Genomic DNA, 112,921 nt, shown 5'->3' with positions numbered 1-112,921 from the left:
GTCGTGATTTTGGTCACAGCTAGGACCATGACAATAGTTTTAATGGTAATTTTCGCGGAGATCACTTTCTAGACCAACGCATGTATGTAGAATGCATGATGGATAAACTGACTTTTATAGGCAGCGATATTGTCGTCAGCATTGATTAAATCCTCACGTGCACCTGCTGCTCGTGTAAACAACTGGGGACAGGTTGTTCAACCGTTATTGACTGGGTTATCTGCCTTTAAAATGTTCATTTTCAGTACATTTCAATGAAATTGTAACTCAATGGTCCAGAATGATCTGGAAAATCTTGTCTTTTTTCATTGTTTCTTATGATGCAAATGGTCAAATTGAACTTTCAAAATGATGTTTTTTTTCATACCATGTTTCACCTATTGCGTGATTCTTACAGGGACTGACACTTAACAGGACCTGGACATTCCACTTTTTCAAATATTTAATCCACTGTTCTAAGTATATCGTTTATTATGATGTTATATATATTGTACAATAATTCACAATTAACATAAGTATACATATACGTAACGCCCGATGTTACAAGAGCGCAGCGTGATGGTAAACTAACTAAAGTTTGTAATATTGTAAATCAGTCTATTGTTTCAGATGTTTTACCAAATAGTATGAAGTATGCTCGTGTGAAACCATTGTATAAAAAAGGTAATCCACTCGATGTTGGCAATTATAGACCAGTAAGCATACTTAGCATTGTTTCAAAAATTTTGGAAAGAAGTGTGTATAATCAACTGTCAAATTTTTTAAAAGAAAACAATATTTTTTTAAATTTCAATCAGGTTTTAGAGGTAAATATTCAACGGATACTTGTCTTATTCACTTACTTGATTATATAAAAGGCAACAATGCAAGTGGTAATTTTACAGACTTGATTATGTTAGATCTTCAAAAAGCCTTTGATACGGTTGACCACAATATCCTATTTTCTAAATTGAAAATTATTGGTGTACAATCTATTGATGGGTTTAGATCATGTCTTACTGAACGTGTACAATTTGTATCTATAAATAATGTTATGTCAGATCAAATGGGTGTTACATGTGGAGTGCCACAAGGCAGTATATTGGGACCTTTATTGTTTTTAACATACATTAATATGTCTATAAGCACAGATGATGACCGTAAATTGATTTTATATGCAGACGACAGTGCCATATTATTTACGCATAAAAACTCTGATGTTATTTCGGATAAATTGGGAAAGGTTTTGGAAAAATGTTCTGACTGGCTTATAGATAATAAACTTTCTTTACATCTAGGTAAAACAGAATGTATGCTTTTTTGGTTCTTCTAGAAAGGTTAACAATGTTTCAAATTTCAGAGTGAAATGTTACAATCGTGTTATTGATTCTACAGATGCTGTCAAATATCTTGGTGTATATATAGATAAATACTTAAATTGTGAACAGATTGTATCTAATATTATAAATAAAGTCAATGGTAGACTGAGATTTTTATATAGAAACAGCAAGTGCTTGGACACGAGATCGAGATTGACCCTTACCACGGCATTAATACAATGCTATTTTGATCACTCATGTTCGTCGTGGTATAGTAGTTTAGGGAAGGGGTTGTTAAAAAAGTTACAGGTTTTACAAAATAAGGTGGTGAGATTCATTCTCGACCTCGGTCCAAGAAGCAGCGTAAATTGTGAATTACTAGAAAAGGTGAATATGTTGTTTGTGGCAGATAGAGTGTCTCAGTTAAGAATAAATCATCTTTTTAATATATTTCATGGAAAGGCTCCTGAATATTTTATGTGCAAATTTTAAGTTAAATACCAATAGTACAAGAAGTTCCTCAAATTTTAATTATTTTATTCCCAACACTCCAACCAACAGTTTGTGTTATTCAGCGATTCAAGATTGGAACAGGTTACCTGCTAATATCAAAGCTATAACCAACAAATATGCTTTTAAATTTTCTGTCAAAAATATTTACAAGAGACTGCTAGAAATCGAGAGAATAATGCATTTTTAATGTATTAGTTACTCTATATTCCATGTCTTACATCTATTTATTATATAACATATATTTACTAAATATATGAGTCCTTTTTTGTATTTTTGAACTAGGGACCCCATTGGAAATAAACTATGATGTATTTTTAAGCTTTATGGTTTATCCCAGGCTATCAAGTCATGTGTTTAAAATATACTACAGGGATTTATATGATTCTGTATCTATTTTCATGGTTTTATTTGTATTGTAAGCTATTTTAATGAACCGTTATTGCCTAAATAAAATCTAATCTAATCTAAAGAAACAAAGGTGCAGAGAATATAACACACCAAAACTCCTCCCACAAATTATAAATAAAACATAAAAATTTATAAATTTGACCAATGAATAATTTTCTAAAGTTCAATGGAACCAAAATATTAACTTGTCAAAAGCAATTAATTAAATCAGTGTAATGTTCAACGTGGGATAGTGTCAAAAAATGTTATCAAAATAAAACCATAGATTTTTATCCTGTGATGCTGGGATCAATCAATTGATGGTTGTGAGAAAGTCTGTGCATACGACATTAATATTAAGCTTGATCTAGCTAATTACCAAATACTATTTACTGACCCATAATTAACCCAATACATAACACTCGAGGCATCATCAACACTATAGGCAATATCACTGTTATCCAAATCTACATAAATTCACATACCATACATGTTATTGCACTTCTATTCAAATAATTGCATCGTTCTCTGAAAAAGATAAACCTCTATATTTACTTAATTTGAACCTGTAAATCATTTGAAGCGAGGTGCAAATCATTTCTAAAAATCTCTCTTTATATATTGAACCTTGCTGTAAATTATTAGAAGAGAGGTCTAAATCACTTGAAAAGAGATAAAAAAGACTCTGAAATAATCATTTACAAAGAACAATTTTCATGGATCGCCAAATCTACAGAAAGCCAATTGATTTCACATTTCTTCAAATAATTGCAACACTCTTTTAAATACTTATTACTTATTTACTCTCACTAGTTGTCTGTGTTTACAAATGATTTGCTGTGCAATAAAATAACTAGTTCAACTGGGAAAAATGAATATTTCTTTAAATTAATCCTACCCTGCATTAAATCATTTGAACCGCAAAAAAAATCAATGCCCTTATTGCGTAGTACGTGTGTATATGAGTTATAAAAAGCAACTATATATTGTATAATTCTAATAACTTTCTCGTAACTAATGTGTACACTATGGTGTTAATAATTATTTAATCAAATATTCATAGTAAAGTCAAATAAATGATTCATGTTCTTTCTGCATTTAGGAACTGTTTTTTCATGAACTTTTTTCCACATCATACCTCAATGGCGATCCTTTTATTTGTTTATACTCTGTCTCCGCTATCTTATCCTTGCATGGCTGTGTTTATCTCGATTTTTCAGATAGGTGCTCTTTTACTGTTCTTATCCTTGCATACACTACGTTATATTAAAATAGACAGCTAGTTTCTTCCTAACTAAAGAAAAATATTTGCAAGATAGAATGTAATGGAATTCGTCACCGATGTCATTCGAGTCGCAAAGTTGACAGAGTCTCTCGTTCCTAGAAACGCCTTGTCACCTTCCCGTCTCGATTGGCAAACGATGACTACCGCATCTACATTTCCAAAGAGTAAATAACAAATTATCTGGTAATAATTCAAGATATTTTTCAAATTGAACATTTTTTTTTGTATATTCTATAACAAAGACATTTTGGTGATTCGTTTATCTGAGATAAACACAATTGATCAAACTGATCTCTAAGAATCTGTTTAATATATTTTAATTGAAACGTCTTTGTTTGCATATTGTATATTCGATAAATAAGACACGCCACAGTTGTCTAAAATGTTTTTGATAAATGCCACTTGTTGTCAATACCATAGTTGTTATAGTTAATAAACAGTAACTTGTACAACAGACTAGAAGTTCATGCATATAATAATCAAAGTGATTTATATGATTATGTTTAATTATAATTTTGCACATAAACCGTAATTATCGTAAAACAACATTTCAGATAATGAAGTTGAATTTGTTATTAATAAAGTCACAAAAAATTCTTTGATAGTGTTATACAACAAAGTGTAAAATTAGTTCTACGGGCGCATTTTATATTCTCACTTTATGCAGGAATGTAATATCAATTCAATGATTTATGTGTACGCTATATGTTTTGTCAATTCCATGTATGATTTTGATATTAAATTGTTTTCCACAGTCAATTTTTACTTTCATATATATGAGTGTGTATGTAATCATCTTTGTTTCCCTAAGTAGTTAAATATCATATATGAATCCTTGGTTTCCTGTTTGTCATAATGTGTAATGAACCGACTAGCTTAAAATTCATTTCACTTGCTGTAGTCAAACGTCAAGTCAAGTTCTTTTTATTTATAAGTCGATACGTCATTAAACAATAACATAAGCTCATGAGCTTTTGAAATCGACATTACATACATATGACTTTAGATGATGTAGAAACATTTTTAATTGTTTATTATCTATATTGAAATATACTCAAATTGCATTTTCCTTTGAATTATTTCCGACAACAGAAGGGAGGTTATATGATTGTTATAATCTTCACGAGTGAGTGTGGTGTCAAATACCTTGTTCTTAAAATTTCGTGGAAATAGTAACTTCCTTAACCTTCCCTTTGAAACGATCCGAGAAGTTCCGTTCAAACTTGGAATTCCCTTTACATCCGGTTGGAATATGGCTTCTGCTAGGACAGGTGCCGCGTTGGAAATTCGCAAAATTAGGAAAAAACTTCGACAGATAGAAAATTTAGAAAACTTGGAACGAGATTTAACAGACGAAGAATTGAACAAAGTGAGAAAACAACACAAACAACGTGTCATACTGTCGATAGTGACTTTTTACCCCTAAATTTGCAAAAATATGACTTAACCCAAGTTAAGGTTCAGGCCAAGAAACAAAATAGATGTGTAAAGTTGCCCTACCCACCCTATCACATCTAATTGGTATTTTTTATTAAATGCTTTTAAGCTATCATTTTTTTTTGTGGAGTCGAGATTCAAGAAATCCTACTATAAAAGTCTATATTAAAAAAAACTTTTAAAAATGAAATGACTTTACCTACCTACAAGGCTACATGCACCTACCAGTTTTGTTCATCCAATCATGCAAACTTAAACAGACAATTGTTTTTTGGTCATATCATTACCTTACAACATATAGACAATAACAGTGCACTCACATAAGCCTAATACACGGATGAGGCATAGAATTATGGGAAAATGAAAGTCTGTGCAGAGAATTTTCACCGCTTCGAGCCAAATTCATATACATGTATCAAAGTTTAATAATAAAATTACCTTTATATAACAGGTGTTCAGTATATGACGCTTAATTTTGACTGACATACACACACCATAATTGTCAAAGGGGACATATAAACCTGGAGACAGATGGACTCAAGGACCTAATCATGTTGAGGACAGAATTGTATGGTATCAATTTTAATTTATCAACTTTAAATTAATTTTCACAACAACCTTGTTTTAAATTCCTTAAGCAAAATATTAAGCATAGTAGTCTTGTCTTTCAGTGCATTTGGAGAGTTATTACGTGCATGTTATTCTCTTTTTTTAGATTTTAAGGAAAAAACATTTGCGTGAAAATTTGTTGAAACTTTTGGCAGAGCATGGTGAAGAAGAATGCTTTACTTTATCAACCCAATCCGACACAACTGATGATGGGGTTACCTCTCCTTCATCAGCAGGTGATACCAGCTTTGGTTTCCAAGACAACATGTATACCAATGACAGAGTTGTTGAAGGAGAGATCACCCTTATTGAGCCTGAGGATGAAACCAATACTGATCTTATTGATATTGATGTCATTGACGAGGAATATGTTGAAATCTCAAACAAAACGTAAGTAGTGGATTTCGAATTCAAATCATTCTGTCTTTATATTACCAATTATAATAGATGTTTTTAATATGATTTTAGATTTGGCTCATGAGGGATGGAGCTATTTGTACTAAATTACATTTAACTTTATTGATGATACGCCGTTATGTTGTCATATCACTTATGTCTCTACCAGTAGGAATATACATGACTTTCTATCACACATGATTTTGAGTCATTCATGTTTTGACAGAGGATCTTCATATGTAGATTATTAGGCAGTTGAAATGTTTTCTAAGATATGTAGGTTCATAACTCCAATCTTTAATTCTTGGAGTTCATTGGTCAAATAGAATGTTGGTCCAATGTTTCACAAGTTCCATTTTAGAATCATGAGTTGTGTAAAATTCATGCATCAGAAACAACTCCTTTTTTTTTCGTCCATCTCAACTTACAGAACACTTTTGGTGGCCATAGTATATTGTATATCCATTTTGTCTTGTTTTTATCTCTACCATTAAGCTCTGTCTTTTGGCAGATGTACTGTTATCTGTTGCTATTATTTTCTCATGTCATATGATAATTTAAAAAAACATATTATGGGATTAAGTAGTTTTTTTGGTACAATGTGTGTCTCTTGAAAAGAAGCTCACTTTTATTTTTCATTCAGTACATTGTTTTCTGACTCTTCATCTCTGAGTTCTGAGACTTTTAACACAAAGAACGGGATAGGATGTTGCAGATATGTGCTTTAGTGAAGCTGTTTATTATGCTTTTGTTTTCAGTATCTTTATAGTACATTAACAATTATCAATCATCCTAGTACCTATTCACTTGTTACATGTATATGTTTTCAAGTTCATCCAGAATAGATCAGTCCCATGTGGGTCTGGGTGTCAAAATAATAGGCCTGCAGCACTAAGTTTGTCGTAAAAGGCGATTAAATAGTGCTCAGAACCCTGGCTGGGGCTAGGGCGCTTTGCCCACAGAGCAACTGGGTTGTGTGCCCCAGATGGTTGAATGGGGTACCCCTGGCATGTCCGTACCCACCTCTCCCTATTTCCAGTGGCAATCAAAATTTGTTGACCCTATTATCCTTGTGTCTCATCCCTTTTCATCGTCATCATCATCATTTCATGTTCATCGCCTGAATATAGCTGAAATAATGCGTGGGCGTTAAACCCCAACAATCAATCAGAATGGATCATGTAGACCATTTTATTTTTGTTAGTGTTTTATCTTTGTCAATTAGATAAATAAAAAAAAGTATGATAATAAATTGCAGCAAATAAGTACAGTATTAAGGATGGACAATACTTGGGTATACCGGTAAATCACTAAATAAATACTGGTGTCTGGTAAATTGAAACAATATCATAAAATGCCAAGAATAATATCTGCGAAAATAAGTTGGTTTACAGCATTAGTAATTAACAAAATGTAAAAAAGTATAAAATTAAATGTCTCTTTATAGCACAGATGCTTGTACAGGCCAAACAGTTGAAAAAATGGAAGAAAAAGGAGATGTGAAAGATAATACCAAGGACTCCAAGAAACATGAGATAGAAACTCCTAGAGAAAAAACTTCTCAAAAGAAAAGCAAAAAGTCTACCAGAAAAGAAACAGAACCCAATGGTAATGTTTCTTTTATTAAATAAATAAATTTTAAGGGATTTTTTTTTAAATGAAATAGCCAGACACCAATTTTGTAGACATGCACTTTGTGTTTGAGTCATAAAGTTCCTTTCCTTACAGTGTTTTTTGACAGGACTCTTTTTTTTTACCTAGGTCTTTTCAAATTTCATTTACATAGATCATGGACCTTAAACACATTAACATCTCTGTTGAGGACCTTTGGTTTACATCAGATGAATTTTTGATTTGAAATTTACAAAGGTCCTGGGCCTTAAGCTTCCATCCATGAAATCAAGTTTGAACCCCTGCACATAGTGTAAAACTAGAGCTTTCTACTTTTCTTTATCTTGGGCTTCTTTCTTTATGCCCCATTTCCATGAGTTTTTGCCTCCACCAGGTTGTCTTTGGGCAGTCTTTCTATTTTTTTTAGGGAAGGGGAATTCCATCTGAAAAGTAATCAGAAAATATCATTGGATGGGTTTTGTTGCAAAAAATTTTATTTATATACAGTAGACTCCATGGCTATTGTTATATTATTTCAAATCACAAAACCTTGTGTAAAAATACAGATATGTTTATTTTATTTTGTTTTTCAGAAAAACCAGAAAAAATGACGGAAATGAAGAAGACCTTACAAAAATGGAGATTTGCACGTTTTGAGGTGGCCGAATTGGAAGGTCACAGTGACCTTGTTACTGATGTTGATACAGCTGGTGAGCTGATGGTAACTTCAAGGTAATTTTTTCCATTAACTTACAGGTCCGTTTAAAAAAAAATAAGCTTACATTCTATGATAAGGAGAGGGTAACATTATTTTGTCATTAGCTCAATGTATAAAAGTAATTGGTAAGGAATTTACAGTGAGTTGAGCGTGACCTATGACCTTGTTTAACTGCTCGAATGAAGATGTCTATCTAAATAACCACAGTTTAAGCTCTGTTGTTACTAATTCAATAGATGAATTCATTTTGCAAAACTGTGCTATTCCAGTTCAACAAGGTGAGTGGTCACAATAAACTCCCTGTAATAATATGTTTAAAAATATAATAAATTTAAAATAAAAAATAGACAAGTTTAGATGATAACTTTTTAACTTTTAGTATGTACATGTACATTTCAGTGACCTTGCACTTTTGTCTTTTCAGTCGAGATACAACAGTAAAGTTATGGTCATTGGAATCTCTATTAGAATTGAGGAACTATGGTGGACACACCAGTACAGTCACATGTGTACAGTTTCTGTCACAGAAAGACTCACAGGATGTTTGTATGTATATGTAGCTGGTAAATTCTTGTATAATAATGTAGCAAGACTACATTAAAGTTTAAACCATTTCATATACAATAGTTTGCAGCAATGTCTCAGGCCTTAGTATTTGTCGAAAATACTGAAGTTCAAAAGAATATGAGTTCACATACCTCGCATGTTTTTTTTTTGTTTTTTTTTAAGTGCTCTCTTATAATTTGGGATAATTTGTCCTAAATATTCTGAGAATGTTAAGTAATTGCTTAAAAAACCCAATTGGTGTTAAGTATTTTTTGAAATGAGTATTTTATTGGTGCCCCCACCATATAAAGAGATGCAGAGTGTATAGCCATTGGTTATCAGAATCAATGCGGCTTCATATCTTTTTCATTAAATTATTTGGACTGAAAAATATCAATTAAGATCAATTTACCTATTAGTTGTACTAAATATATTTATTGTTTGTTTTTCAAAATCTGTTTGATCATATCTGGAAATACTTTTTCAGGTAAATTGTTAGAAATTGATAGTCCAGAAAGATTGTTTATCAGTGGTTCATATGACTGTACCTTCAAGATTTGGTTGACTGAGGGATCAGGTAATGATAAAGTCGGGGACAGGACCAGAGATTATGAAAAGAGGTGTTGTTAGTTTCCAGAAAAAGGGGTATTCCACGTTATAATTTGCTCATTTTTGCTCTAAATTTTGCACAAAATTGCAACCTCTAGAACCCTCTCAAGATCTGCCACTGAATGTAAAATGGAAACTGAATACCATATTTTCCAGACTATAAGTCAATACTTATCGTCCACTTCGACTTATGTAAGGATTTTTTAAACCTGAGGATCTATGGCCTCAGAGCAATTGGCACACAATTCAATTAATATAATTGAACTCGCTGGACAAAGTACTCCTTAATGAAAATACAAATATTTTATTCAGAAATACTATAAAAGTAACATTGCTGGAGTAAAATACTGTTTAAAACAAACTGCTCAACTCAGATCTCCGCTGACACCTATGATATAAATGCACGCACCTTGCCCTTGACTTGTCTGGCAAATTCGACTTATCTGTGTTTTTTTTTTAGTCCATTTTGTTCAAAATTGGGCAATTCGACTTATACTCCATATTGACTTGTAGTCCTGAACATACAGTAGGTAGACTTCCAATATTGTGAAGTTCTCCAAGTCTCTGAAATAAGGCATTTCCAGTGTCACCTATTTTGGCCCCCAAAAATATGAGATTAATTTTTCTCATAATATCTACCATGGGTTATTCCAGCATATTAATCTTTATGCAGTTTTTAAGTTTGAATCAGCAGTAAAATAAGGCAGCAAAGAGATAGATACATGTACATGTATATCTATACATGGTATTGTAGTTTTTGTGGATACATGTTCACAACACTTACAACTGACTAAGACAAATTTAGAAATTGAAGTTACACATACAGTGTATTTGTAGAGTAATTACAATTCCGTCTTCATTTCCCTGATTACGAGTAAAAGTCCCAGTAAGTCAAATTTGTTTTACAATGAATAATTTAGGCTTCATTGCTATATTTATGTTGGACAGAGATGGTAAACCCCAGAAAATACCAAATGTTGTTTTGGTTAAAAAATAAGGTGTGACAGGATGTATACCATTTTTTACCTCCATGACATGTGTGAAATACCAAAGTTTAACATTCCATTAATTAACTTTCATCCCAGAGGTATTTGTTTATTGAATTCTTGACTTTGTGCTTCCACACCCACCACAAAAACAGGAATAATTTCTTGTGGTAGTGGACTTTGTATTGCTATGCACATAATTCTCATGGAATACTTGTTTACTATAGGGCTTGTAAGTCTTGTCACATGATCCTGTGAATTCATGAAAATTTGTACCTAAATCTGATTCAAAAGCATCAATTGAAAGTGTATATACAGCGGAAAAAATACTTGCCTGTCTCTATACTGTTCTAAATTTGGTGATTACACAAAATAGAAAAAAAAATCGAGTATCAGTGACATTAATGTTAATTCATTGGCAGGGAGTGTGTTTAATGGTCAATTCTAACATGGTTCTTTAGTATTGTTTTCAACACTTCAAAAAATTTTAAGGGAACAACCTTAAAACTGAAAACAAGAATTCGAGATACAATGTTGAAATTATTGTTCAAAAAGATGCACTTTGTGTAGATCCGTTAGTTTAAAATTTATTATCTGATTAATGGTTTAACAAATTTTATAATCAAATTTCAGTTGACCTTTTAATTAATCAATCAGTTTTTCAGAATATCACTATTGATAACTGCATCATATTGATCTACCTGGAAGTACCGGTAATAGCTAAATACAACTCTGTCTTCAGTTTTGAATGCTTTCAACAGTAGTTATTCGGGATAAAAAATTAGTAGAAAATGAGACTTTTAAGCCATATTAAGCTACAAAATTTACTAAAATTTATTCTTTCATAAACACTGTACTTGATGTCAGTTGTCATAAACACTGTATTTGATGTCAGTTGTCATAAACACTGTACTTGATGTCAGTTGTCATAAACACTGTACTCAATGTCAGTTGTCATAAACACTGTATTTGATGTCAGTTGTCATAAACACTGTACTTGATGTCAGTTGTCATAAACACTTTACTTGATGTCAGTTGTCATAAACACTGTACTCAATGTCAGTTGTCATAAACACTGTATTTGATGTCAGTTGTCATAAACACTGTACTTGATGTCAGTTGTCATAAACACTGTACTCAATGTCAGTTGTCATAAACACTGTATTTGATGTCAGTTGTCATAAACACTGTACTTGATGTCAGTTGTCATAAACACTTTACTTGATGTCAGTTGTCATAAACACTGTACTCAATGTCAGTTGTCATAAACACTGTATTTGATGTCAGTTGTCATAAACACTGTACTTGATGTCAGTTGTCATAAACACTGTACTCAATGTCAGTTGTCATAAACACTGTATTTGATGTCAGTTGTCATAAACACTGTACTTGATGTCAGTTGTCATAAACACTATATTTGATGTCAGTTGTCATAAACGCTGTACTCGATGTCAGTTGTCATAAACACTGTACTCAATGTCAGTTGAAGCCCATGTTTGATTTAATCCTAATTTTCTTCAGTCGTTCTTTTATTGAAGCAGAGTTGTCTTTCTTTTTATTTGTTATTTGTTTCTCTGTTTATTAAAACCAAATATCAGCATATATGATTGATATGCACAACAAAAAATAATTTTATAATTCCTCATAAGAAATTCCATTGTAATTAGCCATTTTTGTTTGTAAGTGCCGATTATTGACAAAATACTGATAATTGTATTATTTTCTATGTTGACAAAAATGTAATTTATCATGAATTTGAAAATCAACAATTATTTAGTAGGAGCGATAACCTTCAGAAGAATTTTTGAAACAAAATAGACAGTTAATCTTTGTTTCCGGAGAAGACGTTTTGTGAGATGAATGAGCAAGTAATTGAACATATTTTAAATATCGGTAGGTGTCAATGAAACTGTAGACCAACTTTTATTTTAAATTTGAACAAAATGTTATGTATATGATGCCAAGTTATAGAAAAGAGTTTGCTGTGAAATTTATGCTGGATTTTATTTTTCAGGACAAGCCATAAAGTCAGTGTATACATTCAACCCTGTTACTAAATTGGTTTACCATCCAGTAGCACAAGTCATCATATCTGCTTCAGGTTTGTGTGTAGTCAACTTTTTACACAAGCAAAAATACTTCACATGAATTTCACATGATTTTCAGTTAAAATGAGCAAATGAAATTCATGTAAATGTAGTCTTCATATGAAGTTATGTTAAGTGAATTTCACATAAAATCAAATTTAATTCATGTGAATTTTCTGTTAAGCTAGACTCCTATGAATGTGCATGAACAATTTTTTCCTGTGTATTTGACCTCCTCAAGAAAACAATTTTATTCATAATTCTTATTTAGAAATCTTGAAATTATTCATTGAGACTCAGTTTATCATTGTTTTACCACAGGCTGGTCATTTATATTACCAGTGCTATTGCCTGGGGTAAAATACCATACAATAGCACAAGTTAAAATATTAGGACATAAATGGCCAGCCCTTGGTAAAACAATGATTAAATTAGGTCTACTGGAATAGTTTTGGTTTTTTATATGACACATTTCTTCATGCTTATTAAAAGATGCAGGCTACATTTTGCATGAAATGGCAACAATTGTAAAATGGAGTATAACTTTTCTATGATATCAGAAATTAGACTTTCATTCGTCCATGATGTTGAATATGTGTTTATCATCATTTTACCACGGCTGTGGTATTAATATCATTGAAGCACATCATATAAGAATTGATATTTGACACAATGTGAGATTTACTTCATGATATTATCAGTATCAATATTATCAGTTTCATTATTGGTAATCAAATTTTGGCATTTTCATTCATTTTAATGTAATTTCATTTTTGGAGCAGGAACGACTCTTGTCCTGCAAAAAATCTAGTAGTGTGACTTCACACTATTGGCACAACACTATTTTTTTTAACTCTAGAGGAAAAAGTGACAGATACATACCAATTTCTCCCAATGTTCTGATGGATACTTTCAGAAATATTTGTCAACAAGATCAAAGGAAAAATATACAGATTACTGATTACTGATACATTGTAACAGTTTCTTGTCAGCTTTTAAAATCACTCAAAAACTTTACGTAGAATTCTATTCGTTCTTTTTTAATTTGCCATTAAGTTAATGCATAATCTGTTACAGATGGTGGCAAGATAGAGATGTGGGATATATCCTCAGGTCAGAATCTACACAATGTTCATCCTTATGATGATGCTATCACTGGTTTAAAGGTATCAAAAGCATTATACAAATGAGGATTTATTCTTTTAGAAATTCACGTAGAAGTTCTCTTCGTTGAGAGAACAAAAATATAAGGCCTGGCTGTTACATGAAGCAATCACCTGTTATTTTACATAAAACCAGGATCAGATCGGTCAGTGGTGATTTGTTATGGATTTGTAAGTGATCAATTAATAATGGATTGGTTAAAGAACTGTACAAATATTAGGAATACATCAAAAGGGCATAGAAAATGTTATACTGTGAAGGTACTTTAATTCATGGATACCAATTTTTGTGGATTAGGGAAGAAACACTAATGGGTGAATTCTTGAATTCGTGGTTTTGAGGTTTTCAGAATACACTTCAGTGGAAATCTCCGTTTCATTGGGAACCAAATTTTGTGGTTTGGCCTACCCACAAAAACCATGAAAATTGGTACCACACAAACAATAATATTTTCACAGTACATCTGGACTATATTTTTCTTCATATCAGAGTTGTTCCCCTTTTACTGCTAGCTTGTATAGTTTGTGTTCCTTCTGGAAACAGAACTTTTGTTTATCTACTAAGTACAAATGCTGAAGTAGGTGACATCCTAGTAACTTGAAAACAATGTAACATTTGTGGCATTACAACCAACAATTATATTTAGCCATTTACTTCATTACATGTAAATATAGTATCAATGCATTTTGAATGCTCAGACAGAATGGTTCCAGTCTAAAAATGCAATATTTAATAGGGAGCGCATGCTTTATAGGTATGGCTCTCAATAATGAATGGCTCAAATCATTTTGTCAGATATGGCAAAATAATTATTTGAACTTTCAAGGCAGATGCTGAGCAGGTGTTCTAGAAATCCTGCTATTTTTAGTTTGATCATCTCCAATTACAACACATCAGAGTTATTATTTGAGTTTAAATAAATTTGTCCCTCATAGGCAAAGCCAAAAATCATATTAAAAACTAAATCAATTTTTTGTAAACCTGACCCTTTACTTTCAGGTTGTTGATGAAAAGATTTACAGTTCATCATCAGAAGGTCTTATAGCTGTCCATACAGTACATGATGGAAAGTTGAAGTGTCTTTTTGTCTCAGAAAATATTCGTTCAGAAACAAATGGGTATCTAACCCAGCGATGTATCAGGGGATTTGATGTGTTTGATGGATTGATTTATTACGGAGATGACGGGACAAATATTAAAGTTCTGGATTGGAAAAAAGGTAATGTGATGGTGAACTATTGGAGTTGTTCTTTCAAATTTGAAACTTTAACCCCACCTGCTACTTCCCATGTAAGTTTTTATCACTTACACCTTGCAGGCATCTTGTCCTCATGAAATTTCAATTAATTGAACCCTGAAGAATCATTTGTATGATTAAGAACAGGTAATGCTGCTCCACATTACTAACAGCCCCTGATAATGTGAGAATTGTCACACATTCAGGTTGCCCTTAGGCTTTGCTAATGGCATCCAGTTGCCAGGAAAAAAAAGGGGTACAAGTACAAAAATATGATAGCTGACTGAAGGTACTTGAATCATGAAGAATCCTTTACACTTTTTAAAGAACTTAAATATCATTTTGAATGTAGTTTCAACCTTTGTAAAACAAACACGCAAAAAAATTTTGAAGTCCAAAAGGTTTCAGTTTAAACAAGTTTTACAGCATATTTTAAAAGTGACATACGGTGAGAAGAAAATCAATACAGTTACATGCAGATTGAACTTGATTAAATATTTTGGGCAATTTTTGTTGGAAAAATTATCCTAAGGTATTTTTGTTTTTGCATAAAGTCAAAATAAAACTAGTTATCTCAACTTGAAGCTTCTCTTTTCCATAAAGGGTGGCATTCATACCTCATTGTTTGTAAAAAGTATAAAAGGCAAATCACCTGATGATGGAGAAAGTGACCATTTTAAATTGTTTTTCATGATTATGATTTCTAAAAAGATATTGTGTTATAATCAGGATATTTCATTTGCCAAAATCTATTTGTAAAAAAGATATTTTAGAAGCAAATATTAATATAAATGTTGAAAAATTTTACGCTTTCATAGTTTCAATTTTAAAATCCTAGCTCCATCAGCTATTCCAGAAATACTGGAAAGTTTACTGTCGCAGCATATATTTCAGTGTGATTTCTAATTTTAACAAGAGTTATGATTCTTTCACCAATTTTATTATATGTATTTATGTCTCCTGTTTTTGGGGGGAGCCTCCTGATCTTTCATGAAAACTTCAACAATCTCTCACTTTCATGCCTGTGTCAGAGCAGGAGATTTAGTCACATTCATGTAAATTTTTCCAGTTTCATTTGAATTTTCAGATAAAAATCATAATTATTTTATTCTTGTCAAAACATAATTAATTAAAAAGTCAGCTAATCTCCTGCTTTGAGAAAATTTTGAGAGGGAGATCTCCCATTTTTGAATTTTTTAAGGTTAACATTTATGAATACATACAAATGCAACATTTTTTTAAACTAATATAAAATGTTTTTTTGGTATATAGAACAACTTCAGTGATATTGAAAGACAATGTCAGCATTAAAATTGAATGAAATTCAATGAAATAATTACAACTATATATCTTGTTGAAATTATAATTAATGAGAGATGATATCAAGCAATGTATACTGAATATAGCATGCCAAAATCTGTATGATATGTCATATCAAACTGAGACCCATATATCTCCCCAACGGCTACCGGCTCGAGGGTTGATATGGCATATGATACAGATTTTGACATGTCATGTTCATTATATGATATATTTAAAACTATACTTCAAGTGTGTTTTGAGTAGGGTTGCGATATAGGGAATGTGATGTAGGTATGTGGGTGTGATATATAGTATGCAATATAGGTCTAGAGGTGTAATATAGGGTATGCCATAAAGGTCTAGGGGTGTGATATAGGGTATGCAATATAGATCTAGGGGTGTGATATAGGGTATGCAATATGGGTCTAGAGGTGTGATATAGGGTATGCAATATAGATCTAGGGGTGTGATATAGGGTATACACATCTAGACCTTTATCACATACCCTATATCACACCTCTAGACCTTTATCACATACCCTATATAACACTTCTAGACCTTTATCGCATACCCTATATAACACCTCTAGACCTTTATCACATACCCTATATAACACCTCTAGACCTTTATCACATACCCTATATAACACTTCTAGACCTTTATCGCATACCCTATATCACACCTCTAGACCTTTATCACATACCCTATATCGCATACCTTATATCGCACCCCTTCACAGACTATACTTGAAATTTGGTTAAAATATATGATATATAATAAACATGACATGTTAAAATCTGTATCACATGCTGTATCAACCATCAACCTTATAATATCACCCCATGGGTCGGTGGCCCCTGGGACAATATAGGAGTCTCGGGTTGATACAGCATGTGATACGATTTTGACTTGTAATATTCAGTATGTATTATTACATACATGTATATATGATAAATATACTAAATGATATTATGATATTGTGAGACCCGACAGAGTAGTCAAGAATTGTATACCCCACCCCACTCCCCTCAGTCAGTTATTTCTACATTTAAGTAAAGGTTTGCAATACCATGTATGCTATAAAATTTTTATCTTTTCCACTTTAAGAGTATTAATGGCAGTTTTGCTGTGACCTCTACAGGCAATATAATGTTGGCTTATGGTATTTTGATCCCTGTCAAATATTGACCTCAACATTTGTATATTGAAAATGTCAAAGAACTGCATAAGACTTCCCATGCTGTAAGGAAAATTAATTTGTAGATTCTATTCCCCTCCAAAAATTTGAAAATTAAGACTTTTTCGTGTCAGCTTCAAGTATTGAGATAGTATTACACACAAGTCTGTCATTTCTTGGTGACTACAACAATGTTTCTTTCTCTGAAACTCATGTGGTTATGGATTTAGAACAAATCTATACATTAAATTGCTTAAATTAGGCTTGCAAATATCTGGTATAAAATAAAAAATAAAATCCTCAAATCCACCTCATATTGTTTGTGAAGGTTGGATGAGAATCTACCATTTGAGTTTACTTGGCCTATTATGCATACCCCAAATAATAAATATGCATTATGGAAAACTTAAGGCCACATGCTACATTCTTTTGCTGAATTTCATGTACTAGTTTACCAGTTCAATGACATTTAAGTACTTTTTACAAAAGTACTATTCCTGTATGAATATACTATAGTGTTTTACAACCATTGTAAAAAGGCTGTTGACACACATTGCTCTCTTAGGTAATAAGACTGCTGTCACATTCTTCTTTCTAAATAAGTATTTATTGCTATAGAATGTCTTTTATTTTTTTTATATTACAACATATGTTTCAATCTATATTAAGTTTTATCTAGAACAACAGATGTACATGTATTCCCTTAATTGAAGTCATACAGCTATTAATGATTCTCCTTCTGTTTTTTTTGGCGGGGGACCAGGGGGTCATGCACTTTGGAAAAAAAAAATGTGCAAAAACTTTTGGGAAATAATTTATAGTAAGCGGGAAGATTTCACATAGTATAAGAGATTAGAAAATAAACATTACTGCTTAAGATACATTTAAGGACAAATCTTGTGGTAAAGTTTCAAGTCACAATTTAGATTTTACGACTGAAATTTGAGAAATTTTGAGCATATTTCTCTTTGGAAATAGGACTGGAATTTGGACCTCAAATAAGGGTTGGAAAATCACTGGCTAGGGTCCTCAGCTATTGGTAGAAATGCTGAAATACTCTAAACATCAAAAGTACTAAGTATTTTTGGTTGTGTTTTAATTTTTTAGGTTCATTTTGGTTGTCTGTCTTTTGAAGGAAATGTTATGGTATGCCACTGTCTGTCTGTTTGTACACATATTGCTTTAAGTGATTTTATTAACTTTTTGCACTGTGTGTCTTTGATGAAAGGCTGCTCCATATCAGTGCTGTCTCTTTTTATGTTCAATTTCAGAATTGGGGGATGTTAAACCATGAATAAGGAGGCAGGGCTAATCATATCCTTAACTTAAGGGCAGCTGTTTTTATGAATGTAGTTTCCAAGCCTTTTAGGCATGCTAGTATACAGTAATGTTAATATTTTCTATAAAACATCCAGTGGCTGATTCAAGGATTTATCAAAGGATGGGGCCCTCTTATTTCCTGAAGATAAATAGGAAAAAATAGGAATTCACTTGTATTAAAATACAAATACTAGATCTACCATTATTCTTTACACAAATACTACCAAAAAAAAATACAGTCCTTGAACCGATCCGCGCAACGATTTGGCACATCGGTGACCGTTGACTGATTGATCGCAAACGGATCGATGACTGATGACTGGTCTGATCGCAGTTTTGTTATGTAAAATGATGCAAGATCTGTTTGAAATAAAAGAAATGTAAAATAAATGTACAAATTGATGTTAATCTATTATATTATGTAAATATGTGTAAAATTGACGAAGAAAACAACAAAATCTGTAAAATACACTGACCGCTCTGTGGTCATGTGATGCGATCACTGGTATAATGGACCGGTTTGATGGATCGATGACTGACCAGAAACTGACCGGTGATCGATGACCAATCACAATTTTTGTTGCACGGATCGGTTCAGGTACTGTAAGTACCCATAAATATATTTATAGACCAATAATAGTGAAAATTAGTACCCACAAATATGTTCAAAATATATGCACTGAATCCACCTCTATGCACCAAGTCCAGTTCTATTAGTTCATTTTCTGAACATGACAGAATTATACTGAATTATTTATAAATTGATCTAGCCAACCAATATGTATTTTAGGAGTTCATTTACATACATGTATACAATGTACATACATCTCATTACAAGTTGAAAAACTTCATGCTTAATTATTGATGTGTTTTGCTTTTTCTTTTTCACGCTTTTTCCTACAAGTGTCTTGCATATATGTTTGTCTTAGTACTTTTGTACTTACTGGAGAGTAATAATATGGACATTTCAAAATTTTTCTTGGTACAAAAGATGAGTATTAGTTTTTTGAGCCCTATAGTTGATAGAGGTTTAAATTCACTTTCAAACATGGAATGTTTTTAATCAACAGCCCATTTGACAGAAACCAGAAGTCCAATGTCAGAAATACACTGTCCCATATCTCAGATCACCACTGAAATTATCGGTCCAATATCTCATATCACCACTAAAATTGACATTCCCACATCTCAGATCACTAAAATAGACATTCGCATACCTCAGATCACAACTAACACTGACATTCCCACATCTCAGATCACCGAAATAGAGATTCCCATACCTCAGATCAACACTGAAAGATATTCCCATACCTCAGATCACCACAAAAACTGACATTCCCATATCTCAGATCACCACTTAAATTGACATTCCCATACTTCAGATCACCAAAATAGACATTTCTATACCTAAGATCACCATAATAGACATTTTCATACCACAGATCACCACTGAAATAAACATTCCCATACCTCAAATCACCTCTGAAATAGATACCTCAGATCACCACTAAAATTGACAGTCCCACATGTCAGATCACTGAAATAGACATTCCCATACCTCAGATTACCAAAATAGACATTCCCATACTTGAGATCACTGAAATAGACATTCCCATACCTCAGATCACCAAAATAGACATTCCCATACTTTAGATCACCACTGAAATAGACATTCCCATACTTAAGATCACCACTGAAATAGACATTCCCATACTTCAGATCACCACTGAAGTAGACATTCCCATACCTCAGATCACCATTAAAATAGACATTCCCATACCTCAGATCACCACCAATTTGAAACCCTGTCTGGCCATTATTTATCTGGAATAATAGTGGTTCATTTATCTCTGAGTAAATCATACATGATGAATTGTGAATAATTGCCACATTTTCGTAAATTCCATCCCTTGTCTATTAAAATTATTGGCCTAAAATTTTTACCTTTATGCACTAATATATGCACTTACCAGAACTGTATTAGATTTTTATATGCCCTAGAAGTGTTTACTATATGTACAGATACATGTACATGTATATTAGGATACTCATGTATGTTGTCAAGGAAGACTTCTTGTTGGCGGGATGGTCATTGGTTTTAGTTGTATCATATGCACCAAAATAACTTAAAAAGGAGTTTTTATCAGACAGGATGTTGAAATAGCAGGAATAGAGGGGAAAATGTTATATCAAAATAAAAAAAACAATCTTAGTTTTATTAAAAATGGACCATTCTCAATACATTAATCCTGACTAATACGTGTGATATTATTTTGTATGTAGGTTAAACATGTGGAATGATTTCTATAAATATCTACATATAGCTATCTATTTATTTTATCTCAGGGCCACTTTTAGAAATAATTCTGCAGTACAACCTTCAAATGTTTATTTTTCTTTAATGTAAGAAAAAAAATGTCTTGTGACTGATGATGAAATGAACTGCTATAGATAGTTCAACCATATTGATATAAATAACCGCTGTAAGTTCTTCATTACATGCATATATAAAAATGCAAACAACGAAGTAAAAACATAGATAAATCTTTCAGGACAAGTAACTATTTTAATTTTTGAAAAAAAAACATTAGCTTTCCAAAAATAATCCTATTTAACTTAAAACACCATACTACTTGCATGTTCTTTGTGGCTAAACATTGATCTAAGGTGGTTATTTCAACTAAAAATAATTTTCTGTGGTCATGTATGCTATATAATGAAAGTATGTAAGGTTAGCGTCCACCGAAAACATGCCTGATGAATAATTAGTGTGGTTTAAGGTTATTCAGTATATTGTATGATTTTTTACATCCTGCCTGAGTGTAATGTATATTAGGACAGAGTTGTCAGGTTGTGGATCTGTAATTTAAGGCAGAGTAAATCCATGGCAGGAAAGTTTTAAGGGATAAATTTTGTGAAAAATTGAGATATCATTAAAAAAAACAAATTTCCTATTTTAGGGAGAGCACTGTTTCTGAACACTTTTACCTGGATCAGAACCTGGTAGTCTACCCATGTATCTGCCTATCCCATTTTAGGTGCTTTCAATTTAAGTTGCATCTTTCAGCAGTGTGAGCCTTAATAGTTTGTAAAATGAATGGATTTTCACAGCAAGTATGCATTACAAAGTGGTATTCTAGAAAAAAGAGGGCTTTGCATACATGTATAAACTACAGAAAGACAGAAAGTCATACATTTAAATGTATGAATAATTCATTTTACACAAAATTATGGAATGTTAGAAATCTGTGTAAATATTTCTGCTTCATTTATTGATTGATGTCAGTATTTTGGGTGCATAATTCCTTCACAATAGATTATTTAAGTACCATTTATGTAAAGTTGTTATTAAGATATATGTAAAGTTTGTTAGTGATAAGATGGGGAAAGTTTATGGGAGTTCTTTTAAATTTGATATGATTATTTAAACATGTTCGAGATATGTACCCTCGCTTTCTGTTTACTGTTTGTGAAGGTGTTTGGGGTTGCAGGGACAAAGGTCTTAGCCCTACTAGATTAACCTCACCACAGATTTCATATGCCTGTCTACGGTCAGGAGATATTGAGCATTAATGTGTCTTTGTGTGTTTTTTTATTTATTTAGTTATATTTTGAAGCAGTGCCATTGTTCTGGTGGGGGAAGCTTTCATAAAGTTGTGTTCACACTTGTTGAAGACCTTTGGTGACCACTGGAAGTATTTATTATTTTGTATTTAGGTTATACACTGGTGCATTTGTTGGGTTTCACCATATCCATTTTTTTCCTATAATAAGACTATGATTTTAATATTTCTATGCAATGCATTCTTTGGAAAACTTGTATGGAGTAATTTGTTTTGAATTTCAGTAAAACATGGTTTGAAGTTATATTTTTGACCAAGAAATCAGGGAGTTACATCCATCAGGTGTTATTTTAGTAATTTTTAGTTAAAAAAACATTCTTTGTGATGTAACATTTCAAAGCTAACATAAAAAAAAGAATAAAAAATAATATATAACAATTCTACAAAAATAGAAATTCAAAATGATGAAGTGTCCTATAACTTATTTGAAGGTGATCTATGAGCTTAACATTCTGTCAGAATTTAGGATGTGTAAAGTTCAACATATAAATTAAACTTAAGATATTAAAAATATCATAATGTAAATTATGCTGTTGAATTGCCTCAATCTATTCTCTTTCCTTCAAAACACCCCTTAACTAAAGTGGCTTTTTTAAACAAGATAAAAGTACTTCTCTGTCTTAGAGTCAGGCAAAATGTGTATAAGGTGTAGCACAAGAAGAAAAATGAAACATCATGAAAATTTTCGCAAATGCTAATATTTTCATTTATATATCAGTAGCAAGCGAAATCAGTATTTTTATTTGAAAATCTGCCATCTTAATAAATGGGGAAGTTTTTTTTTTAACAAAAGTAAATGAGCAACTTTGACTCCACTAAAAACTGGGAGCATGGACCAGGTGCACCAGTAGGGTAAGCGTCCTCTGCTTTTCTAGAAACACCCACCGAAATATGCCCCCATTGTTTTTTCAGTAAAAAAAATTCTGAAACTTTTATCTCTGAAGAACTTACTTTTACTATAAAGAATATTGATTGATTGATTGATTTTATGGTTTAACATCATATGGCAAATATTTTGTGCATTTGTAAGGACATGAATGATGAATGTTTGATCAATCCAGCAGTCTCTACTTTGTAGCGGTCTAACATGCTGAGCTGGGTTTTTCAATATACAAATTAGAGCTGAAATAAAACTGTTTCCAATTGCCAAAAGCATGAAAATTTTCCTGAATTTTTTATTTAATTTCCCAAAGCCTGGTGTTGATTGTAATCAATATGACATGTCTAGCCTGATTTTACTAAATAAGGAGAGATTTTGTATTTCTACAAAGTGGCTAGATATTATATGATACCCTGAGTCCGTCTATGAAGTTGCATGTCTGTCTGTCTGTCCATCCCCCATTTTTAGAAATGTTCCAAAAATCCCTTTCCCTTGCTTCTGGTCTTTTTTAAGAAAGGTGTCAATAAAGGGACTTGTGTAATCAGCTGTTTGCTGAAATACGATTGTCTGAACAAATGTTTTAGTTTGTTATATACTGGTATTAGATATTTTTTTCCCTAATAGACAGACAGGCAAGCCCATTTTTTGAAAAAAAATGTTGAAAAACTGATACTGTAGTTGACAGAATCAACAGCATGTCAATCCTCTCTGACACATTATTATAACTCTTGGTCATACATTCATTACTCTATCTCAGTTACGGAGTAGAAGTGATAAGAAATTTTAATATTTTCAGACTCATGACCTTCCACACTCAAGGCAAGCACACTACCAAGGCAGTGCACCTTTGAAAACAGGGCTTTTGTACCATAGTCTGAACTTTTGATTTTCAAATCATTGAGTTTTAATACATGGTATGACTCAACCTAAAATCTGGTTATTACTGCTGTCAAAAATTGAGGACATATGTGGAAAGTCAGATTTTAATATTTTTATTTGCATATATATGGATGTTATTTTTATTTTTTTTATTCTGGCAGTTAAGGAAAGTATGACAAACTATACCTTAATTGATGAAAACTCGGTTTACCATGAAGGCCATAAAACTTAAAGTAGCACTCAAGCTAAGAATCATGCAAATTGTGATACATGGTTTGAAAGTCTACATGTTTTTTATTTTTGCAATTTTGCTATAAATTTTAAAGTAAACAGAAATTAATTGTGACTCTTCATATAACCTTTGGTCTTAGGGGATTTAAATTTTATAGAATGTATTGTAGAATTCAAAATTAAGGGAGATAACTATGTATTAAAATTACTCTGAAATAAAATAGAAACTATTGGACTTTCTATGTGAATAATATCTCCTAAGACCAGACAGATTGGATTGAAAGTTATACATTTTGTCATATGTATATAAAGCAAAATAATAACAAGAACAAAAATGTGAAGACTTTTTAGCTCACCTTGCCCGAAGTGCCATGTGAGCTATTGCCATCACTTGGCATGTTGTGGCCTTCCGTTGTCATCTTTCATTATTGTCTTAGCAATATTTAAAAAATCTTTTCCTCTAAAATAACTGGGCCAATTTGAACCAAACTTGGTATAAACGTTTCTTAAGGTATTCTGCATAGAATTGAAATGGGAATTTTTGATCTGTGGAAAACATGGCCACTTTTACTAAAAATACAAGATAAGGATCAAAAAGAAGTTTTTGGTATATATCTCCAAAACCATAAGATTTAGCCAATTTCTGACACAAGGTAAAAGTGTTTAGCATGATCAGAGATCTATCAATAGTCAATTTTTTGTGTGAATCTGTAAAGCCATGTTGGAGTTATTGCCCTTTTTGACATTTTTCACTATTGTTAATGTTATTTCTTTCAAAAATCTCTACCAGACCAATTAGAACCAATCTTGGTATGAATATTCCTTAGAGTGTTCAGCTAAGAACTGATTTGGAGATTTTTTATCGGTGGAAAAACATTGCTGCGGCTACTTTAAATAGATCATACGGGTCAGAGAGAAGTTTATCTGTGATCTAATTTTCATGGTAATCTGTTAAACCATGTGGAGTTATTTTTCTTTTTCTATTTGTGATACTATTTCTTTAAAAAATTTTCTCCTAAAAAGCACTGAATGGAATTCATTGAAAATTGATATGATTGTGTGTGGTAGGAATTTTTATCCAAGGAAAAACATGGTCACTTTAACAAAAATAGAATGTTATTTATCGAGCCAGGTGAGCAATTTTTAGGGTTACTCACATATAACAGAATATACATTGTTCTTACAGAGACTTCTACTTAAAAAATGAAACCTATTAATTTGGAATAATGGATCATTAACAATGAACTAAAATAAAAAGCTATTAGAAATATAAAAGTCTGAATAAAAACAAGTCAGATTTATTTTATTTTTAAGGAAATACACTTTAATGGTAAAAACAAATTTGACTTAATTTTTTTGTTAACCTTGAATATGTGCATGCCTTATTAAAAATACTGAAAAAAGAGAATATGATCATGTGACTTGCGATGTTTTCTAAGGAGAAGACATGGACCAGCTGTCTCTAGGCACTTCTTTGTCCTTAGTCATAATTTAATTGTTTTCTACACTTCAGGTCTAGGTAGATGAAATGAACCTCAAAATGGAAAGAAGAAATGCTTATTCTTAATTTTAGAAATAATTGGGTTTGTTTCTTTTATAGTTGGTAGATTTCCCCCCCACACTTTGCAGGATTTATATATTCTTTCAGAAATGGCCTCAAGGTCACAAGGTCACACTCGCTCATCTTAACTGGTTCCCTTAGCCAATGTCCAACATCTTAAAAGTGGTAGCATCATAGACATATTCAAAACAAGGACAAGAGAAAAATTTGATATCACTATATACTATAGAAATGGCAACACTCTCTAGGATGAGCAAACAAAATTTATATATTATTGCAGAAGAAACATGTACTTTACTTACTGCAGATCAAAGATTGGGTTATCTTTCACTCTTTAGAGAAATTCTTGGTTTGTTCACTCTTTCTGCTGTACTCTACTCGTGCAAAAGACTTCAATTGCTCAAACTCGTAAAAGATAACCCAATCTTTAATCTTAACTCATGGAAGAAACCTTTAGTGAACATGCATGGTGATGGTCCATTCAACCATTTGTTTATCCATGGTATTCTCTGCAACTACTTGTCACAGCTACCTGATGTTTTGACAGGAGCTGTAATATAAGTGGGATTTAACATCAGACTGAAGTGACAACAACTATCTGTCTGATTTTACATATAATTACTTGGATAGGGAATTGGAATAGCAAGCCTTGACCATGTTTTTTTTTTAATTTGTATGTTCAAATTGAGAATAAACTATGATTAATGGCACATGACACCATCTAAAACAGATCACTGAATGGTTGTCCTTGTAATGGTAACAAGTAAAACACTGAAATAAAGCTGACTTTTTCTTAAGACGTGTTTTTGCTTGTTTTGACCATCATCCTATTTTTTTAAATTAAAGGTTCTTTACTTAAGATGTCTTTTCCTATTGTTTGGACAAGTTACTTAACCAACCAGTAGGTGTTATAAAATTGGAATCACCTTGTCATTCCAAGCTTACACTGGAAAGATTGATTTCAATTTTGTTATGTGGCGTTATGTAAATGATGAATATGTTAAAAGCCATTTTGGTTGCTGTCAGATATCACCTTCCTGTAAAATTTTTGTGGGGTATACCCAGAACAACATGTACAATTTCATGTTACATATTCCCAATTAAATGTACCTTAGCACATTAAACATGTACTTCAGATTACCAAATTTAACTTTTTAGTTAATAATTAGTGGTATAGAAGTACATATGTCAAAGAATGTAAATTTTTTTTATGATGATGTAAAAAAATATTGATTGATAACCAACCAGTGAAATTGTCTGTTTCATGGTCACATGATATTTAAAAATTGATTTGTATAAGTGTAAACAACCTTAGATAAATTCGTGTGGTTCAAGGCAGATTTTAAAGTTTGAGTGATGCATCAGATGTTACATCAACATTTTATGGCTTAAAAAGTTTGCTCTAACTTTAAACAACAATGCTTTATATGGTAGCCTGCAATGTATCATGGTTTCCAATTTACCTTGAGCTGTAGAGTTCACTACAAAATTTCATGATTTTCTATCATTGAACTTCTATTTGATTAATTTTTCGTTTCCATCTAACTGGAGATTTAATGTATAAGAACAAACATATTAAGAAGATCGCACAAGCATTTCATTGTGCTGTAGTTAATTTGTAACTTAATTGTACTACATTTCAAACACTAAAATATCTCTTCATCATGATCTTAACATTGGAAGATCCAAAAGGGGGGGGGTGTCATCCCCTTTTTGTTGGAAATTTTTTTATGATTGAATAGAAAACCTCTGGAAGTAAATGGATCATGCCAGGGTATGAAACTCTCTCAAATTCTAGCCAGTCCTGATTTTTTCAATATATTTACCATATGGCTATATAGATTTTTGCTAAAATTAGCCAGGTAGCCCTGCCAGCTGGCGGGCAGACTACCATTTCTAAATCTGGAATCATGCCCCTCCTATGCCTGTCTTTACCCCCCTTTTTATATGACCACAAAATCATGTCATGTGCTGTCATCTATGTCTTGTCCTTGTCAGTAGACACTTAGTTTTCATGCAATGACTTGATTATTTAAGTTGGTTGATCTTTATTAAATGTAATAAAAAAAGTTTCAAACCATAAAAGCAAGTTTGGTATTTAATTTTGGGGTTATGACCTCACAGGTTTTGGAATAAGGTACCAAAAAGGGGCCAAAAACAAGCATCTCAAAGTATTTAACTATATAACTCCAGAAAAACCATAGGGATGCCTGTGATATTCTTTCACAATATTCTATACCACAATGGTCAGATTGCTTTTGAATGTACAGATTATTTGAGACTTTTTGAAATTAGGGGTCAAAAAGGGTCCAGAAACATGCATTTTCTTTATGTCCAGACAATAACTTGACTATTAGTAAATGTTTTTTTTTATGGAGTTGTATTACAAGGTGCCATATCACAAGAGAAAGACTTGGATTGAACAAAGGGGTTGTAACCTTAGCAAAGAAGGAATTATAAAGGGGCCACAAAGGGAATGGATCATCTAAAATTCTACCAAAAGGTGCCATAGTGTAAAGGAAGAATAATCAAGGGAACCAAGGTTATAGTGGTAATCAAAAGAATGTAATCCAAGGAAGGTAGCGATTGATTTAGGTTTTGACTTGAATCATTTAGGAATAAGGGGCCAAAAAGTGACCACTTTGATTCTGGTCAAATTCTTATCCTGTATCAAAAATCTAATCGTTATCAACTTTCATCAAGTTTGAATGGTGTGTCCATACTAATCCACCAACTGTTCAGAGTTAATCTCTGGGGTGGTATCAAGCAGCACCCTTGAAGGCATTTAATTGGATTTTCTAATGACCTAAACTTAAGGGACAGGACGCCTGTCTCCCTTAAAGCTCGGAAACTGTTGTCATGGCATAAAAAAAAAAAAAAATTGGAAGTCATTGGAGAAGGTTCCGTCCTGGGCCAGTTTGTGTCCCTCTGAAATTCTGAATCTGCAACTGTTATACATTGGCTGCAGGAGAAAAAGGACTAACTTGTCATAGAAATGATTTATTGAGTTCTTCCCTTGGTCTGATTTTTGCCAATTAAATACTAGCAGGAGGTATAATAACCTTGAAAGAATTTTAATGTGAATTTATAAGTACGTTGTAAAAAGCAATGATTTAATCAACATTTTTCAAGGCTAAAACTAACAAAAGCTGTTACAGTATTTACTCGATACAAGTATTGTAAAAGTAATGTCATTTCTGAATTTATATTGAAAGAGACCATAACACTACTTACAACTCTGATCTTAGAATTTATCAGGTTTAAAGAAAAAAAAAGTTTTCTGACTTTCTATGGTATAATTTAATAATTCATTAAAAAGCTGGGCTTAAAAATAGTTATGTAGTGCTTTTTTATACCCCACTCTAAATAAGATGGAGTATACTGTTTTAACTTTGTCCATATTTCTGTGTGTCTGCAATCAATTTTTGCCGTATATTTTTATTCACAACTAGTCATCACAGCGGCTTGAAATTTTATTATATTCTGTCAGTAAGTACGCCATATGGTGGGATTTATTTTTTTAAAAGAATTCTTCAACAACTTCCAGTTTACCGCGGACTTTTTTTATTTTCCTTATGTTGTGATTTGAAAGTGTGCGATGATATCACTAGTGAGCAATTGTTCACAGATTTCTTGTTTTTTTTATTATTTTCCTTTAATTTTTTTATTGTGTTATTTTTTACCCCGTAGCAAACCATATTTTGGGAGTATATAGGAGTCACCCATTCTGTCTGATCATCAATTTGTCCTTCCATCAGTCGTCACATATTTCTTGTAAGCATAACTCCTCCTACTCTGCTCCAGGGATTTTGATTAAAACATTCAGGAGAATTGGGCATCATATGTAGATATGCATGATGGAACATAATTACTGTCAGGGGACTTCAAAGGTAGATAATCAAATGTAGGGGTTTTTCTTTAGTTAAGTGTTACCCTTTTTATTTGTGATGGTCTATATATGAACTTTTAAAAGCTCATCATACCATAAATGGTACCTTAGATATGTCATTTCCATCCATTTATCTGTCGTGTAAAAAGCAGTTGTGCATGAATAATCCCATTATTTAAATCCAAGGTTTGTACATGTATGTCAAAGTAGAATAAAAGGCTGTTACTTTTTCAAATTTAGGTCAGTTTGTTGAAATGGGACATTTTTTAAAGAGTAATCAAGGGAACTAAGGTTATAGCAGTAATCAAAAGAATGTCGTCCGGGGACAAAGACCAGACATGGAAAACAGACATACACAACAAAGAACATAAAGTAACTAAAATCATACATACAAAGTAACAAAAGCAAATGAGCAACTCGGTCTCCACTTAAAACTGGGAGCATGGACCAGGTGCCCTGGGAATCATGCCCCTCCTATGCCTCTCTTTACCCTCCTTTTTATATGACCACAAAATCATGTCATGTGCTGTAATCTATGTCTTGTCCTTGTCAGTAGACACTTAGTTTTCATGCAATGACTTGATTATTTAAGTTGGTTGATCTTTATTAAATTTAATAAAAAAAAGTTTCAAACCATAAAAGCAAGTTTGGTATTTAATTTAGGGTTTATGACCTTACAGGTTTTGGAATAAGGTACCAAAAAGGGTCCAAAAACAAGCATTTCATAGTATTTAACTATATAACTCCAGAAAAACCATAGGGATGCCTGTGATATTCTTTCACAATATTCTATACCACAATGGTCAGATTGCTTTTGAATGTACAGATTATTTGAGACTTTTTGAAATTAGGGGTCAAAAAGGGTCCAGAAACATGCATTTTCTTTACGTCCAGACAATAACTTGACTATTAGTAAATGGTTTTTTTTATGGAGTTGTATTACAAGGTGCCATATCACAAGAGAAAGACTTGGATTGAACAAAGGGGTTGTGACCTTAGCAAAGAAGGAATTATAAAGGGGCAACAAAGGGAATGGATCATCTAAAATTCTACCAAAAGGTGCCGTAGTGTAAAGGAAGAATAATCAAGGGAACCAAGGTTATAGTGGTAATCAAAAGAATGTAATCCAAGGAAGGTAGCGATTGATTTAGGTTTTGACTTGAATCATTTAGGAATAAGGGGCCAAAAAGTGACCACTTTGATTCTGGTCAAATTCTTATCCTGTATCAAAAATCTAATCGTTATCAACTTTCATCAAGTTTGAATGGTGTGTCCATACTAATCCACCAACTGTTCAGAGTTAATCTCTGGGGTGGTATCAAGCAGCACCCTTGAAGGCATTTAATTGGATTTTCTAATGACCTAAACTTAAGGGACAGGACGCCTGTCTCCCTTAAAGCTCGGAAACTGTTGTCATGGCATAAAAAAAAAAAAATTGGAAGTCATTGGAGAAGGTTCCGTCCTGGGCCAGTTTGTGTCCCTCTGAAATTCTGAATCTGCAACTGTTATACATTGGCTGCAGGAGAAAAAGGACTAACTTGTCATAGAAATGATTTATTGAGTTCTTCCCTTGGTCTGATTTTTGCCAATTAAATACTAGCAGGAGGTATAATAACCTTGAAAGAATTTTAATGTGAATTTATAAGTACGTTGTAAAAAGCAATGATTTAATCAACATTTTTCAAGGCTAAAACTAACAAAAGCTGTTACAGTATTTACTCGATACAAGTATTGTAAAAGTAATGTCATTTCTGAATTTATATTGAAAGAGACCATAACACTACTTACAACTCTGATCTTAGAATTTATCAGGTTTAAAGAAAAAAAAAGTTTTCTGACTTTCTATGGTATAATTTAATAATTCATTAAAAAGCTGGGCTTAAAAATAGTTATGTAGTGCTTTTTTATACCCCACTCTAAATAAGATGGAGTATACTGTTTTAACTTTGTCCATATTTCTGTGTGTCTGCAATCAATTTTTGCCGTAAATTTTTCTCACAACTAGTCATCACAGCGGCTTGAAATTTTATTATATTCTGTCAGTAAGTACGCCATATGGTGGGATTTATTTTTTTAAAAGAATTCTTCAACAACTTCCAGTTTACCGCGGACTTTTTTTATTTTCCTTATGTTGTGATTTGAAAGTGTGCGATGATATCACTAGTGAGCAATTGTTCACAGATTTCTTGTTTTTTTTATTATTTTCCTTTAATTTTTTTATTGTGTTATTTTTTACCCCGTAGCAAACCATATTTTGGGAGTATATAGGAGTCACCCATTCTGTCTGATCATCAATTTGTCCTTCCATCAGTTGTCACATATTTCTTGTAAGCATAACTCCTCCTACTCTGCTCCAGGGATTTTGATTAAAACATTCAGGAGAATTGGGCATCATATGTAGATATGCATGATGGAACATAATTACTGTCAGGGGACTTCAAAGGTAGATAATCAAATGTAGGGGTTTTTCTTTAGTTAAGTGTTACCCTTTTTATTTGTGATGGTCTATATATGAACTTTTAAAAGCTCATCATACCATAAATGGTACCTTAGATATGTCATTTCCATCCATTTATCTGTCGTGTAAAAAGCAGTTGTGCATGAATAATCCCATTATTTAAATCCAAGGTTTGTACATGTATGTCAAAGTAGAATGAAAGGCTGTTACTTTTTCAAATTTAGGTCAGTTTGTTGAAATGGGACATTTTTTAAAGAGTAATCAAGGGAACTAAGGTTATAGCAGTAATCAAAAGAATGTCGTCCGGGGACAAAGACCAGACATGGAAAACAGACATACACAACAAAGAACATAAAGTAACTAAAATCATACATACAAAGTAACAAAAGCAAATGAGCAACTCGGTCTCCACTTAAAACTGGGAGCATGGACCAGGTGCCCTGGGAATCATGCCCCTCCTATGCCTCTCTTTACCCTCCTTTTTATATGACCACAAAATCATGTCATGTGCTGTAATCTATGTCTTGTCCTTGTCAGTAGACACTTAGTTTTCATGCAATGACTTGATTATTTAAGTTGGTTGATCTTTATTAAATTTAATAAAAAAAAGTTTCAAACCATAAAAGCAAGTTTGGTATTTAATTTAGGGTTTATGACCTTACAGGTTTTGGAATAAGGTACCAAAAAGGGTCCAAAAACAAGCATTTCATAGTATTTAACTATATAACTCCAGAAAAACCATAGGGATGCCTGTGATATTCTTTCACAATATTCTATACCACAATGGTCAGATTGCTTTTGAATGTACAGATTATTTGAGACTTTTTGAAATTAGGGGTCAAAAAGGGTCCAGAAACATGCATTTTCTTTACGTCCAGACAATAACTTGACTATTAGTAAATGGTTTTTTTTATGGAGTTGTATTACAAGGTGCCATATCACAAGAGAAAGACTTGGATTGAACAAAGGGGTTGTGACCTTAGCAAAGAAGGAATTATAAAGGGGCAACAAAGGGAATGGATCATCTAAAATTCTACCAAAAGGTGCCGTAGTGTAAAGGAAGAATAATCAAGGGAACCAAGGTTATAGTGGTAATCAAAAGAATGTAATCCAAGGAAGGTAGCGATTGATTTAGGTTTTGACTTGAATCATTTAGGAATAAGGGGCCAAAAAGTGACCACTTTGATTCTGGTCAAATTCTTATCCTGTATCAAAAATCTAATCGTTATCAACTTTCATCAAGTTTGAATGGTGTGTCCATACTAATCCACCAACTGTTCAGAGTTAATCTCTGGGGTGGTATCAAGCAGCACCCTTGAAGGCATTTAATTGGATTTTCTAATGACCTAAACTTAAGGGACAGGACGCCTGTCTCCCTTAAAGCTCGGAAACTGTTGTCATGGCATAAAAAAAAAAAAATTGGAAGTCATTGGAGAAGGTTCCGTCCTGGGCCAGTTTGTGTCCCTCTGAAATTCTGAATCTGCAACTGTTATACATTGGCTGCAGGAGAAAAAGGACTAACTTGTCATAGAAATGATTTATTGAGTTCTTCCCTTGGTCTGATTTTTGCCAATTAAATACTAGCAGGAGGTATAATAACCTTGAAAGAATTTTAATGTGAATTTATAAGTACGTTGTAAAAAGCAATGATTTAATCAACATTTTTCAAGGCTAAAACTAACAAAAGCTGTTACAGTATTTACTCGATACAAGTATTGTAAAAGTAATGTCATTTCTGAATTTATATTGAAAGAGACCATAACACTACTTACAACTCTGATCTTAGAATTTATCAGGTTTAAAGAAAAAAAAAGTTTTCTGACTTTCTATGGTATAATTTAATAATTCATTAAAAAGCTGGGCTTAAAAATAGTTATGTAGTGCTTTTTTATACCCCACTCTAAATAAGATGGAGTATACTGTTTTAACTTTGTCCATATTTCTGTGTGTCTGCAATCAATTTTTGCCGTAAATTTTTCTCACAACTAGTCATCACAGCGGCTTGAAATTTTATTATATTCTGTCAGTAAGTACGCCATATGGTGGGATTTATTTTTTTAAAAGAATTCTTCAACAACTTCCAGTTTACCGCGGACTTTTTTTATTTTCCTTATGTTGTGATTTGAAAGTGTGCGATGATATCACTAGTGAGCAATTGTTCACAGATTTCTTGTTTTTTTTATTATTTTCCTTTAATTTTTTTATTGTGTTATTTTTTACCCCGTAGCAAACCATATTTTGGGAGTATATAGGAGTCACCCATTCTGTCTGATCATCAATTTGTCCTTCCATCAGTTGTCACATATTTCTTGTAAGCATAACTCCTCCTACTCTGCTCCAGGGATTTTGATTAAAACATTCAGGAGAATTGGGCATCATATGTAGATATGCATGATGGAACATAATTACTGTCAGGGGACTTCAAAGGTAGATAATCAAATGTAGGGGTTTTTCTTTAGTTAAGTGTTACCCTTTTTATTTGTGATGGTCTATATATGAACTTTTAAAAGCTCATCATACCATAAATGGTACCTTAGATATGTCATTTCCATCCATTTATCTGTCGTGTAAAAAGCAGTTGTGCATGAATAATCCCATTATTTAAATCCAAGGTTTGTACATGTATGTCAAAGTAGAATGAAAGGCTGTTACTTTTTCAAATTTAGGTCAGTTTGTTGAAATGGGACATTTTTTAAAGAGTAATCAAGGGAACTAAGGTTATAGCAGTAATCAAAAGAATGTCGTCCGGGGACAAAGACCAGACATGGAAAACAGACATACACAACAAAGAACATAAAGTAACTAAAATCATACATACAAAGTAACAAAAGCAAATGAGCAACTCGGTCTCCACTTAAAACTGGGAGCATGGACCAGGTGCACCGGTAGGGTAAGCGTCCACTGTTTTTCTAGAAACACCCGCCGAGTTGCTCATAAAAAGTCAAGTCTGAGGTAGACAAACGAGGAAAGGAAAACTATGACCCGTTGAATAAACCAGTTTTTATGGTGCAGATGGATACGCCATAACGATCCACGAGTTCATGATGACGACCTTAAAATTTCTGTAGTGATGACTTCAATCTTGTAGCCACATAACCCTGTTCCAGAAGCCTATTTGCTAGAGTTCTAGCGTGATACAAAAAGTCTGCGTAGTTTCAGCAAGCTCTGGCATAACGTATGAGTTGTGATATGAACACTCCATACGCAGGTGCTGAAGGGATATTGCCACAGATGAAAAGGAAGTTGACAATTTTGAATGAAAAGTCATCACGTTTGTCGTAAAGTTTGGTCAATAGTTTTTCCTTTACCATCGATTTCTAAGTGTAGGTCAAGATATGAGGCTGACTTCACAGTGTCTGTAGTATCCTTTATCTCAAGTTCTTTGGTGTAGATTCAATGTATCAAATCCCCGAAATTAGGATTGTTTAAAGATAATACGTCATCTATATAGTGGAAACTGAGATTAAAGGATCTAGCTAAAAGATAAAATAGTGTTAAATTTAAGTAAAAAGAAATCTAAATTTGTATGAATTTTTACATTTTGTTGAATGCTGATATACTTTACATGTGCAGAACTATAACTTTTAGTATTTATTCCAGTTTTTAAAATTGTTATTAGACACCAATATAGTGTTAGGCTGTAAAAGATGTTTTATTAGTATGAAACAAAACATTGATTCAACATTGAATTTTCTGGTATATTGGTACAATGTACTTAATTCAACATAGAATTTTTTTGGCATACTGGTAATAATTTCCCAATTTTCACAAAGCACAATAACCTATTTTTAGACCATGTTTTTTTTTACAATCCAATTGAAATTGAAAAATCACTTGACATACACTGCAAAAGTCAGTCTCCTTGAAATAAGCATGTTTACCAATTGGATTTGTGAAGAGCATGATAATTAAGTCCATGGTTTTTGTTAACTGTTTGATTGCTTGTGGAAATATTTCATACATTTCAGGGCCAGAAAACGGGATCAATATAACAGACCTGACTTGAACCTTTTGTCAGATTCTTAATTTTTTAAATATTTGTGATCAGAAATCTTGAATCATACCCTGGAAAATTCAATTAGTTTCTGTGTGTGTCATATTCTCTTGGTTGTTTTATCTGCTTATCGGACAGCTAGATATTTTAATATTTTGATGGACAATTTGATATGAACAAGTGATCTAATAAATTTGCTTTTGTGATTGGTTGTTGTGCCATTGTCTCACATTATAACTCTGATTGGTCTGGTGATACAGCGTGCTAAATGTTCCATCTGTCTATAACCCAGATTGGTCTGGTGATACAGCGTGCTAAATGTTCCATCTGTCTATAACCCTGATTGGTCTGGTGATACATCGTGCTAAATGCCCCATCTGTCTATAACCCTGATTGGTCTGCTGATACATCGTGCTAAATGTTCCATCTGTCTATAACTCTGATTGGTCTGGTGATACATCGTGCTAAATGTTCCATCTGTCTATAACCCAGATTGGTCTGGTGATACAGCGTGCGAAATGTTCCATCTGTCTATAACCCTGATTGGTCTGGTGATACATAGTGCTAAATGTTCCATCTGTCTATAACTCTGATTGGTCTGGTGATACATCATGCTAAATGTTCCATCTGTCTATAACCCTGATTGGTCTGGTGATACATCATGCTAAATGTTCCATCTGTCTATAACCCTGATTGGTCTGGTGATACATCGTGCTAAATGTTCCATCAGTCTATAACTCTGATTGGTCTGGTGATACATCGTGCTAAATGTTCCATCCGTCTATAACCCTGATTGGTCTGGTGATACATTGTGCTAAATGTTCCATCAGTCTATAACTCTGATTGGTCTGGTTATACATCATGGTAAATGTTCCATCTGTCTACAACTCTGATTGTTCTGGTGATACATCATGCTAAATGTTCCATCTTATTTTGCACCTCATTCCGATGAGGGTTCTCCTGATAGAGGAAGAACATATAGTCTAGCATAGATAAATGGAAAACGCCTTTCAAGTGGTTCTGAAGGAATCATAGAGAAACAAGTTGTGAAATCCAATCAATTTTTATGTCATTATTTTTTTGGAGTTAAGCTGGCTCATTTCTCCATAATGATTGAAATTTTGAATTCAATTAAATTTTAAGTTTCTCAGTTTTTAATCACCGATAAAAAGTATATTAATTAAAATGTAGACTTTCTTCCTAAATGTCAGTTACTGTGTTTTTATTCAGGTTAAACACATCTTAACCTAAAAACGAAGATCTATAAATGATTAAAAATAAAAAGTTCAACAGCCCTCAATATTTTTGTTTTGTACTGGAGCATCTTAAAAGGAGTTGGTGGTACATTTTGATACATTTTATATATTTATTTGCAAAGAAAGAAACATTAAAAATCAATGTTAGAAAAATTCATCAAAAGCATGATGTAGAATGTGTATAGACATCCATGTAAATCCTCAGGTTGCAGGATTTTGCCCCATTCATCTATTGCTTCTAGACAGCCTGCCAATAGGGTTTACGTCACTCAAAACAGATTAGTGGAAAGCATGATAGGAGCAGAGCCCTTTACATAAATTGTATCGGTTACCTGTATGGAAACATTTGATTCTCTTTTTTTTTTTGTATTTCAGTTTTTATTAGCTCACCTGGCCATCACTTGACGTCCGTCATCATCATTGTCCATTGACAATTTTTCAAAAATCTTCTCCTCTGTAACAACTGTGATGAATTATATGAAACTTTGCACAGATGTTCCTTGGGGTATCTTGCATAAAAGGTGTGTTTAGATTTTTTGATCAGTGAAAAAATATGGCTGATGTTACTTAAAATAGAACATATGGGTCAGACTGTAGTTTTTCACAGATTTCTCCATAACCATTAGGTTGAGCCAAATTCTGACTGGGTAAAAGTGTTTAGCATGATGAGATCTATGTGGTGGTCAAATTTTCATTTTGATCTGTGAAGCCATTTAGGAGTTATTGCTCTTTTTCAACATTTTTTTTGCTATTTTGAATGTTATTTCTTTCAAAAATCTTCTCCTCAGACACTAATTGACCAATTGGAACCAAACGTGGTATGAATGTCTTTGGGGTATCTTGCACAAAAGTTATGGTCAGATTTTTTATCCATAAAAAAATGGCTGCCCTTACTAAAAATAGAACATAGGGGTCAGACTGTAGATTTTCGATTATTTATCTCCAAAACCATTCAGATTCAAATTCTGACATAGGATATATACATGAGATCTATCTGTGGTCAAATTTTCATTTTAATCTGTTAAGCCATGTAATGATCCTTATAATAAGTTCTACCAAAGTTTTCTTGAGTAAAAATTATTAGACAACTTCTTGTTGAATTTATTGCCATTGAAAGACGAAATTTAATCAGGGGAGCAATTCAGGCTCTTGGGAGCCTCTTGTTTAAATTCTAATGCATGTTCATATTTTTTATTGAACCTGTTATAAGATTTGTAATACATGATGAAGTTCTGATAACAGTAAGCAAAACAAATTTAACCTTTGACCTTAGAAGCACTGAGAGTCTGATTTTAGTCATGACAGGAAGTTATCCTGTAATACAGAGTAAGGATTTGTACTTATTTTGTACCTTTAACTGAAAAAATGTTTATTAGTTCATAGCTCACATCTTAAAGTTTCATTACACAATGAAGAAAAATGAATCAGAATACTGTAAACCAAGAAATTTTCGCGTGATATAAACTTTCGCGGTTTTCGCAAGGCTTTGAAAATTGCGAAAGTTTATAACCGTCGGGGCATCCGAGAGGCCATGTGATCTACTGCCATTAGTATGTGTCCATTTTCCGTCGTTAAGCCAAATTTTTCAGGGGGAACAATTGATCAGCATGGTGGAACAGACCTATGCCAAAAGTTTCATAAAGATCTGTTGCTTAATGTTGGAGTTATTGCCCTTGAAGAGTAAAAAAATGACTAGGAGAGATTTATGTTATAATATGAAAACCTTGTAAATAACTAAGATGTTCTGTATTGATTAAATGATTCTTGTGACAATAGTATGGTATGGTCAAGAGTCCAGCTTTAAACAGCTATAAAGACTATTTTTGACCATGTGAGTGATTCAGGCTATCTAGAGCCTCTAGTTTATTTCATTTCTTTTGAAATATACATATGTTTTAAATCCATAGTCACATCAGTTTCAGAGAAGAAACATTGTTTTAGTCATCAAGAAATGAAAGATTTGTGTTATAGTATCTCAATACTAGAAACTAACGTGAAAAAAATCCTGAGTTTGAAATTCCCGCCCCATTTTTTTTATTTTTGTCATTTTTTTAGGGGCAGAAGGGAAAGAGAAACTACCAGTTAATTCTATTTGGCCTAACTGATGTATGCTTTTTGTCACAAATGAATCATTTAAATTGAAGCTTGAAATGTTTTAAGCCCGCAAACATTTAGGAATAAACCAACTACATTTATTGTACATGGACCAGACTATAGTAATAAATGAATATTCTGGTATTTCAAATTTTACATAGCCTATAATTTTTCATTGCAGGTTTAGTCCATAAAATCATTAATCATTATGAAGACTTTGGAGTAACTGATAGTATCTGTTTCCATGGCAACATGATGGTGTCTTCTGCTTACAGTATAGATAATGGGATTGGATATGTTAATGGTAAGATCTAACCTCACTCAATGAAAATATACTGAACTTCATTTGTAAATTGTAATACTTCAAGAGACTAGGCACTTTAATGTGAGTCACTTAAAGGGGTGTTGCATATTTCTTTCAAGTCAAATTTTCTTTCCAATACTATAACTGTTTTAAAAGAAACTACATTGTCAATCCAGTCCATGCATCCAGTTCTTAGTTGAATATTAATTTACTATAGATTTCTATGTGTTTCATTTCTGATTTCAAATACCCTCCATTTGAAGATGCATTATGGGACTTTATCCAGGTCTATTTATTTGTCCTCCTGTTTCACAGTCCCTCAATAATGGTTTGCGAGTTTCAAATATTTGTTTCATACATTTTTTGTCTAAATGGTATGCTTCCTTTTATTTTCATTATCTTCTGACATTCTAAAAATGTGAAATGGTGTGTTCTGTAGTAGTTTATTGTTTGATATTTCATGTTTATGTTCCTTTACTTTGTCGTTGTTGCTTCCTCTTTTTACAAATGCTGCTGCTGGTAAATTTTGCAGAACACTGAGGATTAGTGACATAAAAAGAGACTGCACTGTTACTCTTGAAAGAACTTGTTTTATTGTTTCTTTAATCTGTTGGTGCCAAAGCTAGGGCATACCATATTACTTGTTACGTGAATGATTTCTCATTGAAGTCAATGATGTCAATTAAACAATATGAAGAAAACTTTAAGGCATTTTGCAAAACAACTTGAAGGGAAAGAGGGTATACATTATGAAATTTGTTTTTATAAAAAAAACTTCCATTTCTGAGACTATACAGAGAAATTCATAAAATCGGACTAAAACTAAAACAAAATCCCCAACTTGGTTTATATATTTCTGAAAAGACCTTCTAAAACAAACAGAAGATTTTCATCCTTAAAAAATGTTTTTTTGATCTTTTACCCATGTAGTACGATATGCATCCGATGATACTTATGTTACAACATTAAATGAGGATGAGAGTGGCAGAATTCTATCAGTATGTAGTACAGAGCTCGGTGGTAGTGAGATCGTCATCACAGCTGGGATGAAGCTTAAAGTCTGGATGCTGCAATCTAACAACAGGTAAGCCAAATCACAGTTACTGTAAACCCAACACATTTTCACATTTACATCTTTTGGTGTTTCATGATGTAGATTCAACTTCACTACTATTTGATTTCAAGACAAACATATATATAGGCTGTTAGTTTCCAAGTTTGACCAAAAAAGACTAAAATCATCCCTAATAAATTAACTTATATACATTGTACAATTGTACAATATCACTCAACAAAATGCTGAAAATGATGTTTCTTGTTCAAAATTTTACTTTTTATATTTATGTTTATGGCAAGATTTTGTACATTATTTTTATTATTCCAAACTTACAATTTAAAAAAAATCTCATATTTTCACAACAAAGGAGGATAGGGATGCTTTTAAAAGACAAACACTATCACAGCTTCTAAAATTAATAAAAATCATGTGAACATAGTCTCAGAGGGGGTTGTCCGTTCTTAGCTGTGCAGGGCACAGAGGTTTTAATTAGTGGTGGTCTGAGCTCCAGATCCGTTACCCTAAATTTCTGACCTAGGATCTTTAATATTTCATTTACCTTGATCCTGGATCTTCAACTCTTTATTGAGGATTATGATTTTCCTCAAGATGAACATTGATTTGAAACTCAGGAAAATCAAGGAACTTCCATTCATTAGTGTAAATTTGGTGACCTGTGGGTACTTAAATCATTCCATTGGGGGGGTTGAGATTTAATGCATCACTCCTGATCCATTGCAATTCTTAATTTTTTTTCAAATCAAAATACAGTCAAATCTTTCTCAAGATTCTTTCTAATGGAAAGCAAAATCATGGTCTTTAATTACAGCAGGCCTTCAAGAGACCCTTATATTTTTTAAATTTCCAGTAAAACTATATATTTGACAACCCCTATAATGACAATCCCAATATTTTTGTCATAGAATGGCATTTTCATATAAATTTCAAAAATTTTGTTGAAAATTAATTTCCATTTTTATGTGCTTACTGTGTTTGCTTAAAACTGTTTCTGTTTTCAATCACCTTAGTATATTAATCCCCCTAGATTTAAGTGTGTTATGGTTATCTTAAAGAGTGAAAACTAGCTTCTTTGTATGTTGTTACTTGGTAAGCAATGATTTGGTTCTGTTAAAAAAAGGGTATGCAGAATTCACCAAGTGGGCGAAACAAATTGTTATTGTCCTGTCCATCTCTGTTTGTCTGTCTTTCTCATTTTTATAACTTTTAGGGAACTTAACTGCACTGAATTTCAGGTAGTAAAAGAGGTATATGAATTTGTGCATAGTACCAATACTAGAATTTTTTATCTGCTGAATTATGGAACAAAGCACTTTTGTCATTTTGAAGTCAGAAATAGTGCAAAATATTCAACTGAGGTAGGTTATCCTCTGAACTCCTCCGAAACTACTCAATTAAATCTCATGAAACTTTGTGGGTATTACAGTATGGAAAAGTAACTGTTGACTTTTGCAGGAAGATACCTTAGGTTTGTCCATCCGTCAGTCAGTCTGTCAAATCAGTGTTCCTCACTTGTTTTTGTCATGCTTGCAGATATACCATTCATATTTTATACATTGCTTAACCATGAAAAGTTACAGAACAAGTTTGAATTGTGTTATGCTCCATTGTTATTTTTATAAGTTATGGCCCTTGGACTTAGCTTTCTACCACGCAGACTTTTTGTATCGTGCTAGAACTCTAACAAATAGGCTTCTGGAACAGGGTTATGTTACTACAAGATTAAAGTCATCACTACAGAAATTTTATGGTCATCATCATGAACTCGTTGATCGTTATGGTGTATCCATCAGCACCATGAAAACTGATTTATTCAACGGGTCATAGTTTTCCTTTCCTTTTTTGTCTACCCCGACTTGACTTTTTATGAGCAACTTGGCGGGTGTATCTAGAAAAGCAGAGGATGCTTACCCTACCGGTGCACCTGGTCCATGCTCCCAGTTTTCAGTGGAGTCCGAGTTGCTCATTTACTTTTGTTACTTTGTATGTATGATTTTAGTTATTTTATGTTCTTTGTTGTGTATGTCTGTTTTCCATGTCTGGTCTTTGTCCCTGGATTAAATTCTTTTGATTACCGCTATAACCTTGGTTCCCTTGATTACTTTAATATACATGGATTGTGTAAGAATTTGGCTCAGAGTTATTGTTCTTGGTTTGGTTGATTTATAGGGGATTATAAATGTATGGTTTTCTAATTAACAGAAATCACCATTTCTTATCTAGGGACAAAGACCAGACACGGAAAACAGACCCACACATGACAAAGAACATAAAGTAAAATTCATACATACAAAGTAACAAAAGCAAATGAGCAACTCGGACTCCACTAAAAACTGGGAGCATGGACCAGGTGCACCGGTAGGGTAAGCGTCCTATGCTTTTCTAGAATCACCCGCCGAGTTGCTCATAAAAAAAGTCAAGTCTGGGGTAGACAAACGAGGAACAACAGCATGGCAAACTAAGTAAAGAATAAGAATCAAAGTGCTGAGGCACTGGGTCAAGGAAGACCTCAAAGTAATCATAAATATTCATGTAACTAAATTGTAAGCTAAATAAAACGATCAAAACTTAGTCCTTTTAAAGAATAACCATTTGTTTTAATGCATTGTATATTTATACAGTCTGTTTATCAATAAATATTTTTGGGTATTCTTTTGTATTATTGCTTTTGGTATTCCTGGCTGTACACATACGTTGATGTCCTCAAATTTCCTAATACTTAAATTGGCATTTCTTACAAAATATGAATTCCACTGAGAATCACTGACTATCAATATTCGATGAATTTTCAAAGTAAGATTGGACCCACACCTTGAAATTTCGATTTGGAGATGCATGAAGTAGAAATGAATCCTGCAGACTGTAGGAAGTTGAACAAAGGCCCAATCTCAAGGGAGAAATGAGCAAAAAGCTTTTCCTTGCTTGTGCTCACTTTGATGTAGAATTTTTTGTAATAAATTAAGAGTTAAATTTGTCCTTGTCATTGTTGTCTAGATTAGGCTATGGTATGTACAATAAATGATTACATTTCTCTAGAAATTTTTCAGTTCAAACAAGGATAAAAACTCTTGTTGTAAAAATTACTATGTAGTTTAAAGATTATTAAACTAAAAACATCTTTGTAACTCATAGATTTGAGCAATTTAAGATTCCAATTAAGTTGGAAAGTCAATGGTATAGAAATATGGTGAATACAGGGAATATGATGTCTTAACCACACACTTTGAGTATAAATCCATCTTTTTCTCTCAAGTTACTAGTGAACCCATACCTCATGAGTACCACTTTTTTATGATGAATCACTATTTGCTGAGTGTTTTATACCAGTCTACCTTCAATAATGTATGTGCATTTCTTTCATTGCATGATTGTTTCACAAATATGTGTAAGATTACAATTCAAGTAACTCTTATGTTGTGCAAATATATAAGTTCTAATGTTTTTTTTTATAGACATTTACAGCTGTTTCATGTTACACATACATGTACCAGACTTGAGAATTATGAACTTTGTTTCTTGCTTCAAGAGTGTCCCAGCACAGAAATGGTCTGTTTTACTTTTGCTTTCTTCTCACTTCATCTAGTGAAACTTCTAAGTGATAACCACTGAAAAGAAATCAAGGAAAAAAATCATAACAGTATCTGATATATGCAAAATGTTACAATGTAAATTCATGAAAATATACATGTATTTTAACCATATGATTGATTGCTACATGTATGTATAATTTCATGCAAATCAGGCAAAAATAAAGGTTGGGTGGTTATAACAGTACCAGGTTTTTACTGGTTTTTAGACCACCTGGTCAATATTGAATTTCCCAAAGTGATCAATACTGGTCGATTGAAAATTTGCAAACGATATTTTTGTCATTATTCATAGTTTGTCCTACATTAAAAATGTTAATATAGTATATATCTACTATATTTCAGTGTTCTAAGGTTTTATTCTTTTAATATCTCTATCAGCTGTATTAATTAAGATAAAAAAACATTTCTTTCTCCAAAATAATTCAAATTTATCTGAGATAACATAACAAACTTTACAAAAATGTGCAATGTATTTCATTAGCACATCTTTGTTTCAATAACTATTAATAACAAGTAACATACATGTAAGTAAGAGTAGAACAGGTCACTTTTCACCTGTTAAAACAACATCCCCTCATAAACAGATAGATCATAAAAAGTGGTTTGAAGTGATGAGTTTAAAAGTCATTTCATTTACCAGACAAAAACCTTCTAAATACAGAAAATAGAAAGCTTGCTAAGGATATTGCTTTAGGGCTTCTTCCATGTATGATTTTAGCTACCTGCTGATTTATAATGATGGTTGGACCCCCCATTTCAAAATTTCTGGATCAATCCCTGAATGTTGATTTATCTATGAGCAATTAATGTCACATTGTAAAGTAGAAAACAAATTAGATACATGTATTACTATACATGTATTACAAATATCATAATTTCATGTATGAAATCTTCAATTGATACTGTGCTGCATATGCCAGTAACCATAGTTAGAGTGCATGCATATGTATTTTTGTAGTTTTCAGTGTAAATTTCTTGTTCACAGACATACAAATGTAATTGCAAATTTTGCTAAGAAATATGACTACACTGTTCTACACGCAATAAAAAAAGTAAACCTATCACCAGTTTTGAAAATTTTAAATAACTGTGTACATACAAAGTATGAGAAAAAATAATGTATACCTTCAACGCTTACTTAGTACATTGTACATGTAAGAATGTCCATGAAAATCAGCTCTTATAAAAGTCTCGTTTTCGTAGCCTTGATATCCAACACATTTTCAATGCACTTTCATGGCCACAGAATTTCTAACATAGCTGTGTCTTTCTTGTGTCATGAAAATGTTGTTTCTCACTTTATGATCTGCATTCTAAATAAATGTATCTGGTATATCTTGACAATGTACTAAAAAGAACCATATTGATAATCAGTTATGACTTACATGGATATAATACACATGTACATGATATGACTATTTCTTTAAATTCCATACTGAATAGTGCATGCCAAAATCTGTATCACATGCAGTATCAACAGGAGACTTCTATATCAACTCAAGGGCCACTGGGCCAAGGGTTGATTATGCGTATCAAACAGATTTTTGCATGTCATGTTCATTCTTTCTTATATTTTATCTATACAATATTGTACTTCAATTGTGTTCTGTGCCATGTGTGATATATATGATATGCAATATATATGTCTAGGGGTATGATATAGGGTATGCCATATAGGTCTATGGGTGATTTAGAGAATGCGATATAAGTCCATGGGTGTGATATACAGTATGCGATATAGGTCTAAGCATGTGATATAAGATATGCAATATATGTCTGTGGGTGTGATATAGGGTATGCAATATAGGTCTAGAGGTGTGATATAAGGTATGCGATATAGGTCTATGGGTGTGATATAGGGTATGCAATATAGGTCTAGAGGTGTGATATATTATATGTTAATAAACATGTAATTTCATATTGGCCCTGTTATAGGTTTGAGGTCTGTCATATTGGTCCCAAGGCTTCGCCGAGAGCCAATACGTATGTCGAGGCCAGTATGATTGACTGAAACCTACATTTGTATAACAGGGCTAATATGAAATTACATATTTATTGACAATTTTATTAACCAACTCAATTAGATGTTTTGTAGAACAGTTGTTTTCGTGTTTACCAAGAAAATGTAGGTTTATTTGCATTTATAAGTCTTAAATATCCTTTTTGTATAAAATGGAAGATTTTTTTCATGTTTCTGCAGCTTTTAGTGATCAAAATTCATGAAATCCAATTCTAACTCAAAATTGCGGTATCAAAGGACTGGAAGTTATGATGCCATATTGGTCCTGTTTTCATCTATATTGGCCCTGTATAGATGCCTGGTTTGAATTCATAGCAGTGGTCAGTTTTTGACATATTTTGGGTAGCTGGTTAGTAAAGGGTACTTGAAATGGTTGTAGGGGTGTGAAATAGGGTATGCCATATAGGTCTATGGGTGTGATTTAGAGAATGCGATATAGGTCCTATAGGTTTAGGCGTGTGATATAAGGTATGTAATATATGTCTGTGGGTGTATTTATAGGGTACTTGAAATGGGTTTAGGGGTGTGATATACGGTATGCAATATTGGTCTAGGGGTGTACGATAGAAGTCTAGGGTTGTGATACACAGAAGGCAATAAAGGTCTTGGGATGCGATATAGAATGCAATATAGGTCAAGGGGTGTGATATAGAATGCAATATTGGTCTAGGGGTGTGATATGCAGTACGAGATATGTCTAGGAGTGTGATATATGGTATGTGATACAGGTCTAGAGGTGTGATATAAGGTCTATGGTTGGTGTGGAAGGACATTACTTTATTTCACTGGATACCCCTCCTTTTTGATAATTCAAGATTACCTACTGAATGTGATGAATATGCCACATGACCTCCTTTTATCTTTACCATTGAAACAGAGACATTTTTTATGTCTCTGCTTTGAAATCATAATAAATTAACAATTCTGTTCATTTTCTATTTTAAATACTTCTTTGTGTGCTACATGTATGTACATGTATGTTTACCATTTTATATTATTTATGTACATGTACATGTAGTAATTAACATATTTGTACACAGTGCTTGCATTTTATGTACAGAAGTTAAATTCCTGGGATCAAATTAATCACACATGAAATTTTCCAATAAAAAGAGGGTTGCCAACCCCATGCACCCTCCCCTGGATCTGCCACTTTAATCTATACTTACTACACAAAAAGGTTACATTGCAGCTCCGAAAGTCCATTATTAGAAGCTCCTGACATCTTCATCAAAAGAGTCAGATCGAGAGAAATAAATTGGCAAATCTCGATTGAGCTTTCCTCCCTGCAAATGTTCAGGTCAGTTTGACAAAATAATCCAGCTCTCTGTGTCAAAATAGTTAATTTTATATAATCATTGAAATCTTGCAGTTCTACATATATTAAATAGGCTTAATATCGTTACATGCCCATGTCGTACGTAAAGTAAACATCACATATTTGACATGGAGTATGATCGGCGGTGGAGCGATATCTTAATGTAAACTTTGCAAGGAGAAAAACCCGTGGAGTGTTATTTTGGTAGTTATATGTTGAAATGTCTACCTTGGTTATGTAATTTGGTTGCCAACGATCTCTATGTCAAGTTCAGTCTATAAATAGACTTCCTTGACAAAAAGTGAATTTGGTGGGTTTTTGACATGTGTGAATCACCACCTGTCAGATTTTTATAAAGGCTGCTAGTCAATACAACAACATAGTCATCATATATCAAATTAAGATGAAACTATTTCCAGTAATCATCAAATTAAGCCATTCATTGGAGACGAGACTTTCATGACAGAACATTTTTTAATAGGAAGTTATATTTTTTTTTCCTTGGTTGATAATAAGATCATTTCTATCATGTCTAAGTAGCTCTTCCCATCCTCACTCCGTGTCAGTCAGTTGCTTCCAATTACATGGGGTTACACAGTACAACAGTCATCAAATGAAAATAAAGTTTGTCCTTGTACATACAACAAAGGTTACAGAATTTTTCTTGTGACTGGCAGATCATTGTAAATATATTTAGAGCAGTCATATGATTTTGGAAGGACACTAGGATAAAAAATGAAGTAGAATTTTGGGCAGGTGGAAATTTTATGATGAACAAAAATGCCCATTAATTGATAGCACTGAGCATTTAATTCAATTAAGAAATATTTGAAAGTTACAAATTTCAAATAACAGAAACAGAAACAAAATGGAATAAAATAATAAATTCTATATAGCACAAAAATATATGATTCTATGTTGCACAAAAATATATGATTTGTAGCAAAAATTGATTTATGATCACTTAAAAGGTGTATCCCTGTCGTATGAAATAATTCTTCTTGTTTTTTTTTTTCTATGATTTTATTAATCAGGAGTTCTAAAGGAATTTCTGTTTATGATGGGAACTATAAAGGCAGACTTTAATATTGAACAGTCTACAAGGTACATGTAGTAGACCTGTACAACAATTTTGCAAATGACAACAAAACTTCCTATTTTTTGATGACTAACTAGTTTTCATTTTTTATTCAATGTCTTAGAAATGTAAGAGTTATTAACCTGAATAAGAAATGTTTAATAGTTTAAGATACGAACATGATCAAATGACATTTTTTTTCTAAATTGTCAGTGATTATGTGCATTTATTGACCTAGTGATATACTTTCCAGATACATGTATATCCTGTGTTGAAATTTTGTTTATCGAGATGTCATTTGTTCCCTCAAGTTATTGTCTGTATATGTCTATACAAGTCAATGACTTCTACCGATGTTTCAATATTAAAGATTATATCTTCTTGTAATATTAAATTAGTCACAAGCAAACCTGACAGCAAAGATGAGTGAGAAATACTTTAGGCTACTTTAATGTAGGTAGAGACATGATTTATAGACACGCGACTTCAATTGGAAGCGACCGATTGACGCTGAGCAATGATGCAGAGCAAACACCTTGTCTCTGTGGAAGGGGTCGGTAGTTGTTAGTTTTGTCCTCAATACTTTTTGTCCCTGAGGAAGGCTCATTTTCTTTAGTTTTTTTAACTTTAATATATATTTTATTTGTATATAGTTCCTTTTACATGGCTATTGTTCACTTATTCATTATTTCTAATGATGGGAAAGTGTTACACCCCCACTCAGAAGCAGGAGGTACAATGTATGACCTGATTATGCTATCCATCGTTCCCTAAGTCCAAAGTTGATAACAATTATCTCATACCTGTTTACAGGAGGCATGTCTCCAACAAAATCAATGACAAATTTTTAATGTCTTACATAAAAATGTAAGACTTGTATGAAAAATAGTAAATAATTTTTACCCCCCAAAAAATGGCTTTAAATAAAAATCTTTCTCATGAGAGTTTATAAATGGGGGGAATCTCCCTTTAAAGAGTAACAGGTATGTCTCAACTCCCACTGGACAAATTGATTTCATATATGGCTTAGTATTAATGAGCATATATTGTAAATACTTTTGGGTGCTACACAAATGGGGAAATACCTAATTACAACAACACCTGCAACTTCAAGTTAACACAACTTAACATTTGGAACCATCAGTGATAAAGATTTTAAATTAATGATGTAGATTTATCAATTGAAAGAAGTATTTAGAGTTGAACAATTTGACAAGTTTTTGTTTAACTTCATTATAGGCTTCTGCCTTGAAACAGTTAACATTTGGAAATGCTTCATGATTGGAATGATTTAAAAAAACAAGAACTATAAGACTTATAAGGTGTAACCTTTATGTAACATTTGTTCCTTTCATATAGTGAGTAACTGTAGGTTTACCAGTTATGACATTTGTGACCTTTGGACATATTTCTTTTGTTTTTTTTGTTTTGTTTTGTTTGTTTGTTTGTTTTTTTTTTTTTTTTGGGGGGGGGGGTATTTTTATTGTGGGGATAGAGCACTGTGAAATGACACCACTTCTTACAAAGAGTATTTTTTTCTAAACCTTGGAAATTAATTAAGACAGCTGTTTTTTTTGTTTTTGTTTTTGCTATTATTAATTGATTCAATAAACCATTTTTGACTGACTTAACCCCAGTTTTTAGCTTAACCTAATTATTACATCTTGTATATTGATTTTCTACTTTCAATTGAGGAAGTCTGTTGATAATGGAGTATGTCTAAATAGGATATTACCTTACTTTTGTGACACTTCATGTCTGGGATATGATGAGTGGTATATGTGTACTATATGTAGTACAATTCATATAGATTTATTATTCACCATAGACTATATATGGCTCATATTTATTGACCTGCAGATCTTCCTGATCAAATCTGTTCTGAATAGTTCAATTCTGACCTTGACTGATCTAGTTTGACCTTGAAATGGTCTACAAATGATTTCAAGATTTTTCATGAGCAAGTTTAAAATTTGGTACATCTTTGATGAAAAATGAATGTTGATAAAGTATAAGGAATCTGTTTTTGAAGGTCTAGGAGGTTTATTCACCCTCCCAAAGAAAATATCTATAAACCTATGTATTTTCCTTCTATAAAATCTGCTAAATATGATATGGGGTGGCAGAATAAATGTTGTCAGGACTGTATATGTACCTCAATAAAGAATGAAGTGTTGACATGTTACTGTGAAAGTACTTTAATTCCTGGATACCAATTTACCTGGATGAAGGAAAAAACACAAGTTTGTGGATTCTTGAATTCGTGGTTTTGAGGTTTTTAGTATACACATCAATTGAATTCTCCTTTTTGTTGGGTTCCAAATTTCGTCGTTTGGCCTACCCACGAAAACCATGAAAGTTGGTACCCCACAAATAATAGTACTTTCACAGTATATACAAATTTGCAAAGAGTAATCAAGGGAACTAAGGTTATAGTGGTAATCAAAAGAATGTAATCCAGGAACAAAGACCAGGCATGGAAAACAGATATACACAACAAAGAACATAAAGTTGCTAAAATCATACATACAAAGTAACAAAAGCAAATTAGCAACTTGGACTCCACTAAAAACTGGGAGAAATTGGTTTCTCATTGAATGATATGAAAGGAGTTATATGGAAAAAAAATTCTCTATGGTAACAATCAGTTCAATCTGTTTAAAATCAATCAGTTTAATATTACAGACCTGTGCAGGTCCAGGTGTCAAAAGAATAGGCCTGCAGCAGCGCTAAGATTGTTATAAAAGGTGACTAAATAGTGCTTAGAACCTTAGCTGGGGGCTAGGGCACTCTGCCAAACAGAGCAACTGGGTTGTGTGCCCGGAGTAGGAACCATAGGGCTCCACCACAGGAGGCTAAATTGCCCGACCCTACCCACCTCTCCCTATTTCCAGTGGCAATAAAAATTTGTAGACCCCATTATCCTTGTGTCCCATCCCATTTTTCATTTCAACATCATTTCATGTTCATTTTATCATTCACTTCATGTTCATTGCCTGAATATAGCTGAAATATTGCTGCTTGGGCATTAAACCCCAACAAACAAACAAACAAACAAACAGTTTAATATTACAAAGTACAAATAGAACAAAACATAACAGGGATGATAGCTTTCTAGCTTTAATGGGAGTAGGACTTACATTTTATTATTTTATTTGTCCCACTACAAACAGTAATATAATTGTACCCAACTAACAATTACTGAACAACCTAAAAACAACAAGCATTCATCAGGAACAGATCCAGGGGTCTTAGGAGAATAACCTCCCCCCTTATTGTGTTGAAATTTTTTTTAAAGGTAGATAATTTTCTCTGTAAAAAGTAACCAATATTAGCCTACAGACACCCCTTTTTCTGGAATCCCTTCTCTAGAGCTGCTACTGAAATCATCAGCAAAACAGTATGGAAACTTTCAGCATAACTGCCTAAGTTAGTTCATACATACCTCAATTACTACTGTCAATGAAACAGACTGTGACACTTAATTTTGTAAAAGCTTATTTGATGTTAGTAAATTTAAAACCAATTCAACAGATGTCTCATGACTTTACTATAATGGGATATTGAATTGTAAAATAAACAATAATTTTATTTTTATGATTAGTTTTGCATGACTTTCTAGTGCAGAAAAGGAACTAATAATAAATTATATGCGTGACATTCCGGGATAGCATCATGCTTGGCATGTGCTCTTGCGTCATTCACATGTAACTTAATTAACTCATTTTAGTTCAAGTACATTGAGTGCAGGATTGATCAATATCAGTTATGTGGACTGATTTTAACTAGTACATTCTTAAAAAGCTATGAGCTCTGCCAGTTTTTCATTGCAATAATTTTTTTACTAATTTGGTATTTGACAAAAAAGCATGCAAATTATCTTAAATATTATGTAACAGGTCTAAAAACTTATCAGAGCAAAACTAGCTATTTCTGCATTTTGCTTTCAGTCATGCATTTAATTTCCTGTTGACTTCCACAGGAATTAATTCAGTAAAAAAAGCCTTCCTTCATTTGTTTTGCCTTTCAATGCAAACCAAGGTTATAAGTTGTGCTCCTTGTGAGCATCATCAGTTTCTGTCATCAATGAGTTTTATGTATGAACCAAGTCATCATTTGCTACTTCCGAAACATAGAGCCATGTGACATTTTTGGCCATTTTCATGGATTGTGGACATGACATACGAAGTGGAAATGTGTTAATTATTTACTGTAGTAAGTTCCCCCTTCCTCCCCCATTACACCTCTGTTCTGAAATGCATTTTTTTTATAAAAAAAAAACAAAAAAAAAAAAAAAAACTGTGTCATTCTAACTTTGTTTGTCCTTCACTGAACTGAAAAATGATTATCATTTACAACTTTGCAGACATGATTATCTTCTTATTTTAAATGGGAATTACAATTTTAATTTATCAAAAGTTATAGAATTTTTGTCTGAACAGTGATTTTTCTTGATCTCCTTTAAATTTTTTCCCCTCAAGTTCCCACTTTTTTTTTAAAATTAGCAAATTGATGTCTAGTGTTTAGAAGACAGAAAAAAATGCACTGTGTTTTATGAACTTCTTGTTTTGTCATACACCCTCTAAGGAATATGCAGTGTATTTTATACCAGACTGTATAATTGTCCTTAACAATCAGGAAATGATATTTGACTTGATTTATAGATAATTTTCTCACATAAACTTTTGTATGATATGTCAATTTATGAAACTGTAATAAACAAGCAAAATTTATGATTAGGGAAATGCACTTTCTATTTTTAACTTTCTTCTTTTCTTTAAAAAAAAAACAACTTCAATATACCATAGATCTTAATCTGTTTTTTACAAGTCCCTTAAATTTCAAGTTATATAATAGTGCAAAACATAAAGCAAGAATTCATTTATTTTATTGAGCTATTGTGTGGTATTTACTTGTTTCTAAAGACATATGCAGTACTAAGAACAATGGATCTATAAATTACATGTATAACTTCTGAAAGTGCAAAGAACAATACTGTAGACAGTTCAGGCATGAACTTACGAAACTGATACTGCAAAATTAAGGAATATTGAAAATATATCAAAAGGTGGTAATAACTTTTAGTTTCGTTATATTTTTACATGTTAACTGCCCAATACCTAATATTGAAAGTTAAATACCATAAAACCAGGAATATTTGTGTGCAGTATCCATAAACATTTCCATTTTGTCAATCCAAATCTAAATGCAATTTATTTCTTAAAATATTAGGAAAAATCATGAAAATAAAAGTAATGTTGAAATTTGTAAAATCTAAAGAGTCTTAATTGAAAGCCAATGTTCATTTTTAGACGAATTTTCAATTTCCCCAGATTCAAAATACATTATACATGTAATTTCAAAAAGTGTCTGGTTTAGACAGGTTTTGTATATTCAAGGTATGGACTCTTGGACACAAAAATTGCTCTGCTGATCGTGTTGAGAACAACAATTAATAAAATAATAAATTATTGAGAATATTTTATAATAAATAGGGTGATATAATGGTTATGGTGAATACCCAAAATATAATTACATGTACTCATACCAAGAATGCTAAAAATTTAACTCATGTGCTCTTGTAAAATGAGGACATTCTTGGTGATCATATTTTGGTTTTTACTCCAATTAATTATATTATTCATATGTGTGTGCCTCGGATGAAGTTGGAAAAAAAAACATATGATTTGAATAATTGTTTATTAAAATCAGCTACTAATTAGTATCAACTACTGTAAAAGTACTTCAGTTCATGGATACCAATTTTCATGGATTAGGAAAGATACACAAGTTCGTGGATTCTTTAATTCATGGTTTTGAGGTTTTCAGTATACACTATAATAGGAATCTCCTTTTCATTGGGAACCAAATTTTTGGTCTGGTTCACCCATGAAAACCATGAAAATTGGAACCCCCATGAACAATAGTACTATCACACTTTGCCGTTGTGTACAGAATATTAGGCAATTGGTTTTTGTTACTGGCTTTATTACGGGTATCTGAGATCAAGCGCATTAGGCCCAACCTGAGATACCTGTGATTAACCCAGTATCAAAAACCATTTGCCAGATATTCTGTTTATCAGTAAATTATAGGTAACATTTTAATTTTTCGTTTTTTGTATGTTAAAAAAATACAAATATCAAAATTTTGACATTGAAAAAGAATACTTTCAAATGACCTGTTTTATCCCGATGAGCTAACTTCATTCAACTCTACTGTGACGTTAAATTTTTTCAGGCATGCCTGATTTAAAACTGACCTATTATTTTTTTTGTGTCAGGGCCAATACTCTGTGACGAGCATTATCAATCTGTGTACAACAATGGAAAATGTCACAAATTACTGATAAGTTTGTGGTCACTGACTTTATTTTTTGCAACCAAACTCTGAGAAAAGAAATGACATGTTGTTTATTTGTTTATGGAAGTCTATGAATAAATGAAATATCATTATAATACTTGGTATCATTTAAATTTGGAATAACTTTAGAATTTAGAAAATGAGCAAAATAAAATTGAAAATCTATTCTAAGAGGGTTAGTCATGCCATCATGAGAAAGTGGTTATTCTTGTATGATGACAAAAGCCAAGAAATTGTTCATGATGTCGTATTTACCCCTTTTCCCTTAGAAGAGATTTATTAATACACATATTTTTTGTATTTAAGTAGCACTCCAGCTAAGAATCATGCAGAATGTGATTTAAATGAATAATTACACATTTCATAGTATAGACCCATAAAACAACTTAATTACAAAAATAAAAATATGTAGCCTTTTTTAGGGTGTATCACATTTTTCAGATTTTGCATGATTCTTACAAAGACAGATACTTAATTTTTAGTACTCCACCAAACAAATGGCAAGTAATTATATGATGCTTTCTGAAAAGTTCCATGACCATCCTTCTGTATCCTAAATAGTCATTCCAAATTCAAATAAACCTTGTTAAGAAGTAGCTTATTGAATAAAAGCAATATTACTTTGATGTATAACTGTAAATGAATACTGAATTAACTGTAATTTTAAAAGATGGATCAATAGTTCATTAATTGTGGAAATGCATCATAAAAAATTTAGTACATTTCATTTAATTATAGTGGACACCAGTTTATCAATTTATTTTGAGTTATCTCTCTTTGGTCACATATTACATTTTCAGTTCAAATAGTTAACAATGGCTTGAATTGACAGAATTATAATTTGAAGGATATGTCAGCTGTACCAGACATTCTACTCAAATTTGTCAAAAGGGTCTGTCAACTGTGATAAATATGAACCATTCAATTTTTTCCTCTTCTTTTTTACAGCAATGTACTTAGACTTAATACTGTAAATTCATTTTTTAGATGTGAAATGACTTCATTTTACAGTATACACTCCTTGATGAACTAAATATAAATATTTTTCATCATGCCATACAGTAGAAAGCTAAATGTGATGCTTCAATGTTTTGTCAGTTTTTTTTGTTTGTTTGTTTTTTTTTTTTGCAATATTTACATATATACAGTTATCAAAAATACAATCCCCAATTGTACAAGGTATTAACAGTGAATTTGGAAAATATTGTAAACAGCTGGGAACACGTTGTTCAACTATTAAATTATAAGTCCGGAAAAGTCAACCAAATAATAAATAGGAGCTGGGCATTCCTCTATTTCAAGTACTTAATCCGCTGTTCTAAATATATTGTTTATTATGCTGTTATAAAGACGGTACAATATTTTACAAATAACATAAGTAACGCTCGATGTTACAAGAGCGGAGCACGATGGTAAGCTATCTAAAAATACAAAAAATGCAGATAATATAACACCCCACAAACTCCTCCCACAAATTATAAATAAAACATTAAAAATTCTAACTCTGACCAATGGCTAACTTTCTTAAGTTCAATGGAACCAGAATATTTACTTGTCAAAAGCAATTAATTAAATCAGTGTAATGTTCAATGGGGGATAGTGTCATAAAATGTTATCAAAATAAAACTATAGATCTTTAACCTGTGATGCTGGCATCAATCAACAGATGGTCGTGAGAAAGTCTGTGTATACAACTGTTAACATTAATCTGAATCCTGATCTAGCTAATTACCATTTACTAATTACTGACCCATAATTAACCTAATGCATAACAATATTCCATGCTCTTTAGTTTCAAAATTACTGTAAACTGTCGCAGTTTCTGGTATCAATCTAGTTGGGTTCAGTTTTGATTAACGATCGTTCCTGGTATCATATTAAAATGATCTTTGAAGATGATATTCATGACAGTTTAATTTTCATGTTACAGGCCTAACCACAAAAAAGCAAAAAGAAACTGGTGGGAATATTTTAGGTTTAGAGTAACTGCATATGATTCTAAAATATTTTTTGGATGATAACTGCCCCCCAATTAAAAGCTTTAAAAAGTTTTTGAAAATGAAAAAATAGTGTTACATACATTATTGAAGGTTACTTTAAATGTGTTATAGTATATATATATTTCCCACTTTTAGTAGGGGTGTAAATCCTTTCTTTATTCCATACTACCCATCTCTTATACACTGCTGAATAGAATTTAATGAAACTTTCACAGAATCTAATTACCTATTCCTATTGTGCACACACTGTAAAAGGCTATTTTGTATTTTGATCTATATTAGTTTGAAAGTAAAAATGTGTATATTATAAATTTTTGGAGTCAGAAGGTATCAAGTTAATGAGCAATGCTCAGATTTCTAGGTTTTTTATACTTTCATTCTTACATGCATTTTATTAAATGACTTTGGGAAGTCTTGCATATTAAACTGTATGAGTTTGTTGCTCTGGTTTTAACCTGATACAATCTGGTTATAACTGGAATTTTTTAATGTTGTTTAAGTAAATACATTGTGGTATAAAGGTTGAGGTAGTTATCTTTATTATTACAACATACTGAGATGTGATGCAGTGATTTTTTTTCCACATCTTCAGATCTGTTTTTTTTTTTTTTCATTGTCATTGAAGTTTTTGATAATGTCAACCAAACTGTGTCATGTGCTCATAAATCTCCATTGGGTAAACACTAACATTCACAGTAATGAAAATGATCATGGATGATTATGTCTTTTCACTCCAGGAGAGTTTCTCTTCTTCCTAATATTTTAGTCGCTTTGTCTTTTCTGTCTGTCGTTTGGTCTATCTTTCTTGTCTCGGTTTGTCTTGTCTGTCTGTCTTGTCTTGTCTGTCACTATATGTTATTTTTCTTTTTAATTATCAGATCAAACTCAGTTTTACACAATTACTTGGTACTTTACAATGATGTGGATAATTTTCATTTTTAGGGTCAAAGAAGAATGTTGGCAGACTGAATTGAAAGTGATCAGTATGTCCATCTGTTTGTTTTTCCATTACTTTTTGAAGTACAGTTTTCTCTGCAATTACCTATGACAGCAACTTGGCTTTATTCTGCTATGTCAAATAATTGGGTGTGATTTTATAATGAAGTGTTTTCAACTTTCTGTTCGACTTTTTATACCCCACCATATTATGTGATGCCTACCAAAAAAGTGGTGTCCACCTGTCTGTCTTCTAGGCAGTTTGCAGATGATAAATTGAGAACAGATCAATGAATAATCTTATAAAACTTTATTTGTTTAGTACCATAAAGTACAGATTAAGGTCAATTTTCAGCAAAATCCTAATGTTGTTTTCCAGATGGGCTATTTTCAGCATTTTTTCTATCCCTCTTTTTTCACCATTATGTTGCAGGGTATCATTTAATGGCTTTTCTTTTATACATTTTGACCATATTGTTTCTAGAATGGGAGTGATGGGTATGTATTAGTGAGATTTACCTATAGTTTGTCTATTTTTATTTGAAGGGTTATTCCAATTAAAAAATTGTTGGGATAAAGATGGGGGAGCTTATTTCTGCTTGTTAGACAATTCTGTTTGTAATTTCCATATTAATACTGTACCAGACAGTAATGTCTCAACCTGACATTAATAGACAAACTTAATGACATTGTTAATATTCTATAGTTGGATCCAAAGTTAGTCCATTAAGTGAGATTTGTCTGAAGACATTAATCATATGTATATACCAACAATGGCCATGATTTAATGTTAAGAGGGTGTTATATTAAGCTACATTAAATATTTCATGTGCTTACAGGTTTTGATACATACAAGCTTTGACCCATTTTTAATAATGCTGATTTTTAACTACTTAATGATATGTTAAACTGCACATTCACATTCCAACTCAATGATGATATGATATAACAATGTAAAAGTGGTATAGTACTTATAAGAAATAGGCACTGGATGAATGAAGGAACACATAAAAAATCAACACACAGGAACAAAAAGAACACATAAAAACACACAGGAACAGAAAGAACACATTAAAAAACAATGCACAGGAACAGAAAGAACACATAAAAACAACAAACAGGAACAGAAAGAACACAAAAACACACAGGAACAGAAAGGACACATAAAAACAACAAATAGGAACAGAAAGAACACAAAAACTCAGGAACAGAAAGAACACATAAAAAAACAACAAACAGGAACAAAAAGAACAAAAAAAGAACAACACATGGAAACAGAAAGAACCCATAAAAAAACAACACACAGGAACAAAAAGAACACAAAAAACACACAGGAACAGAAAGAACACATTAAAAAAACAATGCACAGGAACAGAAAGGACACATAAAACAACAAACAGGAACAGAAAGAACACATAAAAACAATGCACAGGAACAGAAAGAACAACACATGGAAACAGAAAGAGCACATAAAAAAACAACACACAGGAGCAGAAAGAACACATAAAAACCACACATGAACAGAAAGAACACATGAAAAACACACAGGAACAGGAAGAACACATAAAAAACAACATAAAGTGAAATTATCCCAATTAATTTCCATAGAGTGTTGTTGGAAGTTAAATATCCAAGGCATTGCAGGCCAATTTGTATTTAATCATAATTTTCCTATCAATTGGTTTTCAATATTAGGTTTTGTTAGAAATTTTCTTTAATTTGTTTGCCTGTTTCTTGAAAGACTTGTATTGAATGATATGTCTTGACCTTCAGTTTAAATAATGGCTTTGTATTCTATTCCTGTTCTGGCTAGGTTATATTTGTATTGTTAAACAAGACTATCAGGAAACAATGTCAGAGTATGTCAAGAATTTAGAATTTACATTTATCACTGAGACATGGATCACATGCTGGTAGTAGAACACTTTCAAGGAAAAATTGTTCTTTCTTGTAATTTAGAGGCAGATCTCCTGCATTAGTATGGTATATGTAGTTATGATCATGCAGACACAAATGTCTAACAATTAGGTATTTCCCATTATGAAAAGAAGACATTTTTCTCATGTTGGTGAGGGATTCTCTTCCTGGTAATTAAGACCATGACTTCGCTGTAGTAAAGATCATATAGACACCATTCTCTAACCACTATTTCTGGTTTGACTTTTCTACCCATTTTTCATACAGCTTGAATATGTACTCATTTTCAAACAGAGGGTATTATTTATGTCATATTATACATGTGATTTTTAAGGCCTTGTTAGCAATGGGTTTTAGGAAAACATTATTAATCAGACCAGACACCAATCCATTAGAATAGCGGGCTTAATCTGTACTTCTGTACGATAGGTCCAAAACTGAATTTCTATGAAAACGTGGTTGAAAAAAAAATTAAGAGTAGGTTAACAGGAAGTTGTAGCATTTACCTCATTGAAGTACCAGCTAAGCCTGCTAAGAAAATTAGTTCAAAAGGGTGTATCAAATAATGTAGAATTTTTGGATTTCTAGTTCAGAAGTTTGAGGCATTTTTCACACATGGTTTAAATCACGTATGGAATTGATGTGGGAATTTTTGATCCATAGAAGAACATGACTGCCCTTATTCCTCATATATCTCCAAAATCGTTAGGTTTAGCCAAATTCTTTCAATAGCTGAAATGATCCTTTTTGTAAGGACTACAAGTCTTCAGGGATAAAAGTGGTCAGACAACTCCTTGTAAGAGTTATTGCCCTATAATGGGGAAAAATGAGAGTTTTTTTCCACAGTTTCCAGGCGATATTTTGTCCCCGTGCAGGTCCGGGTGTTAAAAGAATAGGCCTGCAGCAGCGCTAAGCTTGTCGTATAAGGCGACTAAATAGTGCTCAGAAACCTAGCCGGGGGCTAGGCGCTCTGCCCACAGAGCAACTGGGATGTGTGCCCCAGGTGGTGGAATGGGGTACCCCTGGCATGTTACATGCTGGGGTTGTCAGGCTATAATACGGAAAACCTGACAGCAAAACATAGCGGTGCACCGTGTTGGGAAAGATGCCACGTTCCTCGCACGTTTAAAGAACCCTGCTGTGGTATTCGATAGGAGTAGGAACCTTTGCGCTCCGCCACAGGAGGCTAAATTGCCCGACCTTACCCATCCCCCCTTTTTCCAGTGGCAATCGAAGTTTGTCGACCCTATTGTCCTTGTGTCCCGTCCTTTTTTTTTTTCATTTCATGTTCATTTTATCATCCATTTCATGTTCATGGTCTGAATATAGCTGAAATATTGCTGTTCGGACGTTAAACCCCAACAAACAAACAAACAAACAAACAGGCGATATTTTGAAAACTATGATAGATAGAAAGATACATTCAATGCTGAAATGATCCTTATGATAAGTCCTATCAATGTCTTCTTGAGTTGAAATTGTTGGACAGCTTCTTGTTAAATTTATTGCCCTTGAAAGGCAAAATTTAACCAGGTGAGTGATTCAGGCTCCTGGGAGCCTCTTGTTATTGCTCATGGCTCCCTTTGGCTTTTTATGAATTTCTGGTTTTTAGTTTTTGAGTTATTGGACTTATTTCTTTAGAAAGTGTGGATTTCCCAGTTTTGGCATATACTGAAATTACTATGAAACAATAGATATGAAGTACCGGTATAATTATAGATTTTTAGACATTTCTGATTTCAATGACTTTGTAAACAACCTATCCCATGTCTATAGCAGATTGTATAACAAGATATTATTTTCACTCATTTACAATTTACCAGCAATAAAAACAGTTGGGATGATAATAGTTCATTCTATATTAAATCAAGTTTTTTTTGTTTTTGTTTTTCTGTTCTTTGAGAAACCAAGACAGTGTAAAGAATTTGACTTTAAATTTACAATGTTTAAAAAATGAGATTTTTTAAACAGGAAGTGTTAGGATACACAGTATAATAGTTGCCCGACTTTTTATAGAAATGTTGGTTGATTATATATTATCAGAACTTTAATCTAATCTATTGTGTTCTATTTGTGTTCTGGTTGGTTTATTTTTAGATCTTAAACCTGCCAATCTGTGGTGTAATCTCTCATAGAAGTAAATGTACTACCTTGTACTTATTAAGAAGAATGATTGTGGAATTCAGTTGATCAGAATTCTTGCCACTACAACTCAGTGACTAAACATCTTTTTTTTTCTGTACTAAGTTATTCTTTGTTTAATCCCCAGCAAATACCACAATTTAAACAACTTGATTTGTTTCAGTGAGAGCTAGCTAGATGATGCTGTGAAATGCCACTGATTTGTAAACAATGAAACAACTTTTCAATCCTCCTATATGTCTACCTTCCTCCTCCCCCCAAAAAATCATGAATTTGCCCCTGATTTCTAAATAAAAATGAATACTTCAAATTCTACTCTCCTTGGTGTTACCTTGTATTGTTATTTCTTCTATGATGCCCTCAGAAAGAGGGTTTTAGATTTAATAGCTGTCTGTCAGTGTGTATTTCTGTTCATGGTTTACCTTCATATACATAGATCTCTGCTATCCTTTGTGGGAATGATCTTAATGTGATATATACCATAGCCTTGTCTCAAGTATTTTACTTTCTAATCCCTATAGTCATGGTTCTGTAGAATTTTGTAGCATAGAACTTTACCATTCTTTGTTGTAATTCTTGGTTTGATTTGAAATTTGCCAAAAATCTTCATGATCCTTTCACATTTGTTCTGAAGTTTTAGTTTAATTATTGTTATATTGTGGGTGAACTCAGGACCAGACTCACTTCATGTTTGATGTTCTTTTCAAAGTTTAGATTTTATTTCTATCTTCTAGTATGCTTCCATATGCCTTTCTGATTTTTTATTTGTATTTCAAGGTCATTTTATAGACATGCTTCAATGATATATGATTTGACATTTTTGCCACATGTATTTGCCACATAAGACATGACTTTCTTTATGACAAATTCTGTTGTAAATAGACCTTAGATCTTAGCTTTTGAAATCCTTTCATTTGATGAACTTATTTTATAGACCAAAGATTGTTGATGTTAAATTAAGACCACGCCTGGACTGTTCAAATGGGCATATGACACTCATCTTAGAATCGTGCTGTCAAATCTCTACTTCACAAACTGACTTTCTACACAGTTGTGTGTGAATTTCTAGTTTGTCTGTCTGTCTGTACTTTTATTCATCAATTAATTGATCCAAGGGGCCTCCTCACTTGTGCTCAAAAGGATTTGGTTTTTTTTGGATTATCTAGATCTTCTACTGTCTTCCGTTGACTATAAGTTAAATTTATGTCTGTTGAGTAAATTTCTAGTTATGTTCACATCATGATGAAACTCATTCAGTGTTCGCCTTTTGCCACTAGGCTGAAGCCTGGGGCTAGTTAAAATTTATTAAAGCTAGTGGAATGATGTGTACTTTTCTTGTTTTAGGGTAGTTGAATCCTATACAGTCCTTTTTTATTCGGGCTGTTGTTGGAAACTTTGAAGCAAAGGACTGCTTAGTAGGCATGTACAGCATTATTGGTTAAATTATATTTGCTGTTTTTAGTACTTCCATGAAAGTGTAAGTTGGCTATGGACACTGTTTAGTCAACACAGTGAAAGTTGGCTATGGACACTGTTTTGTCAACACAGTGTAAGTTGGCTATGGACACTGTTTTGTCAACATAGTGTAAGTTGGCTACAGACACTGTTTTGTCAACGCAGTGTAAGTTGGCTATAGATACTGTTTAGTCAACACAGTGTAAGTTGGCTACAGACACTGTTTTGTCAACACAATGAAAGTTGGCTATGGACACTGTTTTGTCAACACAATGTAAGTTGGCTAGGGACACTGTTTTGTCTACATAGTGTAAGTTGGCTATAGATACTGTTTAGTCAACACAGTGTAAATTGGCTATGGACACTGTTTTGTCAACACAGCGTTTGTTTTACCTCTCTAATTATATTCAAGAGAATAGTACATCATATTTGTGAAAGCATTATTCAGATTTATTTAGATTATTTTTATTTAGATAGAGGTGAAAAATTGTATTTTCCAAACAATTAATAGATTTTAATACATGTATTTCACGTGGAGAATAGTATATTTTCGTTTCAGATTTTGACTTTTATCCCTTTGTAGTTAAATATTTACAAACATTTAATACATTTAAGGTTGAAATACGCTTGTTGATGTTTGAATATTTAAAACAAAAAATTGGTCAGAATTGATTTTAAGTACAAAGCAATCGATCACTAGCTAGAACTTTAAGTTCAAAATCTAGAATGACCGCAATAAGTTTATTATACTGTAACTAGTATATACTGATAGAACTATGTCATAAGGTGATTGATTTAGAGAAATATGGACATTTTAACTAGGTCATAAATAAATGATCACTTGATGTCTAGTACATGAGGGTTGTGAATGAACAGATAAATTCTCCTTCAGTTTACAGTGTAACCATAACTTTGTTGCTATTTTTAGGCCCAGAAATGCATGCAAGAATTTGTAGAGTACATATATAGTGTTGATTTTCTTGTTAGTATGTGATATAAATTTTAACAATCCAAGAATGACAAAAGTGTATAATGTAACCAGTGTAGGGTACATGTACATGTCAGATCAGGGTTTAATGCTAACATTTTGTAAATCCTGTCCAATTTGGCAAATTACTGAAAATATTACTTGCTTCAATAGAAAACTGTGTTGTCCTTTGTTTTAAGCATTTTGAAGAATTCATGTTTAATCTGGCCATATTTTCTGCTTGTGTCCCAAGTCAGGAATTTTTGGCCTCTGTATGTCTTGTTTTGTTTTCAGTTTTAGTGTATTTTTTAAGTTACTTGAGTATAAAGGGACATCTCTTTACCTGTACCTGTGTATAATTATGGTTTGGGGCCAGCTGTTGCCTGCCCTGTGGTATGAGGGTTCCTCGTCATTCATTGAAGACCATGTAATGGATGGCCTTGGCCTGACATTTTTATTCTGTTTGGGTTGTTGCCTTTTTGACATATTCATCATACTTATTCCTGTTATTTGTTGTACATCCAATTTGAAGACAAGTATAATTGAACTTTTACCTGCAAAATAGTAATTTAATTTGTCCTTGGCAATGGGACAACCTTTATCACTAGCATCCCCATGATAGGTTTACCACTTACTTTCAATATACATATTATGCATTAATACTTGAAGCAAACTTTTACCTTGAAGGCAGAAAGCTTTTTATGTCCTGAGAGTACTGACAAGGTTAGACCTGAAACCTCAAATCTTCAGAGCAATTAGTATCCTTATATGTACCTTATAAAGTATTAGTTAATCATTAGAGCAAGGATTCTTCTTTGACTTATTGTTTTCTTCAATTTATTCTTGTCTTGTTTTGTTATATTCTGCTTGTCTTCCTGACTTGTAAGAGTTGAATTACTTACCCTTTAAACTATGAGTTTTCCATCAGTTAACTAGTATGTACTATTTTTGGTCTTGTTTATGAAGTTCAAGTAAATATCTGAAGTTTCCGAACATTATTAAGGTCTTTCCTATCTTTGAAAGAATTAGACAAAATTGGAAAAATTTGAAACATGCATGTAAAAAAAACAGTAATCTGACATTACAATTTTACTTTAAGATTTTAGTTCTGTCTGTTTGAATTGACTGCTTTTTTATCTCACTGGTTTTCATAAGAATTGAAATTTTGACAAGAGTTGTTTGTCCCTAAAAATTCATTTGCCAGTGAAATTAAAACTCATTTTATCAAATTGATATGGAGATTCTTGTCTTTATTACTTGATTATGATGATACAAATAGTCAAAGTGATGGGTCATACCTACTGCCTGATTCTTATAGAGACTGATACTCCAAGTGTCCTGGAATCAGATTCAGTCAATATAAGTATGTTGCAGTCTGATTTGCTTCCTTGCACTAGGAATACGAATCAGATTCAGTCAATATAAGTATGTTGCAGTCTGATTTGCTTCCTTGCACTAGGAATACCGTGTCACAGTTAATGGAGACATTTATGTACATTAAATATGTAATAAGGTCAGATGGAAGCCTGCTGGTTTATAAAGATGTATATAGGCTTCAGTGGTTTTATGGTTTTTGTATAGAAATTTTATTAACCAGCTGTGGAATTGAAGTCAATCTTTTCAGAGTGCAGTTATATATGACCTGGATATACCAGCCATTCCTAGTTATGCTTAAGGACATTATTTTGTGGGTCAAGTTAAGGGTTTTTTACTGATCAACGTTACCTATATAAATAAAGACCTCAGTTGTTTTAGATAGAAATGTTATCTACCAGCTAACTGCCATTGTCAGGAACTGACATTATATCTCTACCCTGAGTGCAGTATTATGTCCTGGATCTATATATATTAGCCATTCCTAGTAATATTTAAGGACATGGTGCACTGGAACAATTTGTCCTGGCAAGTTAACGAGTTTTTATTCATCTATTTTGTTTAGCATTGTAATCCTTGGTATTTTATATTTTTGCACTGTATCAATGAAAGCAAGGGATCAATTAAATAAATTGACCTTCAAATCCAATCATAAGTTTTTTATGTATTTCAAATTGTTTTTCAGAGTTTTTTTTTTTAATTATTTGTGTTAGAGTTATTGAACTTCATACTAGTATTAAAATTGCTGGATGTGACCAGTTAACCATGTCTTTGTTATTCTGGGTCTGACTGGTTGACCAGGTCTTTGATATCCTGGATGTGACAGGTTAATCATGTCCGTTATCCTGGATGTGACCAGTTGACCAGATCTTTGATATCCTAGATTTGACCGGTTAACCATGTCTTTGATATCCTGGATGTGACCAGTTAACCATGTCTTTGATATCCTGGATGTGACCAGTTAACCATTTCTTTGATATCCAGGATGTGACCAGTTAACCATGTTTATAATATCCTGGAAATGACCAGTTAACCATGCCTTTGATATCCTGGATGTGACCAGTTAACCATGTCTTTGATATCCTGGATGTGACAGGTTGACCAGGTCTTTGATATCCTTGAAGTGACCAGTTGACCATGTCTTTGATATCCTGAATGTGACCAGTTAACCATGTCTTTGATATCCTGGATGTGACAGGTTGACCATGTCTTTGATATCCAGGATGTGACCAGTTAACCATGTTTATAATATCCTGGATTTGACCAGTTAACCATGCCTTTGATATCCTGGATGTGACAGGTTAACCATGCCTTTGATATCCTGGATGTGACCAGTTAACCATGCCTTTGATATCCTGGATTTGACCAGTTAACCATGTCTTTGATGATATCCTGGATGTGACAGGTTGACCATGTCTTTGATATCCTGGATGTGACCAGTTAACCATGTCTATAATATCCTGGATTTGACCAGTTAACCATGTCTTTGATATCCTGGATGTGACTGGTTAACCATGTCTTTGATGTCCTTTTGTTTTATGATTATTATTTCATGCCGGGGTGACTTGGAAAGAATCATGGATGATGTCACTATTATAAATCTTTCTGTGAAATGTCGCCTTTGTGAGTCAGCACTGTTTTAAAATTTCAACAGTTATCTATAACTAATGTCTGGCCTGTTCACAGAAATTCAAATTTCAAACAGATTTTATTTTTATACTCCCACTCAATGAGTTGATGATATATTGGAGTCACCTTGTCCCTTCACCTGTCAATCATTCCATCTGTCTTAATTTTATCACAATTATCTCCACTTCCAATAGATGTATTACTTTCAGATATGGTACATATTGTAATCAATTTGTGTTGCTATCTGATATTAACTTCCTGAACAATTGAGGGTATACTTAGCGTGACAAAGTGTGTGACAAAGTGTGTAACTTCATGTTATCTCCTTTAGTAATGAGTGGTTTTAAATTTTTTCTCCTTACAAGATAGTAAAATGAAGATTTTCAACATGCTAGCTTTAGCAAGCATTCTAAAATCATAGTTGTACCATAGAGAGTGGAGAAATAATCTAAATCAAGACTAGGCTGAAGATGAATTGGTTTCCCCCATGAAATCTGTAGAAACCTTGGAAAATGTAGAATGGTAGGAAAGTCTCTGAGAAATTTACCCCCCCCTTCCCCCCTAGTGATTTAAAAATCACATGCATGTTTAATTACTAATCCCTTTATTACTCTTTCAGAATGGGAGAAAGGTGTCTTCAAAATCAGAACTTTAATTTTTCCTGATTTTGAAATTTCACCATTCTATGATAAATGAAAATTTACATCCAGGTCAATTAGGCTACTTTAAGTGCATTGTGTTGTTGGTCAGAATGATTTGGCTCACGAGTGGATATTTTCGTTTTATGCCCTTGCTCAGTCAAAACATTCTTTCTAATTGGTTGTCTGCCTGCCTGTCTGTCTTTCATAGTTTTCATATCAGGATGATATTTAATGAACCTCTTAATGTAAGTATGCCATATTGTTAGATTCAATTTTTATCTCAGTCTACACTAACATTTTTTATACAACTTTTTACAAATTTAGACCATTTTGTTTTTTGGGTGGGTAGCTGAGTTTTAACAGATAGCTTTTTCAAGTTAGAATTCTGCAAAGCAGTTTCAGGTATTCTGTATGATATTGATGGGTGTGCTCTTTGATATTGATTGGTAAGCTCTACGATATTGATGGGTATGCTGTATGATATTGATGAGTGTGCTGTATGATATTGATGGGTATGCTGAATGATATTGATGGGTGTGCTGTATGATATTGATTGGTGTGCTGTATGATATTGATGGGTATGCTGTATGATATTGATGGGTGTGCTGTATGATATTGATGGGTATGCTGTATGATATTGATGGGTGTGCTGTATGATATTGATGGGTATGCTGTATGATATTGATGGGTGTGCTGTATGATATTGATGGGTATGCTGTATGATATTGATGGGTATGCTGTATGATATTGATGAGTGTGCTGTATGATATTGATGGGTGTGCTGTATGATATTGATAGGTATGCTGTATGATATTGATGGGTGTGCTCTTTGATATTGATAGGTATGCTGTATGATATTGATGGGTGTACTCTTTGATATTGATGGGTGTGCTCTATGTCATGATATTGATGGGTGTGCTCTTTAATATTGATTGGTATGCTGTATGATATTGATGGGTGTGCTCTATGTCATGATATTGATGGTGTGCTCTTTGATATTGATTGGTATGCTGTATGATATTGATGGGTGTGTGGTAAAGCTGTAAAAACTTCAGGATAACAAATTACCTCTGTATGAGATCTGAGATCACATGATTAAGGTCTTGTAGGCATCCCTCCATCAGCTGCACTTTAAAAGTTAGGTCACTTTTGAACTCATCAGATTTATGTTAATACTCTTGTAAAACATGGTGTAATCCTTTCTGCTACATTTACCATTTTAGAGTTTATTGTATGGCCATGATTTCTTGGTTAATTTCCTGTCTGGCAATGAAGATGTGTTTGAAGTTATTTCATGTTACATTGATGTAATATAATTGAAATATATGTGTGTACCATTTGTTTTTCAATGCTTTCAATGTTTAGTATAGATTTAACCCCCCCCCCCCCCCCAAAAAAAAAAAAAAAAAAAAGAATGGAAAAAAGAAAAAAGGATTGACACATATTTTGTGTTTTAGACCAGTAGCTGAAACATATAACATAAAAAAAGTATTTGCATTTTGAAATTAGTGAACTTAACCAATTTCTACAGATTCATTTTTTCTATGTGATTGACAATGTACTTAACATTTCAGACACCATTGACCCAGTCCCAGTATTAAGTAGGTCATTCCTAATTACAAATGTATTCAGCATGAACAATTGTTTTGTCTGATTAATTACATACATTTTTTGTAAGGGACACAACAGATAATCAGAATATAGGTCACTTTGACCTGCATTATGTGTTGGTCTTTTTCAAAAAGCATGTAACCTCAAGTGACCCTGAAAAATTAGGTTGATAAATTGGTTATTCTTTCAGTAAGGTCATTTTGTTTTTGTTAGTTGTGTTCACAGACATGAACATATATTCAAGGTCAATATACAGGACATTTTGATTTTCTTATTGTCAATAATTTACTCAGATAAAAAAATTTAGAGGTTGTTATCCTAATTTGATAGTTTATATCAACAAAGGTCATTAACATTTGCCTAAATGCCACCGTGTCATAATTGTCATAATCAGTTAAAATATTTTTAGGGAATGTAAATGGGATAATAAGATCCTTAAATAAAAAATAACTTGTATCAGTAAAAAAAAATATTTCATGTACCTTCTAGGAGTAACTAATAATAATTACTCAATGGATGTTGACTTGGGACTTCCTAATCCAGTTTTAACTATATTTTCTAAGGAATAATTGCAAAACACAGAATATAGGTTTGGTAAACAATTATGAGGAAAAAATGTAGTAAATTGTGTTCTGTATGTCAATGTCCTAGGCATTTTTAACTATTCAAAGAGAAACCAAGGGAACCCAGATTCTAGTGGAATTCAAAAGAATGTAATCCAGGGACAAAGACAAGACATGGAAAACAGAGAAACACAACAAAGAACATAAAGTAACTAAAATCATACATACAAAGTACCAAAAGTAAATGAGCATCTCAAACTCCACTAAAAACTGGGAGCATGGACCAGGTGTACCAGTAGGGTAAACATCCTCTGTTTTTCTAGGTCCCCCCAGGTGACATTACAAAATTTGGTGTATGAGACAAAAATTTTCTCCAATCAAAAGCTTGTTACTTCTGACATTAAATTAATACACTGTTATGTGGTATATTTTGCCTTTCCTTTATTTTATATTCTTACTTATCAAGGGAACATTATTTTGGAATGTTATATATCTGTCCATCCAAGTGTCATTGCAATTTAGATGGATTGACTTCAAAATTTGATATGTGGCTTTCTATAAATTTGTCATACAATGATTTTGGTTGTTGTCCAGTGTTATTATCCTGCTTTGTGAGATTACCATACCAGGTGAATATCTGGTTGTTGTCCAGTATTATTATCCTGCTTTGTAAGATTACCATACCAGGGGAATATCTGGTTGTTGTCTAGTATTATTATCCTGCTTTGTAAGATTACCATACCAGGGGAGTATCTGGTTGTTGTCCAGTATTATTATCCTGCTTTGTAAGATTACCATACCAGGTGAGTATCTGGTTGTTGTCTAGTATTATTATCCTGCTTTGTAAGATTACCATACCAGGGGAGTATCTGGTTGTTGTCCAGTATTATTATCCTGCTTTGTAAGATTACCATACCAGGGGAGTATCTGGTTGTTGTCCAGTATTATTATCCTGCTTTGTAAGATTACCATACCAGGGGAGTATCTGGTTGTTGTCCAGTATTATTATCCTGCTTTGTAAGATTACCATACCAGGGGAGTATCTGGTTGTTGTCCAGTATTGTCATACTGCTCTGTAAGATTACCATACCAGGGGAGTATCTGGTTGTTGTCTAGTATTATTATCCTGCTTTGTAAGATTACCATACCAGGGGAGTATCTGGTTGTTGTCCAGTAGTATTATCCTGCTTTGTAAGATTACCATACCAGGTGAGTATCTGGTTGTTGTCTAGTATTATTATCCTGCTTTGTAAGATTACCATACCAGGGGAGTATCTGGTTGTTGTCCAGTATTATCATACTGCTCTGTAAGATTACCATACCAGGGGAGTATCTGGTTGTTGTCCAGTATTATCATACTGCTCTGTAAGATTACCATACCAGGGGAGTATCTGGTTGTTGTCCAGTGTTATCATCCTGCTCTGTAAGATTACCATACCAGGGGAGTATCTGGTTGTTGTCCAGTGTTATCATCCTGCTCTGTAAGATTACCATACCAGGGGAGTATCTGGTTGTTGTCCAGTGTTATCATCCTGCTCTGTAAGATTACCATACCAGGGGAGTATCTGGTTGTTGTCCAGTGTTATCATCCAGCTCTGTAAGATTACCATACCAGGGGAGTATCTGGTTGTTGTCCAGTATTATCATCCTGCTTTGTAAGATTACCATACCAGGGGAGTATCTAGCCCTTCTATGTATACAACTTTATCATACATTTTTGTACAAGTATCATCCTAAATACAAAATACCTTGGAACAAACAGCTTCACACTTTACAAAATCTGTCATTGGAGTTGACATTTTCATTTAGTAATCTTGGTTATTATCATATTGCAAAAAAGTACTAATTTAGTATGATTTTTGTATAATAACCCATAATATGACATAAAGATGTCTAATTGGCATACCAAACATAACTCAAGTCATCTTTGTTTTTAGTTTGTAACAAGGTCAATGGCACATACAGACATTATCAGTAAAAAACCTCTGGGTTTATACATATTTGGGTATCCTCTGGGTTAATTGTGCATCAACGAAATTTATCTCTAGCTCTAGTTATGAAGGGTAGATTAAGGATTTTTTTTTTTTTTTTTTTTGGGTTATTATGTGAGACATGATTCTTTGTCCAGTCATCAGTCTATTAAGCTTTTTTATACCCCCCGCAGGTATATAGTGATCATGGTGTCTGTCCATCTGTTAATCGATTTATCCAATCAAGTCCACAACCGCTGTATTGAATTTGATGAAAATTTCACTGATTCTTTACTACATGATTCCGTTATGCACTTCCTATCGTATTTTTCCATATGAATGGTGTCCATTTGTTCATTTGACCTCTATTCTAATCAGTAACTTCTCTGAAATGGCTTGTGGAATTTGATGAAACTTTCACAAATTATTTATTACAGGATACCATTGTGCACCGCCTATTTTGTTTTTTCATTTGAATGCTTAAATCACTTATAGGGTATCCTATATGGTTTTCCGGTAAGGAAAGCAGGGGTATCGCTTAGTGAGCTTTGCTCACAGTTTTTGTAGCTTTCATTAGGATACCAAAATTTAATTTATTAATTTTTTAATCAACTTTCCCATACTCCACTATACCCCACACTTTGCAGGTTACAACTCAGTGCCTTCAACTTCAGTAATCATAATGATATTTTTTTTCAAAATACCAAATATTTGGTACATGTACTACCTAAAACAACACTAAGTGTAAAATGTCTATAATGGCTTTTGAGTACATTAGATATAAATTAAAAAATGTTTTAAGATCTGGTCTAAAGATCTGGTTTTCAATCATCCTTGCCACCCTCATATCATTCACTTTGTATGGCACCCTTAGCCTCATTACAAACATAACTCAAGAAAAATAATTGACAGAAAGTAGACTCACAAAACTTATATCTACCCATGACACATATTAAACACTTTCAGGATGATATCAAAAGACCTTTATCTTATTTTATCTAAGATTAGACACATGAAAACATTTTATGATAAAAAGATATTTTATCTATGGGAGTACTTGTTGAGCCTCAGAATTCACTTAGTTTTCTATTCAACTATAGGGGTTTTTACACCTTAAAGAAGAGGGTACAGGCTGATCATGTAATTGTAGTGTAACTTATTCTGATTTTGAATTCTGATATTGTCTTTGTTGTTGTTTTTGTTTTTTTGGGTTTTTTTTAGTTTGTCTGTTTCTTGTTAGGCAATAAGCAAGTTACAATCTTATGTAAATAAGGAAAGTCCATGACTGTTTTAACACTATTTAGTAAATGATATTTTTGACCAACTTCCTTAAATGATTCAAGTGCTCTTCACCTTTATTGTCCAAAGTCCAAAAACAGGATCCTTGTGTGTTCTGTCACAGAAAGTTAACTGTTTTCCCAACCTTCAAGTATGTAATGTGACCTCTAAATTGTTTCCCTCAGTGTCAAATTCCATTTCTTATCTGTTGTGGAGAAGGACACCACTAAATATTTTATTCATAAAAAACAAGGTCATCTTGTTCTTATCTTGGTTTTTAAAAACCTCCTATATAAATCACCTGACTAATTATAAGGTAGTTAAGTATGACCTGTTATAGTAACTCAGGTGTTTTGTTCTTTGTTTCCAAATATAAAGTGACTTGTATGAGAGAGTACAATTCTTGAATTGGAAATACAATATCTTATTTGGGTTTATTTCAGACCTATGTTATTCTGGGGAGTAATTTGGAAAAAAAAAAAGATTCTGTTGAAAAATCAATTTTTGCCCCCTAAAATAGTGCATGATGTTTGTATTGTAAGGAATATACATACAAGGGGCAGATTAAATGGGCAAAAAACATGACAGGTGTGTACCTTCCCTAAAATTGATGAACACAGGTTTTTTTTTAAAGTAGAAAAAGAGGAAATGCAATGTGGGTTTATCATAAACCATACTTCTCAAGTTATATTTTAGAGTTTCATGAATAAAATAAGGTCCTTAATTGTGGAAAGGGGCAACTTTTAGTAAAATATTAATATAATCCATAATTACTGGTATTTTCCATACATTTCTGATCTCACACATATTACAAATATGGTTAAACGAAAAACGAAAAAAAAATGCTGCCTTATTTTAAGAGAAAATGATTGTATTAATTGAATCTTAGAAAATTGTTACTTTCGATATATTTGGTTGATTATAACTTAATAAAATATTAATATAATTCATAATTGGTGGTATTTTACATACATATCTAGTATTACACATGTTACTACTTGCAAGTAATTGTAATTTCCATAAGTCAACCACCATTTAGACCAGCCTTGGACTGTAGGGTTTGATATAGATATGCACTATGGCACAAATTTTCAGTAGAAAAAAAGGAATAAGATGTTTTGACTGATTTATTTTGATATTCAGATCTATCCTTATTATATAGATAAAATGTAAGAATCCTTCATAGTGTTAGTAAAACATGATATTGTTTACATTATTGCATAAAAAAGTTAATAATCTTCTTCTTCTTTTATATGAGATGCGGTATGATTGCCAATGAGACAATCATCCACCAAATACCCAGCAACAAATAATTAAACTTCTACAGGTCAACATACAGTCTTCAATGATGGGCAAAACCCATGCTTTTTTTAAATGCTTATCTGGCGAAGGCAAAATTTAAAGCCCTTGACTGGAGGTTTAATTTTATTTTCTCTCCTTGTTTTTGTTTGTAATGACGTCCTTCCTAAGTATGCATTATTGAAATTAAAGCCCTTGACTTAGTATGGGATTGATTTTTTTTTAAGTCAAGGAGGCTTTGATCTGTTATGCCTACTTTTTTACATTGAAATTATTTGAAGTGTATTGGATTCCATTATAATTGTAAATGTTATTTAAAGTCCTTCAGACAACCTTGGAGAAAAAGACAAATCATGTTCATTCAATAATTTCAGTGTCATTTTTTCATGAATAAGTAAATAAATTGATTGAAGCACCTGCTTTCCAATAAAGTCAACTACATTTTCTCTCATGCAAAGGTCAAATTGCTATGTAGAAAAGCCTTGAGTTCTGTTTGAAATTGAATTCTAAGCGTCTGGTAATACACTTGTATTACATTAGGGGAAAAGACCATGGTACAAAAGTAACAGTAAAAGTATAATGTCTGTTAAAACTCAACAAGAGTACCACAGTATTGTTTTTTCCTTTTGCACATGTAGAACTTGCACTAAATAGTGCAGCTAGGCATAGATCATTTTTTTCTCGAGGGGTCTTTATTGAGTATGATAATTCAGCCACAGTCGAAATCTTTATTTTAAATCTATTTCACTGATTCATAAATGTAGCCAGTAGGTAATGAGAAAATCTATCGTATTTTTTTTCTGCCCTTGGCGGAATAAAAAAATATTTTTGCTTAAATCTGGAATGATCTTTTTTTTTAACCCTTACTCCCCCTCCCCACTTCACTAATAAAATGGTTGGTATCATAAGTTAAACAGCTTTTACTTGTATGAGTTTGCTTTTAAATGTGAGTACCAAGTTATTTTACAAACCTATTTTATTACTGGGGTAGTTGTCTGCCATGTTTTGTTTGTCTTTCCTTCACAGTACAGGTAAATTAGGAGTTACCATGACAACTGTCCTGAACCTTAGATTAGTTCAGTCAAGCCAGGTATTTGGTGTACACAGTTTCATAAAGTATTGAAATTGTTAAGAAGAGAATTTAGAAGATAACAGCAACTTGACCTAGTTAGATTGAGTTGAACATTTTCTGATGTTCTTTTGAGTAACAATATCTTGACTGGGTATAGCAGCTCAGTTGGGACCTCTTTCACCAGAGATTGACTTTTGAAGCCACAGATCTGTACTAAATGAAATGTTATATCAGGTATGGCTTTTTGATGCGTAGCACATACACATAAGTTCAAGACTTTTTTGTGGATTTGTGAATTTCCACTTAAATAAATCAGGATTTTACCATTTAACTTGAATTACTTCCATTTTTGCAAATTTCTGCTTATTTGTTCTTATTCTTATCTTTTCTGCGTGTATAGCAAATTAATATGTTATTACCTTTTTTTGTGGGAATGAGGTTATATCAACCCATTACTGGTAGTAGAGTTTAAAATTCTGGTTTAATTCCCAGTTATTTCAAAACATGGATCTTGAATATTTTCCTGATTCTGTGTTTTGAATGAAAAATTGCAGATTTAAATTCATCCACTTCTGAGTTTATGCATAAGATTGGACACAGCAATGTTACGTAACATCAGTTGATGATCCAATTTTAGAACATATCATCTATCATCTGCTGACTGATTTTATACTGATTCCATTTTAGGAATTGTCTGAGATCTTATTGAGAATGTCAAGAATATATTATAATTGGAAAGAACTGTCACATTTTATAACTACTGATCAACTGAAAGACTACACTACTTTTTTCTGAATTGAAGACAGAGCCAAAGTATATTGATAGGCATACAAAAAAAATAGAGACAAGAAGATAATGGCAAACTGATTTACTGTTTTTAGTTGTTTCTGTTCATTTAAGTACTGTGAGCTTCACCTAAATATCAAACAAAGAAAAACCCTATCAAAAAATTGTCACTTTCTAATCAATTAACAATGTAAACTCGTCAGGAATCTACGTTTCTGATCACCACTGATCTGAATACTTGTAAGAGTTTTAACTACATATATGAGGTCTTGAATGAAACTAGTGTTGAAATTCATTGAAAATATTTAATGTTTTTTTTTTCACCCCTACTCACTATACAACCTGAATCAATTTTTTTTCCTCCTTTTTTCCAACATCTTTCATAAATTTTGTTGGTCATCAGATCACTATAAGGACAATAAGTACTGCCCTATAAGAAAAATTGATAGATTAACCCTCTCTGGATGGTTCTTAGATGGACCTGTAACTGATCAATAACATTACTTAATCAGTGCACACAAATAGGATTGCATCTGTCAAAAATCTGAAATCATTTATTATAACAAGGGTGTAAGATTTGGAGATTGAAAGACTTTAAAATAAAAATCTTATTTTATGTGAATCAGCACTGGATGTTGTTTTCTATGGCCCAAGCACATTTGCTCTTACTTAATTATTTGAATGACTTACATCTTTGCTGAAAATCTTACCAACACAAGAGAAAAAAAATCAAAATTTTCAGTCTACCTTATGCTAATTTTGTAAAAATGAGGTCATCTGTGTTTATTGAATCCATTAAATGAGAATAACATTTTGAAAGATGCATATCTTTTCCTTTTAGTTGTAATGAAGTGCTCTATTTAGATCGCTAGGGCAGATAAACAGGAGTTGAAGTACAGGAGGGTGCACTGGCTGACCAAGGATGGAGTATGCACCATCACACATCAGCTATTTTCTTTTATTTAGCCATTTTTACAAGTTGTAAGGGCATGCACCTTGTAAGCCAGTCCTGAATTCGCCCTTTGTACTGTTTCAATAGTTTTGACACACAAGAATGACACATAGTGAGAAACCATGTGTCTGAGATTTCACAGGATGGTATTTTTTTTATAGGTAGTTTTGAAATTCACAACTAATAACAGGCCTTCCTGAACTGTCAGGTAGATTTTTATGAAACTAGAAGCTTGAAAACTTATGAGCATCATATGGAGATGTACATGAAGGATTCCTTGAAGGGTAGATAATTCATTCTATAAAGGTTTAGCATGAATGTATTATTAATGAGTTTGGGGCAGTGGCTGGCAAAGGTGCAGAGTTCAGGCCATTATTGCACCAATTTTTACCATATATTCAATGTAATACATCAACTTTTCCAACAAAGGAGAGGGTTTCAACCTCCAAACTCCTCCATTTGATTCAGTACTGAAGGATTTATTTTTTAATTTTCCATATTTATTTTAATTTACATTATTTTTAGCTTGTTTTGATTAGCTTCAAATGAATTGAATGAGTGTGGATCTTAGATTTCAAGGTTTTAAAGAGAGAACATCTGTAGTTAACCATTCTTACTTTCTTTATACACTCCAGATTCAAAACCAGAATGTGTTAGGGTTTGAAAGGGGGGTATTTAGACAGACATTTGTTGACTATGATAGTACCTTTACCAATTTTAAGTTATTTTTTGTAAGCAACACATTCTTTTTGCTTCCAAAATCCTTGAATCCCATTGGCTACTTGTCTGCATTGTGTTCAACTAAAATCTGATGTAATTGCAATAAATGATGAAACCCAATGCACAGAAGTCTGACACATTGTACTTTCATCAATAGTGCATATTAGATATTGAAATGTTAACCTGTAATAAAGGTCTACACCAAGGAAATGAGAAGTGCAAAGTATAAGTATGTCTGGTTGTGATAAAGCACTTCTGGACAGTTCAAACAAGAAAATATTTGATGAATGACAGTGTGGTTGTCTTACACTGGCTTACGTGACAAATTGATAACCTCTAGAAAATGTCGGGGATGATTTGAACCCACGTAATAAACTATAAAGATGTAAACTACAAAGATAGATCATCTTTTCTTCGGAAATGCACTTTTATAAAACTGCGTAACTGTTGACATAGTTAAACAAGGTTACAATTCTGTATATAGATATTGGTTATTTAAATTTTCAGGCTTTGTGGTTAAAAGCTATGCAGGTTGAGTCAGTACGCCAAAAAATAAATTATTGATTTCTATCAGTTGAAAGGGAAAAGGCATCTTTGTGATTAAAAACTGGATTGTTGGATGTTATTGATTTCACTTGGGATAAATTGGCCTTCAGTTTTTTGTACCTATAAAAAGATTTTTATTGGAGTTAACAGTGCAAGTATCTTTTCTGTTGGGATTACTTTTCACAGCTCTGACATTCTGTTCGGTTTTGTGTGGGATAATTTGATTTTCAATGATATTTTTTGTCTGGAATTTGTAATGTATTTCTAAGTGCACCAGGGGGATATCATATATGTGTTTGCAATATATGAAAAAAAAGTCAAATAAAAAAATACAGATTTTACAATTATAAATTTGCAAAGAGAGGTCCTAATGTGTCTCTGGGTTAATGTATACACCACATTATGCAAATTGAGTAATATTTTCATCTAGATTGGTCCAATCATCTCAGTACAAAAGTTTTATCTTTGTTCCTATGTAGTCTTCTCATACTTGTAATATAGTCTTATATCTTATGCTGAACGAATCATTACTGAATTGGTGTACGGTATACCATGATTAAACTGAACCCTGAATAAAATTAAATCCTGTCCACACCCAGACACTTTTTGAAGTCTCTTCATATCAGTTTATAGGTATTTTTAATTTTTTAAGCAGTTACCAAACACATTTCATGCATATGGCACAGAAAGTTATCTTCTTGTTTGGGAGAAGTTGGTGTTGGATTTTATGTTGAGTAAGAATTATTTTTTGAATGAATGAATGAATTTCTGTGACAGTTTTCCCACCATTTTACATTTCTACAGATTTCATGGGAGAAACAGATTCTCCCATGATGCTCTCAGGAATTACCAGATTTCTCCACTCTCAGTTAAAAATATTTCTCTCTCTGGAGAGTTTGCTGTTCTCTGGGATTACCAGATTTCTCCACTCTCAGTTAAAAATATTTCTCTCTCTGGAGAGTTTCTGTTCTCTGGGATTACCAGATTTCTCCACTCTCAGTTAAAAATATTTCTCTATCAAGAGAGTTTGCTGTTCTCAGTATTTGTTTGGCTAAGATATGGAATGTCCTGGACTCCATCTTGAATTGCCATGATGGTCTGAGTTGTTTTATTTCATTGATATTTTTGAATTTCCTTTTCTTGAATGAGGTTTTTGGAGATAATTATGAAGAATTGAAGATTATGAAAAATCTAACATTGATTGATTGTTTGTTATTTAGAATATTACTTGTGTGAAAATCTTAATCGTTACATTTTGTGCACTATTAATTTTGGAGATTTCTTATGCTTTATAGGTAATTGGAATTACGACAAATTCAGATTCTACACGTAGCTAATCGATTATGAAATTTCTCACAAAATAAGAAATAAATTTTCATAGTTTCATATTTTTAATATCTCAACACATTTCTCTGAATGTGAACAATTTTCTAATCAGCAAGCTATTGTTGTAAATTCTATATATGATAATCTCCCTCTCCTTTCTCGTGTTAAATTTTGAAAGTTGAGACGCTGACTTTGATCATAGATAAATCAAGGAATTGAAGTCATACCAGACCATCAACAATCAATGTACTTTAGCGTTCCATTATGTAGGCTGTATACAACATAAGTATATAAGTAATAAGTCACATTGATGTTAAAAATAAACAAACAAATAAACTTTTGATAAATAAGATATTCAATCTAATTCTCTATACCAAATGTGAGATGTACTTTCAAGCTCAATATATCCTTAGAAGTACACCGTAGAATGGAACTTTTTTCCTGTACGAGACGGCTTGTGTCATGGAAGATCTAAAGTGATTGTTATGGCTTCGTCTGTGCTGGTAAAATTTTATATAAATTATTCATTTCGAAAATTTTGTTACATAATTTTGTTTGTTACATAATTTTGTTGGTATGGAAAATGTTATTGGAAAGTACAAATCAAACACTATAGTTCCAAAGGACTAATTAATTTAATTTGTTTTAAATTGTGCTGTGGTAATGCAAATTTAATCAAGTTGAAATTACATATTTTATCTCCCTCCCACACAGATATGAAAATATATTTGTTTTCTGTTTGTAAGTTTGTTCACTAATTGGTCAGTTTTGTCTGACAGAAATTTAATTATGTTTCAATATTTTATACCCCTACCACACAGTTATGGGTGCTGTTCTGGTTTTTAGTCTGTAGGTCTGTTCTTAAATTGGTCTGATTTCCTGCCAATTCCTATTTATCTAATAGAGCTATCTAATCAGTTTCAATAATGAGTGATAATCACCTTATTTGTGATTTTATATTTAAGTCGTGAGCTGCTATCATCCCTATGTACAAGCATAGTCTTGATATAACTTGTTATAAAATGATGTTGATTGATTGGTTATGGTTTAACATCATATGGTAATTATTTCATGCATTGCAGGATAAGAACATTTTAAAAATCAAAAAGACCCTGCTTTGTACTATTCTGACTGACTGAGTCAGATATTTATTGTGCTAGCTCACGGAAGCAACAGCCTGAAGGAAGACACATTATTCTGACTTGAGCCAAGTAGTTGTCAGTATTGCTATAGATACTATGTTCTTTGCAAGGAAGCAGTACATGACATCAAATTTAAAATCTTTGGTGTGACTCATTTGGGGATCAAACCCACTGCCGCCCACACTTATGGCAGTAAAGGAAAGGGTCATCCTATAAAGACTAGCATTGTACCATTATATCAAAACTTCTGAAAATATTATAGAGGAAACATGCAACTTCCAGATAACAGTACAAAAAATAGTATATTGGTAAAAAAAAAAAATTGAAAAAAATGGGTATAGTCTATTATTAATCTTTTTTTTTTTTTGCCAGAAATAATTCATAAAATTATAATTTTCACCAAAAAATGGAGGGTCTGACCATCCTGAGGCCCTTTTAACCATCCACCCACCTCTGATAATTGTGCTGATAAAGAGTGAAACCATGTCAACCATTTGCCAGTAAAAGTGTTCCTTGCAGGCAGTGGATGATCAATATACTGATTCCTTCAGGATCAATGTAACATGATGTTAACCTGGGTGAACACCATTTGGTCATGAATTATTCAGGTCTATGTTGTGTTACGTAATAGCACTGTTGTTTTGATAGTGTAAATATTCCTGGTCCTTGCAGTGACAGCTGTTTGGTTGTTTGTTGTTTATCAGATAATAAAACTTCAATTAAACTTTATCAAACTCCTACACAGAACGACAGATTGCATATCCATGAACAGTTTGGGCATTATTTCTTAGGTACAAATATGATCATATTTTAATTAGGTATTATTTGGAATTATTTGGGAATTTTTGGAATTTAGAAAATGATCAAAAAATAATTTGTAAAACAAACCATTACTTGTATGTTCTATACTTATTTTTTTTTAAATTATTTTCTTACATTTAAAATAATTCCAGATTTAATTACTGTTAATACTTTGTTGATCATGGTAACCAATTCATGATGTCCTATTTGTTAGTTAGATATTATCAATGATTTATTGCTGTCTTCAAATATTTAAATTTTGTGATCTGGGGGAATGTTTTTCCTAATCATCATTGTCATCAAATAAGGTAAACCTCACAATAGAAAAATGTTGTGACGTATTTATGTGGAAAAGTCAGAGAGTGAAGGACAGAAGTCAATTTACTCTACCCAAAATAATGTCTTTTGCTAATAAATTCATGCATGGTGGTTTTTAATGTTTTTTTTTTCAAACCAAACATTTGTATTCACAAGGAAACCTTATTTTGCACTAACTGTCTTTTTTTTTTAAATGATAAACTGCATAGAACCATCAAATGGATTTTTGCATAAAACATAAAATTTGAAACAGAAATGAATTAGCTCAGGCCATATTGTTCATTGAAACATAAGGACAACTTATTTATTGAAAGGGGGTTGTTTAATGAAAAGTATTAGAATATTATATCCCAACTCTGACTATATTGCAATCACATTGTTCATCCATTATTTTCCTTTAACAGATATATAATTGAAGGAAATGTTTAGATACTTGATTTATTGTTTTTGCATGATGAATTGTATAGTGTCTCAACTTCCAACGTTCCTCACCTATCTTTCTCATAATTACTTTAGTTTGTAACCTAGTAATTTTCCCGACAAATTCTTCAGTTTCTAGGGCATTATTAGATATTTGGGTATGTTGCTTTTCATGATGACCTATACAGTATCTCCTAATTCCAGATTTGACAAAAATTTTTTAGTATGGTTATTTTCTTAGCACAACATAGCATGCTACCACTTGAGCAACAATGTACATGTAATAATACTATGTCATGTACTTGTATTTAATCTCCTTGACCTGATTTAAAACAATTAAAGTTATAACTAATGGTTTATTATCTACTTCATGCTTTTAGACATTTTCAACTAATATCATAATTTTGAATTGAATATTATTTGTTGAATGGAATATTCCATGAAAAATATAACTAGAGTTATCTCTCTTTTAACACAGTAAAACAAAAAGTTGATATGTATCTATCCTAAGACTTACGTTCACATTTAGTTAGATTGATTGATTGATTATTGGGTTTAACACCCAGGCAGCAATATTTCAGCTATATTCAGGCGATGAACATGAAATGGATTATAAAAAGAACATGAAATGATGATGAAAAGAAAAAAGGGATGGGACACAAGGACAACAGGGTCGACAAATTTTGATTGCCACTAGAAAAAGGGAGGGATGGGTAGGGTTGAGCAATTTAGCCTCCTGTGGAGGAGCGCAAAGGTTCCTACTCCTATCAAATACCACAACAGCATGCTTTAACGTGTGAGGAACTTGACATCTTTCCTAACAGGGTGCAACACTATGGTTTGTGGTCAGGTTTTCCGTATTATAGCCTTACAACCCCTGCATGAAACACGCCAGGGGTCACCCCATTCCACCACCTGGGACACACAACCCAGTTGCTCTGTGGGCAGAGCACCTAGCCCCCAACTAGGTTTCTGAGCATTATTTAGTCGCCTTTTACAACAAGCTTAGGGCCACTGTAGGTCTATTCTTTTGACACCCGGACCTGCACGGGGCCACATTTAGTTTGAAATGAAACAGTAAACATTATTAATAGGACTGAAGAATAAATGTTTATATTGACTAATGATATCAAAAGGAATATAAATAGCTGATTAAAACATGAAATGCATAATAGCTATTTGTATTTGGTAAGTTTTGTCCAACTGACATACATGTTGATGGATAATAAACTTTTTATATACTAAGTACATTATTCTGCATGGTATAGTAGGGAAATCCAGTTTTTCAGTTATCAGTTTTAAGTAAGATTTTTTAGGAAAGTTAAAAAGTTTGATTGTTAGTTTTAAATAAGATTTTAAAAATTTTTTAAAAATCCAAAAATTTGGTCACTTGTATTTCTATGTTCATTTTCTTGACTAAACTATAATTTTAAATAGAATTACATGCAGGCAGAAATGTTGTGATTTTAGACAGGTAGCAGGTTTCCAACCTGTCTAAAGTGAACTCTGAATGATCCAAAAACCTGTCTAAAATGACCCCTGAATGATCTAAAACCTGTCTAAACTGAACCCTGATTGGTCCTAAAACCTGTCTAAAGTGAACTCTGAATGATCCAAAAACCTGTCTAAAGTGAACTCTAAATGATCCAAAAACCTGTCTAAAGTGAAACCTGAATGATCCAAAAACTTGTCTGACCTGAACCCTGAATGATCCAAAAACCTGTCTAAACTGAACCCAGAATGATCCAAAAACCTGTCTAAACTGAACTCAAAAGACTTTATTAACTGAACTCTGAATGATCCAAAAACCTGTCTAAACTATACCTTGAATGAGCTAAAACCTGTCTAAACTGAACTCAAAAGCCTGTCTGAACTGAACTCTGAATGATCAGAAAAATCTGTCTAAAGTGAACCATGAATGATCCAAAATCCTGTCCTAACTGAACCCTGAATAAACTGAAAACCTTCTAAACCAAACATCTGTCTAAAAATTTAAATTTTAAAACTCAAAAGGAGTTCTATTTAAACAGATTTTACTGTATATAGACATTATTAGTAGGTCTACCACACATTTTGAAAACACATTGATAATACAAACTTATTTTTGTGAAATGTATAATATTGAATCACCATATGATATAAGATTGCCAAAAGGGAGAATTGCAAAGATGAACAATTTGGAAATCTTCTTAAATTAATAAAAAAAAGTAACATTTACTTCCTTCTAAGGTAAAGGGAAATTAAATTTGAATGTCATAACATGTGGATATTTTTCTTTTATGTAGCTCCCCAATGTGTAATTGTTATACAACACTCTGCATTTAATATTTCAAACAAATGGCATTTTATTTCCCAGTAGATCCAAGAAGATTCTTTTTTATGGTTTTTAGTAGACAAAAGTTCGAAATAATTTTTAATTACCATTTTTTGCTGTCCTTAAATGGTATGAACTTCTCTATTGGTCTGAATGTAGACCATAATTTAATTTATTCCAACTTATAAATTATCCTGTTGGAGCTTGTCCTACAGGGCTTTCATCACTTTAAAATGATAGCTGTTTGTAATTAACTGGCAATGTATAGACACTTAACTTGTCCTTATCCTGGGTCTGTCTGCTGTCTGTCTGTCTGTAAAGTTTCTGTTTGAAAACTTGATTTCCAGGTCCAGTGACCATTTTATTCCCTGCTACATCAAGTAGTAAGGTAAAAATCAAAAATGTAGTTTCAAGTTAGGTTATTTTGAACATTTTGCATTTATTTTGTACCGTTAGATGGCACTGGGTATGACATGATGTTACTTTAATTATCTGTTTTGTACCGTTAGATGGCGCTGGGTATCACATGATATTCCTTTAAATATTTTTTTTGTACCGGTAGGTGGCCCTCAGTATCACATAATGTTCCTTTAATTATCTATTTTGTATCATTAGGTGGTCCTGGGTATCACATGATGTTCCTTTAATTATCTATTTTGTACCGTTAGGTGGCCCTGGGTATCACATAATGTTCCTTTAATTATCTATTCTGTACCGTTAGGTGGCCCTGGGTATCACATAATACTCATATAATGCTGGACCATTGAGTTGCAATTTCATTGAAATGCACTGAAAATGAACATTTCAAGGGCAGATAACTCTGTCAAAAACCTAATTTTTCTAAGATTCTATTGAAAAATTTCTGTGCAAAGCCAGTAATGCATAGATCAACTAATGGTCTTTTCAAACAGAGAAAGTATCCTTCAGTGTTATTACATTGTCAGATGGGTGGGGTTTTGACATGCATGTCTTCTGATTTTTCCCAGTTTGCCTGATTCTTACAAATACTTACACTTAAACATTTCAGTGGTTTCAATGAATTTTCTTATAATGTAAAAGTAAGAGCTCTTGCACTTGGTGTGCACAATAATGTACCTTTGTTGTTTTTTGGGTTTTTTTTTTAATTGATAATTTCTCAAATGTATAATGATATTGCCTAATGAACTATTACCTAGAATCAGATTAAAATTCATCCTCCTAATTCATCTGTCTGTCTAAAATCTCTTATTTGGTATCTATATAAAGAACATCTTAAACAAATGCGTTCAAACTTTGAAAACTGATTTATTCAACGCTTCATAGTTTTCCTTTCCTCGTTTGTCTACCCCAGACGACTTTTTATGAGCAACTCTACAAGTATTTCTAGAAAAGCAGAGGACGCTTACCCTACTGGTGCACCTGGTCCATGCTCCCAGTTTTTAGTCCGAGTTGCTCATTTGCTTTTGTTACTTTGTATGTATGATTTTAGTTACTTTATGTTCTTTGTTGTGTATGTTTTCCATGTCTGGTCTTTGTCCCTGGATTACATTCTTTTGATTACCGCTATAACCTCGGTTCCCTTGATTACTCTTTGATACAAGGAAAGTTTTGTAAAAGATGTTTGTCCTGAAGTGAATGCATGCTGAATAATACATGTTATATGGTTGCCCTTTGGCAAGTATAAATATAGACTCTCCTTCAGTAATTAGTAGTTTTTAAATTGTTTCTCCACTTGAGTGGGTAAAATTAAATTTCAACTTGCAAGCTTTAACAACCATGTTGAAATCTTAATTTTATCATAGAGAGTGGAGCAATAATTCAATTCATCAATAAACCTTAAGACACAGACCATTTTATTAACTGAGGGAAAGGGTAAGTCTTCTTGAAAAAAAAAATAATGTTCAAAATTTTGGAGAAAAGATTGTTTCCCTCATCCATTGAAAACATTTTTTTAAATGATTCTATATTTTCATCATTACTGAACAAGGCTGATTTTCATATAAAAATATTGATTTTGGTCACTGCAGAAATACTTTTTAAAAATATTGTGTTTACACAAAAAAAATTCTTATCCTGCATCAAATCCCTGACCATTCCCCCTCAGGATGAAAATTGTCGATAGGTAAGGAGAATTGGTTTCTTCCATGTAATCCCAGAAGAAACCTTTGAAAATGTTAAATGGAAGAAAGAGTTACACAGAAAAAGTCACGTACATTTTAAATCACCTGCTAAGAGTGGGAGAATTTAAGTTGTATATTTTACTTGCCCTTGGCATTCAGGCAATTTTAAATGTCAGAACCTGGTTTCTTGTGTAATCAATTATTCCAGGATGTATAATGATAATATATGAAAGTATTTCTGTTTTATTAATTTTTGTAGGAGTTTCACAGGTTCATGTAAACCGTGAAATTTGATACCTCTAAAAAGTTCTTTCACAGTTATTTAACATTTTAAAGTTTCTCATGTACAGGTCAATCAATACTGATGATGATGAGATGGTAAAACCACAGTATATTCCAAAATTAGCCCAAAGACAATGTCAGGATTCAGATGATGAATCAGATCTGGACTCTTCAGACTATGATGACAATGAAGATGAATATCATTTACAAAGACACAGTAGAAATTCTGTGGATTCTTCACAAGGAAAAGGTTGGCTTGGTTGGTGCAGTGTTGTATGATAGGAATAAAGAATTTATTGTTGAAAAACTACACAGCTTATTTTACTCTTGGTGGAAAATGATGATGGCAGTCAAAAAGGAACAATAATTTTGGGTATTAAAAGAATAAAATCTTCGTGTTGTATGGCATGTGAAGTGTTTTTGATGTATTGGGGTACCCAATATATAACCCATAGCTTTTCAATAACCAAACAGAATTATTTATTCATTTTTAGCTCACCTGATCATAGGCCGCGTGAGCTATTGCCATCACTTGGCATCCATCATCCTCATACGTTGTCGTTAACAATTTTTCAAAACTCTTCTTCTCTAACACTACTGGACCAATTAGAACCAAACTTGGTATTGATTTTCCTTGGGGTATCCTGCATAGAACTGCTATGGGGATTTTTGATCTCTCAAAAAACCTGGCCACCGTTACTAAAAATAGAACGTCAGTAGTGTATCAGTGGTCCAATTTTCATTTAATCTGTTAAGCCATGTTGTATTTATTGCCCTTTTATGATGTTTTTTTGCTATTTATGTTCCTTAGAGTATTTTTTATAGAACTATAGTAGGGTTTTTGATCTGTAGAAAAACATAGCTGCTGTTACTACAAATTGAACAAAGGGATCAGTCAGAAGTTTTTCTTATGAATCTCCAAAACCATTATGCTTAGCCAAATTCTTTCAATTGCTGAAATGATCCTTATTATAATGCACACATAAGTCTTTCTAGGGATTAAAGTTGTCTCCATGTAAGAGTTATTGCCATTGAAAGGTGAAGAATGACATGTTTTTTTTTTTTTACAGTTTTCCGCCAATATCTGGAAAATTATGATAGAAAGAAAGAAACTTTCAATTTCTGAAATGATACCTATGATAAGTCCTGCCAAAGTCTTCTTGAGTCAAAATTGTTGGACAAATCCTTGTTAAATTAATAGCCCTTGAGAAGCTAAATTTTAACAGGTGAGCGATTCAGGCTTTTATTAAAATTTCATTGATAATCTACATGTACATACATGTGTAAATATATTCAGATAGTATAAGAGTAATCAAGGGAACCAAGGTTATAGCAGTAATCAAAAGAATGTAATCCAGGGACAAAGACCAGACATGGAAAACAGACAAACACAACAAAGAACAAATAGCAACTAAAATAATACATACAAAGTAAAAAAAGTAAATGAGCAACTGGGACTCCACTAAAAACTGGAAAATTCATGTTTTAATATTATAAAATATTGTTTAAATATTATAAAGGAAAATAAATACCAAACTTGTATTTGATGAATAATTTATTGTGGTCATCAGCTGTCTCCTGGTCATATTGTTTAGTAAGTTTCTTTTGACTTAGTTTTCAATTTCTCCTGATCAGGTAGTTGTTGGTAATATATCCTGGTAAGTTGGTTTTGTTGGTGATATATCCAAGTCAAATGGTTGTTGGTGATATATCCTGATCGGTTGGTTTAGTTGGTGATAAATCTTGATCAGTTGGTTTAGTTGGTGATATATCCTGATCAAATGCTTGTTGGTGATATATCGCAATCAGATGGTTTAGTTGGTGATGTATCCAGATTAAATGGTGGTTGGTGATATATCCTCATCAGTTGGTTTAGTTAGTGATATATCCTGATCGACTGATTGTTGGTTATATATCGCAATCAGATGGTTGTTGGTGATATGTCCTGATCAGATTGTTTAGTTTGTGATATATCCCGATCAGAGGGTTTAGTTGGTGAAATATCCCAATCAGATGGTTTAATTGGTGATATATCCTGATCAGATGGTTTAGTTGGTGATATATCCCAATCAAATGATTGTTGGTGATATATCCAAGTCAAATGGTTGTTGGTGATATATCCTGATCGGTTGGTTTAGTTGGTGATAAATCTTGATCAGTTGGTTTAGTTGGTGATATATCCTGATCAAATGCTTGTTGGTGATATATCGCAATCAGATGGTTTAGTTGGTGATGTATCCAGATTAAATGGTGGTTGGTGATATATCCTAATCAGTTGATTTAGTTGGTGATATATCGCAATCAGATGGTTTAGTTGGTGATATATCCTGATGAAATGTATATTGGTGATATATCCTGATCAGATTGTTTAGTTGGTGATATATCCCAATCAGAGGGTTTAGTTGGTGAAATATCCCGATCAGATGGTTTAGTTGTTGATATGTCCCAGTCAGTTGGTTTAGTTGGTGAGATATCCCAATCAGATGGTTTAGTTGGTGAAATATCCCGATCAGATGGTTTAGTTGGTGATTTGTCCCAGTCAGTTGGTTAAGTTGATGATTTGTCCCGATCAGATTGTTTAGTTGGTGAGATGTCCTGTTCAGGTGGTTTAGTTGATAATATCTCCCGATCAGGTGGTTTTGTTGGTGATATATCCCGATCAGGTGGTTTAGTTGGAGATATTTCCTGTCCAGATGGTTTAGTTGGTGATATATCCTGTTTAGATGGGTAAGTTGGTAATATATCCTGACCAGATGGTTTTGGTGGTGATATCTCCTGCTCAGTTGGTTTTTGTTGGTTATATATCCTGAGTAGATAAATTAGTTGGTGATATTAAATATTTAATATGTACGGGTACCTGAATGAAAAACTAACGCCATAACTGTTTCTGAATAAGAAATAAAAGTTAATTCAGTGGTATTTATTTTTACTTAAGATAGGGTTTAGTGATCTTTTGGCCTAGTTTTTTTTTCATTTTTGTTTCGTTATTGTTTGTTTGTTTGTTTGTTTTTTTGTTTTTTGTTTTTTTTTTTTTTTTTTTTTTTTTTATTATTATTTTTGAGAACAAAGTTTGCTTGGTAGTGTGCTCTGTAAGATTTTACGTGAGTCAAATGGCTTATTTAAGTTCCAGATTTAACGAACGGTTTTGCTGTTGTGGGTACCTAATTATTTGACTCCATATATGTTATTAACAATCTTTTGCGTCTTCGCCTAAGACAGTTTCTGCAAAATTCTTGTTGAAAAAAATGCATTTGTGGTCTCTTTTTTTTCATGTCGTTGATAGATTTGTATGTTCACTTGTATATCATCAACCTAAAGCAACATCAAGCTAAACTATTTTCCTCATTTCTCGGTTAAACACTGCTGTTTCAGATGTACTACTAAAAGTAGTCGTGCTATTATCACGTACAACAATAAAAGAATTGTGAAGAGTTTTGTTGGTCAGGTATATTAAAAACTTTTTTAAAAATTATTCGTGATCAAAACAAATAAAGATACGAGAAAGTACCTTTTCGTGCATGCAACAAATGTAACAGAAATAGTTTTGAAACTTGTTTTATCAATGCCAAATAAGACAATATAGTTCGTTCGACTTAGCCATCGACGTATTAGGCAGAGCACGTCTTTAGGTTACAGACCACCAATTCAACCAATGAGCATTTGGAACATACACAAAAATAGTCCTACCCAAAAATTATCCTGTTCCTCATAGTGCTGTGAAAAAAGTTCTCATCTTATTTAAAAAAAATTAAACAGTTTCTGAAAGGAAAAAATATAGGTGCATTTTGCTTCTTGTGATGTGAAGCCTAATCTCCATAATGATGTCTAAATATACCCCTATCTTGTGAAAACACTGGGATTTCCCATGCTATTTGTAGACCCTTCACTTCCGCTGACCAGTACTGCTCTGCAAGTCTACTAACCCCACATGCCATTCTGAGGATTGTGAGCTGACATATGTAGAATCATGCTGATATATAGTCCTCTGCAGGTTAAAGTTAATGTAAAGTCCAGAGAAGACATTGAATATTGTGAAATTAGCATAGAAGCCTATGGGAAGTGGAATTAGTGGTTTCTAGCCTTAAGTCCCTAAAACACAGAGAAAACGAATATTTGTATATATTTTGATATGATTCAATTACGCACACGTTTCCATAAATCATCTTACTTTTTTCAAGTTGCTCAATATCAAGATTGATTAGAATATCGGTACCAAAATTACCGAAGCGTGAACAAAGGGACTATTCAAATAAGGCAAAATTCAAAATGTAAAAAACACAAAAAACTAAAGAACTAAGCAATATGAACAAAGAAGCCGAGTGTGATAGCAGGTGCTCCAGAACTGACATACAGGATGATGATAGAGATCCAGTGTTAAAAAAGCAAGATAAGCATGCGGTATCATTGCTCAAGCTAATTATTTTTTTAGAAAAGTTAAATAATGTTTGATCGTTATTGTAATACAAAATGTTCAAATTTTTCCATTATTATCAATAATTTAAATAAAATTATCTGTCTCTAAATCTAAATTTGTTTAATTGATGTCTTGCTACTGTCTCCTACTGCTTTTAATTTTATAGTCAAATCTTTTTTTCTAATTCTCCTTTGTGTTTATATGCAAAACGATGTCTATGTTTCAATGTTAAACTACGTTTAAATGACATGAAATTGAAGTATATTATGGTTTATATCCAATATGTCATTGTTTCACCCGGGAAGGACAGTAATTTGCGGTGTCGCGTATTCCCTGTCGTTGCACCTGCTTCATACTCAGTCTGTTAGTTTTTGAGAATTCCTCATTTATTTTCATTTTCCTAATAATTATTATTCTTTTTTTTAATGATACTTTCTCTTAAAAAAAAACTCTGCAAAAGTTTATAACCAAAGTCAGCTTTCTACTACACAACATTAAACATGCGTTACCATAACATGTTAGGAATATTGATAAACCATACTATGTTTATCAATAATATATGTTCAGTAAAATATTCCTTTGGGGATAAACATAGGAGGGCGACTTCGCATGTTTACTGCCTCAGATAATGAAATGGAAACTTCTTGTTAAATAATTGTTTCTGATCTTTAATACGAAACAAACAGTCGTAACTTAGATTTATCCAAGTAACTACCGCGTCTCATTGTAATCTATCTCCCTTGAGGGTCGTGCAGACATCTCAAACCCAAGTAAATTTTAACCTAGAAATTAGTTGCTTCTTAGATTTTACGCCATGTTTTTCGTTGGATCTTTGGATTAATTTAATTCTCTAAATCAAAATGGGTTTTAGACATTTTCAAATATTGTTTAAAACGTGAAATTTGTTGAACTTCTTGTCAAGGAAGACTATATTCGGCGACCAGAATTACATAGTTTTGTACGTTAACTGGGTAGATATTTCTCCGTATAACTACCAAAATACCATTCCTTCCAAAGTTTAGGCAAATATATTGCTCCATGTCAAATATATGATGTTTTAATTTACGTACATTTGTAAGACATGGACCTATAATGATATTAAAGCTACTTAATTTTTATTTTTTAACTGCAATATTTTTAATAATTATGTGATATTAACTATTTAAGTAGCAGTCTTTGTAAGAATCATCCAAAATCTGAAACAAATGTGATACACCCCAAGAAAGGCTACAAATTTGAAATCTACAGTGCATTCTATATAGCTTTTTTTCTCCTATGAACATAGGTTATATGAAAAACCACATGTTACTTTCTGTTTACTATGACATTTTAAACGAAATATCAAAAATAAATGGCTTTCCAACCATGAATCACATTTTGCATGATTCTTACCTGGAGTGCTACTTAAAATTTTGACGCAGAGAGTTGGACTGTTTTCCCAAACTGAACCGAACATTTACAAGCATGTGATAAAAGAAGTGAGGGAAATTTAATCGAGATCTGTCCCTGTTATTGAGAATGTCGGGAGCTTCTATTAATGCAAATGTGACACCCCTCCTTTCTATTGGAATTTTTTTCATTTGTAAAATTGAAAATAAATCTACATGTAGCACCCCCATTTTCTAAGGAACCCCAGCTGGCACCCTCGTTTTCAAAGTGTCTACATCGGCCCCTAGGTAGGTGCTGAAGGTTTGAAATTGTTGTAGTGTTTGTAAATTGCACGTTTTTTGCAAACCATTTTGATGGAAATATATTTTACACATGCTAAGAGTTTTTAAGTTGTTCTTTTACACACATATTGTATTTTTAAATACATGTACATCTATACAGTTCAGGTGTGTTTGATTTGATCCCAGGAACTTAACTGACATGTATGTACATAAAATGCAAGCAATGTGTACATGTATGTTTAATAAATACATGTACATAAATCAAATGAAATACTAACATACATTCATAAATGTAGCAAACTATGAAGTATTTAAAAAATGAAAAAAAATTGTTAAAGTACATGTAGCATGATTTCAAAGCAGAGACATAAACAATGCATCTGTTTCAACGGTAAGGATGAAAGGAGGTCATGTGGCATATTCATCACTTTCAGTAATTGATCTTGAACTATCAAAAAGGGGTGTCTCCAGTGAATTAAAGTATTTATTCGTGTAGCCTAACAACTTTTTGAGCATAATAAGTCGCCGTTTATGACATTCCTGCTGGAAATTTTCCTAAATATCATGTTAGAGATGGTTTGACTAGATTATGATTGTATAAGCAATTGCCACATGTGATACTAATTTTAACATGCCATGTTCATTATGTCATATATTTTAACCATACTTAAAGTATGATTCTTGAAGGGGTGTGATATAAGTATGGTCTGTGAAGGGTGTGTGATATAAGTATGGTCTGTGAAGGGGTGTGATATAAGTATGGTCTGAGAAGGGGTGTGATATAAGTATGGTCTGAGAAGGGGTGTGATATAAGTATGGTCTGTGAAGGGGTGCATGCGATATAGGTTTAGGGGGTTGATATAGGGTATGTGATAAAGGTCTAGAGGTGTTATATAGGGTATGTGATAAAGGTCTAGAGGTGTGATATAGGGTATGTGATAAAGGTCTAGAAGTGTTATATAGGGTATGTGATAAAGGTCTAGAGGTGTGATAAAGGGTATGTGATAAAGGTCTAGAAGTGTTATATAGGGTATGTGATAAAGGTCTAGAGGTGTGATATAGGGTATGTGATAAATGTCTAGAAATGTTGTATAGGGTATGTGATAAAGGTCTAGAAGTGTTATATAGGGTATACAACATACCCTTTATCACACCCACAGACCTACAGTATATCGCATAATTATCCTATATCACACCCTAGACCTTTTTCGCATACCCTTTATCACTCCCATAGACCTACATTATATCGCATATCCTATATCACACCCTAGACCTTTTTCGCATACCCTTTATCACTCCCATAGACCTACATTATATCGCATATCCTATATCACACCCTAGACCTTTATCGCATACCCTTTATCACTCCCATAGACCTACAGTATATTGCATATCCTATATCACACCCGTGACCTTTAACGCATACCCTTTATCACTCCCATAGACCTACAGTATATTGCATGTCCTATATCACACCCTAGACCTTTAACGCATACCCTTTATCACACCCATAGACCTACAGTATATTGCATATCCTATATCACACCCTAAACCTATATCGCATTACAATACTCACAATCTTAGACCTACATGTATATTGTAAATCGTATATCACACCCTTTGACCTATATTGCATACCGTATTTCACACCCTTAGATCTATATCGCATACCCTATTTCACACCCATAGACCTATCGCATACATGTATATAGCATACCCTATATCACAACCCTAGACCTATATTGCAAACCGTATATTACAGCCTACACAGAACACACTTGAAGTATAATTAAAATATGTGATGTAATGAACATGGCATTCCAAAATCTGTATCATATGCAGTATCAACCCTCGACCTACATAATACCGCGGGCCAGTGGCCCTAAGTGGGTTAATACAGGAGACTCGTGATACCACATATGATACCTTATTTGGTTAAAATACATGCATTTTTGCAATTAATAATTTACATTATATGTTAATAAATATATAATTTCATATTGGCCCTGTTATAGATTTGAGGTCTTTCATATTGGTCGAGGCGGTCGTATTGGTCCCGAGGCATCGCCGAGGACCAATACGGTTGTCGAGGCCAATATGATTGACCGGAACCTATAACAGGGCCAATATGAAATTACATATTTATTAACCAACTCAACTAGATGATTTATAGAACAGTTGTTTTCGTATTTTACCAAGAACATATAGGTTTATTTGCATTATTCAGTCTTAAATATACTTTTTGTATAAAATGGAAGATTTTTTTTGTGTTTCTGCAGCTTTTAGTCCTGGTAATCAAAGTTCATTAAATCCAGTTCTAACTCAAAATGGCGGTGTCCAACGACCGGAAGTTAAGATGCCGTATTGGCCCTAGTTCGATCCATATTGGCCCCGTATAGATGCCCGGTTTGAACTCATATCAATTAGTCAGTTTTTGACATCTTTTAATGTATTTTTGGTAGTTGGTTAATAATATAACTTATTGCATTTATGAAATACAGTGTTATGATTTTTCCCCTGATTTCTTTCAACAGTTATCACATAGAAATTTCACTATATGTAGTGAAAAGAAAGGACTTTTTGTGTTAGGACACTATTTAAGCATGAAACAAAGTTTATGATTCTCAAGTGCTGGTACATGTATGTGTAGCTCGAAGCAGCTGAAATGGTTATGTCAATATTTCTTAATAAAAAACTATACAAAAATGAAGCCTGAATTCTTAGCACTTATTATTTTGTAAAACATAAGAGTTATTTTGTATTGTAATCTTATAAATATTTATGAAACTAGCATGCAGAAAAAATGAAAGAAATGCACGTACTTATTGAAGGCATATAGGTATAAAGCACTCAGCCTAAGCGCAATAGTGATACATGTACATCATAAAAAGTGGTACTCATGAGGTATGGGATCACTAGTAACCTTTTGTTTTGGAGAGAAAAAAATGGATTTATACTAAAGTACATTTTTGACAACATATTCCCTGTATTCACCACATCTCTGTATCATTGACTTTCCAACTGAAAGGAGTAGACCGATGATAAGGGACACAACTCTTACAAATCACTGGATCGTTTGTATTTACCACACCATTTTACATCAATCTCATGTAAGCATCAAAGTAACTCCAACTGATTTCATTTTGCTTCAAAGGAAAGCTTGACAGACTTTGGTGAAATTGCATATTATACAAATATATCACTGATTTCAAGAATTGTGTCCCTTACCCTAGGTCTACCTCCTTAACTGGAATCTTAAATTGCTTAAATCTATGAGATACAAAGTTGTATTTAGTTTAAAGATTTTTATCCTACATATAAGTTTTTTACAACAAGAGTTTGTATCCTTGTATGAATTCAGAAATTCATGGAGAAAGGTAATCATTTATAATAATTGTAAAAACGTCCACTGTTTCGACAAATTATACACAGGGCCTTATCTAGATAGCAATGACAAAGACAAGTTTTAGTAAATTCTGTTTGAAAGAAAACAAAATTGACATATTTGTTAATTTAATCTGTTACAAAACAAATCACTGTCATGGGTTTTACTGGCTTGATCAGTCTACTAATTTCTGCACAATGAATGTTTTGTAAGTTAAATTTATTTATTTTTAAGGGGCTTCGTTCTCTATCGTTGAATACTGAACTTGCATTTAATTGACTGACTGATTGCTTGGTTGAAGTTTTTCCGTCCTTTGACGAGAATGATATAACAATCGAACACTACTTTGTACTAGTCCGACATACTAAGTCTGATTTTTATAGTGCTAGCTAACAGAAGCAACAACCTTTGGTGTTTGGTGAGATTCGACCGTGGATCGAATCCTCAACTTCCCGCACATGAGGTGAACATGCTACCCTGAGATCACATTATATTTATCTTTGTTGACGTTCTAATTCAAAACATTTTTATGTCTATGTCGCTGCTGCTGTTATTTGTATTTTTGTTTTATTTTTATAGTTTACGAAACAATTCTGATATGTGCCGTCTGATTTTTCAGGAATTGACAATAGAGATACTGTATAATCATATTCTATGTTAGAGAGAACATTTGTCCCTTTGACAACTGATCTGTATGTAAATCTGGCCCTACTCACTGTAAGGATCATTTGTGTAGTCTTTAATTTTGTACACATCATTGGTACAGAGGATAAAGTTGTTCTAACATTGATTGAATTGGTTAATTTACTGTAAACATAAATTTTCGGTATTCCTGAGTTTTGCGGAATCTGTCAAGTGAACATACTTGCTGGTATCAATTTTTACAGTTTACGGGAATGATAAGCGTATTATTGTTCGCGGGTACAATTTTCGCACTTTTCTGTTCACCGTTATTGCTGCTCGGACGTTAAACCCCAACGAACAAACAAACAAATTGTTCACCGCAAAAAAGCAAAAATTAGTACACCGCGAAAATTAAAAGTTTACCGGGACAGTATACCTACCTGATTAAATGACACCTGTAGCAAGGTAAAGATAAAATCTCCATCTCAATTTTCCAGTAAACTACATAAGGAAGTTCAGTAGTTAACGTGCATTCAATCCAGAGAACCAGCAATACTCCGGGGGTTACTGGGGTTAATGATTTACTCGCTCACACAAGCGAACACAGTATTTGGTGCAATAGGGTCGTCAGCATATTTACAACATAAGTGACAAGTTCTGTTCTATTTATTCATAACCAGGAAAGTGCAAAAATGTCATTTGGGAATCTATTTACTTAGAACTACTTTCATGTTCATTTTTTTGTTTGTTTGTTTGTTTTTGTTTTTGTTTTTTGTTTTTGTTTTGTTTTTTGTTTTGTAGGTTTCTATGATAAAGGTTGGAATTTATGTTCAAATTGAACGATTTGATGGGAACTTGTGACTGTAGAAAATATTTATAAATATCAATATCAAAATCTATTATTGAATAATTAATGTTACTGAAAAAGAGAAATAAAATGGTCCAGGCTTAATCTGTGCTTTTTTTAATTTTCCGAGGACTTCCGGAAGTACCATATCAAGTGCACCGAGGCCATTTATGTATAATAGTCATAGAGTCATGTTGCAAACACCACTACCTCGTTAATTTTATATTTTACAAATATTCCAATAATGTAATTTTTTTTAATATTTTTGTTGACGCTGTCTTTAGTTGTGCATCATACTTGAAGCTTAGTGAGTACGTTGACCGCTTTTTCAAGATGTAATAAGCAATATAAACGAGTGCAGTAATGTTATTTAAACCAACCTTTATTTTTAGAAACTATTCTAATTTAGTTGTAATCAGTTTGCTTCTAAAATAAATAATGAGTTTCAAAACTATTTTTGCATAATGTTGATTGCAGGTAGTTATTCTTTTGTCATGATAATGTTCGTTATTTAATTTAATTTTAATGTACATATATTCAACGGGGGCACCTTATCAGAAAATTGATGGGGGATGTTCTCTTGGTTGTTCAAAACACTATCCACTCCATTTTGATGGTTCAACGTACACCACGACAAGTAGTTGAAAAGATAGACCCCTTGCCAGAGAACCTTTCCAATCAATCAATCAATCAATCAATGCTGTACGTACATATGTAAGATATTTTTGAAATAACACCTTTTACAAATTTTCAAACTTTTTTTCATAAAATCATACCTCAGGGGCGGACCCGGACACTTTGAAAAAGAGGGGTGGTAGCAGGACATTTTTTTTGCCATTTTTTGTCAATTTTACGCATGACTCGTTTTGTCCGACTAGACAATTTGGCTATCTAGAATGTCATGCTATATTGCCCAGGATCAAACTTAAGAAAATGCGTGCTTTGCCTACGGGCTAGTTCTATTTTGTTCAACGAAATCTTTTTGTTCAACCTATATTATAAGGGTGAGTAAATTTCACTCTAGACCAGTTTAGTTAGGGCAAATCTCCTTCTAATACACCCTAAAACTTCTCCTTGACTCGCTCCGCTAGGCCCTGAACTCTTTTTGCGCCCCCTCAACTCACTACATTAAATCCTGATTCCAGTGGTGGCTGAAAGGATTTCTGGCAGGTTCATATCATAATATTTTTATGGACTAAAAGTACTAATAAAAGTCATTCGAACTTAAAATTAAAGATAATCAAATATTTATAGATCTTAGTTCCTTGGCTGAAATAAACGCGGAAAAGTCTCGCCTTATCTTTGTTTATATTTGGCGCAGCCAATCAAAGCAAATTATGAATGAATACCTCGATCGTTTGTATCGCTTCCTGATTAGGTTATTAGGGAAAATTCACGCCAGTATGTTGTCTTTTATTATTGTTCGAACTGAGATGATGATTGGAATTAACAACAGGAAACCTTACAAGTTAAACTCAAACTGTCAGGGAACGCTCCCGTGGGACAATGAACCAAGACTGGTGTACACAAGTCGTCGTCAAGGAAACAAGATTCTAGTCTCCGACAGAAGGTTTAACTACTAGAATGACAAACGGCTGGTATATATCGACTAATCTAACTTCAGTCTATGAATGGCCAAGTCTGTGAATGATAACTATGATTACTATGATTCGAAGTTTGTATCATTTCATCGAATGGACAAATTAAAGTACGCCAAGAACACCTGGTTTGGATCTATGGTGTAAATAGAATTAAAGGCCGAGGGAAGCGAGACAAGAATATATTTGGGGATTGACTTTTGAGAAAAATCCAGTCAAAGATTTAAAGCACATTGCATGTATCTAAAGAATACAGCTTGAGACTAATAATATCTCTTACTTTTTGTTTGATATTTAGCAATGAGAAGTCTCAAAATATTAGAGAGGAAATATGTGCACTCCATATATAATACAGAATGTTTTATCCCTTATTTAAAAGTACATGTAATAAGTACAATTTTGCATGCTTGATATATCCATGTATATAATGCCATATCATACCCTCCAGTCTAATGTGGATTTATGAGTGCCTGATATAAATCTACTATAGACAACCCATAGGACAGTAGTATCGTGCCCTTGCGTGTAATTTCCCTCCTGTATTAGACCTCAGTTATGACGCAGTTCTGGTCATCTGCAACCCAAAATATGACTGAAGCAGAGGATGTCCGGCGCATCAGAGAAATCAATGAAGACGACACTTGTATATTCGTCGATGACATGAAAAAAAAACTAACAAAAGAAGGAAAACCTCAAGTGCTGCAAGATCAAGTATGACTGATATAAAAAATAAATGATCTACTAGAATAAGGACAATTTCAACATCGTCAATGGAACAAAAACTACATTCGTTGTGCATTTTTTCTAAATAAGTGATATTATTACATGTACCTATCTAAATTTTGTTGTTTATTTATTTTAGGTGCATCTAAATGGTGTTTTATAAATATGGCACCACACTTGATAGTCAGTAATAAAAACGCTTGACCTTAGTTATCATTCCCTTGGGGTTCTAACGTCCACTGACTTGTCTATTTGGAAAATCATTTTTCTTTCCTATTATTGACCGCAATCATCCCATGTATTGTCCTTGCGGTTCAGTTAACTGTACTGAATATTGTATGCGTTTACTCGACTAAATTATGTTCGATTTCTCATTCAGTATCCCTGTACTTGATTAACTACGAAAAACTAATCAACTTGTGTCCTTATATCAGAACACTTTCTATAGATTTACTCAAAACCCTATCGAGCTTTAGTCAGGCTAGAACAGAGAACGGTATCTTGACCCAACACTTTTTTAAGGAATAATGTCTGCAAGTGTCAAATATTACAATAACTACACTAAAATGTATCGTTGTCCTTGTCGGCGGAAGAGACGTCTGATCTCACTGCTCGACGGGAGAAGATAGTCGGTAATGGAGAGTGACTAAACTATTCGAGAGGCAAATTGTTCCGTTCCAGGCATGAAACATCTTTGAAATTTCCGAGGACTTCTGAAGTACCATATTCAAGTGGGCCGTGGCCATACATGTATGTTTAGTCATTTAGAATAATCCAAACACAAGTGCTGACAGTTTCAATGTACAATGTATTAAAACAGGTATCGGGAACGATTTTACCATTTCAGACAGGACGGACATACAAATATTTTGCATTGAAGACCATTTTAATTACCCCATATTACCAGGAAAAGGAAAAGTCTAGACTAATATTTCTAATTCTATAACCGCATCACAATTTCGGCTTTGAATGAAAATGTTAAAAGTCTCGTGATCAAACTTTTTTAGTTGATTCAGAACGAATACAAAAATACAATAAAAACGTCTTAATATTAATTTCATTATTATATCCCTGTTAAGGATTACTTAGGAAATTTCAATTATATTGATCTTTGTTCAACTGTTTAAGTTCAAAGAGGTTGAAAATGTGCCGACATATGCGAAGGAAGCAAAATCTTATTGGTACTGTTTGTGATATAGGGACACGAGGCCTTACCGCGAAAATGTGCAACTATTGGTACGGCATACCGTACCTGTCAAAATTATTGGAACGGTCGGAGCAGTACCAACTGTACCGGTTCCTACGCACATGTGCTGTACGCACAAGGCTTGATTTTAAGTATTGTTTAATTTGCATGTTGTAGATCAAATATGCAAAATGGATTGCAAAATTACGAGGAAGATGGGGGCTGTTCCAGAAGCTGTTTTGGTCAATTTTCGCCGCAACCTTACATTTTCAAACAAAAGGGAGTCGAACTGGTAGTCCTCCTGGATACACCGATGATGAAATCTACTGTGTTGGAATGATTTCCTGAAGAGAGATTCAGGATATGAATACCAGAAACAAGAACATTAAAAAAAATAAGACATGCAATATTTAAGTTGAAAAGGCAATTAGGCCTCTAGAAAAACTTGATAAATAGTGAAATCTGAGTGCATTTACCCCCATAATTCTGAATTGTTCCTTCAATAAATCTACTTCCGGTTCGTTTTTTGTACATTAACCAAAAGGCTCCCAGGAGCCTGAATCGCTCACCTGGTTCAAGGCCGATAATTTTAACAAGGAATTGTCCAACAATTTTGACTCAAGAAGACTTTAGTAGGACTATCATAGGGATCATTTCAGCGATTGAAAGTTTCTTTCTATCTATTATAGCTTTCAAGATATTGGCTGAAAACTATATAAAAAAAGTCATTTTTCATCTTTCAAGGGCAATACCTCTTTAACTCTTGCAAGGAGTCGCTTGACAACTTTGACCCCTGGAGACTTTTGAAGGCCTCATAATAAGGATCATTTCAGTCATTGAAATAAGAATTTGGCTAAATCCAACGGTTTTGGAGATATATGCGAAAAATTACTGTCTGACCCCTACATGTATGTTCTATTTTTAGTAACGGTGGCCATGTTTTGCGACGGATAAAAAATCCCCACATCAGTTCTATGCAGGATACCTCAAGAAATATTCATACCAAGTTTGGTTTCAATTGGTCAAGTGGTGTCAGAGGAGAAGATTTATGAAAGAAATAATATTCAAAATAGCAAACAAATATCGTAAAAGGGAAATAACTCCAACATTGCTCAACAGATTAAAATGAAAATTTGACCACAGATAGATCTCATCATGTTGAACACTTTCACTTCGTCGGAATTTGGCGAAACGGTTCTGGAGATATATGCGAAAAACTACTGTCTGGCCCCTATGTTCTATTTTTAATAACGGCGGCCGTGTTTGGCGGGCGACGGATCAAAAATCTCCACATCATTTCTATGCAGGATACTCCAAGGAGCATTCATACCAAGTTTGGTTTCAATTGGTCAAGTAATGTCAGAGGAGAAGAGTTTTGAAAATGTTTAACGATGACAACGGACGACGACGACGACGGACGCCAATGATGGCAATAGCTCACCTGGCTGAAGTGCTCTGATACGCATTACCGTATGTATATAAATGGAACACGAATATGAACGTGTTTCAGGTGAAACCAGCCGCTTTTTTTTAGACTAGGAAGAATACAATATTAATACAAATTTCAGTATATTATCGCAGTGCATGTTGTAGGGAGTGAATACCGGTATTTCTCCAGATTAAATTTTAATGTAATTTATCTTTTTCGTGTACTTTCAGCGAGTAAGTAATATATTTCCTTATATCATATACATATGTTTATTTAAACCTTACATCGTCTACCTATATCGCATACCTTATATCACACCCCTTCACAGACCATACTTGATGTATAGTTAAAATATATTATAATATGATGAAAGTGAAACCTTTTAACGCTCCCAAAGAAACATTAATTAAAAACAAATACTATCTTTAAAAAAAAGACCGACGCAGTAAAATTTTGTTATTTTTACTTATAAGTTTTTATGTTTCATTCTAGAAAATAACACATGGTACGCAATTTTTAGTTTTTGATACAGTTTTTTTTTTTCAGACACCACTTAGTTATCAGTATATGGCCAATCGGAAACAGAATTGCGATCAGGTGTCTTGCGTTTCCATAGTAGGGCGTCCTTAAGGGCAAAGAGTAAAAAGCGAAACTATACCGACTGCGTCGGAACAACTTTGATAATTTTTGTCAGGTACGATTTGATATATTATACTTATAACCTTCAAATATGGTAAATTTTGTAATGATATATGTCCTAAAGCATTAAACTAATTGTCATGGTCCGATATGTCCATTGGCCGTAATGTCCGGCATTCATAAGGAAGTATTGGTTTTCATGGTCCAAAATTTGTTTGGGTCGTATTGTCCGGCACTGGTAAACATTATGATTATTATAATTTGCGAAACGTCTTAAAAGATTTCTTTCATTCGCTTTATTCTGTTTCGATTTCTATCGTTTAATAATGTTTTTATTACGATTTGATTCATTTTATCGAATTGTTTCGTTTCGATTCTTTCTTGTATCAATTATTTTCGTTTCGTTTTGTATCGTTTTCGTTTTGCAATTTTTATGACCCGAGAATTATGAGTAATTTGAAGGGAGCGTAAATGGCTGTATTATCAACTGGGTCATGTATATTTATGGACAGAAAAGGCATCAATATCCAGTTTGTGCATGTAAATTCAGGAACTTAAAAACAGTGTAATGGCAGCTTCATTTTCGTACACTGAAAAATGTGATTGAGAACAGAACCAGTCTCAGTAGCGTTTTTGATTAAGATCAAAACATATCATATTTTTTTCCAAGACGTGGATTGTCAAAACAGTCAACAGAAGACGCTCCAATGTTTACGAAAATACCATTACCCATAATTCTGTACTATTGCCAAAACGACCCAAAGACATTTCGGACCACGACAATCGAACCAATAACCGTGACTTGCGCAATAACGTATATCCGTTTTTGAGTTCGTTTATAAACATGGTGTTTGTGCTAATTAAAAGGAATAACTGCGAGGTTACCTATACAAATAATACAAACAAATAAAATCATTAAAAAAAATTAAATCAAAACACCTGCATACGGTTTAAATAATTCGGGAATGTGCACGAGCTCTACAGAAGCCAATGCGCATTCTCAATTATTTTACCTTGGGGTGATATAGGAGTCTCGGGTTGATACAGCATGTTGTATAGATTTTGACATGTTATATTCAGTATATATGTACAGGTACTTGTACAGTCGAAATGCATGCACATACTGAGCTAAAATGCTCATTGTACTTTTCACCAAGACTATACTATAGAGAATCCTCCTTCCTCTGTGCACACTTCTCATAACATCACTGACCCAAACAAGAAAACAACCAGGAATATGAGCTCTGAAAATGTAAACAAACTAGTATTAAAAAAGCCAGAAAGGTTCTTTGAAATAATGTTTTTTCGGGAGCGTTAAAAAGTTTCACCTTCTTCATATTATTGATTACGCTATTTCCGTAAACATCTGGGCGCCATACTGCAGACTGTTATGGTCAACCCTATCTTGGAATTTGTATCTAATTATCGCAACTTGCGAATATTTTCCGAGACTGGTTTGGCTCTCAATCGCATATATACAAGTATACGCAAATGAAGCTGCCATTCCGCTATTTTTCGGCTCCTGAAAATGTAGGTACAAACCGGATATTGATGCTTTTTCTTGCCATAAATATACAAAACCAGGTTGATAATACAACCATAAACACTTCCTTCGGGAGCATATAATGGGCATGACATGTTAAAATTGGTACACATGCTGAGTGTATCAACCCGGTAGTCCTTGGGGTGATATAGGAGTCTCGGGTTGATACAGCATGTGATATAGATTTATTTGTCCAGTGTGGTGGACGTGTTTTTCAACAAACTGTCGGCATTCCAATGGGAACAAATTGTGCTCCTTTACTTGCTGACCTATTCCTTCACTCTTATGAGGCTACTTAATAGCTGATCTGATCAGAAAGAAAGAATATCGTTTGGCTAGATCCTTCAATCTCAGTTTCCGCTATATAGATGACGTATTTTTTTTAAACAATCCTAATTTCGGGGATTTGATACATTGCATCTACCCAAAAGAACTTGAAATAAAGGATACTACAGACACTGTGAAGTCAGCCTCATATCTTGACCTATACTTAGAAATCGATGGTAAAGGAAAACTATGGACTAAACTTTACGACAAACGTGATGACTTTTCATTCAGAATTGTCAACTTTCCTTTCATCTGTGGCAACATCCCTTCGGCTCCTGCGTATGGAGTGTTCATATCACAACTCATACGTTATACCAGAGCGTGCCGAAACTACGCAGACTTTTTGTATCGCGCTAGAACTCTAACAAATAGGCTTCTGGAGCAGGGTTATGTTGCTACAAGATTGAAGTCATCACTACAGAAGTTTTATGGTCGTCATCATGAACTCGTGGATCGTTATGGTGTATCCATTAGCACCATGAAAACCGATTTATTCAACGGGTCATAGTTTTCCTTTCCTCGTTTGTTTACCCCGGACTTGACTTTTTATTAGCAAGTCCGGGTGTTTCTAGAAAAGCAAATACGCTTAACCTACCGGTGCTCCTGGTCCATGCTCCCAGTTTTCAGTGGAGTCCGAGTTGCTGATTTGCTTTTGTTACTTTGTATGTATGATTTTAATTACTTTATGTTCTTTGTTGTGTATGTCTGTTTTCCATGTCTGGTCTTTGTCCTTTGATTACATTCTTTTGATTACCGCTATAACCTTGGTTCCCTTGATTACTCTTTGACACGTTATATTCAGTATATATATACAGGTACCTGTACAGTCGAAATGCATGCACATACTGAGCTAAAAATGGCACCAAATTATGGAACAACATTTACAATTTTTCAAAACATTACGAAATCATCAGTAAACGAATAAGTTAGAAACATATCATATAACAAAACTATTTTACCAGACGCTTTTGGAAAGTATAATTATTTTAAAGATGCCATTACCGATTTTACGCAGACGACATCTGAATCCATTGACTGAATTATTTACGACATCAAGAATTCAAGGGCGAAGGTTCAAAATTGACACACTTAAATAACGTGTACTTTTTAGGTTATATAATGTATGCTACGTTTATTAAACACAAAAGACAAAAATTGCCCAAGGTTAACGCTTACCCGAGGCAAGAAAATATACTTACATCGAATGATGGTTTATTTATTTTAGGGGTTTTTTTTATTCGATTTGTCATCATATGAAGTATCATGGGAGTACAACATATATAAAAGCAATACTTTGAGAAATACATTAATATTTTAAATTGCCTTCTTAGAATTAAATCATTTTTTCAAATGGAATAAACTTAATTAATAATAAAGGGCATTGAAAATAAGATGTTAATGAAATATTCTTTAATGCATGTATTTAAATCAAAAGGCAGAGGGATTTGACAGGAATAGTAAATGAGCATCTCCATCGCTATAATCAGGCAGAAGATTGAACCAAATGAATTCAATTGATTGAAAAAATGCTTAATACACTTTAGAAAAGTGAAATGAGAAAAACGGTAAAACCAAATTAGAGTGAATAGAAGCTAATTTCAATGTACCTGAAATATGACATTTTTTTTTTTTTTTTTTTTTTTTTAAATATTACTACTAAGTTTAGGGTATCATATATGAATAATCTTTGCATAATCAAAAAAAATTTAGGCACCGTGGCAGCTTCGACGAAACATAATTGTTTTTTTTCTGGATTTATGAAAGCTTTTGCTTGTTCTAAAAGATGTTAAGCGCAACTCGTTCCATCTAACAATTCAGCAGATTTTAAACTTCGTAATGCAGCTTTAGTTTATTTTGTACTTGGTGCATGACAATCATTGCCGGAAGCTACATAAGGGGAATAATCCAACTGAAGTTACAACAAACAGAGTTGGGAGATAACCACCAAAGGAGTGATCACACCTCGCAGTACTTTTTTCTTTACTTCACGAATAGCTATTGGGTAGTACATGTATTGAATTTGTAAAGTGGCGCGAGACGAGAGTAGGCGGGGCTTAATTGTTACTTTTCGTTCGGAACGGAGCCTACTCTCAAAGTTTCCAGGGTCAGAGGAAATTCAGACTAACGGTAGATAACCTGTTAAATTTACAAATTCGGTACAGTAGCTTTCCAAGCGGATGGATCCGGGGGATGAACCTCCCTTTTGTTGGGCCAGTTTGTTATGAAATATTGTTAAATGTTTAATCGTATTGGGCGATATAATGAATATGAAGGGAATAACTCCATAGGAAATTGGGCATGGGAATGTGGTATGCCATGATGGGCGATGGGATTGGGAAATTGGCAATCGGTTTGGGTAGTGAATAATGGGATTGGGTAATGGGCTTATCGGCACTAGGGAGAGCACATGCAGATATTTTAAAATAGAGGATTTATGAGGACCACAGGCGACAATCTTCTCATTTGTACCTAAATTTGTGCAACAAAAGGGGTTCGAGAGAACCACGTAACCCCGTCCCAGGATCCACCATTGAGTAGGATGTTTCGCCTGTAAAAGAACTTGAAAGACATTTCAAAGTGCATACACTTGTAAACGCGTGTGCCTGTTCCGTTATACAATAAAGAGGCATAAACGTATTTTGTTTTAAGTAGTACTCATTATCATTATCATTAATATCATCATCATCATCGTCATCATTATCATCATCACCATGTTAGTCTGAAAGATTTGGGCCAGTCTTTGTCATTCAAAACATGTCTGATTAATTAAGTATTACACATGTACTTTGTACTGGTGACATTTTTTTCTTATGGTATGTTACCTATGTGTTTTACATTTTTCGTATACATGCAGATACCGAACATCATATACAAAAATGTAAATTCATGTATATATATATATATATATATATATATATATATATATATATTAGACGCGTCGTAACTAGATTCTGAAGTCTGCTGCATGTAGATTTTTTGCATTTTTATACGTCTTTTGTATCAAAAGGATAAATCATTTTTTATTGTCATTTCATAACACAGAAAATTACAAAATTGTCCCCATTCTAATGCATTGCTCACAGTACATGTTACACTATACAGAGTCTAACAAAAACACATTAGTACAGATAAATATCAGGTAAGTACAGGTACAGATAAACTTGTGTGACATCTATGGCAACAAAATCCAGCGCCCTAGACCACTCGGCCAGGTAGTATAGCCTATAAAACTGGGAGCGTGGACCATGTGCACCGGTAGGTTAAGCGTCCTCTGTTTTTTTCTAAAAACACCGGCCGAGATGCTAATGAAAAGTCCATTGTTGACAAAAAAGGAAAGAAAATCTATGAAACGGTGCACAATTTGGTTCTCCTGCATGGTGCAGATTGCAGATACACCTTAACGGTCCACGAGTTAATGATGACGACCATATTACTGTTGTGATGACTGCAATCGTGTAGCAACACAATCTTGTTCATGAAGCCTGGTAGTGAGAAGTCTAGCACGGTACAAAACGTCCGCTTAGTTACAGCAAAGCTCGGTTTGGCACAACGTATGAGTTGTGATATGATAACTCCATGATACGCAGATGCTGAAGGGATGTTGCCACAGATAAAAAGAGGTTGACATTAAGGAATGAAAAATCATCGTGTTTGTCGTGTAGTTTGGTCAATGCTTTTCCTTTACCGTCGATCTATAAGTGTAGGCCAAGTTAGGAGGCTGTTAGTCTGTAGTGTCCTTAATCTCAATTTTTTTTTTTTTTTTTGGGGGGGGGGGTAGATATCAGAAATCGCGAGGTGGTAACCTGTGATGAAAAGTTACTGCAGTACTAGACTAGAACTGTCACGATGCATTTGGGGAGGAGACGAGAAATCATTTTTTATTCATGTACAGAATCGTCAGTCGTTGTTCTTGTAATGAGTAGAGTTGTCATAAAGCGCGCTTGTTGTGAAAAATCGTGATCGTTATAGGTCCTGACACAAACTGATAATGCATCATAAATTGTTCTACAGTTGTCAGAGATATTGTAGTTATTTTCTATGTTCGAAGTATTATTAAAATGTAACTGAAATAATAAAAAAAACAACAGAAAACGAATTTTTTTTGTGATACCAGTCTCTTCCTCACAGTCGATTCCCCTAACGACACAGCCTCCATACTTCCTGGTAGTCGATTCCCCTAACGACACAGCCTCTATACTTCCTGGTAGTCAACCCCCTAACGACACAGCCTCCATACTTCCTGGTAGTCGATTCCCCTATGGACACAGCCTCCATACTTCCTGGTAGTCAACCCCTAACGACACAGCCCCCATACTTCCTGGTCGTCAACCCCCTAACGACACAGCCTCCATACTTCCTGGTAGTCGATTCCCCTAACGACACAGCCTCCATACTTCCTGGTAGTCAACCCCTAACGACACAGCCCCCATACTTCCTGGTAGTCGATTCCCCTAACGACACAGCCTCCATACTTCCTGGTAGTCAACCCCCTTACGACACAGCCTCCATACTTCCTGGTAGTCGATTCCCCTAACGACACAGCCTCCATACTTCCTGGTAGTCAACCCCTAACGACACAGCCCCCATACTTCCTGGTAGTCGATTCCCCTAACGACACAGCCTCCATACTTCCTGGTAGTCAACCCCCTAACGACACAGACTCCATACTTCCTGGTAGTCAATTCCCCTATGGACACAGCCTCCATAATTCCTGGTAATCGATTCCCCTAACGACACAGCCTCCATACTTCCTGGTAGTCGATTCCCCTAACGACACAGCCTCCATACTTCCTGGTAGTCGATTCCCCTAACGACACAGCCTCAATACTTCCTGGTAGTCGATTCCCCTAACGACACAGCCTCCATACTTCCTGGTAGTCGATTCCCCTAACGACACAGCCTCCATACTTCCTGGTAGTCAACCCCCTAACGACACAGCCTCCATACTTCCTGGTAGTCGATTCCCCTAACGACACAGCCTCCATACTTCCTGGTAGTCAACCCCCTAACGACACAGACTCCATACTTCCTGGTAATCGATTCCCCTAACGACAGAGCCTCCATACTTCCTGGTAATCGATTCCCCTAACGACACAGCCTCCATACTTCCTGGTAGTCGATTCCCCTAACGACACAGCCTCCATACTTCCTGGTAGTCGATTCCCCTAACGACACAGACTCCATACTTAATGACGACTTTGTTCACAAATGGTCTAAACATTGGTTAGTTAACTTCAACGCCAGAAAACAGAGACTATTACTTTTTCTCGGAAAAACAATAAACCTATTCACCCCACGTTATATTTGAATAATCAGCCTATTCAGTCTGTAGACAATCATATTAAGCATCTTGGTCTAATGATTTCGAACAATAGCTCTTGGCATGATCGTACCGATTACATTATCAAAAAAGCGTACAACCGATTAAATGTTCTAAGGAAATGTAGAATGATTCTTGATAGATTTACTTTGGAAGAAGTTATATATGTCTTTCATTCGACCCATTTTAGAATATGCCGATGTCATTTGGGATACTCAAAAAGTTTGATAGAAAAGTTGGAAAAATGTTCAAATTGATGCAGCAAGAATTGTAACTGGTGGGACAAGGCTTACTTCTTTACAAAAACTTTATGAAGAAACTAAATGGGAAACTTTGGCCTCCAGACGTAAACTCATAAACTTGTTCTTTTCCATAAAATGTTAAATAACAAAACACCCAATTACCTATCAGATCTTGTCCCTGATACAATTGCAAATCGCCACAATCATAGTACTAGACAAGCAAATAATATCACTAACATTTTTACTTGCACTAATCTTTACGCAGACAATTTTTTACCTTCAACAGTAAAACTGTGGAACGAATTAGATGTAAATGTCAGTAGATTCTACTGCAATCTTTAAGCGCCTAATCCGTAGTCAAAATGATAAAGTACCAGCTTACTATTAAACCGGTAGTAGGTTAGGACAAATACTACATTCACGACTGCGATTGAATTCTAGCGCCCTTAATTCCATTTATTTTTTTTTAAATCGTGTCAATTCACCTACTTGTACTTGTGGCGATATTGAAACCACTAATCACTTTTTATTCCACTGTCCAAAATATCGAACTCTAAGAACTTAACTTCTAGCCTCGCTAGCTGAAATCCGTGTTGAAATCAATAAAAATCTTCTACTCTTTGGATCTAACCAACTGAATGATGATCAAAACATTGCCTTTTTAACTCCACTAGGTTGTATATTATCAAAAGTAAAATATTTACTTGGCTGTTTCGTATATTTTAAAACTAACATTCACTGCACAGCAAGTCATTGTCCTTTTTCATCTTCATTTTCAATTTCATATTGTATACCAAAAATCAAAGTTTTCATCCTATTTTATTTAATTGTTCGTAAATATTATTACAGTACGAGCATGCACTATTTATACAAATTTTTCATTTATTTACCTAGGAAACGGATTTATAAAAGCTTAAAGCTTTTTTCCGAATCCTTTGCTTACATTGTATTTATATTATATACTATTGTTTGAATTTCTAAATAAAATATGTTTACACTAACGAAATTTTAACACAATTTTAACAAGCATACTTATGATTGATATTTTGTTCTCTGACAGGCTTTTACTTATGCTTGATATTTAGTAGGCCACCTTTAATGCTTTAATGAAATAAAAGA

General features: G+C 33.1%; 1 protein-coding gene and 1 long non-coding RNA gene across 4 annotated transcripts; one reads left to right on the top strand and one right to left on the bottom strand.

Moving 5' to 3' along the window:
* Positions 1-4,700: 4,700 nt before the first annotated feature.
* LOC148601086 (uncharacterized) lies at positions 4,701-88,263 on the top strand. 2 transcript variants are annotated; one of them, XM_088554354.1, is made up of 12 exons: positions 4,701-4,852; positions 5,636-5,919; positions 7,373-7,533; positions 8,130-8,268; positions 8,679-8,800; positions 9,288-9,377; positions 12,410-12,496; positions 13,560-13,648; positions 14,646-14,865; positions 39,729-39,851; positions 40,782-40,935; positions 87,924-88,263. In XM_088554354.1, exons 1-12 carry the CDS (start codon positions 4,736-4,738, stop codon positions 88,132-88,134), a joined length of 1,797 nt encoding a protein of 598 aa, XP_088410480.1. In that variant the 5' UTR covers positions 4,701-4,735; the 3' UTR covers positions 88,135-88,263. The 2 variants fall into 2 exon arrangements, with proteins under 2 accessions (XP_088410480.1, XP_088410481.1); XM_088554355.1 differs by lacking the exon at positions 87,924-88,263 and adding an exon at positions 58,238-59,678.
* LOC148601087 (uncharacterized) lies at positions 43,502-52,488 on the bottom strand. 2 transcript variants are annotated; one of them, XR_015916975.1, is made up of 3 exons: positions 52,378-52,488; positions 45,655-45,864; positions 43,502-44,531 (listed from the first exon to the last, which is right to left on the bottom strand). It is a non-coding gene; the product is annotated as an uncharacterized LOC148601087 (long non-coding RNA). The 2 variants fall into 2 exon arrangements; XR_015916974.1 differs by lacking the exon at positions 52,378-52,488 and adding an exon at positions 47,706-48,744.
* Positions 88,264-112,921: the final 24,658 nt, after the last annotated feature.

Source organism: Perna viridis, chromosome 12 (assembly GCF_037379345.1).
Source record: "Perna viridis isolate PV_CMFRI_1.1 ecotype Kerala chromosome 12, ASM3737934v1, whole genome shotgun sequence".
NCBI classification, from domain to species: domain Eukaryota; kingdom Metazoa; phylum Mollusca; class Bivalvia; order Mytilida; family Mytilidae; genus Perna; species Perna viridis.
The sequence above is the reverse complement of the archived record's forward strand: the minus strand, read 5'-3'. Positions and strand labels throughout refer to the sequence as shown.

Bases quoted from the DNA above. Each gene is read 5' to 3' on its own strand.
- LOC148601086 (XM_088554354.1), top strand. From the start codon at position 4,736: ATGGCTTCTGCTAGGACAGGTGCCGCGTTGGAAATTCGCAAAATTAGG. The intron at 8,801-9,287 runs GTATGTATATGT...ATACTTTTTCAG, and splicing joins GAAAGACTCACAGGATGTTT to GTAAATTGTTAGAAATTGAT. The intron at 39,852-40,781 runs GTAAGATCTAAC...TTACCCATGTAG, and splicing joins TGGGATTGGATATGTTAATG to TACGATATGCATCCGATGAT.